We start from the raw sequence: 144,179 nt of genomic DNA, 5'->3' as shown, positions 1-144,179 counted from the left end.
AGGTGGGTGGGGATCCATTTGGGATTTCCTCGTTTAGCTGCCCAGAGGGATACTCTTGCTGTTACTGGGGAAACATTAAGAGGAGTGGTGGTTCTCCTTGAATTAAGTCTACTGGGAGGAGGCCGATAGCCATACAGTGGGTGGTTTTCACAGTGTTCAACCTTATTTCTGTCCTAGTTAGCAGCAACCCACTGGGTGACCTTGGGCAATTCACACACTCTTAGCCTCAGAAAACCCCATGATAAGTTTGTCTTAAGTCATCATAAGTCAGAAACAATTTGAAGGCACACAACAACAATCAAGACATCTTTTATTAAATCTCAGGGAAGAATTACTTAGGAGGTTCCTACTTCCTCTGGGCACACAAATATCCTGGCTTTTAAATATTGCATTAAAACACTGCTAGTGGAAGGATTTTTTTTAAATCTGACATTCCAGTGGCAATTTTCAACTGGTCTTGAATTTTTCAGATAGTATCATTTGCCCACTTTTATTACAATGTTGCTGGCATTTCAAATTACCTTTCTGGCTATTTGCATTTGCTATTTCCCCCCACAGGAATATACCAGTAATAGACTTCTTGTGTGTGTGTGTGTGTTTATGTGTGTGTGTGTGTGTGTATATATATATGTGTGTGTGTGTGTGTGTGTGTGTGTGTGTGTGTGTGTATGAGAGCGAGAGAGAGAGAGAGAGAGAGAGAGAGAGAGAGAGAGAGAGCGAGCCTTTTAAGGTGGGATTTTAAATAGATGCTCATTTTGTTTTTTTTTTCGCTTTATAACTTAAATGTGGGAATATGTAAGAGGTGATTTCAGATTGAAAGGATTAGTGCCAGTGGCTGCTTCTGCTATTTCCAAAGCTATGTGGGTGATGCCTCTGTGTGATTATACCTGCTTTTCCCCACCATGGAGACAGCTTTCATTCCTTGCCACCTGCAAACTGTGAAAATTAGAACAAGGACATACTTAACCATTCACAAGGGAATTGGGACTTTCTAGCAGAAACAGTGCAAGCGCTTAATTGCAGGCAAATCTTGTTATGAATATTGAGACAAATCAGACGGCTTTCTTACCAAATTTCAAGAAACAACAAACCTCTTTCTTTTTCCAGGATGTTTTCTGTAAAGGGGTAGCTCCCATTATTGTATGTGCAAGGAACAGAAATGTTAAAATGTAGGTCAATAAGAATCTCAGCAATGTTTAAAGGTTTGGTTTTGATAATATGAAATCATCAAATGTAGAAAAGAAATGTCTCAAGAGTAGTTGATGGCCTTTTAAAAATGAGATCACAACTATGATTATAAGTCTTCAGTTTACTCATGCATGCATACAATTGTCTTTTGTACAACATACAGTAGACCAGAAGGGATTAGTACAGTGGTTCTTAACCTATGGGTCCCCAGATGTTTTGGCTTTCAACTCCCAGAAATCCTAACAGCTGGTAAACTGGCTGGGATTCCTGGGAGTTGTAGGCCAAAACACCTGGGGACCCACAGATTGAGAACCATTGGATTAGTAGAAGGCAGATAAATGTAGTTTGACACCACATTAACTGTCATGGTTTAATGATATGGAATTCTGGAATTTGTAGTTTTGAGATATACTTGCCCTTCTCTGTCCGAGAGCTCTGGTCAACTAACTACAAATTCTATGATCCCATAGGATGAAATTGTGACTGTCACAGACAGAACGCCACCAAATAAGGCTCAACACAGTTTATTAAAGTTACAGAACCAAAAATGCCCATAAGAAACAAAGGGCTAGGCAAACACTTGCCTTCGATGTGAAAAGATACAAAAAGACTTTGCTGGAACTAAAAACGGTTCAAAAGATAAACCGGATTAAACAGGAGTTTAATCCGGGTTAAATCAAAAATGCTTACTTCAGCCTGGCACTTTAAACAAACAAAAGTTGATAAACAAAGATTCAATGAAACACAAATAACTGGCAGCAGATTCCTCTCTGCTACTCAAAAGCTACGATTGAGTAACTAAGTTGTTACTCCTCCGTGCAACGAGCGAACTCCGGGTCCAAACACATCGATCAGGGTAGCAGCAGTCAGCAGGGTCCCAATCCGGTCCAAGGTCAAAAGCCAGGTACAGACGTCTTTAGTTCACCAGTTCCACCGATAGCCACAGAAGGGATAGTCCGAGGTCGAAGTCAGTCAGTCAGTCCAGCGTCAATCCAGAGTAGGCAATTAATGTCCATCAAAAAGACGACGGAGGTCCAAGCTATCAAGATTAAACACAGGTTGCACAACAAAAGCCCACACAGTTCCTCCCGCCGTCTATGCCCAGTGTCCTTGGTAACTTACGTATTCAGCAAACGAATCACACCCGTCTTCAGGAATTTCCCCAACAAGAGCCCAAGCGTTCGTCCAGATTACCTTGCTCAACGCAATTAGCCATTGATTCTAAACCCCATTTTATGCCAGTTCATAACTCCTCATAACTATCAGCTGCTATCCTAATTCCAGGTGCCTCATCATCATCATCCTCATCAGAGCTAAAACACCTTTGACTATGCCCCACAGCATCCCCAGCTGTGGATCCCGTTCCATCCCTCCAGCCCGTCCACGGGTCCGATCCTGCAACCCGCCAGTCGCCTCCCACACTACCATTGCCGGTGACACCCAAATCCTCCCTCACACGAGTCCATTCCATGTCATCCTCCTCTGAGCTAACCATCTCTTCCTCCATTCTCTCGGTAAAACCCTCAAAGGAGTCTTCGTCTGTTGGTTCTGCAAATAAGTCTTGGAGCCGTTTCCTTTCGCGCTCCTCAAGAGAGTCTGACTCTCGAGGAGTCTTACGACCTCGTTTCCCAGTATCGGAGCCATAAGGCTCAACCATAACAGTGACAGTTAAAGTTGTGTCAAACTGCTATAATTCTGTATGTGGATGGTCTATTCGTGAACAGAAAGGATAGTTGTTGTAATTACAGACTTATCACTGTCCCAGAACACAGATGCTACATCCCTCTTTCTGAACTTCTAGGAACACAAACCACAAAACATTTCTTTGTGGTCAAAGGAAAACTATATGAATAGATGTCAGCTTCAAGCTGCGTCATTTTTTTAAAGGAGGAGGGAGAAATGAATACTGCTGTTAGTTTGAGATGAAGTTTCTAGAGTCAGTGACCCACTTTCTGTTTTCCCCTTCTGTTAAGGCTGTTAAGATGAAGGAGAGAAGTAAAAAAGAGAATGGTTTCTTTTAAAAGATACCAAGTGTTTTTTCTACCTTTGAAATGAGCAGTTCTTTGGGAGAAAGATTTTGTACTCAGCAGCTCCCAACCTTCATTTGCTCTGCATCCTGTGACTATGCAGGGCATGGGATGGGATGCTGAGATGCAGCCATATTTCTGGGACCAGAGAGGTCAACGGGGGCAGATTCAAGGTGAAGGTTTCTTCTAGCACCTTCTAAGACCTTACGTTTTGTCTGATGTGTGGGAACATTGCTCTGTAAAGAAGAATCTAAGAGCTTTTCATCTTCCTTTTCAAGGCATGAGAAGGTAGGAAGAACAATCGAGAAGTGGTCTATTAGGTAAAAACGAATACAGTTCCCCACTCCCTCTAACCCCATTCTTACTATTTCCTTTGGTGTACAATATTCCTTACAAAACTAATATTTCTTACTAAACTATACTTTGGAATACTTCTTAAAACAAGAAAAAATAACTAAATGTGTATTGGTAAAAATAACACAGCTTTGTTACAAGAATAGCCCAAGGGACCTGAGAGGCAGACTTAAAAACCAGTGTGGTATAGTGGTTTGAGTGTTGGACTAGCGACCTCAGCAGATGTGGCTTTTTCCGGCAGCATACGCAGGTTCCATGGATCCTAGATGATCCATGGAACCCGCCAGCTCCCATCTCACGATGCAGTGAAACTTCTGGTGGGGCTCTGTGGGTCATTTAGAGCAGAGCCGGCATTTGCCACTATGGTGGTAGCTTAGGAAGCTTCCCATGTTGCACAGGAAGCAATTGGGCGGGGGGGGGGGGGAACCGCACAGTTGAAACTCCTCCCTATAGGATAAGCTTCTTGTTGAGCTGGGTGATGTGTGGCATTCCCCACTCCCAACAATGGTTGCTGGATTCGCCATGATTCATGCTGATTCCGGAGGCCCATATGATGAGATCATAAGACTCTGGGAGACCAGGGTTTAAATCCTTGCACAGCTGTGGAAACCCATTGGAAAAACTTGGGCAGGTCTTACTATCTCAGATCTAGAAGAAAACAATGATAAACTGCCTCTGAACAAACCTTATCAAGGAAACTCCATGATAGGGTTGTCATAAGTTAGAAATGATTTGAAAGCACACAACAATAAGAACAACTGGAGTGTTGTGTGGTTTACGGGCTGTATGACCATGTTCTAGCAGAATAGCCCAGAAACCACACAACACCCCAGTGATTCCGGCTGTGAAAGTCTTTGACAATACAGTAAGAACAGAAGGTAGTTGGGAATGTTTATGCCAGGGATAAAGGTAATTAAAGTACAATCTGTGTACCCAAGAGACCAGTACCTGTGGTTTCACCTACCTGCATCTAACAATTTCTGGCCTCTCTGACAATTTTCTTTGTCTTCCAGATGATTTTATAGTATGCTTCCATCAGAAGTTATTGTAGCATCTGGCTGGAGGACTTAGAAAATTCCTAGGGCAAACACTTCTTTAGGAATTTTCTAGGTCCTCCACTGAGATTCAATGGTAACTTCATTCATTTCAATAGGATTTGCAATTATTCACAGTTTTCTGTTTCCACATAAAGATCAGGAAAGTATTCCTTGACAGATGTGGGGGTCATGCTATATATTCTGTATATACCTCTACACAAGCAATACAGGTAGAAAAGGTAATGTACAGGATGTGGTTTCTGCATAATTTCTCTTATAGCAAACAATATCTCCCTCGTACCTTCAAATAACATGGTGACAAAGAAAGAAACATTATTCTGACAAAGGAAAGAGAAAGAGAAGGAGGAGCTGAAATGCAGACAGAGCTAGATTCTGTACTAAGATAGATTCGCAGGCTTTCCGAAACCCTGAACACAGGTTTCCTCCTCATTCCCTTCTTGGATTTCTAACTGTCCAGCTTCTTGTTTAGAATTCAAGAATGGTGAAACACAATAACAGGGGATTTGTAAAAACTAGGAGAGAAGAAAGTCAGGTAGAAATGCAACAAGAATACAGAACAGGCATCAGTAATTTGCGCCAAACCCCTCCGAGGCACAGGTGTGTGAAAATCAAAGAAGATTTGCAAATGTGGAGAGCTACAGCTGGGTGGTTCTTCCCCACTTCTGTTTCTGGCAAGTATTCTTATATATTTCAGAATCAATGCAATTGGATCATCTCAATCCAGTACTTCTACAGACACCATCAATGTACAGGTGAATCACAGTGTTCATTCAGGCTAAAGTGGCTAGAGCTATTTTTCTTTAAATGTAACACCTGGGGCCAATAGCTATGTCACTGGGTCTCAGTTCTCTTAAGGTTTGAATTAGCAGCAGACCAAAGAATCTGAAGGGTTTTGCTTCTTCCAAGCTTCAAAAACATTGCTGTCTATGGGAAAATGTATTCCACCAAAACATTCGGAAAAGCCTCATGGTGTTAATAGCTGTTTGATAAAGGAATAGGGTGTCTTGGAGTGTGGTGGAGTCTCCTTCTCTTGAGGTTTTTAAACAGAGGCTGGATAGCCATCTTTCAGGTGTGTGTTTTGATTGTGTATTCCTGCATGACAGAATGGGGTTGGACCGAATGGCCCTTGGGATCTCTTCTAACTGTATGATTCCATGTATATCAGGAATTGAAACCTCAAGCCCTGGTGTATCAATCATGTGGTCCTCTGTGGACCCAAGGTGGCCACAATCCTTTCCCCAGCAACATTTTGTGCTTACATGACATTTATACGGCTCCTCTCCTTCCGCCTCATCTTTGAAGGTTGAGGTGATATTTCTAAGGCTGTGTTACTCTCGGTCAGAGCATTAAACTAAAATATACTGGTGCCATTGTCTTCAAAATGGAATGGGAATTTGTCAATTTCCCAACTGCAATTGAATCTGGACTTCTTATCCTTGAGAAACTTACTTGAGAAGCAAAGTGATGGATTTGAAGTTCTTGCAACTTGAGAAACTATTTGAGAAACTGCAGCTTTGCTCTAAAAACCTATACTCTCAGTTTTTTTCACTGATCATAGAAAAGTGTTTAGCTTCCTGAGGGCAAAAAAGCTATGCATTAAATATTCTAAAGACATGAGATCCCATCTGGTCTAGGAAGCTAAGCAGGGTCAGCCCTATTTTGCACTTGGATGGGAGACTGCCAACGAATACCAGCTGCTGTAGTCTATATTTCAGAGGAAAGAACTGGCAAAGTCACTTCTGAATTTTTCTTGCTTAAGGAAATTCTCTGTAATTCACAGAGTTGCCATAAGTTAACAAGTGACTTGAAGGCACACACACACACACTTAAAGAAATTGTGCAAACTTTTTTAAAAATTGCACACTGTATTCCTATACAAATAATGTAGTGAAGGGTTTGAACTTGTGGCTGTAGCCTTTGCCAGTTTGAATGTTGCACAGCCGAAATGTTACATGGTAATAAAAGAAACTGCCCTGAGAGACTGCCAAGAAAACCTGCTATTATAAACCTTTCTCAGTTTTTTGTGAAGTCTGGGGTGTGGATTCCTTGACTGAGAGTTCAGGTTTGACTTGCCTCTTAACTCATAGATTTGTCTTTTTGGTGACCCATGGTATTCTTCTATCACCACATTTCCTTCCTGCCAGTTTTCTTCACTGCCAGTTTTCTTCCTGCCAGTTTTCTTCACTGTCCAACTACTACATTTGTACAAAATATCTGAAACACTGTGGCATGAATGAGTCTGTATTTGGTTTTCAAAGATACATCTGTACACTTCAGGATTTTATGGAGTTCCTTCATAGTTGCCTTTCCAAGTTTCAGTTTTTTTCTGGGTTTTATTTGCTTATTTCCTCTTTATTAAAAACTAGCTTGGGTACCTGGCATTGCCCGCGTTATTAGAAGTCACTTCTTATTTTACAAAATGCATAAGGTTGTGGGTGTACTACAACTCACATCATGCCATCGTTTGTATGGTCCAGAGTGCTCTTTGATTGTAGGTGAACTATAAATCCCAGTTCCTACAACAGCTATAAATCAAGATAAATCCCCCGTCCAAAACAACCCTTTCCAGTATTTTTCTTTGTCTATGGGGGTTCTGTGTGCCAAATGTGGTCCAGGTCCATTGTCAGTGGGGGTCACAGCGCTCTGACTTGATGCAGGGTGAACTACAACTTCCATCACGTGAAGTCAATCCCCCAGATTTTTCCAGTATGTTTAGTTGCTGCTCAGTTCTGCTCTGTTTGTTATGCAGACAGAGCTGAAAAGAGTAGGAAAGGGTTAAGGGAGAAGCAGTGGGCGGGGTCATGTAAATTTCACACCAATGAAGAGAATAAGAAACACTGGGGATGCCTGTCTCTGCTGGAGGAAACATGTAAAATGTAGGATGAAATTGTCCCCAAATGAAAGCATTCCTGGGTGGTGGTCCGTAGTGTTTTTTGGGGTGGGGGCTTTGGCAGCGTTTGGGCTACATGTTCATGGCACTCGCTATAACCTGAAATGTCATTGGAGAGACATTGCTTTTGGTGGCTCTTCAGCACTATGGGTTATAGCTGTTTGTGGAAGCAGGGGCCTTTCTGTGGAAGTGGGCACCCCAGCCACATACACACATACATATTTTCACTTTTATTATGTGTATAGATTAAATACCAATTAGATAAAGATGAATGGGCCCTGCTGGCTTTACCCAAAGAGTGAGTCAAAGTCTACTGAAGAAGATTGGTGAAAGATATCAGTTAGTAAGCAAGAAAATAATAGATCGGAGAAGATAAAGAGGGCACACATCAGGGATGGTGGTGGCAAGTGGCTCATTCCATTGGGACGGTGAATCCACTGTGATTTTTAGGAGACTATGTGCTGGAAGCTATTTAAGGTGCCGAACTGTATTCCCATAACAGATTCAACGTCATGGATAGTTTTTGTAGAGTGTTCTTGTAAAATGGGTTCACTGCTTGGAAAAAACAGAATTACTGGCTACCATTAATGGTTGTTTATTCGTTCAGTCACTTCTGACTTTTTGTGACCTCATGGACCAGCCCATGCCAGAGCTCCCTGTCAGCCGTCGCCACCTCCAGCTCCTTCAAGGTCAAGCCAGTCACCATTGATTGGGAAAACCTAATTATTTGTTTCTACTTCTACTGCCTCCTGGCAGATCCTTATGCACATTGAGGATCTTCTTGCCTACTGGAGGCAGTAGAGGTAGAAACAAATAGCATGAACATAGCATGTTTGCCATACTTGTATAGTGGAGAATGGGTGGGTGTATTGTGGCCATCACACATGCTAGCAGTGTGAGCTATGGCTGGTTCATGTGGCAACCCCTATCATGAATGTTTTCCATGTGAAACTTATTTCCATGCTTTTAATTATATCCTTTGTTCCATTCCAACATGGCGTGTATATGTTTCCTAGTATACACACCCCTCTTTTATATGTGTTTAAGGTATATATAGTTATTGTGTTTCCTTACAATTTGTTGACTATAATAAAGGCATACTGTACTGTATGGGAACAAGTATTTCTCTAAACCTTGCTTCAAAAATTTAGAAGAGCAACTGGGATGACAACTATTCTGTAAGCTCCTAGTTGTTCATCCACAATGGGGGTGCTTGTTGGAGCAATATCATCCAGGTGATTCCAACCTTGCCAAGTTCCTTGAATGATTTATTACACTCAGAAAAGCTCCAAATCCAACATCTGTATGCACTATCTTTCCCACCAGCTGGGTCTATGTTGCTATATTCATTTATGATTGGCTGTATCCTCCAACAAATCTAGGGGACCAGGATATTTAACAAAACAGGTATAACATAATTCATAATATATTTTACAAATGTGACAAAAGTTTCCTTCCAGCTTAGCAGTCTTAATAGAGCAGGTCACTGAGCTATTAAAAAGAAAAACCCTTCAAGGTAACAGCTTACATTCAATTTTTGCCAACTGTTTGGTACAATAAGAAGCTGTCAGACCTGTTTATCACCATTTATGAACAGGTGTGAATTAATGTTTGTTAATGTGTATTTTCTCCCTCGGTGGGATCTCATGCTCTCCTGGTTCAACTAGAGTTACTAAGTAAGTCACATTTTTTTCTCATGATATGGTAATGGGGGTAGGGACACACACACACACACACACACTATATATATATATATATACTCAAAAGCATGATGGCATGCATATATATATATATATATATATATATATATATATGCATGCCATCATGCTTTTGAGTAAAGCTTGACATTGACCAAGCACAAAAAAAGAGTTTTTTTTTCATTTCAAAGACATTTATGGAGGTGAAATATCATGATAATAAGTATTTGGGATTACATGTTCCAGAATCTTCCAGCCAGCATGGTGAGTAATTTTGCTGGTTGGGCAAATTCTGGAAGATGTATTCCAATCTTCCATTTCATGCACTCATTACTTCAGAATTTATAGTAACTGCAATGATGGGGTTGGCCCCTTTCTTATGGTTCTGTTCCAACAATTCCCCAAAATATCTGGAATATACCTGACGTGTTGTGACTGGTGTGCTGTGGTTCTCATGACACCAATTTCAGGTACAATTGTATTTATGCCCCTGTCTCCATGATTCTAGTGGATTGGAATGAATTGCAGAAGAATTGTAAATAGAATAGACAGATAGATTGATTACTGGATAAATAAGCTAACTAGCTAGATGACTGTTACGTAATTCTGAGTTTGTTCAAAAGTGGGATAGGATGTTACTACACTTTCCTTAATTCTAGTCTCAGAAATGCAATGTGCGGGCCTTTAAAATCATCTTTGTGGCCTCAGTTACTTTCTACAGAATTGTCACTGCCAAATAGATGAGGCTACCCAAGGCATAGGCAAACTTCGGCCCTCCAAGAGGTTTGGACTTCAGCTCCCACAATTCAGAACACACGGAGGGCCAAGGTTTGCCCAGGCCTGGGCTACCCAATCACTACAAGGAAGAGGAAGTCATTGATATTTATTCCCTGTTGTTTTGAAGTATCTCTAAGTCCTAGAGCGCAAGGCTTGCATTTCTCCTCCACCGCAGCTTGTGCATGCCGGCAAGAAGGCTGGTCCTTTGCCCTGTTTTGAAGAAACACCAGATTAGAAGGAATTAAAATACAATACTCATTTGCAACTTGCATGCCAAAGATGAATTCCGCTCATAGGGACAGCGTGGTGTCACAACAATATGAATCAAACACAGCTTTGGGGGTGAGAATAACTAAGTGGATTTGTTTACATACATTAAGTTTCTCCTTTGGCAGATTTTGTTTTACCCTGTGGCAGATGAGGAATCAAGCTAAGTATGCCACATTTTCCAGTTCTAATATGCCATCATTATGCTGGGAGGAAGAAGGGGGCTGGGGTGGGGGGAGACCGTCTGCCAGCCTAATGTACGACTTGCAAGCAAAAGAACAAATGTTTGCAGATTTGAAGTCAGGATTATGTTGCAGTTTTTTAAAAAAGCTTTCCCCATTAAGTAGCAAGTCCTTTGTAGTTGATGGTAACTCTGTAGTGCTTTTCTTAGTGCTTACAATATTCAGATTACATGATATGCATTTGCCCTGTTAGATCAGAGCCACTGCAGTTGTGAACTGGAAGTGTTGTCCCTTTGGAGTCTACTTTGGTGGCTCTCTTTGTGGATAAAAAGTGGCGGTAGGCTGAGCTGCTGAACTTGCGGACCAAAAGGTGCCAGGTTCAAATCCTGGGAGCAGAATGAGCGCCCGCTGTTAGCCCCAGCTCCTGCCAACCTAGCATTTCGAAAACATGCAAATGTGAGTAGATCAATAGGTACCACTCTGGGGGGAAGGTAACGGCACTCCATGCAGTAATGCCAGCCACATGACCTTGGAGGTGTCTATTAGGCTTGATCGATCCATGAAAAATTTGATTCTAAACTCGTTTCAATACTAGAGGGGGCAGTTTTTTCGTTTTTGTTGCTAATAACGAATTTGGCCCCCAAAATTTTTCGAAATTAATGAAAATTCGTTATTTTCTAAATTAATTCGTTAATGGCGGACGCGCATGCGCGGTGGCCCAAAAACAGCCCGAAGGGGGGGGGACTTAGGGGGCTCTCCCGCCCTCATTTTTTGAGTGATCTTCTTCAAACTTGGTACAGTGGTAGAACACATTTAACACTGATAGCTCACCAAAATGTGGAACGTTTCCCTTATCCTCTGATTTTTGGCAAATTTTCATAGCTTTTATAATAAACCTTTTTTTAATAATTGCAGTAATCTGTTCCTGGTTTGAAAGTCTTATTTCCTGTTAAATTGGGTTGTCTTTACTGTGAAAGTCATTGTTCTACTTCAGAAACTTTGTTTTTGTGGCTGAAACTTTGTTAAATTGGTGTGTGTGTGATATATATTGTGTATATATATATATATAGTCCCTGCTTGTGTGTGTGTGTGTGTGTGTGTGTGTGTGTGTGTGTAGGTAAAGGTAAAGGTATCCCTTGACGTTAAGTTCAGTCATGTCTGACTCTGGGGGTTGGTGCTCATCTCCATTTCTAAGCCCAAGAGCCAGTGTTGTCCATAGACACCTCCAAGGTCATGTGGCCGGCATGACTACATGGAGTGCCATTACCTTCCCAGAAACACCCAGAAAATGGGAATTCCAGACAGGAAACAATCAGGGCCAGCTAATACCTCCCAACAAAGGATTCCCCCAGGTAGGAAGCAGCCAGGCTTTGAAGCTGCAAGGCTATTCAATGCTAATCAAGGTGACCAATTGCAACATTCACACTTGCCTCCCACAGACAAGAGTTCTTTCTCCCACCCTGGACCTTCCACAGATATATAAACCCCACTTGCCTAGCTTCGCACAGACGTCAAAACCTCTATGTCTGCCACAGATGTGGGTGAAACGTCAGGAGAGAATGCTTCTGGCACATGGCCATAGAGCCCGGAATACATACCACAACAGTGTGATCCCGGCCATGAAAGCTTTCGACAACACAACCACAGTATCCATTCAAGTTCATGTAGCGTAGTATGGAATGGAGACCTGTATTGGGGGGAGGGAGGGTGCGAATCTGGGCCCCTGGGAGCAGCCGAGGACGGGCCTGGCCCACACCCCCTCGCATCCCGGGCCTCTTCCTTCCTCTTCCTTTTGTTATTTAAACTATATATTGTGAAATTATGGTGTGTTTTTTTTCATGCGTGTTCTGTGTTCAAGATAGGGAGACCAAAGAGGAAAAGCAAGGGAGGGACGGAGGCCCCAACACTTCCGGCTCCCATGCGAACTCCCCCCTTGTGTGCCTTGGAGGGTGGAGCATGCGCACTGGCTCTCCCTTTCTCTATGGCTCTTTTCAGGTCGCTTGGGAACCCGAAGTGCCTCCTCCCTTTGCCTTTGTGTCCAAGAAGGAGAGAAGGACGTTGCAAGGTTTGCATTGAGGGTGTTTCTCTGGTGGGTTTGGCTTGGAAGGGGGCTCATTAAGGCCCAATTAATTAATGCACTGAGCTGAGGCGAGGCGGCGGCGGCGGCCATTTCCCCCCTCCGTCTTCCTCCTCCTCCTCGGCCTCCTTCCCCCTCGCCCCCTCCCATTGGCTGAGCCTCCCATTGGCTGAGGGGCAAAAGGAAAGGAGTTTGGGTGCTTTGCAAAAGCTTTTTTTTCTTTTCGAAAAAAACGAAGAAATAAGAAAAAACGGCCTCTCGCGATTCGAAACTGCGATATCCAGACGTGTGGACAACCAAGGTTCGATATTGCTTCAAAACAATTGAAAAAAACGAATCAATAACGGTAAACGGGGAAAACGAATTATTTGAGCAAGCCTAGTGTCTATGGACAACGCCGGCTCTTCGGCTTAGAAATGGAGATGAGCACCAACCTCCAGAGTTGGTCAAGACTGGACTTAACCCCAGGGGAAAACTTTTACCTAGGCATATTTTGGTGGAAGAAATGAAAGACACATTGGAAAAGGCAGAGGCAATGGCTAACAGCTTGCCTGAATGGGGTTGCTCAGGGAAGGCTGCCCTTTAAGTAGAGCTTTCCCTGAGCAACCTTGCTTCATCTCAGTGACCACAGTTCTGGCCTCAGAGGGAGAAACGAAGAGGCAATTACAGCTTCATCATGCCTAGGGCCAGAAGCAAATAAAGGGTCTTTCTTCTATCTTAACTGCCCCTGCACTGGCCTCAAAGGAAAAGGTGGGGTACTGGCCATGGCAGTATTTTTGAGTCTTAATCCCTTGCTCCAGTGGTTCTCAGAGTGTGGGTCCTCAGGTGTTTTGCCCTACAACTCCCTGAAATCCCAGCCAGTTTACCAGCTGTTAGGATTTCTGGAAGTTGAAGGCCAATACATCTGGGGACGCACAGGCTGAGAACCACTGCCCTACTCCCACCACCATTAATGTCTTAATTGGATTGTAGGCTTTGGGGACAGAAAATTGCTCTGATGTTCTTTTACTTGTACAGTGATGGCACTATATAAAACAGCAACAACAACATCAACAACAGCAGCTGAGGAAACTGCCATAAATCCCAACAATATTTCATCTAGAACCCTTTCACACTGCTGTTATAGTATTACGATTCCTGTTCAATTGCCATAGTAACATCCTATCTGAGGAGGAGATTTCTAATTGCTCCTTCTCCAGCTGCAAATCCAGGGATTACATAGGATGGAACCAAAGCAATAGAAATGGATTCTACTACACCAGCACATTATACAGATTGTTTCAGGACAGCTAGGATCCCACCTGAGTTTTCCCACACCAGGGTCTGAGCCCATTCTCAGCAGCTTTGAATACACACACACGCACACACCTGCTTGTGCACACATACAATCCATTTACCCGCTACCTAACTGGTTTAATGAGAGAAACTCTCCCTTGGTTGCTGCTCATACCTGGATTTCAATAAATTTCACAGAGAGATGTGCTGTTTCCTTAAGATTGACTTTTAAAAGCTCCATAGGGCCCATCTCATTAGTGCTGAAGGCAGTAAGACTTTAATTGGCACAATTGCTTGTGTCTCCATACAAGATTAAATGTGTATCTTGAAGTAAGTATAGCTATCTCTTTTGATCATGTTGAAATCACCATGAACAACAACTATCCCAGGAGAATATCTGCCTCTTATATTTGCTACATGATTCTGAATAAGTGAAAAGAAAGTTATTTTGGCCGTTTTCTAAGAAACACGGATTTCAAGTGTAGTTTCATTTGTAACACTGATGTCTTACAGTGTGAAGGAGTTGGAGAAAATGCCCTTGTGTTTTCAAGCTATTTATTTATTTATTTACTATATTTTTATCCTGCTCTTCTCACTCTGGAGGGGACTCAGAGCAGCTTACAGACATGACAAAATTAACATTGCATTACAATATAAATAAACAAATAGAGTATAAAACAGGTAAAAACATATAAACACAATTAAAACAATTATCACAAGTATTTAATTTATTTAAATTTGTTTACATTCAAATGACAGCCACACAAGAGATATGGGGAAAAATTTCCCACCAAAAGTAATAACACCACTGTGCTCTTGTATTGGGAAAGTACTTGTATAATATGACCCCTTACCAAGGAACTTGATATAGTTTAACTGCAAAAAATATTCCACCCTAGGACCTCCACTGTGATTATATGGTACCCTTTCAAATCCCGTATAATCAAAATATAGGGTTTGCTATGACCCATGGTTTCAAGTATCCATCCATGCTGGTTGTGTGTTGGAAGTATCCCCCACAGATATGGGAGGGGTGCCATGAATATTCAAAAACTAACCCAACCATGGAAATTAACATAGCTGATAGATAAGGTAGAGCAATATACCATATATGACTGTTGCTTTATTCTCAAAATGTCCTAGAACAGTACTAAGCTTTGAGGAATGTATTTGTTTTATAGCACAATGACTTGCTACATCGCTGTATTGCCCCTATTCTTTGGTTCAAAGCAATATTTTAAATGATTTTAAAAAAATTATTGTCGGTTTAATATTGTTTCAGCCTCAACTTTGATATGTTTTTGATCACATATTCTTTTTATTGTGATTCTTTTTTTTTGTAAGCCACCTTCAGTCCAGATTTGAGAACAAAGTGGGCCATAAATAAATGATGAATGAATGGATGATAGTCGCAGGTTGAATAAGTGATAGATGAATAAATGCTTGTCCCAGAAATTGTGGCAAGAAGATGGTGGTTAAACAAGAACACCAAAAAGAGAAAGTTATAAATATATCACCTTGCCCCTAACTGCTGAACTCCATGTTTGTTGCATCCCCTGGACTTCAAGGGACTGAACGTGATCCCAGAAATGGAAATTTGGCATTCAAGAATGCAAAAGTAACTCCTTAAAAATAGACTATTTTTCTTCAACTGCCTCAGATGGCAATAAGGGAAAGCCCATCTTCACCATTAGAAAGGAGATCAGCTATCAAAGGTCCCCATCCAAATGCATCAATTATTGGGATGATGTTTGACCAAGCCTGGATATTGCAGGTTATGCTGATGTGTTTTCAAAGTGTTTATGTTTATCTGAACCCTTAGAGTAGAAGCCTATTAGTAGTTCCGATTTGAATAGACAAATTGAATCAATTATTGAATCAATACATATGCAAATTCAAATGATTTACTTGGTCTCACTCTAATCAGGACTATCAATAGGATTTAGGACTATTTTTTTTTTCATTTTTGAATGGACTCAGGATTGAGAAATGGATAGAAGAAGAGTTATTTCAAACTGAGTTGAGCATCCTCTCAATAAATGCAAAACAATCATGCCAAAATACTTCAACGTAAGCAGAAATAAATAAATGTGGTTGAATGGCACTTCTGCTCCCAGACAGTGTTTTATATATATCCAAATATGATCCATATGAACCCAAATGGCTAGTCAAATGCAGTGGGATTTGGGGGCTAAGCAAAAGGAGAGAGACTGCTCACTTGATATCTTTCCCCCAAGAGCTATGGAGATTTCATTTTGAGCACCTCATTATGGGATGCATAAGTTGCAGCTTCCCCCGATTATTGGAGAAGGGTAAAGAAGGTCGTAAACGTTCTTCTCTGCTCAATGATCCATAGAGTCAGAGCAATATCCACTGCAGGCAAATTTCAAGGCAGGGATATGCTGAGATGTGCAGCACAGCAAACACCTTAAATGAATTTAGTTAGGGAAGTGAAGTGTTCACTGAAGCAGTCAACAAGGTCAGGTGTTTGCATCTAGAGGAGCCCCGATTCGAAGCCTGAGAGGTCCAAAGTAACATCTGGAAAAATAATATGTGAGCTACATAACTTAGCAGCAGAACATTGGGGTGGGCCACCTGTAGCCTTTGGGGATATTTCAGACTCTTCTTGAAAGGGGAGATGGCAAAGAAAATGAGTGAAAGTGAAGAAGGAGCAGGAATGGCAGAAAGGATGTCAGAGTGTGTGAGAGAAAGACAAGACAGTGGCACAGAGAGACAAAAGTGGTGGCAGGGGGCTAGAGAAACACAAAACAGAACGAGAATGGCATGAAGAGAAATGACAAAGAAAGACTCGGGGAACAGAAAGAGTGGTGGAGATGATTTTGCAAAAAGACAGGGAAGGGGCAGAGTGGGAGGCACAGAAAGTCAGGTACAATCCACCCATTATTCTCTTTCACCTCATAGACCACCAGAAGATTCAGCTCAATAAATTTCTTCTCTCATGGTGAATAAGGTTCCAGCATCAATTGGAACTATGGTTTTTTTTGTTCATGTCAGGAGTGACTTGAAGTACTGCAAGTCACTTCTGGTGTGAGATAATTGGCCGTCTGCAAGGATGTTGCTTAGGGGATGCCCAGATGTGTTGATGTTTTTACCATCTTTATGGGAGGCTTCTCTCATGTCCCTGCATGGAGCTAGAACTGATAGAGGGAGCTCATCCGCGCTCTCCCCAGGTTGGATTCGAATTGGCAATCTTCAGGTCAGCAATCCAACTTGAGAGGAACCATGGTAGGAAATGCTAAGAAAGGCCTTTGCCAGTTAGACACAGCTATTGTCAACAAGTACAGATAGTACTGAGCTAGATGGATGAAAGGTCTCAGCTATTGTGAGCCATGCTCATTTGTTCATTTTTATTTAATTTATATTCTGCCTTTCTCCAAGTATGGGACCCAAGGTGGCATGTCCCTTTCCCCTTCCAATAAAAGGGCTTTATAGATTCAGCCATATCCAACAATTGTCCTGATTTGGTAGGTGAGTTCCTGAGAAAAACACTGCCAAACATTTTTTTCAGTTGCCTATAAGATGTCCCAATTTTCTCTCCTCCTTCTATTCCTTTCCGCTTTGTCCACAGCTTTCTTCAATGAGTGCCAATTGAGTTCAAAGTGCTAAAGTAGTTTGCACTCAGTAAATTAAGCAGGGACAGACAGGAGAAAATCTTGGCATTCCCAGTAAGCTTACGCAAAGGCAAACTTCTGTAGTTTCTCCTGGCCCATCTATTCTTGCCCATTAATAAATTTTGCCATTTTGACCACTAATGGATATTGCTTGGCAAGTGCACCCTGTTTTTCATCTGAGAAAAGTTGCAGGGTTCCCATGATACCTTTTTCTCTAGGGAACAACTATAGCTCAGAGGCAAAGCATATACTGTCCACGAACAAATTCCAGATTTAATCTCCTGTCCAAAGTCTCTCAAATAGCAAAGCTAGAAAATGCTCCCATACAAGGAAGGGCTCTCAAGTCAGAACAGACACACTGGGACAGATGCACTGGTCTTGTGACTTACTAAGTACTCTCAATTATGTTTCTTTGGGAATACATGAGCACGCTTTGGGCAAGGGTGATTGGTCTATTTAAGAATGATGACAAGATGAGCTATATATGATCAGTGAACCATGCCATACTCTTGCTCTTTTCCTTTTCATTTCAATGGGGCTTATGCAGGAGAACCCCTTTATAGAATGTGTCCATTATTCAAAAATGATTCATTGTTTTCAGCAGCAGCTGGAGTCAAGTAGAAACTTTAGGTTTCTACTAGTTTATGTGAGTGCTCAACCTATACATCTCATTTAGTGTGCTTCATTGGCTTACTGAAGTCAAATCAAGCCCTTAATTCTAAATTTTCCCATCTTGCTGCCCATAGTCAAAAGTTAATGTAAACCCACCCTATTTTAGCAGGACCGGCTATACCATTAGACAGAATAGGCTTACTCCTCAGGCACTAGACACTAAGCTTGTGCATTTTGTCTGGACCTCAATCCATTTCTGCTACTTGAATTCTGGAGGAGGGGTGTGGTTCAATTTTCCTCCTGAAAATGGGTGGCCAGCTGAATAGCCATTTTTGGTCCACAGCTAAAAAATACAGCTCGATCTGGCCCATTGGTGGCAATGGTGGGGGATGGGGGGGGGGTTCACAGACTTGCCATCCCATCATTTCCAAGGCCATCGAGATGAAAATGGCCACACTTGGAGGACACATCTATCATTGCTGGCCCACCAAGTTTCAGAATGTTTGGGTCATCCCCTGATTTTTAGGAATTTTTTCTTTCTATAAATAATATCTCTATAAAAAAACCCCAAAAGGTATTCTCCCACTGGACCCTGCCATGTAACTTCTCCAGGAGCAGCAACATTCCTTCCTTCCAAATGTCAATGATGCATTTCCACAAAAGCCAAATTATTATTGTTATTCTTAATTGAAATTAAGAAGGCAGAGATATTGCAAATGATAGGGTTGGTCTAAATCAGGTAGAACTTTGTTTTTGTTATTTTGCTGGAACAATCCTTTGGAAGAGTATTATATTAGCAACAATAACCTTTTGTGTCCTGAATCAGGGACGATGGGTTCTGTTGGCTTGGCAGAGGTTCCACAGAAGCCCAACACTTTTATTATTCTTTTTATTATTATTAGTAGGTGGCAGAAGCCGGATGATTATGATTACTATTTTATTTATTACTTGAAATTAAGAAGGCAGAGAGATTGGTCTAAGGCAGGTAGAACTTTGTTTTTGTTTCTTTGCTGGAACAATCCTTTGGAAGAGTATTATATTAACAACAATAACCTTTTTATGATTTTGATTATTATTAACTCAAATTATGAAGGCTGAGAGTGCACAAAGAAATATAAACAGAGAGAACTTGTTTGCAAAGGAATGAAAATGTATTGATGGTAAGTTTATGGAAGGAGGGAGGGAGGGAGGGAGGGAGGGAGGTAGTTTTTTGAGAATGAGACATTGCTGGTTGCTGGCATAATTATTATTATCAATAATAATTATCTTTTAAAAGTGATTTCTGAAGGAGTGGAGGAAGGAGAAAAAAATATTCGGGGAGGAGGGAAGGGAAGAAGCTAAAGGGTGACTTAAGGCTCAGAGGCACCCTAGAGAAAAGCACACCCACACACCCAAGAGATGCTTTCTTTTCTCTCCCTATTCCCCAAACACATGCACCCAACCACCCACCTGTACTTTCCAACTCCCAGTCCCACTAAATAAAAAGAATCAAGAAAACAAAGGATAAGAATCAAGAAAACAAAGGAAAACCAGAGCTGTGAGTGAGCTGCGAGGCAAGGCAGCACCTCTCAGAGCCAGGACGAAACTGAGCATAGTAGTGAAGTTTTCCCAATAGACACAACTTGCATCACAATGTTCTTCTATTCTGAATGGCCCAACAGGCAGGGCTCTCAGAGAAATTTTGTGCATGCCACAGCCTCTCCATGTATCATGTGCTCCCGAATAGAAAGGATGGCCTGGCAGCCACGTGGGCTATGTTGGGCAAAAAACAAACAAACATGGTGGCTGGGCCCTTGCCGTTATGGCCAGTCGGAGAAGCCAAAGAAGCTGCTAAAATGGATCTATGCACAAGTCTACTAGACACTAGTCCTTCTCTGTCATTTCTCTTCCTAGATGTGGTGGATTGAGCAATATAAATTCCAGTTGGATTTTAAAGCCTAAATCCAATTATATTTGTCGCTAGAGCGGGTTCATTATGGGACTACTCTTGTCACACTTCTAAGCTATATGATTTAACTCTTTACAAAATATAGGAGGAAGTGACCATTTTGGTTTTTACCTCTAGGGGCAATACCAGCAAAGAAATGGATCAAGCTGAAAAAAGGATGGCAGAGAACTGAAAGCCTGGCTGTCCTAGATATACCAACATGCCCTAAAGCTAATGTAAAATAAAACATTTTGTAACTTTTTGGATTATAGATTCTTTAAACCTTCAGCCAGAATTTCTAGGAGTAGTTCTTTTTCTAGACACAGAAAAGTACACAGAGAAATAATGATGGTTGTTCCTGTTTCATTTTGGATGAATCAATGTTTTCTGATAATTTCTTGATCGGTATCTGTTGCCTGAGATAGTTGCCGCATGTTAACTTAATGGCAAAACTGGCCCATGGTGTTGTAAAACTAGAGTTCAGATCTATTAAGAAGGCTGTTGGATTTCCTTGAATTGCCTGCTATCACGTAACAACAACTTTATTTCTCACCTTTCCTCATGGCTCAAGGCAGGTTACAACATAGCTAAAACATATAATCATCATAAACTTTATATTAAATGTATTTTTACAAAATACATGTATCAAAATACACAGAACAAAAATCAAAATATAGTGAACACAAGACATGAGTTCAAAATTCATGATTAAATCTTCAGATGTGCTCTAAATTCAGATAGCTTGTTTAGATGCTGGACCTCTTGAGGCAGGTCATTCCACAATCTCGGGGCAGCCGATGAAAAGGTCCTCTGGGCAAGGGTTGCCAGTTGGGTTGTGGCAAGCTGGAGTAGCCACCCCCCCCCCCCACCCCCAGAGGACCTAAGTGTTTGGGGTGGATTGTGCAGGAGAACCTGGACACAAATCATGTAGGACTTTAAAGGTCAAAACCAATACTTTTTACTTTGTCTTGAAACTAATTGACAGCCAGTGGAGTGACTTTAGAATAAGTGTAGAATATTAACTCCTGGATGTTCTTGTAACCAATCTGGCTGCCATATTTGGAATCAACTGGAGTTTCCACACCTTGGTGCAGAGGTAGCCCAATGTAAAGCACATTGCAGAAGTCCAGCCTTGAGGGTTCCAGGGCATACACATCATCGTTAGGTCCACAAAAATCTCGGAAGGGGTGAAATCAAAGATGGTAGTAAGCACTTCTGACAGTCATATTTACCTGAGGTGATATTTGGAAAGATAGATCCAGCAGCACTCCCAAACTGCAAACACAGACTTTCAGGGGGTGTGTAACTCCATCCAGAACTGGTTGACACACCTCTGTCTCCAGATTAGGACCCTTGATGGGAAACACCTGTTTTGTTTGGATTCAGTTTTAATTTGTTCTTCCTTATCCAGCTCATTACCTCCTTCAGGCATTCAATCAGAGGAGATACGCTATCATTATCTAAGGCTGTTTTCAAAGGCATGGAAAAATATATTTGGGTGTCTTCACTCCATCCCATGCCTACAGATGATCTCTTCCAGTGGTTTCAGGTAAATATTAATAAGCATTGGTGATAGAATGGCTCCTTGTGGGATGTTATGTTGCAGCTCCTTTTTTGAGGAGCAGCTATCACCAAGCACCACCACCTGGAACCTGCCTGAGAGGTACAACCAGAAACACTGCAACACAGTGCCTCTGATTCCCAGCCCTTCCCCCAGGCATTCCAGAAGGATACCATGGTCGATGGTATTAAGACAAAGATCATTCACCAAGGCGGATGACCATCATAGCAGTTTCAACTCTATAGCTGGCCCGAAAACCAGTTTAAAATGGGTCAAGAAAGTGACATAACCTCACAGTATTCTTGTGAAAATAGAATGGGACTGAGACTGCGCAGGTTTTCAGAGGAAGGGCGAAGTGAGACCATAGAAAGAATATTTCACAAGCTTTTCTACTGACAAGAATAATAGAATTGTAGAATTACAGGGTTGGCAAATAACAGAATCTTAGAATTACAGAATTGGCAAGGGGCTGGGCCATTCGGTTCTTTTTGAAGACATTCAGAGAAGGAGACCTCAGCACCTGGTTCCATTGCCAAATCACAAGAAGATTTCATTATCTTAAAACACACACACACAGAGGACCAATGCTGCTAATGAAAAGCACAAACAAAAATGATGCCATCTGAAAGCTGCACAAACACTGTTTTTTTAAAAAAATATGCAGAAAGCCATAATGTTCCAATGGCCTCAATTATGACCATCTGTGCTTCTGTAACATTCTTATACCAAAGCTTTATGAAGTTAAAAAAAAAACCCTCCAAAATACTCATCTTGTTTATTTTGGAACACAGATGCTGTTCTCATTGAGCCTAATAGAAATTGTGATCTAGGTGGCATGCTTTAAGCTAAAGGGAACAGTTAATCTGATATAGCATTGGTACCATCAAGCTGGGAAATATGATACATGATTTTATGCTGTTATGCTAAATGTTATTTCTCTCCCTATCATTCTAGCTGTTTTCTGTTACCATTTGTGATTCACAACATTTCTTCTGTTGTCTGCCACCTCAGAGCGGTGGACAAATGGTAGCCTATAGGCCACAAGGGGCCCCAAAGCCCCCTGAAATCTCCTTTTTATTTAGACAATGGCCCAAAAACTACCTAAAAGTCACAATAACTGTCAGGTAGTTTTTTCCCCCGCAACCCCTAGATCCTTCCCAAACTGCCACACAAACATCTCACAGGATTCTTGTGAGAATAGAATGGGACTGAGGCTGCTCAGGGCTTCAAAGGAAGGGTGAAGTCAGATCACAGAAGAAAATTTCACCAGCTTTTCTACTGATAAGAATAATAGAATCATAGAATTACAAAGCTGAAAATCAGCTATAAAGTGGCCCAAATGTTGGTGGGAAGTGTTGTTATATGACTCTTGTCATACCCAGACATACTGGAGTAACCTGTCAGGTGGGCATGGGGCAAGGACGAAATGGCCCCTGATCTTGTGTAGTTGATGGAAGATCCAAGGCCAGGTAGGCAACATATTTGCATGTGAGGGCACTGTTTGGAGGTCTGGAAACCACATACTGGTTATGGACATTGCTGAAAGGTGATCATGGGGATGTCTGGCCTAGTTGTTTGGTGGAAATGGCACCAGATGATTGCTTTGGGTTTTGCTTTTACTTCCCCTTTCATCACACTAGAGCAGGCATGGGCAAACTTTGGCCCTCCAGGTGTTTTGGACTTCAACTCTCACGATCCCTAACAGACTACCAGCTGTTAGGAATTGTGGGAGTTGACGTCCAAAACACCTGGAGGGCCGAAGTTTGTCCATGCCTGCACTAGAGCATGACTCCACTTTAAATCCAGTTTCTGCCTCCTGCAAAATTCTGGGCTTTGTAGTTTGGTGAGGCCGAGGACTTGTCTGGTTAAGCTGTTTAAAGCCCCCTCTCTAAAGTGGATTTAAAGTGGATCCAAGATCTAGTGTGATGAGGTCCATATGAGGAAAATGAAGGGCGGAAAGGAGAGAAGGGAGTGAGCAAAAACCTCAAAGCCATAGCTCTTTCGTGATCAGGAAAGAACAAAATAAGGTCCCCTTCCACACTGCCCCTATATCTCAGGATCTGATCCCAGATTATTTGCTTATCCCAGATCATCTGGCAGTGGAACTCATATAATCCAGTTTCAAGCATATATGATATGATAGCTATGATAGCTTGAGTAACCACCCCTCCCTGATGACATCGGCATATATTGCACTTTGGCCCAGATCCTTAGAATCCAATCCATGATTTTATCATTTTATTTTTGTGTGTGGTTTTTTTATGACTTGTTTTTATTGTTTGATTGATCTGTTTTATTGTTTTGCTTTTATATTGTTGTGTCCGGGCTTGGCCCCATGTAAGCCGCCCTGAGTCCCTTCGGGGAGATGGGGAGGGGTATAAGAATAAAATAATAATAATAATAATAATAATAATAATAATAATAATAATTATTATTATTATTATTTTGCCAACTGCAAAAGGCCACCCTGCTGGGATCTGCACGCATCATCCGAAAATACATCACACAGTCCTAGACACTTGGGAAGTGTTCGACTTGTGGTTTTGTGAAACGAAATCCAGCATATCTATCTTGTTTGCTGTGTCATACAACATCGTTGTGTCAATAATAATAATTATTATTATCCTGGGATTTAGGGCAGTGTAGAAGGGGCCTTAGTGAAAGGTGCTTAAGAAAAGGAATTCCCCAAACTCCCGCCTAGCGAGGAAGTTAGGGTGTATGTGTAACCCAGCCACACATGAATGAGTGATGTGTGTGTATGTGTGAGTGTGGAGAAGGAGCATGCTTCCTGACAATCACAGAACACATGAATGAGAAAAGGATATCATATTGAATATGGAACAAGCTTGTTTTCTGCTGCTCTGGAGCCTAGGACATGGAGCAATGGATTGAAACTGCAGGGAAAGAAATTCCATCTGAACATTGCAACATTTTCTACTGATAAGAATAATAAAATCATACAATTACAAAGCTGAAAACCAGCTATAAAGTGGCTCTTACCCTCTGATGGTAAGAGCTGTTTAACAATGGAATACGCTGCCTTGAAGTATGATGGGGTCTCCTTCTCTGGAGGTTTTTGAACAGAGGCTGCATAGACATCTGTAGGAAGTGCTTGGCTTGTACATTCCTGCATGGCAGAATCTGGTTGGACGGGATGGCTCTAGGGTCTCTTCCAATTCTATGATTTCATAATTCTAAAGGGTGTAGACACATGCACCAGAAGGCTTCTTTATACAAGTGCCCTAACCCCCAGTATGAATGAAATCACTGAAAAGTAAACTTCATGTTTTTCAGAGGTGATCTGAAAAACTATACTAAGTCATGTTCAGATGTGGCTTGCTATACTATTGTTTTTTAAAAAGGTACTTCTTCACCTAAGAAAACACCTCTGTATGTATCTCCATGTCTTTCTAGCAAAAACTGATCTTGTAGACTGACACTGGAGGACCTACAAATGCTTAAGAGATTCCTAAAGGGAACATATTAATCAAATCCATAAATGTGAAACCCACAAATGTAGTGATGACTCTACTGGCAAAAGTTTTCCTATACAAGATCAAAACTATTCAAATGCTAGAGAAGCGGCCAGAGTTCCCATTCCTACTAACATTCCAGTAAAGTTGATGTAAACCAATCCTGTTTTCACTGAGCTAAATTACCATCAGGATATTATTTTAAGGAAGCTTTCTTCAACATTCACACATACAGGTAATGCTGGACACTGAGACCAGATGCTTTTCTCTTCCCAGGCAATGGATTTCCACTTGAGCCATCTGCGTTTCAAGGAGCTGTATAATTTGGTGGCTCTTTTGAAGCTTGGCTTACAAGGCAGCTGATACAACCGGGGAAATCAAACCTTTGGAGCTTCTAACCCCCCAAGTGCCATATTAATTGAAATTCTGTCAAAACTCTAGAGATTTGTATTGTAACAAAGCTCTGGATGAGATAATGATTGCGTTGCAAATAAATGAACCAGGGGAAATGTAATTCAAAAACTCTTGCCTTCAATGGCAATAGCTGTTGAGGAGCTGCCTTGACACAGAGGAAAGGTCTCCACACAGTGACTATACTCGTATTCCAGCAGATCAAAACTTGGGGACGTTCCTTACTAGGGAATTTCTGTAATGTTCTGTAATGTAACTTTGGAATGTTACTTACTAGAGAAGTGTAATCCTTAAACCCTGGTGCAAACAGATCCACTATGGAAAAATGTGCAAAAATTGGCTAAATGAAAACAGCCTTCCAAAAATTCTACACCTGATGATTAAAACGGAGAACAGACAGGGATACTTCAAGGCTCAGTTCTTGAGGGCTCAGCCTTAAACTTATACCTCAGGAAATTAGAAGATGATTGGTACCAAAAGAAATTTTGTTTGGGCTTTTTGAAACTGATAAGACAGCCCTGACTTACCTTGACCTCACTGCTGGTTGTCTCCATGATACACGTGAACTTTTGGCGAGTATCCTGAGTTTTCTGGTCTTAACCTGACTTTGCCCTACACTAGATAAAGTCCGAGGATACGCCAGAGTTTACAGGGAACTCTGGAGTATTCCGGGGTCAGTTGAATTGGATTAATCAGAGTCCATTCTCTTGTCCAGACGTATACTGCTGCCATCACTGTTTTCCTATGCTGATCAGCACAAGTGAAAGGGATGGCTCGTTTCCATGTTGCCATAGCCATTCCCTCCCATTCACAGAGCTGACTGTGAATTCCTGGCTGTCACCTGTTGCATCTCCCCAAACAGCAAGAAGTAATGGCCACTCTACCCTCTCTTCGCTCATCACACAGGTGCCCTATTAGCAGATGTGACAGACAATGGCCAGGCATCCAGGAGTTCCATGGATGTTGGTGAGCAATGACACGAAACATGAAATGATATCCTAGCTGAGGATATACATTCCATCTTGGAACCATTTGGACACCGACCCCACATTCAGCACCAGCCCTTGGGGCAGATACACGAGAGAAATCTGCTCAGCACAGGTATAAACCTTCTCTTCTTGGCTCAGTTGCCATTTCAGAATTGATTTTTAAAAAGTAAATTGCCACTGAGAAGGGAGGAATGACCCCTTCCCACTTGCTGAAACCCTTATCATCCTCACCACAGTTAACTCAGGATTGTTTTCCATAACATCTTCACCAAGTGCCCTGATTTGGTACAGACAATCCTGGATTGCATCTACATAGAACCAGTTCAGTTTGACACCACTTTAACTGCCATGATTCAATGCTATGGGATCCTGAGATTTGTAGTTTGGAGAGTAGTCTGGCAGAGAAAGCTAAAGACCTTTGAAACTATAACTTCCATGATTTCACAGAATTGAGACATGGCAGTTAAAGTGGTGTTGAACTGCATTGATCCTGTAGTGTAGATGCAACCCTGGTTAATCCTCTGCCATTTGAGCTACTTTAAAATGTTCTGGTTTCTTTCTACTCCTGCCACTTTCCCTGCTTTGTCTTCAGCTTCCACTTCCACTGCTGCAAACTAAGCTCAAAGTGCAAAAATAGTTTACTTAGCATGGGGAAAGAACAGGAGGCATGGAATCTTGTCCTCCTAGTAGCTTCAGACAAAAGCAATTTGTGTATTTTGGTATGCCAGTTTCAATTTGTTAAAGTTCTGGCAGTCCCCGAGTTACAAAAATCCAGCTTACATACAACTCATAGTTAAGAACAGAGGTGAGACAACAGAAAGTGAGAGAAATCTATTCCCAGGAAAAGAAAATCACTCCTGGAAGAGTTATCATGGGGAAAAGGAGTCTCTTTAGCTGGGATAAATTCATAAAAACACATTAATGCAATTTCCCCCATCCCTATTCACACATACTGGAACAAAGCATGTCAGTCGAGCCTTCCATTTAGTTCTGGAAATGCTGAGAATAAGAATATATGCAAGTATTTACAACATTAGCAAAGAGTACACAGTATGTTGAAACTATTCATGCATACACTTACCATAAAATGTAATTAGCACTTATGGCAGATACCATAAATGCTTCTGATGCACATTTTCTCTTAAACGACCCAATAGATAAACATTTATGTGTGCTTATCAATGGTACTCCAGGCCTTTTGCTACATACAGCACTGTAACTCAATGAAGGCAACAGGGCTGATGTCAAAACAGGGATGATCTATTTATCAGTCTTGAAAAGTGCATTAGGTGGACATCTCTCAAGGGACAGTATATTTATCATTTAGTGCTTCACGTTACGTTAATATGCATAATAAAGTCAATTGAGCGGACACAGGTAATTGGCCATCAATTCTAGTTGCTTAACTTGGAAAGGAAAGGCATGCATGAGGAAGTCTGATGCACATCTGGTACTTCAATTGATCCTTTCCTCTAGAGATGGCTGAGCTCTTTGAAACTGACCCTAGATTAATATGGATATTATCCAGGTTTTCTGAGGGATTGGAGATTTTTTTTTAACCAACTCAGAAGCACAAAAAAAACCCCTACTCATTCCTGTTTTGTTGTTGTTGTTAACTGCTGTCAAGTTGACTTTGACTTACGGTGTCACCATGAATGAGAGACTTCCAGGTCACCCTATAATCAGCTGCCCTACTCAGGTCTTGTAGACTCAGGGCAGTAGTGGCTTCCTTGGTTGAGTCTATCCATCTGGAATATAGTCATCCTCTTTCCCTAATGCCTTCCAGTTTACCAAGCATTGTCATTTTTTCTAGTGAGTCAACCCTTGTCATGGTATTTTCAACCTGCAACAGTCTTGGTTTAGTCATCTTGGCTTCTAAGGAGGATTCTGACTCTCTTTATTGCCCAGATTTGACAACCATACATAGAAATGGGAAATACTATGGCCTGGTCAATCCTAACTTCAGTATTCAATTATATATCTTTACTAGCTTTGCCCGGCCACGCGTTGCTGTGGCTTATGGGAATCCTTTGTTGGCCAGGTGGAATAGCAGTGAATAGCCTTTCAGTCTCAAAGCCTGGCCGTTTTCTGGAGTAGCTGGAGCTTTTTGTTGTATGAACGTAGAGGCATGGATGAGGGGTTGTGCTGCCAAGTTTAGTGTTTCTGGGATGTATAGTTTTGTTGTTTTGTCCTAGGCCGAAATTTCATTACCCTTTTATATATAGATATCCCAAGATCTTGTCTAGTTCCTTCATAATTGTCCTTCCAAGTCCTAGTCTTATTCTGATTTCTTAACTGAAGTTGCCATTCTGCTTAATGATTTAATGTGGAAAATCTTGAACTACACAACCCAAAGGAACACACAGTTGCCTGAATTCTGAAGGTATTCTACTGGTGCAGATGATGGTGTTAGCAGGAAGAAGCCTGTGGGTGCAGTGGCCATGAAAGGATTAAGGGATTGGAGAAATTGTTTACTTGGGGCAAGCCTTCCTTCACCATTATTACACATTGCGCCAATTAGATTCTGGTTGTTGGAACCAAATAACCAAGGCAACTAAGATAGAGGGAGCAAAAATAAAAACTCCTCTCCCCTCCCTTCTCTTCCCCTCTCCTCCTCTTCTAGTCTCACCAGACCCCATTGCAAGAGGTAAGGGAAAAGAAGGAGGAATACATTTTAGAGTGCAATTATTGATAGGAGCACTTTGATATATGTCAAGATGTCTGGTGCTGGAGGAGAGTTCTGCAGCTACCAAGGACATGGTATCCTCATGGGCCATCTTGCTGGGATGGGATTGGGAAGCACTGTTTTATTGTGGCTCCATTCCTTCCTGGGGGGCCGTACCCAGGATGTGGCTCCTAGGGGACTCCTTTTCAAACCCCTGGCTATTGCCCTGTGGGGCTCCTCAGGGCTCTGTTTAATCTCCTATTCTGTTTAACATAAACATGAAACCAATGGGAGAGGTCATTTTGAGTTTTGGAGTACTGTGCCATCTATATGCATATTACTTTCCACCTAAAACCAAGAAAGCTGTCTTGATCCTAAACCAGTGCCTGTCATCAGTAATGGACTGGAGGAAGACAAACAAATTGAAACTGAATCCAGACAAGACAGAGGTACTCCTGGTCAGCCAGAAGACAGATCAAGAAATAGGGATCCAGCCTGTGCTGGATGGGGTCACAGTCCCCCTGAAGACACAAGTTCACAGTTTGGGGGTCCTCCTGGACTTAGTATTGAACCTGGAGGCCCAGGTATCGGTGGTGGCCTGGAGGGCCTTTGCACAATTAAAACGTGTGCACCAACTGCGCTTGTTCCTTGAGAAGTCAGATGTGACCATGGTGGTACATGCCTTAGTTACATACCGTCTGGATTACTTTAATGCAGGGGTCCGCAAACTTTTTAAACAGGGGGCCAGTTCACAATCCTTCGGACCGTTGGAGGGCCGGACTATAGTTGGCCACCGAGCAATAATAATAATAATTAATAATAATAATAACAACAATAAAAAAGAGGGTTGGAAGAGACCCTTTGGGACATCGAGTCCAATCCCCTTTTGCCTTTGTGCACCGAAAGCACAAGCAAAGCATCCCTGAGAAGCAAAGGCTACCCAGCCTCAATGTTGATAATAATAATAATAATAATAATAATAATAATAATAATAATAATAATAATACAGGGTTTTGGAACACAATACTCCTGACCTCACAATCGTGTTAAAAAACAAAGTATGGATTGTCGATACTGCAATCCCAGGTGACAGCAGGATTGAGGAGAAACAACTGGAAAAGCTGACACAATCTGAGGATTTAAAGATCGAATTACAAAGACTCTGGCACAAGCTAGTCAAAGTGGTCCCAGTGGTGATGGGCACACTGGGTGCAGGGCCTCAAGACCTTGGCCTGCACTTAAACACAATCGGCGCTGACAAAATTACCACCTGCCAGCTGCAGAAGGCCACCTAACTGGGATCTGCGTGCATTATTCACCAATACATCACACAGTCCTAGACACTTGGGAAGTGTCCGACGTGTGATCCAATTCAACAGCCAGCAGAGTGTCTGCTGTGGACTCATCTTGTTGTGTTTCTAATAATAATAATAATAATAATAATAATAATAATAATAATAATAATAATAATAAGGGTGCCGTGCCAAAAGATCTCAGCCGGCATTTGGAAACAATAGACATTGACAAAATTACGATCTGCCAACTGCAAAAGGCCACCTTACTGGGATCTGCACGCATCATCCGAAAATACATCACACAGTCCTAGACACTTGGGAAGTGTTCGACTTGTGATTTTGTGAAACGAAATCCAGCATACCTATCTTGTTTGCTGTGTCATGCAACGTCGTTGTGTCAATAATAATAATAATAATAATAATAATAATAATAAGAGTTGTAAGAGAAGAAGAGACCCCTTGGGTCATTTAGCCCAACCCCCTTCTGCCCTTGTGCCGTGGGGGCCGGATAAATGGCTTCGATGGGCCGCATCCGGCCCCCGGGCCTTAGTTTGGGGACCCCTTCTTTAATGCATTCTATGTGGGGCTGCCTCTGAAGAGTGCTCGGAAACTTCAGCTGGTCCAAAGAGCTGCATACAGGTTGCTCACTGGGGCTGACTACAGGGAGCAGACAACCCACCTGCTGCACCAGCTCCTATGGCTGCCAGTCTGTTTCTGGACACAATTCAAAGTGCTGGTTATGACTTTTAAAGCCCTAGATGTTTCAGGTCCAGGCTAGTTGGCTGACCGCATCCCCTTGTATGAACTTGCCCAGGCCTTGAAATCTTCAGGAGAAACCCTTCTCTCGGTCCTACCTCAATCTCAAGCCTGGTTGGTGGGAATGAGAGAGCGGGCCTTTTCTCGGTGGCTGCCCCTGGACTCTGGAACTCCTTGCCCAGGGAAACCAGAATAGCCTCCTTCCTTCTGTCCTTCCGGTGGCAGGATAAAACCTTCTTATTCAGACAGGCTTTTAAAGAAGAAGATTTTAAAGATCAAATCAGGAGCTGCTGTGGTTTTTAGTTTTGAATATGTTTTTATGGATTTTAACTTAATTTTTAAAATACCAATGATATTTAATTCTGTTTGTATAAAAGTTTGTATACTTGTACATTTTAAATTGCATTGAAATGCTTTTATTGTAAGTTGCCTTGAGTCTCCTTGTGGAGAGAAAAAGTGGGGTATAAATAAATATAGTAATAATAATAGTGACAAATAAATGGGCATATCATGCCTGAACTTTCCATAGAAGCCCAGTGAAACTGTCATGCTTTTGAGATATCAGAAGAAGATTGGACTCATTCAAAAAAAATATTGCTTGGAAAAGTAGAAGGCACTAGGAAAAGAGAAAGACTACATTGTAAAGGGATAGATTCAATCAAGAAAATAATTGCCTTGAGTTGTAAGACCTGAGCAGCACTGTTGACGACATGTGCGACTTGTAACCTTATCACAAAAGCTAGATGAAGCATCCTGCATGTAGGAAGCATCACCCAAGTGGCGAGGATCCATATTGGCTTCATTGGAGCCAGCATAATATGGGCAGGGAAGGGAAGAGTCATATGACACTTCCACTCTACTTGTGGGCGGGGCCTCCACTGGAAGTCCAGTGACGTTGTGGGATGGTCAGGATGCCCATCTATTGCTGGTCTGGTGGGGAAGCATCCTAGGATTCCTCCCAAGCTCCATCTGATGAGGTGGTTGGAGATCTCTCATTCATAGGATCATCATACGTTGAAATCAATTTGATAGCATTCAGCAACAACAGCAATAAAAATCTAATGAGAACAGATCATTGTACTCTAGCTTGGATTTTGATCTGAAGGTTTTAAAAATGTCTCTTCTTCTTGTTAGTCTTTTATACTTTTTCTATCAGTCCCCAAAGCTCATATAAGTCTGAGCAAGGCTTAGAAGGCTCAGAAAAACCTCATTGACATTTTTAATTTCCTCATTGACATTTTTAAATATCCACAGAGTTTATCGTACTGGTCAACATTTTTAATTCCATTTGATTAAGTTACCATGGAGAGTTCTCCAGGACTTGATTTGCAGGTTTTAATCTGTGCTGCAGTTTTCTTGTTGTTTTAATTGTGTTTGATTATTGATATTATAAATTGCCTTTGCATTGTTTAGATGTCTCACTTCCTGTTCATTCTCAGACTATTGCCATTGCTTTCATTAAAAAAAGCAATGGTCACTTTGTGTCAACAAGACAGCCTGTTTTCAGGCTTTGTCTATACTGACCAACATAAATTCTATTTGGCATCAAATTTTACCAGTGACCCTGTTTATGCCATACAGGTCACACATAGCATAGTGAAATCACCATAACTGGCTATACATTTCTCCTTGTCAAACACATCTCACTATTAGGGGCTGGTACACATTTCCAGATGATTTTTGACGACACGCATGTGAATAAACATATCTGTTAAGACCAGAGCCCATTTGACTAGGGTCCACTTTGATAAGGGACCACTTGACCAGGGACCACTTTGATCAGAGATCACTCTCCAACATCAGTACCAAAAGTGTTACAAATCAGTTTTTGGTCAACTTTAGATTCGGTTTGTTTATTTGGGGTGCTGATTCAGAAAATCTCATTGGATAGACCACATCAGTTCTAGTTTCTGATACAGAACATATATCATTCAGTAGTCTCCATCTGCTCACATGTGAGCTGATGTGGTCTATCCAATGCAATGGTCAGCTCTGTGGAACGAAGCAGAGATAAAATAAGTAAAATAAATAAATAAAGAGGAAGGAGATCTGCGGACCAGATTTTCATTCAACTGCTGGGCAGCAGCCCATGGGTTAGGAACCACTGGACTACAAGCAATCACCAAGTTATGAACAAGATAGGTTCTATAGGTATGTTTGGAAATTGAATGTATATGTAAGTCAGAACAGGTACATTTTTAATTGTAACTCCAGCCACAAACACACACACACACACACATATATACTCAAAACGGCTGTCCACCTAGATGTGGTATATTTTCAAAAGCTACACAGACTTTGTGTTTGCCATCATGTCAATTTTGACTTAACTGTGACCTCATGAATGAGAAACTTGTCATCAACTGCCATGCTGAGATCCTGCGAAGTCAGGACCTTGGGTTCCTTAACTAAATCAATCCACTTGTAATATGCCTTACCTTTTTCCTACTGCACTCAACTGTACTTAGCATTGTTGTATTTCCCAGTGAGTCATATTGTCTCATGATATGTCCAAAGTATGACAGTCTCAGTTTAATCAACCAACTGCTAGAGAGTTCAAGTTTGGTTTGCTCTAGGATACATTTATTTGCAGTCCATGGTAGCTGCAGAACTCTCTTCCAGCACCACATTTCAAATGAATTGATTTTCTTTCTACGTTGTCCAGCTTTCAAAACCATACCTAGAAATTTAAAACACATTGGATGATTCTGATTAGTCATCAAATCATTGCTGCCCAACAGCTCATTATTTAAACTGTTTACTTCTATTAGGTTAACAAAATAACAAATATTTAACATTAAATTTACATACAATATAAAATGAAATTTTAAAACCACACACAGACTACATTCTGTAGTCAAACAGATGACAGAATATTTCAGGATTTTAAAAAATGTATTTCATTTTTAGTCAATTTTTTTTTGGTTTCCACTTTGGTCTGGGCAAGTGGATGTTAAAATGATGAATTGACAGGAGCCACAATTTAATATACAGCATTTTTTAAAATTACTGAACTGACAATATATTCACATTGGAAAGATGTAGTAAAAGTAAAGGTTTTTCCCTGACATTGAGTCTAGTCATGTCCAACTCTGGGGGTTGGTGCTCATCTCCATTTTTAAAGCCAAAGAACCGGCATTGTCCGTAGACACCTCCAAGGTCATGTGGCCAGCATGACTGCATGGAGTACTGTTACCTTCTTGTCAGAGTGGTACCTATTGATCTACTCACATTTACATGTTTTTGAACTGCTAGGTTGGCAGAAGCTGGGGCTAACAGCGGGAGCGCACCCCGGTCCCCAGATTTGAACCATCTTTTGGTCAGCAAGTTCAACAGCTCAGCGATTTAATCCGCTGTACCACCGGGGGCTCGGAAGAAAGAGAGAGGTTATCAAAGAAAAAATCTTTTATTGCGTCATCTGTTGGGTAGTTTTCTCTTTTCAGTTTAGAATTTCATTGAATTCCAAATCTTTAACTGTGTTTGGTATAAAGTTATACAAGAAAAATAACCTGTTCTGGAAAGGGAAAAGGAAACACTGATGTAGACAACTGGATCATTTATACTGAGATAGGATAGACAGATGATTGGCAGTGAACTGTGGAGAGAAACAGTGGCCATAAATAGCTTCCACTTTGCGGAAGTATCTAAATTTGATATTCATTCTAGTTATTTTAATGCAAACATGGCTTATAACGAAGCCAGTCACAAATACAACAGAGAGGAGATTCTCTCTCAATGGGAATTATTTTCACAAAAGCATTTAGCAGTTTCTCTTCAGGTATCAACTCGCATGTGCTGCTGTTTCCTCTTCCTCCTCCTCTCTTTCTCTCTCTTTTTCTCCCACACACAAACACAAACACACACACACACAACCATCAGGTGACAATGTATTCATTAAGGGAAATGCAAAAATCTCAAAAAGAATCCATCTGATTAGGTTTCAAAAGCTGTCACTCCGCTATGCCAAAGTAACTTTTTCTAATTAAGTATTGAGCACTCGGCAGATTACACCAAAATGGCATAACAGATGAAAGTAATGCATTAGAAATGCAAAGTGAGACTTTGGAAATAAACGTTGAAAGACATGCTAAGTACAATTAGACTCCGGCTCCCCCTTTCCCCACCAGTTCCACAATGCTACAAAAGAAGACATCACTGTAAAGAAGAGGGAAAGAGTTTTTGGCTACATCTGCAAATGAATAAATAACTCACAACCTGTTCCTTCAAATGGTGTGACCAAGACTTTTCAAATAGGAGCTATTGAGTTAATGGGTGGATTTGAAGCATCTGATTCTAGCAGAATCACATCTGGGGCCTTCTGGTCCACTGACAGATGCCTCCATCATATGGTAAACTTAGGATGTCAGGTACCATTTTGGATCTCCCTCCCACCTGATCTCTAAGTCACAGACAATTCTGTCTATCAAGCTGAACTGGATGGAAGTACTTTCAAGTCAAGTTATCTTTTAATAGGGTTGCTGGTTTTCGTTGCAGTGATTTTCAGTTTCTTCACATGACTATGTATATTATCTTTCACCAGAGCCGGCTTTATGTATTTTTCAAGTGTAGGCGAACAGAATTTTGCCCCCCCCCCCCCTCAAACCAATCACTGAAAAATAAAAGCGTTGGATAAGCGAAAATGTTTGATAATAAGGACGGATTAAGGAAAAGCCTATTAAACATCAAATTACATTACGATTTTACAAATTAAGCACTAAAACATCATGTTTTACAACAAATCAACAGAAAAAGCAGTTCAATACCTTGCGGAGGCAGGCCGCAGGAGACAGGAGTTGCCTCGATGGCGCCCCCAACAAGATGGCGCCACAGGCAACTGCCTAGTTGGCCTGGTGGTTGAACCGCCTCTGTCTTTCACTTTACTCCAACCTCCTTTCCCCTTCTCCACTATACCATTTATTTTATTATAGATGAGTACTGTAATACAGTACAGATGGACCTCCTCATTTGTGAAGGTTGGGAGTGTTGATCTTCACAAAAGTGGAAAAACTGTTAATATCTTGACTCCCCCCAACCCAAATTTAACATACAGACAAAAGGACAATACAATCATGTAATTTGCAAGCATCAAAACAGCAGGTTTTCACCAGTTGTTCCTGCCTATGGTGATTCAAATTGCACTACTCATGGACACATGAGCTTCTTGCAAAATGAACTGAGAAGTAAAAAGAAAAAAAGAAAAACAAGGCACCAAACTCAGCAATCACATTTCTTCCTTCCTCTTCCCCCAAACAGGGCAGACTGGCCCTTTTTACACTGCCATATAAAATTCAATTTATTTACTTTGAACTGGATTATATGGCAGGGTAGACTCATATAATCCAGTTCAAAGCAGATAATGTGGTTTATCTGTTTTGATAATCTGGTTTATATGGCAACGTAAAAGGGCCCTGGAAGATTTCACACCTGAAACAGTTTGCTGGATTCCTTTTTCATGTTGCATTTCCTCACCCCATCCAGCTGCCCCTCCATCCAGCAGCACAACTGTCCTGAAAAATCATCCAGAGTGATCCCAAGATCAGGCCACTTTTTTTTGTGTGTCAGGAGCAACTTGAGTCGCTTCTGGAGTGAGAGAATTGGCTGTCTGCAAGGACGTTGCCCAGGGACGCCCGAATGTTTTGATGTTTTTACCATCCTTGTGGGAGGCTTCTCTCATGTCCCCGCATGGAGCTGGAGCTGATAGAGGGAGCTCATCTGCACTCTCCCCGGGTGGGATTCGAACCTGGCAGCTTTCAAGTCACTTAGTCCACTACGCCATCTGGGGGCTCCAGGCCACTGAAGGAGAGAGAGCAGATAGTCTAAAAGCAGCACAGCAAACTCCTCCCTGCCTGAGCCGTGTAGAAGCAGCTGTGGGACTTTTCAGCATCTTTGTATTTTTTTTCCTCCAAGACAGGCTCCTTCTACATTGCCATATAATCTGCTTTGAATTGGATTATATGAGTCTACACTGCCAGATCCATTAAATAATCTGGATTTAATGACAGTGTAGAAGGGGCCTCAGTCTCCGTGAGCCTCAAAATGGGCACAGTTTGCTGGGTTGCATTTGATCCTTACTCTGTTCTTATACAAGCTGCCCCTTTTTAAAATGCACACAGAGGCATACCCATACAGAACGAATGCCTTTGAAATGGCTTGTTGTGATCTAGCAACATTCAGGAAGATGGGAAAGTGATACCACCAAATAGCTTCTTAGGCATGTAAAAATTCGGTTAATTAAGAAAAAAATAATGTTATAGTATATAATCATGTATAAGTTGACCTCATGTATATGTCGAGGGCAAGTTTTGATGCCAAAGTGATGCTATGACCCATGGTTAAACCAAGGGAGATTCTGCAAAGAAGGGAAAGCAGCAGTGATGGCTCAGAGGGCCAGCTACACTGGACACCAATGCTATTTTCCCACCCAGGCATTAAAAAAAGAAAGACATGCTGCCATCGTGAGGAGGGTAGATGTGGTCAATGCTTCCTTTAGTTTTCCCAGGGTGGACTAAACTCTTGCTTTTCACTAATCCAATAAAAAGTAAAATTATTATTATTACTCAGAGAAAGGGATGGTTCCATTTTTGATAGTAGATAAGGTAGAGTACTCTTTGAGTTTGCTCTCGTGGCTTGTTCTTAGTCTTGCAGTTCGTCTGAGGTGGAGGACCCATTGGCCTGTAGAGCCCATTTTAGGTGGTTCAGTTCACCTTGGAGGAGGTGGTGAAGATCCACCCAGAGGAAAAGCGTTCTTACATCAAGAGAATTACTGACAGCATAGGGAAGCTGATGAAGAAGCCCAACCCACAACTATCTACAGATCCACGAAGAAAATCCAACAAATGCTACATTTAGCAAAGGACAAGAGGGATCCTCTCACCTCTGCAGGAGTCTCCCTTATACCATGCAGCTGTGGACAAACCTACTAGGGACCACCAAGCGCAGCATTACCCAAACACGAATCAAGGTACATGAAAGGCACTGCAGACTAACGCAACCATAGAAGTCAGCCATAGCAGAGCACTTGTGGGAGCAACCTGGACACAGCATAGTATTTGAAATGTCAGACTACACAAAGAAGCCATTGAAATCCCCAAACATGTGAACAATTTCAACAGAAAGGGGGAAACCATGAAAATGAAGAAAATCTGGCTACCAGTATTTAAAAAGACCCTCTAAAATCAGGACAGTGAAGTTGCAAGGCTATTCAATGCTAATCAAGCTGGCCAATTGCAACATTCACATTTGCCTCAGGCAGACAAGAGTTCTTTCTCCCACCTTGAACGTTCCACAGATATATAAATCCCATTTGTCTAACTTCTAACAGACCTCACAACCTCTGAGGATGCCTGTTATAGATATGGGCAAAATGTCAGGAGAGAATGCTTATGGAACATGGCCATACAGCCTAGAAAACTCTCAGCAACCCAGTGATTCAAGCCATGAAAGCCTTTGACAACACATGCAATTAATACTTCAGTTAAATGAATCCCGAAGCATAGTTAACAGTGAGCCTAGGTTCACAGGAACAGAAATTGTGCAGAAACATCATTTTCCCCCCATAATGTCAGTCCCTCCTATTTTATTTCTTATTGTATTAGTTCTAAAGATAATGGCTTCTATTGGAAGAGTCACTTATATTCAAGGCAGAATGACTGCGAAACAGAATGCAGATTGGCCTGATAAAGTTACCCGGTTACATAAGGCTCAAAGATCTTAATGGCAGAGGGTCTCTAAGAATAGATGCAATTAGCCAAGTGCAAGGAGCCCTGTGCACACTACCTGCTTCTAACAAGAGGCAGGAAAGAGGTTCTCTTGGTTTGTGCCTAATTACCCTTTATTAAACTTCATTTCTGTGTGTTTCTGATGGAAGGAGACACATGCTTTGTGCTATGTCAGGTCATGTCAAGTTACATTGAGCCGTGCGATATAAGATCGTCTGATGCAACCCGACATGGCACATATTAGTGCCAATGGAGAAGTTGAAATGCCAAGCCATTTTCAATAAATAGGGCTGGGTCTAAATCAACAAGAACCAGATGGGGATTTATTCTGAAGCCCTGCAAAAATGCCATGCAACCAAGGGAGACAGAAACATGTTTTTTCCCTAAGGAATCTCTCTCTCCCTCTTTCTCCCTGGTGATGGAGAGGGAACCTTCTGTGTACTCCATAGAATTAGTGATTTTAGGTTTGTAGGTAAATGCCATAAAGTATTCCAACAGCATCTTTAAAACTAATTGAAAAAAGAGAACTATCTACCTTAAGCTTTTGTTTTCCACCTTATCCATGAAAGGAGTTTGAACCCACAAAAACGTATGCTAAAATATATATGATTCTCGTGTAGTTTCAAAGCTGTTTTTGAATGATTTTATGGCATTTTATGCTAAAACAGACTAACATATCCATCTCTTTGAATAATACTACCATGTAGGAAAATGGCGATTCTACCTGCAACTATTTTTAATAGGAAGACATTTTATAATGGTTCCTATATTTATGAAATGTTTATGGAATACCCAAAGGTGACATGAAATATACATAGTCACTTTCTAACCTGTGTTGGAGGAATATTTAGGGAAGCTATTTCAAATTTCATATACAGTACGACTCTTGTATCCATAGGAAATATGTTTCAAGACCCCTTGGGGATATTCGAAACCCTAGGTGATAGCAAACTAAATTTTGGCAATATTCAGGCAAAAAGCAAAGCATTGAATTGCACTGGAAGACCTAGGTTGAGTCTACACTGTATAATAATAGCAGTTTGACACCACTTCAAGTGCCATTGCTCAATGCAATAGAATCATGGTTTTATAGTTGGTGAGGCACCAGCACTCTTTGGAAGAGAAGGCTAAAGACCTTGCAAAACTACAGCTAACATGATTTCATACCATTGAGCCATAGCAATTAAAGTAGTGTAGAATTCTATAGTTAAACTGAGTACCTAGGATGGCGGGTCTCTCTAGATTAAGGGTGGTGCTGTTTAATGCCAAGTCTGCAAATGGAAAAACATCTATCATCCAGGATCTAATTCTCAAGGAACATGCAGAACTAGCATGCATAACAGAGATTTGGCTGGATGAGGCTTTGGGGGGGGGGGGGATTAATCTCACCCAGCTTTGCCCATCAGGTTATTCTGTGCAGCACCAACCAAGATCCAGAGGGCAGGGAGGAGGGGTCGCACGAGTCTATAGGGACTCTATCTCCCTGACTTGGTGCCCCATCCCATAGTCAACCACTTTTGAATGTGTCCATTTGAGGGTAGGTGACCAGGATAGAATAGGGATTCTGTGTACTAACCACCCTGCTGCATTACAGTCTCCCTACCTGAGCAAGCTGGAGTGGTCTAGGGCCTGCTGTTGGAATCCCAATGGCTTATAGTGCTTGTGGGACTCCTGTCTGGAGCGGCTCAGGACTTCATGGCTCCCCGGCTCTGGAACTCTCTCCCCAAGGAGATTAGATTAGCTCCTTCACTGTCCATCTTCCGTCGGGAACTGAAAACATGGATATTCCGAAGTGCTTTTCAGTATATCGGCCACCAGATGCGAAAAATGTACTGTACCTTCTTATTGCTCCCCACTCTATAGTCCTAGCACTTTATTGGAACCTTAGTTTGTCCCTTTATGCCTTGATTTTACAGAGTCCGTGCACTATTCACTTTTTTTTATTATATCTGTATTGATGTTGAGTTTTTATGTATTTATTTATGTGCACATTTTATTGCTGCATTGTGTTAACTACTGTTTTAAATCACTGTTTTTATGATGTTATGTTGTTATGCTGGGCATGTCCCTGTTGTAAGCCACCCCGAGTCCCTTCAGGGAGATGGTGGCGGGATACAAGAATAAAATATTATTATTATTATTCATGGCCTCCATGGCAACCATGGGGTTGTCCCAACTAGTATTTAGTCCCACCCACAGTGCTGGGCACACACTAGACTTGGTTTTCTGCCAGGGATGGAAGGAAGGTGGTGATGTGAAGGAGCTGACCATCACTCCATTGCCATGGACTGACCATCACCTGATCAGATTTAGACTTACTGCACTCCCCAACCTCTGTATCGGGGGAGGCCCTGCTCTTGATCCCTCCACCCTCGCAAGCGTGACTGGTGGGGATGAGAGACAGGGTCTTCTCAGTGGGGGCAGTAGGGAGGGTTTTGAGCTGATTTCATTGGGGAGGGACTTCCACAGATGAGGGATCTGTGGAAGTCCCTCCCCAATGAAATCAGTTCAAAACCCTCCCTACTGTCCTTTTGGGAAAAACTCAAAACATGACTGTGGGACCAGGCCTTCAAGCAGCAAACACAGCAATAATAATAAAAACAATTTATGTGACTGATAATGGTCAGACCCTGGACTATGACTTAGACTTGTGCAATTTTTAAATGATGTTTTTATAAGTGATTTATAAAATTAGCTGTTTTAACTGTAATTGTTTTATAATTGTTTTGATTGCCGGTTGCAAAGTTGCCCTGAGTCTCCCCCCCCCCCCCCCAGGATGAGAAGGATGGGATAGAAATGTATGAAATAAATAAATAGACGCACCCCTAGAGAGGCCCACAAACATGTCTGGGGAGGAATATATTTTGGGAGTGTGAAACCATGGATATCGAATCTGTGGATAAGGAGGTTCTACAGTGCAAATTCGGGGTGTTATCTGAACATACTGATTCTACGGGTGTCCAAGGCACGCTTAAACATGTACCCCATATCCCCGAAAATAAGACATCCTCGAAAAATAAGACCTAGTAGAAGGTTTGCTGAATTGCTAAATATAAGGCCTCCCCCGAAAGTAAGACTTAGCAAAGTTTTTGTTTGGAAGCATGCCCAGCGCCTGCCAAACAGAAGACCAGAGCATGCAGGATTGGTAAATCTACATACCAGTTGTACATGGAAATAATGGTAGTAACAAGAAATTCTTGATAGGATTCACAGTTTGTCTGGTTATGCTGGTTTGTGATGACAACTACTGCACAGTATATAGTAAATGTTCATTTAGTTCATTTTGTTCAACAATAAATGTGAATTCTTCTTCATGGAAAAATAAGACATCCCCTGAAAATAAGACCTAGCACATCTTTGTGAGCAAAAATTAATATAAGACACTGTCTTGTTTTCGGGGAAACACGGTAACCAACACATATAAGTTACATTTTTAGAAACTTCTCTTGATTCAAAATGGATCAATGCATTTTCCTCTGAGAGGCATTAAAACAGAACTATATCAGGAAATGTTCTCAGCAGAACTGCTTTTTTTCCTTCCCTTTCTGTCTGCTTTTAAAACAGGTTTCTCTAGATAGGTTTTATTGCTCCTAAAGCAGCTCAGGGGTTGTTTTAAAACGGAAACGATTCTCTTTTGTATTCAGTGGCTAGCAACGCTGAGGACAACTAGTCCATTAAATCTTTAATTCCCTGAGACTTGCAGTTTAAGTAAGCCTGTCTGCAAAAAAGACCCTTTAGAGGATGAACAGCTAGTGCTGAAAGAAAACTGTACGCTATTTAGGAAGAAAACATCATGGGCGAATTGTTTAAGGGGAGAGAAAGGTGGGGTTGTAAGGGTGAAATCCTGCATCGGGGTGATTTATTCTAGCCAGGCAGTTTAAATACCAGCCATGCTTTCCTGTCACTTTGTCAGCTGTCAAAGTCGCTTTGGCCTCTTATAATCACTTGTTTCACTGCTGACTGTCAGCTGCCATCAATCTCTGGAATAAGCTTTATAAATGTATTTTAAAAAGCAGATGAGTGCAAATGGCCACCAGCCAGGTCAATGGTTAAGTGCAGTTTTTCATCTAATGCCATTGATTGTTTTCTGTGCTGCCCAGTTCCTTTAGTATGAAAAGTACGTAGGAAAGTGAAATGAGACATACACATTTACATAGTACAAAGCAGCAGCAGCAACAAAGATTAAAGGAGTCATGACAGGGGGTGAAGAAAAGTGCAAGCATGTTTGATCAAGTGTCTGTCGATGCATCTACACTGTAGAATTACCACACTTCAATGCCACTTTAACTGCCATGGCTTAATGCTATGGAATTGTGAGAACTGTAGTTTGGTGAGGAACCGACACTCTCTGGCAGAAAAGGATAAACACATTGTAAAACCGCCCTGAGTCCCTCTGGGTGAGAAGGGCGGGATAGAAATATTTGAAATAAATAAATAAAAATATAACTACAACTCCCATGATTCCACAGCACTGAGCCACGGCAGTTAAAGTAGTGCCAAAATGCATTAATTCTCCAGTGTAGATGCAGCCTATGTGCCACTAGAGGGCAATAAAGATAGAGATGTATAGCTAATGGTAGGACGATGAAGAAATCTTGCTGGGTTACTAATTCCTGAATTGGCATTTTTCATTACAGTTTTTCCTCCACCTTTTCAGGTTAAGCATTTAAAGGTCCGTTTCATACAACCATATAAACCAGAATATTAAGGTAGAAAATCCCATATTATCTGCTTTGAACTGGGTTATCTGAGTCCACACTGCCATATATTCCTGTTTAAAGCAGATAATGTGGGATTTTATTCAGCTGTGTGGAAGGGGCCACAAGTTTTAATGATGTGTGGATTGCTCTACCACCAACTCCACTGCTTTCCTTTCCCTCTATGCATTTTTAGGTCTCTAGCATGATTTTATGGTTAGCTGTCTATAGAATCACAAATGCCTAAACAGAACACTTCTCTAGGCATTTGTTCAACCTCTAATGCAGTGGTTCTCGACCTAAGGGTCCTTAGATATTTTTGGCCTTCAACTTGCAGAAATCCTAACAGCTGGTGAACTGGCTGGGATTTCTAGGAGTTGTAGGCCAAAAACATCGGGGAACCCCAGGTTGAGAACCACTGCGTTAGTTGACTACAGCATCCTCTGGAAGATTTATATATACCTAGGCAGAATACTTCTTTACACATTTGTAGTATTACTAGATTTGTAGTATCTAGTGTTATTATGTACTCATTTGATCATAGAAGGGTCTGGGGGGCTCACAAATTCCTAGACATAATATTTTTCATTCATTTGTAAGTTCTCTAGCATGTTTTTATGACAGAATAACTTTGGAAGATCTATAGCTGCCTAGACAAAACACTAGAACTTCAACTGGAAGTTGACCATAGAATTGCACTGGAGGACCTACAAAAGCCTAGAGAAGTGTTCTCTATGTTGGGATTATGATCCCATTTTGCCACTTCTAGGGAATCCTGGGATTTGCAATTTAGGAAGGGGCATTTGGAATTCTCAGCCATTATTGCTATTTAAAATGGAAATCCCAGGATTCCATAGGATGCAGCCATAGCAGTTAAAGTGGAATCACAATGCTATAATTATATATAGTGTGAAAGGGCTCGTGTTGCACTGAAAGGCTGAGTCAGCTTGTCAAGAATTTGAAAACCCTTGCTTGCAAGACCTGCTCAGGTAGGCACTATACCAAGATGAGTGACTTGAGGTTGAGGTGTTTGCAATTTGTGAAATATGCCTCTGAACAAGAAAAGGGAGGTTTCCCTCCACCTTTGTGATAAAAAGGGCACAGAGATACACAGATTGTGCCACCAATCTGATTTTTAAAAGTACATGCAACAGTTCAATAACCAGCACAGCTTATCTATACAATGTATGCTGTTTATCAGTTTGTGCTGAAATCGTTCTTGCAAATGTGAAAACTGTCCAAGAGTGACAAGAAATAGCTTGCCATTTTAAAACACAGCTAGAGATATCCCAGTTCAAATCAAAGGTCTGCCTTGTTCAGCATTCTGTTGGAGCCTCCGGTGGCCTAGGGGATAAAAGCCTTGTGACTTGAAGGTTGGATTGCTGACCTGAAGGCTGCCAGGTTCGAATTCCACCCTGGGAGAGCGCGGATGAGCTCCATGTGGGGACATGAGAGAAGCCTCCCACAAGGATGGTTTTTTTTTTTTTCGTGTCAGGAGCAACCTGTCACGACCCAGGCTACAGAGCACCAAAAACCATACACAGAGGCCAGAATCTATCTAATATCTTTATTAAGGAAATATATATAGTTAATAAAAGCAAGTGTATGAAATAGTCCAGAAGTAGACCTTTCAGGAAAGGTCAAAATTAGTCCAAAGAAACAATGTCCAATATGAAATATTAAGGTCCAAAGTTGTAATCCAATAACCGAAACACTCACTTGCCAAGCAAGTGAGGGGAGATGACAAGGTCCTTTAGTCCATGAACTTGAGCAAGGCTAGGAAATAACTTGATACTTGGAACACAAGGCTTGATTCAAGGCAACAAGGTAACGAGGAGCAAGAACAAGATCCGTGGAATTACTTGGCAAAATCCGGGAAAACAAGGCAAGGCTGAGCCCTGGAAAACAAGGCAAGGTCCGCGGAGGTAAACAAGGCTGGAAACGGGAACGAAGGCTTGGAAACAGGAGCGAAGGCTTGAAATCAGGGACAAGGCTTGAAACAGGAACGAGGCTTGGAAACGGAGCGCGCTGTCCACACACAACTTACTCCAGTAGCTGACGAATTGACTCCGCAAGATCCCTTTGTGGGTAAAACACCTAAATAGGGTCTAGTTTTCCCACCAAAGAGCAGTTCTCTGGGGAACCAGAAACGAAAGCTAATCTCTGAGTCCAGATGCATGACTCCTTAAAATTTCCCATGGAAAGCAGGCTTAATCAGCTGAATTCTTAGCAGCTATCCTAGCACTCCTGCGAGAGGCCGCTTGAACTCCTCTCTGTTGTTTACAAAACTCGTGGCGAGAAAACACAGGAGATTTAGGCTCAGGGCTTGTTTGACAGACTTCTGGAAGACAAATCTCTTGCAGGTGCAAGGTTCCCAAATCTGGCTGGGAAGGTTCCAATTCTGACTGAGACGGTGAAAAACCCAAGTTCTCCTCTTCATCTGGGACTACAGTGCCATGAACGGGACTACATGGCCCATGACTCATCACACAACTGGAGTTGCTTCTGGAGTGAGAGAATTGGCCGTCTGCAAGGACGTTGCCCAGGGGACGCCCGGATGTTTTGATGTTTTTTCCATCCTTGTGGGAGGCTTCTCTCATGTCCCCGCATGGAGCTGGAGCTGATAGAGGGAGCTCATCCACACTCTCCCCAGGTGGGATTCGAACCTGGCAGCTTTCAGGTCAGCAACCCAACCTTCAAGTCACTTAGTCCACTACGCCATCTGGAGGCTCCACAAGGATGGTAAAACATCAAAACATCCGGGCGTCCCCTGGGCAACGTCCCCTGGGCAACGGCCAATTCTCTCCCTCCAGAAGCAACTCAAGTTGCTCCTGACACGAAAAAAAAAGCATTCTGTTTCTGCATTGGCAGTTGACCACAGGATACTATATTGTGCTTTCTAGCAATTGATATCTTAAGGCATACTGTTCCTGACACTAGAGGTAACATATAACCATCCTGACTAGTAAGCATTAAAAACCCCAATTTCCATGCATTTCTCTGACCTTCCTTCCAAGACATCAAGGGGTGCCGCAGCCTCTACACCAGGCACAGGCAAACTGGGGCCCTCCAAGTGTTTTGGACTTCAACTCCCACAGTTCCTACCAGTCGGTAGGCTGTTAGAAATTGTGGGAGTTGAAGTCTAAAACACCTGGAGGGCCACCGTTTGCCTGTGTCTGCTCTACACTATAGAATTAATGAAGTTTAACACCACCTAAACTGTCATGGCTGAATGCTATGGAATCCTGTGAGGTGTTGTTTGGTAAGACATTACAACTCTTTGCAGAAAAGGCTAGCAACTTTGCAAAACTACAACTCCCAGTATTCCATAGCACTGGCCCATGGTAGTTAAAGAGGTGTAATTTTACAATGTAGATGCACCCTGGCTCATCAATAAAACCTAGTCTGACATGGGAGACCTGACCAGCAGCATTGTTGCCATCTATGTAACTTTTTGCATCACACAAGACTGCAATGCTAGCAACATGAAAAAGTAATGCTATTGGTGGGATAAATCCGCAAGACTCAAACAAAAGAGATATCTGAGCGCTAGTCAAGAAGGCAGAAGGTACAGTAACTATTCCCAATTGCTTTACCTGTCTACAGATATACCTTCGCAAGATAGGGTCTAGATCTGCTACCCACACAGATATATTGCTACAGTGCTCTTGGCCAAAACCAATAAAAGCATCCAGTGTGTTATGCCAATGATTTTTTGTTTCAAAGTCAATGGATGTAACACTGCTGCAGCCCAAGGAGAAAAGAGTTTTAATATCTAGCTTCATATGATGGAGATTACTGAAATGTCCTCAGCAAATAGATTCTCTTTGTCTTCAGAGACTTGCCACTGTGTTGTAGCCAAAGCTCTCTGACTGATGGTGGAGAGCGATCCAAGCCCATTGCTGCATTCTGTTGTGGTCTGCGCAGCTAACAGCATGATGCAAAATGACAGCTTTCAGATAATCCAGAGTCAGTCATTGTAAGGCAATGTTTTCTTCCCTCCCCGATTGATTAGCCATCAAACCGCAGACCAAATGAAATTCGTAGTGCTTTAGCTTGCTCCAAATTAATTTTGGCAGGAGCTCGTCTACTCAGGACGCACTAGAAATGACTCACATTTTTTAAAGTATGGCGCCAAATGTGCACTTACTTCAGCTTTGTATTGAAACTAACTAGTTGCAGTGGCCCCTTAGTATCTGCAGGTGTTTGGCTCCAGAATCCCCAATGGATACCAAAATCCAGGGATGCTCAAGTCATATTATATCAGGGATGTAGTAAAATGCAGTCACTTAAAATGGTGAACAACCCAATGCTGAAGAGAGTCTGTTGATTTGTGAAATGGTGGGTCTTACAGCAGAGTAGGTTTTACACATCAATGTAGTGTTTGGCGAATGGCAAAATCAAGAATTATTTTTGGACCTTCCTCTCAAATTTCAAGCCATAATTGATTGAATCCTGGATGCAGAACCCATGGATATGAAGGGCAAAATGTATATTTATCAAAATAAACTATCCACTTAGTAAACATTAGGCTTGTCCGATCGATGGAAAAAATGTTTCAGTTCTCGTTTCTAAAGTAGGGGGTGCCGACTCTTCGATATAGAAATTATTTCTTAATTTTTCACCCAAAATTTTTGGATATTTCCGAAAATTCGTAATGTTTCTAAAATGTTTCTAAAATGGCGGACGCGCATGCGCAATCGCCAAAAAACAGGAAACCGGGGAGGACTTTTCTGGGGGTCTCCCGCCCTCATTTCTTGAGCTATTCTCATCAAATTTGGTACAGTGGGAGAACACATTCCACACTCTTTGCTCAACAAATTGCAGAATGTTTCCTGTCTCCTATGATTTTTGGCGAATTTTCATAACTTTTTATAATACACTATTTTTCAATATTTGAAGAAACCTGTTCCTGGTTTGAAAGTCTTATTTCCTGTTCAATTGGGTTCTTATCACTGTAGAAGTCCTTCTTCTACTTGTGTAGACTTTGGATTAGAAATGCAGCACACGCCAAGCAATGCCTTGACAGGATTGGCAACGTCCTTTGGAAACTATAAATTGCCTTTGAACCTTTTGATCAATGGTGCCACTGGCTGACCTTGTGATTGCAAAAATGAAACTCTGGCTGAGGACTTTGGATTAGAAATGCAGCACACGCCAAGCAATGCCTTGACAGGATTGGCAATGTCCTTTGGAAACTATAAATTGCTGTGGACCCTCTATTGAATCAAATCAATGTCTGACTTTGTGATTGCAAAAATAAAACTCAGCCCAAGGCTTGGGAATAGAAATGGAGCGTGAGGGAAGCAATGCCTTGGCGGGTGCCCCACGTCCTTTGGAAACTATTTCTTCCAATGTACCCTTTAGGTTTGAAAACAATGTGTGTCTTTGTGATTGCTGCAATAACACTCAGCCCGGGGGCTTGGGATTACAAACGGAGCGGGAGGGAAGCAATGCACTTGCAGGAACGCAGACGTCCTTTGGAAACTATTATTTTCAAGTTCCCCCCCCCCCTTTCAGGATTGCAAAGAAGGGCTGATGTGGTGATTGCTAAATTCCAAAAAAGAAAACAGAAAGGCAAAAGGTCTCCCTCAGGAGTAGATGGAAAGCACCCCAAGCTCAGCACTAGCAGGGACGCAGACGTCCTTTGAAAAAAAAAAGTTCCCTAAAGCCAGCCACAGCAAGGACTCTGCCCCAAGCCCCCAGCCAATTTCCCCCCCCCCCCAAAAACACAATATCGAACCAGCAACAACAGAAACACTCTACCCCCAGTCACTTAGCCCTCTCTCCCCCAAGCAAGCAAGCAGCTTCCCAGCGCGCGTGAAACACCCTCTCTCCTCGGTATCCCAACCCAGAATGGCTTGGCTCAGTTGGGGAGGGGATTTTTATAGAGATCCTCCACGTGGACGCGGAGGACACTAGCCCCCACCTTTTTCAGCCATCGTGGAAGTCTCTGATTGGCCAGGGAGCGGTAGCCATGTTAGGCTGTGCTAAGCTCCCATTCATGTTAGGTTGCAGAAACAAAAAAAAATTTTTTTTTTTAAATATTAAAAAAAATTTTGGAAGGAAAAAATTTAATGAAAATTTTAAGAAACAATTAGAGAATGGGCCAACGATGGTTCGAATTACATTGCCAGTTGCGCCCAGGGAAAACATTTCAATACTCGTTTCAAAAAACGAGAACAATCCGAAATAATTACGAAACAAGAAACATAACGAATATTTGGACAACCCTAGTAAACATTGTTGTTATAATTCTAATGCCCTTGCTTTTCTTTCGGGTGATTGCCTTGATGCTAGTTTTGCTTGCATTACCTTGGTTCCTGTTTTATGTCAGAGCATTTGCTTTTTTCTGGGTCTGTTTCCTACTGCCCAGTTCTATCACTTTGGCACTGCAATAACTGCCATGGCCAGGGATTTGTAGTTGTTGAGGCATGAGGGATCATTGGCAGAGAATGCTAAATATCTCACCAAACTATTTGCTCACCTATTGATGAAATAATGAGACCACACAACTATATGGGATAACTACAGACAACTTTATCTATTTAAACTCCCCTTTGAGAACTGCATAAACTTATTAACAACTGAACTTGGTCAAGGATAGGCTGAGATAGTGGCCCTCTTCAACCATCTCCTCAGCTAATTTGGGCAAAACACCTGAGTCCCCTGAGTACCTGCCAGGCTTTTTCAGGGTGACTCTTTAGGGAAGCTGCATAAAGTATCCATCCCCAAAACGTGAAGTTTCATTAGAGACAGAATTCCCTCTGCAGCTCCAAGGCCATTCCTATTCCCCACAACTCGGTTGTCCGAACTCACAAGTGAGCTTTCCTGTTCCTGGCTTTCATCAAAACAGGGTGCCATAGGTACACACTGGGAGGGAATCCCACCCAACCTTCCACTGACAATCTATTTAAGTTAACTCTGAGTCAGTTTTCTCATTTTTGACAGTGTGAGGTAGGCAACATCCCCCTTTCTCGAAATAGGAGAGGAAAATACTCCAACCTGGCTCCGAATTGACCCAATTAGTACACTGCTCTAGGGTGGGAGAGTGGGACAGTGCTCTGTTTAGACTGCAAGGAATGAATAGGCTGCACCTTGGATTAAAAGAGACTACTTTGCAGCCCATGCAAAGTAGTCCTGGCCGAGACTACTTGACGGAAGTCTTTCACAGGGCGGGGCAGCAGATATCCCTCCCCTCCCAGCTTGCAGTGAGGGGAAATCTAAAAATCCTAATATACAAGTGCATGGAGCCATTGCAAATAAAATGTTGTCAAAGTGCAATAATTGTGGAATGTGAAAGATTACAATTTCCCAAATTCCTCAAGCCAGCATAGCCACTGGGAACGGTAGTCCAAAAACAAATCAAAACAAAACCATGTTGCAAACTTCTGGTCTTTCTTGAATTTGTCAATCAGTGGAAGCAATATCCTGATTTTTGTGACATAAGGACAGTATTTGACGTCTATTAGGGACAAAATTAATTTTTGGAAATATTCAAATGATAAAAGAAAACTAACTTTCTGTTAAACCCTCCTAACCAGATGTTTACATTACCCCCAAGGCTGCTATTATTATTATTATTATTATTATTATTATTATTATTATTATTATTATTATTATTATTATTATTGGCACAAAGACATAGTATGACACAGCAAATGAGATATATATGCTGGATTTCATATCACAGAATCACAAGTCGAACACTTCCCAAGTGTTTAGGATTGTGTAATGTAATTTTCAGATGATGGGCACAGATCCCAATAAGGTGGCCTTTTGCACTGACAGATCGTAATTTTGTCAATGTTTATTGTTTCCAAATGCTGGCTGAGATCTTTTGGCACGGCACCCAGTGTGCCAATCACCACCGGGACCACCTGTACTGGTTTATGCCAGAGCCTTTGCAGTTCGATCTTGAGGTCCTGATAGCGGCTGAGTTTTTCCTGTTGTTTTTCATCAATTTGGCTGTCACCTGGTTTGGCGACATCAATAATCCAAACTTTTTTCTTTTCCACAACTGTGATGTCTGGTGTGTTGTGTTCCAAAACTTTGTCAGTCTGGATTCGGAAGTCCCGCAGTATTTTTGCGTGTTCATTTTCCATTACCTTTGCAGGTTTGTGATCCCACCAGTTCTTTACTGCTGGGAGGTGGTACTTGTGGCATAAGTTCCAATGAATTATTTGGGCCACATAGTTGTGCCTCTGTTTGTAGTCTGTCTGTGCGGTTTCCTTACAGCAGCTGAGGATATGATCAATAGTTTCGTCAGCTTCCTTGCAAAGTCTGCATTTTGGGTTGTTGTTGTTGTTATTATTATTATTGCTATTATTATTATTATTATTATTATTATTATTATTATTATTATTATTATTATTATTAGACTCAAAGGGCCCTTCCAAATAGCCATATAACCCAGAATATCAAGACAGATAATCCACAATATCTGCTTTGAACTGGTTTATCTGAGTCCACACTGCCATATAATCCAGTTCAATGTGGATATTATACAGACGTGTGGAAGGGGCCAAAGCAGCTTGACATAAAAGCATCAGCACACATTTTAAAATATACAAATATGTAAACATTAAAACAGAATTAAATATAAACAGGATTTAAAAATTCATAGTTGAAATCTACTAAATCATTACCAAAGTTAAAAACCACAGGCTAGGTATCAAGCTGATCTTCCAGACTCCTTGCTATTAGAAGGCTTTTAACCCTTATACACCAGAGAGGAAGAGGTATGTTGGGTATAAATTTAGTCCGAGTAACTAATTTTTCTGAGGAAAAATCCCAAAATTAAGGCAATGGTTTTTTAAAAAATGCAAGTATAATTCTAAGTTAGCCAAGAGAAGTCATATTCATGTCTCCTCTCCTTCATTTTATCAATAGCCCGCTTTTGTTCTTATCTAGTGCCAAAGCACAACCTGCTTGAGGACTAGGGCTCATAAGAGGCCGCAAATGGAGGCTGTGTGAGCCATATGTAGCCCATGGAGCATACAATCCCCAGCCTTGTTCTTTGTGCTGTATGGTGATGGAACACAGAAAAAGCAGGCAGACAGACAAGGCTCCTGTGGAGCTAACTTTTCTCCTTTCCTTGATAAAAGAAGGCATCCCTGTCTTCTAACTTTGCGCTCCTTCCCTCCACATGAAGCACCCTTATTAGACAGAAAAGCAGGATTTGTCATCATGTGCGTGACTCTCACTCTTTTGCCCTGTGGCACCGCGATGCTCAGTGTACTGAGGTGCCAGAAAGAAAGGATATTTCTTGACATAGTTCTCCATGTTGAAAGAACTGGGTCAGAGATTGTTTTTAGAAGCATCTGATCATGTTTTGCTTCCAAATGCTGCTCACAAAAATGGAATGGGAAGCTTGTGTTCACCAACATTGCTATGGTTACCCACTTCTGTTCTGAGCCAACCGTAGATTGGGAGCATTCTGACTTTCCTGAAGCCTACCATTCTGGTGGAAAAGTTACATTGGGGGTTGACAATGTTGTTTGGAGATTCTGGAAACAGTACTGCCCCTAAGCAAGATTCCCATGCTGTGCTGCATGGAAACTGCAATGGGCAAGCCAGTCTCAGTGCCACAACACCTGGAGTCCAGAGTCTGGATGATCCCTCTGGCATTTGGCATGAACTAGATATGAGTAGGGCAAGGTGCCACAGTATTATGTAACAGCTGGCTTTCAAAAATCTCAGATGGCTGGAAATCAGACAGAGACAGAATGAATGCCCAGAAGCCCAGAACAGCAACCATATGGCAAAGAAGTGAGTACATCCAACTTCCAAAACAGCCTAAGGGGCATGTATTCTCTGGCATCAAAAGTTTTCCTTGCACAGATATCACATTGGAAGTAATGCTGCTTTCCTAGTCTAGCTTCATCACACAATGGAAAATGGAAAGAAGCAGAGCTCAGAAAAGTTACTTTTTTGTATCATATTTATTGAGTCACTTTCAAAAATACATAAAAGATAATTAAGAAAAAAGGAGGATAACTAAGGATAGTTTGGGAAGGTTAAAATCAAGGATGGGAATAGGGGATTTGGGAAGGGAAAGGGGGAGAGAAACCAGAGTAGGTAAAATCCAGGAACAATTGAGGTAAAGGGCGGGGGGCAAGAACTGTACATTTATCCAATAAGAATATAGTAAAAATAGAGAAGGATGATCTAGAAGAAAAAGAATGGAAGATCAGAAAAGTTACTTTAAAAAAAAGTCATCTCCTAGAATTCTCAGTCAAGATTCTGGAAGCTATAGTATTAAAGAGTTTGCAAACAGGGTTGTTGTGTGTTTTCTGGGTAGTATGGACATGTTCCAGCAGTATTCTCTTCTGACATTTCTGGTGGGTGTGGGGAGGTAGAATGGAAAAGGAAAATGTATTGTATGATTATGTATTATAAAATAATAATGATTAATAAAAAAATCCCTTTGGAGGGGTAAAAAAAAGGAAAAAAGAACTACGAGGGATCGACCAAGAAATAAGAAGGAACACAATGTAGTGGTTTATTCCTGATTGGCAGGGGGTTGGACTAGATAGTCTTTGTGACCACTCCAGTTCTAAGATCCTATGATTCTATGAAATGGCACAGAATGATAGAATCATAGAGCTGGAAGTGCATGGACATTGAGGTTAACCCCCTGAACAATGCTGGCTATTTAGGCAAAGTATCCTCACTAGGCAGCTCTCTAGCCTCTCTATGAAGATATTCAGAGAAGGAGCTCCCACAGTTTAGGCTACTGGTTCCATTGCTGAAATACTATGTTCTGTTTACATCTATTGATGCTTCATAATAATTGCATGAGCTGGGAGAGAGGTGATAATTAATAGGATCAAAGCAGGCATGGCTGAGGAATTCCCTTGCTATCAATCTGAAGAAGAAAATCTCTTTGTTTTCATGCCAGATGGGGAGAGGGAATTTCCTCTTGTATCCCATGTATCTCTTGGGATGATGATCTTGGTTGCTTAAAGATAAGAGAAGCAGAGCAGAAACAGAGAGAGAGGGAAGGACTATGCTCTAAAACAGCCACACCACTCCTAAAGATGCAAGAGTCCTATTCTACAAGAAAATAAAAAGCAATCTGGCCATTTTTCTCACTAACTAGTTAGCTGTATTCCATGGAGAAACAGCCTATCCATAATCTTGGATTGTAGAAAGAGTTGACAACGTTAATGGAGAACTCACATTGCAAGAGAAACAATATTTATTGATTTATAACATGATTTTGCATTTGATGACATGGAGTCTAGGTCATGAAAACTTACAGAATCAGAATCATAGAGTTGGAAGATACCTCGTGGGCCATCCAGTCCAACCCCCTGCCAAGAAGCAGGAAAACTGCATTCAAAGCACCCCTGGCAGATGGCCATCCAGCCTCCTTTTAAAAGCTTCCAAAGAAGGAGCCTCCACCACAGTCTGGGACGGGGAGTTTCACTGCTGAACAGCTTTCATAGTTAGGAAGTTCTTCCTAATCTTCAGGTGGAATCTTCTTTCCTGTAGTTTGAAGCCACTGTTCCACCTCCTAGTCAGGCCAGCAGAAAACAAGCCTGTCCCCTCCTCCATATGACTTCTTTCACATATTTAGACATGGCCATCATGTCTCCTCTCAGCCTGCTCTTCTGCAGGCTAAACATGCCTAGCTCTTTAAGCTGCTCCTCATAGGGCTTGTTCTCCAGACCCTTGATCATTTTAGTTGCCCTCCTCTGGACACATTCCAGCTTGTCAACATCTCTCTTCAACTGTGGTGCCCAGAATTGGACACAGCATGATTCCAGGTGTGGTTTGACCAAGGCAGAATAGAGGGGTAACATTACTTCCCTGGATCTAGACACCATATTCCTATTTATGCAGGCCAAAATCCCATTGGCTTTTTAAGCTGACACATGACATGGTTGACTTATGTTTAACTTGTTGTCCACAAGGACTCCAAGATCTTTTTCACACTTACTGCTTATGAACCAGCCCCCCCCCCCCCCATTCTGTATCTTTGCATTTCATTTTTTCTGCCTAAGTGGAGTATCTTGCATTTGTCCCTGTTGAACTTCATGTTGTTAGTTTTGGCCCATCTCTCTAATCTATTAAGATCGTTTTGAATTCTGCTCATTCCAATATATATATTTAAGATACCAACACACTCAACTTTTCCTAGGTGGGTGCATTCTGCCACCCGCCAACTCTCTGAACATGAGAATCTGGTGTCTGAAACACCAAGTCCAAGGGACTTCAGATGCTTAAGAGATCTCATTCGCTTGAGTCCAGCTATGAGAGGAGAAACATCACAGGAACTATCTATTAGACACATGAAGCTAACGTATCATATACCTATGATCCAGAGGCAGCCACAGCAACTGCTGGTAGCCCTCATTGTTTGCAACAATAACTTCTGTGACTGGTATGCTCTTATTATTCCTGTGTTTCCTGGAATTCTTGACCCTTGAACTGACTACATTGAACAGATCATTGGGCTCATCCCCTTTTGGCTTTGGATATCTCAACTACTGTCATTGAGTAAAGACCTCTGAACTGGCTCAGACATGGCAATTGCATCTTTCTTCATCTTTTTGGATATCCTGTACGTGACCTGAATTGGAATGAATTTCCTGTAGCTACTACCCCGACGTGAATCTATTCTTTTGTGCTCTTGCTTCCCATAGGCATAGAGCAGTAGGATACATAAGCAATGATGCCTGGTAGCTATCATGTCAGGGGAGTGGTGAATCAAGCCTACGTTTTGGTTTATTTATTTGTGAAGCCAACCAAGGTGCAGAACTTAGTTGGGAGAGATGTTTCAGCACCTTGACTAGGCACAGATTAAATCCCCAAATTGATTTGCTTTTCTACTGGCATGAAAATCAACATCTATTACTGGAAATAGATAAGTTAAGCAAGGTAAATACAAAAACCAAGTCAGAGAACAAATGCTACATTTTAGGTCAAAATGACACATCTTGCCACAGAAAAGGTCAGTCTAAATGGCAGTAGATCCAGAGGCAAGGTCAAGCCAGCCAAAGACAAAGCATAAAAAAGACAAAATAGCTTGCAAGAAAATTCTACAATAAAAACAACATTGTCCTTAGCCAAGACACAGACCAGCAGTCACTTAAAAAGACAGCACAGTTTGCAAAGAGCAGAGGACAATACCTAGAGATCATTAGAGCTGTTGCTTCCACCAGCCCTAGAATTCTAAGATTGTGACCTATATTATTGAGCTGCTAGGGCTCTACTCTGAGCTCACATGGAGGCATTTTGGAGCTGGTCTTTCTAAGAAAAAAAGACTTATTTTGAGGAGATGCTTTACTCCTGAGAAAGCCCTTTCTCTTGAGAAGTAAAAACAAAGTACTTGTTTATACTGTAATCTATTCTGGTTAACTGCAAACAACAACAACAACATGAAATCAGAGTTAAGAGGGGTTTAAACATACCAGAAAAGTCATTGTTTCCACCTGAACACTAAAAGTGCTCTGGGGCTTCTGTGCCGGAGATTTTCTTGAGAGTTCCTAAGGGAGGAATAACCTGGTGGTCACATCCACATAGCATACAATAATAGGTCCATTCATGGAAGAAAGTGCTATGAGACACCCACACCCAAATGTGGGGAAAAGGGATCATTAACGGAGCATTTCCAGTGTGGAAAAACATACACATTGTCTTTGCAGTACAACAATGTCTGAGGACCAACAACACCATGTGATGCAAAAGCAGGATTAATGCATCACTATAGCAGTATAACAGCATGGTGTGATAATGCTGTAATGGAGTCAGAGTATGGTGAATCCTATATTCTAATGATTAGAGAAATCCCATTTCAAAGATCTTTCATTTTCAAATTATAACCACATTAGGGATGTTCAAAACGAAATATTTTCAGCGGTTATATAACTGGTTTATAGCCCCTACTCCTATGAGATTTACAATAGTTCTCCTGCAAGTGCTTGGAACACAATATTTTCTTAAATTATTCATTGGAACGTATTTTCTGCACAAAATTCCTTAGGTATAGATCATAAATTTAATTATGTGCATAACCTATAATTTCAAGATTGGAAGGCTAGACTTTTTTTATTTTAGAGACAAAAAGCATAATAAATATTCTAACCTTGACAGCATATGTATTTATTTTTCTTTTAAAAGATTTGCTCCTCGTCTTCCCTCCTTTCTCTCCCCCTTCTCTTTTTCAGGTAATTAAACACTGCAGAATGCAGAACGAGATCCTGTCTTTCAATAATTCATTGTATATTGAAACGACAAGCTGGAGCCCTCACTTGTTGCAGGTAATTATAAAGGCATAAAATTTTAATTCAGATTATGTTTAATTGGTATGTTTGATGCCAATTATTGTGCCAAAAGCATCCTTGCCTCTTGCCTTCATGTTTTTAACTCTTGAATCCAATTTTAAAAACTACCTGAAGACAAATTGTAATTATGCAACCGATAAAGATATTGCTGAAAGCACTGGGTAATAGTATCTTAAGAACCAAGCAGAAATGTACCATAACAAAATTGTCCCTAGAGGCTAGTGCTTAGCAGGGGTGGAGTTCAGGTGCCTGGCTGGTTTGTATTTTCTCATTTGTAAGTCTAGAAATGTTAGTCCAAAACATTACCCCAAAATCTGTGCTGACTTATCCATGGGTCACTGTATTTTAACTCTATCAGAAAAAAGAACGACCCCCTTCTCTGAATAGAGTAGCAAATGGCAAGAGCTTAGTCAATCCCAGGTAAACCTAAAAGAAGCACTAACCCCCCTCTACTCTTTTCAACACAGCACTACTTCTGAACCATCTGAATATCTGGGTGGGAAAATGATGGCATTTTCTCTTGGCACTTTCTCTCTAAGGAGTGCTGAGTGAGTAGAGAGGGTTTGCTGTTTTTTTCAGGTTCTCCTAGGATGGAGTAAAATTTTTGCAACTCTACTCAGAGGAGGGCGGTCCTTCGATACAAGTTAATACCATACCTTAACTTTGATCAAAAATAGAAACCATCACCGTCTCTGCATAAAGTGGTAAAAGACTTGTTTGAATATCTAGGCAGGAAAATGGTGGTGGTGGTGGTGGTGGCCAGGGGTGGTTGGCTGTAGGGGTGGCACTAGTGCTTTCCCCTCTCTGTGGAATGATTTATCCACAGGTCATATCAAAACCCCTCATTTTAGCCCCCAAAGTGCCCTTGACTTATAGGAGTATATCAGACAAGCCCAATGAATTCAAACCATGAAGCTGCATTCCTCAGTTTGCATGACCTGCAAGGAGCTGTTGATAAGTAGGGGTCTTGGTTGTTGGGTCACCATTACATTCAAGTCAGTAATAGAGTATTATAAAAGAACAGATGGCAAATAACAACAGGAGCAACAATGGCAAATACAAGACCACTGAGGAAGCTGCAATACTTTGACACCCCCCCCCCAACTTTCTTTATACACAGTTGGCTGTCCTCTTAAGCTCCAAAGGATTTGACAAATGGCCAGAGACAAAAAAATGCCTTTTAAAATTATGTTCAACAATCCAAGTGGTAAAATTTTTCTAATGATTATGCTGCTCCCTGTAAAAGATTTGTAGATCTGGACTAGTACCGGATCTACAAATCTAGCCCCATACATCCCACATCTCTTCTGAAGTTCACTGCTTGAGCATCCTGGGAGGAGGACATTGAAAAATGGTCCCATCACACTTTGTTGCTTTCCTGTACTTCTTTGGCTGCCTAACTATGTTGATTTTACCTCTGCTCCTTTCATGAACAATTACTCAGAGTTCTGCCCATTAGGTTTTTGAACTGTGTTTTGAACTGCTGGTATATGTTGAATATTTCCCCTTCTTCTTAGTTACACAGGCTTAGGAGAGAGTAGAAATTGAACTGAATCAGCCCAATTCATGACAGGATTCAGTCAAAACAGTTGCAAACCCTTATTGGTAGTAACCCATTACAACATGTTTGCAGAATTAGTGCCATCTTAAACAACTTCAATTGTTAGATGGCTATGGCTATCAGGATGGAACTAGTTCCTTCAGTACAGTGGTCTTGCCAGTAGTTGTAACTTCTGGATGAATGTGTGGATCTACACAAACATTCAACACCATTTTGGATTCTCTTTCCTCCCACATGGCCACCAAATTCAGGTAAAAAAGGAGCAATTTGGGTGCAGCTTTACTGTTTGGACACAATCTCACTGATGTGGCAAATGCCTTGTGAAGTGCTTTACCTTAATGAAAGACTGAATGACTATGACTTAGAGCAATGGGTTCAAATTACAAAAAGAGATTTCATCTGAACATTAGAAATAACTTCCTGACTGTAAGAGCTGTTCAACAGCTGAACTCTCTGCCTTGGATTGTGGTGGAAGTTTCTTCTTTGGAGGCTTTTAAACAGAGGCTCATTGGCTATCAGTCAAGGGTACTTTCTTTGTGCTTTTGCTGCATGGCAAGAGGTTGGACTAGATCGCCCATGTGATCTCTTCCAATTCTGTGATTCTATGACTGTAACTTCAAGATGGAGAAATCATCATTTCAGATGATTTAATTTCAAAGTCTGCTCCTATAATGTTTTTTCTTGTATTCATCTTTTTCTTATTCTTCTCTCTCCTTTTCAGTTCTATCCACATTGCCAAGCTATAGATTGCAAGTTCCTTGGGGTCAAGAATGATGCATTTTCATCCTGTTGTTGCATAGTAATGTAACTACAATAACAATGATAATGATAATAATTTTCAAACAATATAAACCTAGCAAATGTCCCAAGGAAAAAATGGATACCAGAGAGCAATTTGGGTGACAGCATTTGACAAAGGCATTTGTTACACAAGACGTGTATCATTACATGTATTGTAACTCCAAACATGTAATTGTCAGGTTTGATTGGAAATTGGTCTCACTCTGGAGTATTATAAAAGAACAATGAGTTGCAGAGATAGTAATGACTAAACCCAAGAAAGAGCAGAAGAAAAATACATGTATCCTACAATATGTGCATCCAGATGAATACATTTTAGGTCCTGGGTATTTGGTTAGGGATGCTGGGATGAGTTGTGACTAGCAGATTCTCATGCAAATATTTCACATAAAATCTTTCATAATGTGGTGCCCTTGGTATGCTGTAGGTTTGGAAAAAATTATTTAATAGGGATAAAATTAAATCAGCACCAGGTCTGCCTACACAGACAAATGGGTTGTATCAACATAAGAGGAAGAAAGCATGCATGGAAGCTTCACAAGTCCCTTCCACTGCTAATCTGATCTGATGATGCAAATCTAAAATCAGTTTAAATAATTATCCCCTTGCTCCTCCTGGAGCCCTTTAGGTTTGTTGTTGTTGATGATGATGTTGCACACTTTTCTGAGGCTTAAAGTGTGTGTGTTGCCCAAGATCATCCAGTGGGTTTTCATGACAGAGGTTTTCAAACCCTGATTCTCAGAATCATAGTCAATAATTCAAACTACTATGCCATGTTGGCTCACTAGTTAACCAGGTGCTGAATCCTGTTTCTGACAAAGGTTTGACTGAGATGGGGTTCCCTTGCAATATGGAGTTCATCAACCAATGTACTCAGTTTTATAAAAAGCAAAAACGTCATGGTTCTGAAAGAAAGCGTGCTTCCTTCCTCATACTGTACATTGAAAGTATATATTTTTGATTGTCTGTATAGCCAAAAGTAGTATAGCAGCCTGATCAAGGGATGTATTAGTGTCCCTCTATTCTGGTTTGGTAAGATTCCATCTGTGTCCAGTTCTGGGCACCATAGTTCAAGGAGGATATTGACACGCAGGCATATGTCCAGTGAAGGGCACCCAAGATGATGAGAAGTTTGGAAACCAAATCTTATGAGGAATGACTTGCACTTGAAAAAGGGAAGAATCAGAAGTAACAAGACAGCCATCTTTCAATATCTGAATGTATGACATGTAGAGCATGGACCAAGTTTGTGGAGAGCAGTAGGGAAAGAGGAAGACCACATCCTAGATGGACAGACTCAGTCAGGGAAGCCATGGTCCTGAGTCTGCAAGACCTGAGCCGGGCTGTTGAGGACAGGGTGACTTGTGCTTCTCTCATTCAAAAGGTCATCATAAGTCAAAGTCAACTTGAAGGCTATTAACAACAAACAAAATGCTTTCAACTGGTTTACGACCCTGATAGGAAGTGTTTAAGGAGCTTAGCTCTTTATGAGAATATGAATCATTGGCATTGTTCTTGCTGTTTGCATGTAAGAAAAATGTCCCATTTGCTTTGATGGAAACATTTTACCCACAATACAAATTGCTATCAAAGAGCTGGTTATGGTTACCTACAGTAGAGTCTCACTTATCCAACATAAACGGGCTGGCAGAATGTTGAATAAGCGAATATTGGATAATAAGGAGGGATTAAGGAAAAGCCTATTAAATGTCAAATTAGGTTATGATTTTACAAATTAAGCACCAAAATATCATGTTATACAACAAATTTGCCAGAAAAAGTAGTTCAATACTCATTAATGCTATGTAGTAATTACTGTATTTAGAAATTTAGCACCAAAATATCATAATATATTGAAAACATTGACTACAAAAATGAGTTGGATAATCCAGAGCGTTGAATAAGTGAATGTTGGATAAGTGAGATTCTACTGTACCTATATCCCAACCATAGCAGATTAACCCACCCATATCACCATGCCTATGGCTGGTTCAGATAGTGGGCATTCTTGCAATTTAAAAAAAATAACTTTTCAAACAATTGCTAACTATATAAAGTTTGTCTTTTTTGTTTACTTCCAAGTAAATAAATAACTGTTTATATAAGAGAATCAGAGAGAAAAGAGGAAGTTATTTCTTTCAGACCTTGGAAACACAAATCAATTGTGTACCTCCAGATGCTGTTTTTAAAAAGATTTAATTGAAAACACCTATTTAAATTTATTCCCACGCTTCATCCTTTTGATAAAAAATAGTTCAAACAGCTTGTACAAAATCATGATAGCACCAATTATATTGCTGTTATATATCTGCTAAAATGGATCTGGCTGGAGCAAAAATGAAACATTCAGAATGTTTTCAAAAAAATAAATAAAAATCAATTAACCATTCAGAGGATATTTTAACAGTATTAGAGCAGAACAACCTTATGAACTGGACTCAGTCAAATAAAATGAAAAGGGCTTCACTAGACACCAGTCCAGGGTGGGTATTTTGAAATCAGAGTGTCATTCTATTGGGCAGAAAAAGCGAGTGCCTCTAAGAGCCATCGCTTCTGTTTGTATCAGTATGCTGAAATCTTGAACTGGGGAGGAGCATTCCTTCAGACAGGCCCTGGATTCACTGGAAATGTTTACATGCTCTGTTTCCAAGCCAGGGCAGCAGCAGAGTAGAGTCCAGACCAACAGATTCAGCCCCATTGGATGGTCATCCTTACATTTCTTTTGGACTAACAGCCAGCACAGAGCTCTGGAGAGCTCCCAGCCACTGCCATGACACCTTTGCCAACAATTCTCCTCCATTTCCTTGGTCATGTGGGTGCTTTTGCTAATGTCAGCAAGGGTGCCCAGCAAGGGTCAGGAGCTCTCCAATGCTCCTGACAGCTGTAGAAGCAACAGAGACTATGTGGTTCCAATCCTTCTCCTCTTTCCTGCAACACAGAGCTCAGTGAAAAGGGATGGCAATGCCTAGCCATGTGGACAGTGGACCAAACCAAATCAGAGCAGGTCCAGCTGTCCACACTACCGCAGAGTGAAGGGATGGTCCTAGATATTATCTGGATGTTTGGGAGTCACTTCTGGTTGAAACTGGGGTATAGGGCCAGTATAGACAAGCCCCAAATTTTCCCATCTTTCTCCATCCAAATCATGCCCATTAGACTGCCCCTGACCACACAAAATTGGAGTAAAGGCACAATTGAACTTCCATACAGGACATCATTGCATGACATAAGCACAAAGGGAATATGTTCATTTCCCCCACTCCTTCCTCAACCACAGTATATTTCTACTAATCTTGCATGTCCAGCTACAGGTAAAGTCTTAGTATTTTTTCTTTGATGTAATAGTTGGCTCCTCCATTTTTCACCCAGTTAAAGAAGTCCTTCCATCTATTTGTATTTTTTAAAAGAAAGAATCACTTTTCAAAACTGTTTCTAATGCAGTGGTTCTCAACCTTTGGGTCCCCAGGTGTTTTGGCCCACAACTCCCAGAAATCCCAGCCAGTTTACCAGCTGTTAGGCTTTCTGGGAGTTGAATTTGTCAAAACATCTGGGGACCCAAAGGTTGAGAACCACTGCGCTAATAGGACAACTGAGGAGCAATGATTTCAAGCAGTAAGTTGACACAGAAGGCACAGTTACCCTGATTCTTTACCTGCCTCATAATATAAGCCCACTGTCTCTCAAAGTGTGATAAGCTTGTTCAAATTCTAACATAATTAGAGAACTGTGCCCCGCTCCCAGTCCTCGGGATTGATGGATGCAACAAGATCTGGCATTTCTGCAACTGGAAAAAAAGTAAAATAGGCCACTGAGTTCATTTAAAGCACTTGCTCTGATTTTATACCATGAGATCTTTTTTTGAAAACGTGTCCCTTTTTTGACCACATGAAGATATCTCTTCCTTTCTACATTAACATGTTGGAAAGAATCTGTGCTGCGGTTGCTATAGAAATGTGAAAGTAACTGCTCCAGTTATTTCATATAGTTATTTTTACCAAACAAGGTTTTTTTTTAAGAAAAGAAGGATGTTAAAGTTAATAGACCAGAACAATGTAAAAGAGAAAAAGGGGGTTAAATGTGTCAAAATGCCTTCTGCCTTCTGCATGTAATTTCATTCTATTTGAGAACTGAATCATCCAATCCTATGTATCACTACCTAGAAATCAATTCCGTTGAAATCAATGATTTCTTTGTTATATAATTGCATTCTAAGGGTCCTCCAAACAGGTTGAGTTCTCCTTATCTGAAATGCTTGGGACCTGAGGTTTTTCAGATTTTGGCTTTTTAAATTCTTTGAAATACTTGTTTTACTTGTAAATACTTGTGAATGAAGGGAAGATGGGAAAGGGGGCTAGCTACATATCCAGCACCTGCTGAGTTTTTCTCAAGGAGCTCTTCCTGTGCCACTGTCAGAAACGTGACTGTAGAAAATACAGTGGAGAAAATTCCCAGTTCTACAGCTTGACAAAGATACTGTTAAAAGCAGATGTCAGGGGAGTAAGGAGCTCCCAGTGGCACAGTGGGTTAAACCTTTGTGCTGGCAGGACTGCTGACCAAAAAGTTGGCAGTTCGAATCCGGGAAGTGGGGTGAACTCCCATCTGTCAGCTCCAGCTTCCCATGGTACATGAGAGAAGCCTCACACAGGATGGTAAAACATCAAACACCTGTGCATCCCGTGGGCAACATCCTTGCAGACGGCCAATTCTCTCACACCAGAAGTGACCTGCAGTTTCTCAAGTAGCTCCTGAAATGAAAAAAAAAAGTGGAGAGAAAAAAATCGCATGTATCCAGCTGCTGCAAGTTCAGTAAATGTTGAAAAGCTCCAGCTGCCCAGCCAGTCCACATCACACTTGTCCTTCCTACCCCATTTCTAGGGTGCCTGTTCCAATAGCCAGACAAAGACTGTGATATGGATTGGCTTGGTGTTTGTAATTTTCATTCCTCTAAATCTTGACAGCTGGATGCATTTGAACTTTTCCTTCATTTGAAGTGTTCTGTTGGCAGCAGCAAAAAGATTGGATTTTAGTCTTTCAGATTTAGGATTTCTGGGAAAGGGAGACCGCTTATACCAGTCTATCACCATATTCCATAGAATCCTGGCAATTGAACATATTCCCAAACCTTTTGGACTACAAGTATATAGCCTTCCAAAATATTGTTTTCAAAGTCTCCTAGACTTAGAGTTGTCACCTCTTTTTTACCTTCTGATTGGTTCCTCATCTTTAACAGCTTCATGGCAGCCAGTGACAATACATTTCTCTCCATTCTCTGATGGCTGAGAATTTTATTCAGTTCACATTTCTAATAAGAACATACCAAATCTGCAAATAGCTACATGACTTGACAGAAAGAACTAATGTATTTATTCATACCTAAGCAAGGTGACTGTACAAACGACAGAAAGGATTAGGTCTTTAGCTTGTAGAATTGCTTAAGAATGACTTACCTGTTGGTATTTCAAGAAAAAAAAAACTTTCAGAATCCAATGGGCTAATAAATCTGCCATCTCTACTAGCATGAGGCTGGGTTCACTTCATGGAGTGATCAGAAAACTTTTGCTCCAAAACCTTTTGCTCCATCAGTGCCTTTCTGCCTTGCATTAGCTCTCTTATCAGGAAACATCAATCTAGACTGGGAAAATTGATCTGTAGCAATGCAGTGGGGATAGAGCTACATTTCACAGAGGCTTTTTTGTGGATGGAATAGAAGACTTGGATGCTTAGTTCTTTTCAGCTCTATTGATTCTGAATGCTTTGGGTGAACTGACTTGATTACAAAGCAAAGAAATCTCCTCTGGTGCTTTAGGAAACTCCAGAGCTCACCAAATTAGTATCATGGGTACCTTTACTCTGATTGCAGTGGGAAAAATATTTTGCCTTGTATCAAGGTATCTATTAGGATTTTGAAAAAAAAACTTTAAAAGGCAGTTTAGAGCCTCCTTCAGAGCTTCAGATAACACTGGGGTGATTGACATCTGCTTTTGTACTCCCTACTTCCAGTTTTGTCAATTCGAAATGTGATCCTATGTTTCCCAAATTTCGCAGCCTGGTGGCAAAATAAATTATGTGTTACTGTGATGTAATTAACCTAGGGTGGGATGTTGTTGCATTTATTAGCTAAATTATGTTAAGAATGTATGGTAAGTATATTAGATATAATAATGTCAAATCTGTTTGGCGGAGGTAAAATTATGGAATGTTGGGAGTGTGTGGTGGGTGCCCAAATTTCTTTTAAAAAGCTGATGCACATTGCAATTAGTCAGAGTGCAAGTCTGCTAAAGTTAGGAGCTAGTTTGGGTTAAGAATTAGAGATGTTAGGAGAGTTGGGACATTATCCATTAGAGAGGCTTGCAAACAGTGAGATAATTGGGTTGCTGTGAGTCTTTCGAGCTGTATGGCCATGTTCCAGAAGCTTTCTCTTCTCACATTTCACCCACATCTGTGGCAGTCATCCTCAGAGGTCTGAGGATGCCTGCCACAGATGTGAGTGAAACATCAGGAGAGAAAGCTTCTGGAACATGACCATACAGCCCAAAAGACTCACAGCAACCCAGTGATTCCGGCCATGAAAGCCGGAATAACTTCAACTGCTTCTACTATCACACAACATCTGCACACTTCTGCCAATTTACTTTCTCTTCATTAATGCCTATTGATTATGATTTCTCCATACATTTCATAAGGTTCCCTTAGGCAGATATGGATTTGCTAGTTCTTTCCTCTGAAATATAGGCTACAATACCTGGTAGGTACTCATTGGCAGTCTTCTATTCAAGGACTTACCTTATTTAGTTTTCAAGATCAGATTAGATCTGGTACTTTTATAGTATAGTGGTCTCTTGGTATCCACTGGGGCTTGATTCCAGCACCTATGCAGATACCAAAATCCATGAAATGTCCCAATGAAATCCTTGGAATGCTGGCACAAAAGTGAAGGTACGCACAAGGTAAATTTTGGGAACATTGAAGGATTGGCAACTATTGACAGGTTTTTCCCATCAACACCAGAAGACAGGTTAATTGTGGGGAGATGACAGGGTGGCATGTGTCATGTAATAGGGACTTTCACCAAAGATGATGGTCCTGCTTTGATGCTGATTTGCCTCCCTTGTGAAATAACATTCTCAGTCTATAGCCTGGTGAATTAAAACTCCTGAAACAAAACAATACAAAACAAAACATCTGAATCAAAACTTTTAAGTGTGAAAGAGTATAGAGCAATAAAAGAAGTAATTCTGAGCTGATCCTGTAGTGGTCATGTGAGAATATCTTCATCTCATTTGCTTAATTTTCTCTTTCAGGGATGTTGGGTGATATACACCTGCTGTGTATACATTCACATATTTTTCCCTAGGGGTTGTTTATTATTATTTTTTAGAAATAATGCATTTATTATCCAGTTTCACCTCTCCCAACTTCCTTTCATTTCTTTTCCTTGGGGATTTCAGGGTTGACGAGTCAATAAAAGGAAGCCTTTGCTTTATAAAGGCTTTTGAATTGGAATACGATTGGAGGCTCAGGTTTTCTCCCATTTGCTTTTCATACCTACAGAATTGTCCATAGAAAACCTTTTTTGATCACCCATAGAGACCTTCCTTTGTTGGATTTGTCATTAACAACCAAGCCCACACTACACTTCGAATGAAATCCTATTTTCAATACATGGAGACTAGAAATTTACTAACCAGGGAATCCCATTTGTGTCAACATGAATGTCACCATAGACGATGAAGTTCCAGTTCCCTGCTTCCCTTTCCTTCAGAAGACACCATCCCCATATCTTTAAATCTTAGATCTCACACTGATGCTTAAAGCAATTCACTTTCTCGGCAGGCACTAAAAATGAAAATATAGACCTGACAATGTATAAGGGAGGAAGTGAGTTTGAAGTGAGAGTGGGGGAAACTCTAGCAGAATAACCTGACCTGGATTTTTTTTTTTAATCTGCAAAATGAATTGGAAAGGCCAAGGACTGAAATGGTGCTATATAAAAATTGTGCTTTACCGCTGCAGATCTTGATGCTTCTTTTTTATATTTATGCAAGCATTTGAAAGATTTATTCTCTCAATTACCAATCAGAAGGACTCATAAAGGTAAAGGCAGTGGAGCGTGCAGGATTAGGAGTAGTTTGTGAAGATGAATGCACACGCAGTGGAACTCCTGTGCATCCGACGGCTCTATTGAAAATCCATTCTTGGCACACAAATGATGGTTGACAGTCAGAATGGCTCATAATGAACCAGTCTGATCTGAGGAGGAGGAGGAGGAAAAGAAGCCTGTGTACAACCAGCGTTTGTTAAGATGAAAATCAAGAGACAGGTTCTCAAATGTGGTTTAGATAACTGTATAATGGTTATAGAGAAATGATTGGACTGTCTGATTTAGCATGAAGAACTGCACTTACTGACATGATATAGACTGTATGTGTGTTATTATTTCTATTATTTCTATTAATATATTTGATTTTAGGGATCTTTCTGAACTATATTGCATTCAGAATACAGTAAGCTTTCCACATTTTTGGGCCCCACTTTTGCAGAGTCATGGATTTGATTAAAAACATTCTTTCTAGGAATACTTGGGTCCTCCAGCATGACTCTGGTCACCAGTTCCAGAAGCTGACCATAGAATTGCACTGAAGATTCCTAGAGAAAAATCTTCTCTATACTTTTGTTGATCCCTTTGCACAATACTATATTCAACTTCCACCAGAAGTTGACCTTAGGGTTGTGCTGGAGAAGCTTAAGATTTCTAGAGAAATGTTTTTGCACATTTGTGGAGATCCTATGGTCCTACCACCTTATCACACTGGGAGTTTAGGGCTCTGTGCTTCTCTTTGGCCATTCATGGCTGAAGTTGTAAGGAAGTGGTTCAAGATGCTTCCTTGCCAACAACGAAAGGTAAAGTATCTTTTGGGTAGCTCCGACAGAGCTACCCATGGTTTTGCCTTTTTTCCCCATCTGATGGGGGCAGGGACAGAGCATCAATGCACCTTGTCTTGATTTTTTAAATTGTGTCAGAAGTGACTTGAGAACATACTGCAAGTTGCTTCTGGTGTCAGAGAATTGGCCATCTACAGAGATGTTGCCCAGGGGATGCCTGGATGTGTTACCATTCTGCTGGGAGGCTTCTCTTATGTCCCCACTAGTTAGAGCTGATAGACAGGAGCTCACCCCATCTTGTGGATTCGAACCAGCAACCTTCAGTTCAGCAACCCAACCTTCAGGTCATCAGTCCAGCTGGCACAAGGGTTTAACCCACTGCACCACCGTGGCTCTGAATACCTATATTCAATTTGGCAATTGCCAGCTAAACGGAACTAAACAGAGGAGGAGAGGCATCGGTATGATGAGGTCCTAGTTCCAGCAAATGTAGAAGGATCATTGTATTAAATAGCAATTATATAACACACCTGCTCAAGAATCACAGAGATTTGAAGGAGCTTAAAGCAACATCTAGTCCAACTCCCTGTGCCTTGAAAGATGTCAATCCAACCTCTACTTAAAGAATTCCAAAGAAGGAGGGTCAATTATGACATGACGCCTCTTCCTCCTCGTTTCTGTTTATTGTTTTCTCACATGATGTTGCTACACAATATTTTTCTTCTTTTTTTCTTTTTCCTAACTTTCACATGGGTTATCCTAACCAACTTGGATACATGTTATAATCACAGACCACATCTAATTGAAGAGCTATTGAACCAACTGCTGAATAATAAATCAATCACTATATAAATTCTGATTCAATGAGCCTACTGTACTTGGGACAAGTAATTGGATGTATCTTCATTGTGATGACAGCACAACACTGTAAAAAAACTGTTAACGACAGGAAATTCTGCCTAATGTTAGGATGAAATCTCTTTTCCTGTGGTTTGAATCCATTGCTCTGTGTCCTAGTCTCTCGAGCAGCAGAAGACAAGCTTACTTCATCTTCAATATGACATCCTTTCAAATACTAAAACTTTGCTGTCATGTCACAGCTTAGCCTTTTCTTTTCCTTAAGCTACTTGTCATAGGGCTTGGCTTTCAGATCCCTTACATTTTGGTCACCATCCTCTGAACACATTCCAGCTTCCCAGTATTGTTCTTGAAATTTTGTGCCTAGAAACTGGACCCATTATTCCTGCCGCCGCCGCCGCCTCCTCCTCCTCCTCCTCCTCCTCCTCCTCCTCCTCCTCCTCCTCCTCCTCCTCCTTTCAACACTGCCAACAGTGCAGAAGGCAGTGACATGAGTAACAGTACACACACTATCAACTGTGTGACAGTCCACTACCCTCCAAGGAAGTCTATCCCACTGACAAATAGCTTCTTCTTCTTCTTCATTCACTCAGTCATTTCCGACTCTTCGTGACCTCATGGACCAGTCCGCACCAGAGTTCCCTGTCGGCCATTGCCGCCCCCAGTTCCTTTACTATCAAGAATGTCTTCCTAATGTTTTATCACAATCTCTTTTCCTGTAATTTGAATTCATTGATCCAAATTGTGTCCTCTGGAGCAGTGAACACAAGCTCCTGCAATCCAACACCACATCTGGTTAACTAAACAGAATTATTTAGAACTTTGTTTTGATATGTTAAGCAGAAAGTTCTAGACTAGTATTTTCTCCCTGCTATTATGTATATCAGGCAGCATGTTATAGGCAATGTGAGGGGACCACTACACAAAAAGTCACATGTTTGAAAAAGCTAGTAAAGGTAAAGGTTTCCCCTGACGTTAAATCCAGTCATGTCTGACTCTGGGGGTTGGTGATTATCTCCATTTCTAAGCCGAAGAGCCGGCATTGTCTGTAGACACCTCCAAGGTCATGTGGCCGGCATGACTGCATGGAGTGCCATTACCTTCCCACCAGAGCGGTACATATTGATCTACTCACATTGGCATGTTTTCGAACTGCTAGGTTGGCAGGAGCTGGAGCAACAGCGGTCGCTCACGCCGCTCCTGGGGTTTGAACCTGGGACCTTTCGGTCTCCATCTCAGTGCTTTAACGCACTTCGCCACCGGGGCTGAAAAAGCTACACACAGTGGTTTGTTCTTCCATTGCCTAAATAGGCATAAGTTAACATGGATCATCATGACTGTAAGAACATGGAGAAGTTGCCTGCATATACCAGTAACTTCCAGCATGCATCTGTGGAGCAATGGCAGAAATGCCATTTAACCATTCTGGAATAGGATGACAGGAGCACTGAAGCACATTAATCACTGTAATGATTCCAGGGCTCTGATCTACTCAGTTGCCAGGCCAACTAAAGCTCAAAGGCCTGTCAAACAGAGTCACAGGTGAACCAAAACAATGGTTTATTGATTAGATGAAAGTGTTAAGTGGCATGCAATGATAAAATCAAAGACTAAGTTAGCTCAAGTGCCTTCAGCTGATCAAAGCGATTCTTTGTCACAGCTACTGGAGTCTTGGTGATGAACTAGATGTTGCCCCAATACACTAATTTCATGAGCTGGAGTATGGCTAATTTCATCTCCTAAAAGAAGACCAAATAACTCATTTTTCTTGATCTTTAAACATCCTTTCCCAGGCAAAATGGGAGAAGACCATCTCAACTTAAGAAACAAATGATTTCCCAGGGATTCTGGAATGGAAGCATCATTATTTGTTGGTACAATATAAGTTATTCTTCTTCTTATCTTTATTTATATCCCGCTTTTCTCCCCGTGGGGACTCAAGGTAGCCAACAATCCCACACTTCAGTCAAGTTAAAAAGGCGCAATCCCAAAGTTAAAAAATGATTAAATACTACATTGTGGTAAAAACAGATCAAAATATAATAAATACAAGCCTTCCTCAATATAATAAATATACTTAAAATAGACTTTAAAAGTCACAGTCTTTTGTAATTTGGCCTTGAAATGTCTGGTAGAAAAACTGCAAGTACTGAAAGCCGCCTTATTATTTTTTGCTATAGCCCTGCTTCTTTAATTAGCAAATGCCCACTCACTATGGGTGCATTATATGTAGAATCAATGAAGTCCAACACTGCTTTCATTGCTATGGTTCAATGCTGTGGTTTCCTGGACATTGGTAGAAAAGGCTAAAGACCTTGTAAAGTAAGTATGGTCTACCTGCAAACAAGAGCCTGTTTGATTGGGACTAAAACAGGGATGGACACATTCTTGTTTTTTCTTTCTACAATATTCAGATTTTCCCAAGATAATATATATTCTTTCGCCTTTCTTGCATCAATTTGCAATTTTGTAAAAAGAAATTTGTGTAAAACTCCATATGTATTTTATATGCATTTCTTCCTAATAGACACATATATTAGCATCCATAAATGCTAATCTATGCTGTTTTGTTTACTATTTTTTCCTAATATAGCTGTATACTGTATTCCCTGATGTCTGTATTCTTCATTAGAGAAGTGTATTGCCATAGTTGAAGAAGAACAAACATTTTTTAAAAAACAGACTTTTGTCCTTGCTTATGCATTAGTTGAGTGTGTGCAAATTAGGTCAGTTTATATTAAAATGCAAACCCCATCCTTAGATCAAAATCCTGGAGAAAAAAACCCTGGGGTGACAGGAAGATGACCCGTACACCTTTTTAAAAGATTGTTTTAGTAATACAGACTAAAATACCTAATTTCTTCAGCATCAGCAGTGACATAAGTTTCTAAATCCAGTTCAGCCTTATTTGAAAGTAGCTGAGAAAACATCATTGCTACGAAAGGAATACCAATTGTGAAACAGACAAAGTATTGGTTGGGGAATTCATATTTCCAAATGCATATATTTAGAAACACCTAAATGAAAGACATTTTTGAAGGCTTCCAACTTTTTGCAGGTCTGTTATAAAGACTGGAGGTTCATCTTCATGAGCCACAAACTCAGAGGCATGTCTGGAGCATTTGTGCACCAGACTAGCCCTAGATTCCAAGGAGCTGTTCACAAGGTCTACACCTGCAACATGCCAGTGGTGGGAGCAGAGCTCAGACACTCCAGTTAGGATGAACCTGATTTGGCCCCACTGGTTGTATATTCTTAAAATTATAGAGTTGGAAGAGCTATCCAGTCCAACCCCCTGCCGTGCAGGACAACAATCAAAGCACCCCTGACAGATGGCCATTCAGCTTCTATTTAAAAGCCACCAAAGAAGGAGTTTCCACTATACTCCGAGGCAGAGAGTTCCACTATTGAACAAATTTCAAATCAGAAAGTTCTTCCCAATGTTCAGGTGGAATCTCCCTTCCTGTAATTTGAACTCATTATTCGGAGTACCTCATCTCCAGGGCAGCAGAAAACAAGCCTGCTCCCTCTTCCTTATGACATTATTTTCAAATATTTAAACATGGCTATCATGCCTCTTTTCAACCTTCTCTTTTGCAGGCTACCCAGCTCTTTAAGGCACTCTTCATAGGGCATGGTCTCCAGACCCTTGATCATTTTAATTGCCCTCCTCTGGGCACATTCCAGCTTGTCAATATCTCTTTTAAATTGTGGTGGCCAAAATTAGACATAGTATTCCAGCGAGGTCTGACCAAAGCAGAACAGAAGGGCACCATTACTTTCACTTGATCTAGACCAGGGGTCCCCAAACTAAGGCCCGGGGGCCGGATGTGGCCCTCCAAGGTCATTTACCTGGCCCCGCCCTCAGTTTTATAATAATAATATTTTTATATCAGTTTTAATTATATAATATATTGTATATACATATAATATTATGTTATACAATAGAATACTAATAGTAATACCATATAATAATATTAATTATATGTTATATATTACATATTATATAATAGTATAGTGGTATAGTTCAATATAGTAATATATAATGCTAATATTGTGTTATGCTAATAATATAATATTTTGTATGTACATACAGCTGCTCTGAGTCCCCTTCGGGGTGAGAAGGGTGGGATATAAATGTAGTAAATAAATGCAGTAAATAAATAATTAATTTTAGAATTAGGCTCGGCCAAAGTCTGAAATGGCTTGAAGGCACACAACAACAACAATCCTAATTAACTTGACTATCTCATTGGCCAGTAGCAGGCCCACACTTTCCGTTGAAATCCTGATAGGTTAAAATTGTTTTCATTTTTAAATATTGTATTGTTTTTTCCGTTGCTGTTGTTGTTGCACTACAAATAAGACATGTGCAGTATGCATAGGAATTTGTTTAGTTTTTTTTTTAAATGATAATTCCGCCCCTCAACAGTCTGAAGGATTGTGGACCGGCCCTCTGCTTCAAAAGTTTGGGGACCCCTGATCTAGACACTATAGTCCCTTTGATGCAGCCCAAAATCTCTTTGGCTTTTTAAGCTGCTGCATCACTTTATTGGCTCATGTTCAACTGGTGGTCTACTAAGACTCCAATATCTTTTTTCACATGGACTGTTGTTGAGCTAGGTGTCACCCATCCTGTATCTGTGCATTCATGTTTTCTGTGTAGTATCCTATATTTGTCTTTGTTGAAATTCATCTTATTAGTTTTGGCCCTGGTGTCTAATATGTTAAGGTTGTTTTGAATTCTGATCCTGTCTTCTGGACTATTTGCTCTCCATCCAAATTTGGTATCATCTGCAAACTTGATAAGCATGGTCTCTAAACCATAATCAAAGTCATTAATAAAGATGTTGAACAGAACTGGGCTCAAGACAGAACCCTGTGGCACTCTACTAGTCACTTCTTTCCAGGATGAAGAGGAACCATTGGTGAGCATCCTTTGGGTTCGGTCATTTAACCAATTATAAATCCACTTAACAGTAATATTGTCTAGCCCACTCTTGGATTCACTGCTACTCTTCCTACAACTCTTCTGGGTTGCCTGGGAGTTATCAAGTTTCTGGATCCCATTCTTGGCAGAGGTGCAGTACCAAAAGAGTTCCCATACAATCCAGAACAGCCATGGGAAGGGTTGTGGTAAAACTGAGAGGAGATTCGATGTTTCTGTAGCAGCAACTTCACTATCCAGCCTTGCTACTTACTTGTTCAGCTTGGACAAGACCTAGACCCCAGAGCTCAACAAACAACACTCTCCTTATCAACAAGCTCTTGCTCTAATTTCTACTCCAATTGAGAAGATAATCCACATTAGCAGCAACCCCGCGGGCATTTAAATTTAAATTTGTTGCACACACAGGATAGTTATAAACTCAAAAGTACAGTCCCACGGTTTAGTAATTTTAACCAAAAATACCCCTTCCAGCATTTTGGATCAAGCCCCACATAAATGTTTAAAATATGCAGGCTCCTAACCTTGCTATCCCTGGCATTTTATTCTCCCACAGGGCTTCGTTATTACTCATATATCGGCTCTTTCTGTCAGTCAAAATACAATTACCCACAAAGAACAAGGCACCTATCCACCTGTTTGTGCAGGTAGTTACCGAAAGACTCTGCCCGCATGTCAAGGAAAAAACGCCACAACAAGCAACTTGATGGAAAGTGGCAAAGATAACAGACCCTCTCAGGTACTTTAAGGACCCTGGGGAACAAAGGCAAGGAGGGGAAGAGAAGCTACTGAATGCAAAGCAGTTTATGCAAGAAAAGAAGTTCCATCCATATTCTGCCTGAAGATCAGAAGGGCCCTGTCAAATGATGATGAACAGACATCCCTCCATTTCCCTGTTAGCCTGAACAGGAGCACTTTTGGCTATTGCTGACAGAGAAAGACAGTAACAAGATCAGCTTCACCTCATAAATCATTGCAGGAATCTTGGACTCCAAGTCATGGGCAGCAGTTCCAACGCTGAGAGGGAATGATGGGGGGGGGGGGGGGGGGACATGAAGTCCTTTCTAACTGCCCAGTTGAAACAGCAAGCTATTTCTAGAACCTGGGTGTATATTGTTTGTTCTATGAATCTGCGGTCCTTCCCTCACATTTGAAGCTTTGACTTTGATAGATCTGATTATTCACAGTTTTGATTAAAAAGTTATTCCTTGGAATTTCTTGGACATTTAGTACTCCTTCTTAAACTGTGAGTTCCAACCCCGAATAGGGTTCCCTTGGTTCAATGTTGGGGTCCCAAAAATGTTCTGAATGTCACCAAATGACTGTTTGCATGAATTTGTTGGGCAGTGTTTACAGTGGACTCTGCAGAAGATACTTCAGAAAAAGGAAAACTGACTTGTTTAGCAAGCCTTGCAGATGCTGATTTGTTTTATATACTTGGGAGTCACATAACAATTTTTTATGCCAAAAAGGGTCCAGAGCAGAAATGTTTTGTGGAGGGGAAGAATTCTTCTTTGAGAGGCAATGCTGCTTTTTCATGAGATTGTTTAAGGATAGCAGCAGTAACAATCTCAAAGACCCTTTCAGACCAAGGCCACCCTGCAGATATCATCAGTAAGCCCTGAGACCACAAGAAGATTGAAACAGATAGGAATCAATTTGTGGATGTTTATCATGCTTCCTGCAATTAATTCAGTTTGCTTGGATTAAATACACCTAGCACAAATGAGTCATCATCCATTTGAAGGAACTTCCTGTTTCTTCTACCTGAGCAGAGACCATTTTGGCTGCCTCTCTATTTTGGGATGTTTATTTATTGTGCAGATTAAAATACAAGAATGTCAGTGTCTGATCTTTGACATGGCTCCTACAAACATGCAAAAGAGTCTCGTCCAATTTGCCAGCACGGCATGAAGGCAGGAACGGTGTGAAGCAATTAACTAAAAACGTATTATTGCTTGCACTCTTGCCAATCCTGAGCTAATACTTCAAATTTTACTTCACCTGGCTGCACTGCCCTCCCTATTTATTTGTTAACTTTCTTTTAAAAAATAAATTTGATAAGCTGTAGTCCAGAGCTATTGAGTTATGAAAATTGTGCTTTCACTGCCATTTTGAGTCTCAGAGGACTACTCTTTTATTGCCTTTGTAGTTCAGATTCTGGTCCTACAACATTGTTTAAAACTGTAGATCATGCACTGAAAAGTAATAACTTCTAACTAAAGTGCCAGTTTTCAATAATTTAATAGGGCCGAGAAGCCTGTATTTTTTTTAATATTGGAGCAAAGGCCCATTAGAAAGCCTGGAGTTATGCCCTCTCTAGCCATTATTCCCCTGCTATGTCTTGTTATGATTGTGCAAAAAACACATGATACACAGTTATATTACCAATGCACTTTCTGAAGCACCTGCATCAGAAAAGATGGGCAAGCAAGCAAAATGGCACTTAAATCTTTATGGTCTTTTCTTACAATGGGAAAGTCAAGAGAGGGAGAAAAATGACTATTAGCTCAGCTAAACATATGAAGGAGGAAGTGTTTTCTTACACAAATAGCCAGATGTTTTGGTGGAAATGTGTAAAGGTTTCCTCTAAATGAAAACATGAATAAGTTCAGGACTTTTAGGACAAATAATTTAGAAAGAGGTTAAAATTTTAATCTACATTGGAGAGTTAACATAGTTTGACACCATTTTAACTGCCATGGAATCGTGGGAGTTCTGGTTTTACCAATTTATTCCCTTTCTTTGCCCAGGCACTCTGGTGTTACACCAGACTGCAAATCCCAGAATTCATAGTATTGATTCATTGCAGTTAAAGTGGTACTAAACTGCTATCATGCTATAGTGTAGATGCATCCCTGGAAACTCAAAAGAGATAAACAGAAATATGATTTTTGACCAGGAATACAGTCAAATATATGCTTTCCTTTCAACTGTGTAAAAACCCCCGCTATTGTTGCAAGTTGTGAAGTGTAAAATAGTAATCATCTAGAGTGGTGAGTGGAGCCAGCATGATATAGTGCAAGGCTGCACAACCTGTGGCCCTCCGGCTGTTTTGGCAGTTTGTGCAGGACTGGCTTAGTGACTTGAGTATTGTACTACGATTCTGGAGACCATGAGATCAGCCATAAAACCCATTAGGTGATGCTGAATAAGTCACTCAGCCTCAGAGGAAGGCAATGACACTGTGAGAGGTTTGCCTTGGGGTTGTCATAGCTCAGAAACAACTTGAAGGCAACAGTGGCAAGAATGGCAAGTCCTGCTGGCAAAATAACTGGGTGATATGATTAGAGGGTTGTCCAGTTTGTTAAAGATACCTTATATACTCATGCATAAATCTAAAAATGTTAGTCAGGAAATCAGTCCAAAAAACCTGGATCAACTTATACTCGGGTCAACGTGAGTACTGTATCCTAATTCTTTTCAAAAAAGGAACTATTCCCTTCTCTGAGCAGAATGGGGAAAGACAAGAGCTTAGTACATATGTCCTGGGAGAAGCTAAAAAAAACCCCGCTGACTAGCTTTACTCAATCCACTATGGCACTGCTTATGGCCTTTTTGAATGCCTTAGTAAATGGCAGTGGTCGCAGTCAGGAAAGTCTGGTTCCCAAAGCAGCTTTCTCCTCTCTGCAGAAAAATCCATAATATGAGCCCCAAAACCTGCCCTCGATCTATACATGAAGATGACTTACGCATTAGTATATATGGTATGGTTTATAGATAAAGTCGGATGGGTATAGTGCAGTCCTTGCACTCCACTTTTGTGATTACTGAAGACCTCAGAATTTCCTTAATCACCCCAAAACTTTGTTTTAAAAATTCCTGCAGTTTTCAGCCAATATTACCCCCAACCCCCAGAAAATCCTCCAGATGCATAAAAACATTTATGACAAAAACATTAGGACTTCATCACACTAGAGCATCTACTCACTTTAAATCTTTTGACTGCCTCCTGCAGAATTCTGGGGTTTGTAGTTTAAGGAGGGACCTTTAAACTGCTCAGCCAGAGGAGTCCTGGACCTTTCTGGGCCTCTCTAGAAATGTTTGCCCATTTCTCATGGGTAGTTTAGTAGTCTAAGGGAGTGGGGTGGGGGTTGGACTAAATGGACCCTTCCAAATCAATTATCCTATTATTATATAAGTAAATTCTTCCCTCAGTCTAACTAAAAGTCAGCTTGCTCTTGAAATAAATACTTTCATTATTCTATTTGCTGATTTTCTTGCACGTACACAGGTAAAGCTTGTGGAAGGGATGACATACCCTCTGAACCGATTTGACTGCTTTGTTGTTTCAGTTAAAGATATTTTCCCTTCCTTGGCAATACCTTCTATAGCTGTTGGAACTGTCAGAAAAGAGGGGAATGCAATTAATATTTTTGCCCCTACACCTTTCATGCGGTCTCCTATTTTTCTGCAAACAAAGCGGAGGTGCGGACAGATTACCACTCACCAAGGAAAACAATAGAAGACGGAAACTGCTATAATTATTTTGTTTCTTAATATTTTTGTACTCATTAGATTTGACAGATTGCTGTGAGAAGAGCACTTCATGTGCAAAACCTGAAACAAAAGGCTTCAGTTTACAGGAAGGAGAATAATAACATGCAACCAACTGCACCAGTTCTTAAAGCTTGTACTTTTTTGTGTGCTTATTTTATCATGGATTCTTAGCTTTGTGTTTCTGGACAAAGTCTTAGGCCCATTTAAATTGCCATATAATCCAGTTTCTAAAGCCATATAAAATCCAGATTATCTGCTTTGAACTGGATTATATGGCAGTGTAGACTCATATAATCCAGATCAAAGTAGATAATGGAGTTTATCTGATTTGATCATCTGGATTATATGGCAGTGTAAAGGGGTCTCATTCTTCATGGGAGTTGTAGTTTTACAAGAAATAGTGTGGCAAAAGTTCAGAGAAACACATATATACCAATATAGAAACCCCAGGATTTCATAGTATTGAGCCATTGCAGTTACAGTGGTGTCAAACTGCATTAATTCTACTTTGTAGATGCACTCACTGTTTCTTCTTGAAGGAAGCAACCAGTAATTTAGCATTTTTTCCCCACAGCAAGAAAACTTTTTAAAAACCATGGAATTTTGGATTTACTCTGTGAAAAATTCTCATGTGGTTGTTTTGCACAATAATATTTTCTGTGCTGGAAATAGCCATTTCAATGCAGAAAATAACATTCCTTTGTAGAAGTATTACTTTCTGAAAGAAAATGCTGCTTTCCATGCAGTTCACCAAATAAATGCCAAACTGCGAATATTTCTTTCAGCCCTGACACTCAAAACATGTATTAGTCTATATATTTTTCAAAAATATTATGTACAACCCTGGGTCTTAAGGAGTTATAATGTAAGTGACAATAAAAGTCCAGAGATTCAGACAGATACTTTAACAGAGACAAAATCTGTACTGAAGCAGAAGGTGAATTAATGCTGGGCAAGAGCTGTTGACCTATCCATCTGCAACTTTTTCCTGCTTAGCTTTGCAGCCTTCCTGGGGAGACTGAGGTCAGAAGAATCAAAGTAGCCAATTTAGCTCTAGCTGTGCTCCATGCCTTGCCATATCGGAAGCATTAGAGATGTCAGGCTGGATCAGAGCAGAGCTCCATCTAGTCCAGAGGGTCAACTAATATTTCCAATAGTCTGTTTTTCAGTCAGGTAATATTAGAGAATGAACTTAGTGTCTAGCCAGAAGACAAACTGCTTTTAGATGAAGAGCCATATTGAATTTGCACCACAGTCTTGAGTGGGCTAGATGGTCTGAGGCATGGGCACTTTAGAGCAAGGAAGAGTTTCACACGGACTGCAAAATCCATGTAGTCTTCTGTAGGGTCGGAAGGCTCTAGAATGACAAAGATGATAGGTCCAGGTTGCTTGAAGGAACATAATTTTTCAGGTGAGCCTCCCCTAACTCTGAGATCTCCAGAAGTATGTTAATGGGAATGTAGGAAAGGGCCTTTTCTGTGGCTACTCCACACCCTCAAATTACCTTTCTAGGAGGACTTCCTGTTATCTTTTTGCCATCAAGTGAAATCTTTCTAGTTCAAAAGACAATCTGAGAATGATTGTTTTACATATGGGTTTTATCTTATGGTGCTGTACTGTTTCAGAATCATAGAAACCCTAAGGGACATCCAGTTCATTCCCCTCCCATTGCGGAATACACCCCTAGCAGGAGCACCCATAGCAGAAGGAAGTACTCACAGCTACTATGGGTGCTCTCCATAGGAATTTGCTAGGTTCTCCAAGGCTACCTATTATAACATCTCTCCAAAGTACAGCATATTTCAAAAAGTTGGACTCATTTTGAAATCACTGTATCTCTACAACCATGAATGGCCCATAAATGCAACACTTACCACTTGAAAGTGTAGGGTATATAATTTCAAATGATTACTGCTAGATGCCTCTCCCAGCACACAAGCAGCCCCTAGTCTCCGTCATTCACAAAATGTTGACACTGCATCATAAGACCCAATGGGATATCCTCTATTTGCAAAGTTATTTTTTTAGATCTCCTTCTGGCTCAAAATGGTTAGAATTTTTTTTACCTCATTAATAATAATATAATAATAATAAAACTTTATTTATACCCCACCACCATCTCCCCAATGGGGACTCGGGGCGGCTTACATGGGGCCATGCCCGGGAAAAATACAATATAACACAATATAAAAACAACATATCATAATACAATTACAACAATACAATAAAGAATCATATACAGTACAACACAAAATCCAAAGAGCAGTATAACAGGGCAGGCCGCACTGACACTCAGTTAAAACTCGGGGTGAGAAAAGGATAAGAAAAAGGATAAGAATAAAACCACAGGGAACTAAGGAAAAGATAGCAGACAGTCTAGAGGATAAATAATGGGGGCGTAACAAAAGCATGTAACAGTTACTCTCCGAAAGCACATCGGAAGAGCCATGTTTTTTAAGCCATTTGTAAGCTTTTGTATAATGGTAAAATGTTTCCACAGTGAAATATATGGTTTTGAAATTGGATCCATCATTTTGAAACACCCTGTAGTACATTTCAAGAAGGCTTGCTACTATGCATTGTTTCCTGTTTCCATGGAAAGCTCAGGAACGCATCCTGCACATACAATAGGGTCATACTGCACACTAAGCAGACCTGATACAGTAGATGGCTATTCCAATCTCAATTTAAAAACTCTTCAAAAAAGGGGACTCAACTACACTCTGAGGGCCCTTCTATACAAGCCCAAATCCTGAGAGGAACTGGGATTTTAAGTCCCAGGTCCTCTCAGGATTGAGGCTACACAGTGGACCCAAACCTCACACTTTTGAAGAGTCAGGGTATTCTCCCAGTCCCCATACCCCCCATTTGTCCTCTAAACTTACTGGAGGGGCCTGGCTGCATGCTCAGAACCCTCAAAGAAAGCTTCTGCCACTTCATTTTGATGGCCCTCTAGTAAGTCCAGGGGCAAACGGAAGGGTAGGAGGGAAGGGTGGTGGTGGTGGTGGGGGGGGGGGTGCCATCCCACTCCTGTGGGATCTTAGAGCCTGAAAAACTGGGATGGCAATGGGGATTGACTCCCAGGATCATGGAACGTGGTCCCGGGAGTCAATCATCACAGGCTCAGCACTTCAACAGATCCGGACGTTTCTGAATCTGTTGAGGTGTTTTATTAATCTGAAGTAAACTGGGAAATCCCATTTACTTTCATTAATCCAGGTTAAGATGAGGCATCATTTGGATGTCTCAGGGTAACCCTTGATGGGTCACAGGTTTTGGGCTTGTGTGGAAGGGCTCTGAGGGAGTATATTCCACTTTAGGAACTTTTAAATTTACTATTTTATATTAATTTAATTCAATAGACAGCTTGATACTATTTTACTTCACCTTTTTGTACTTGTAAGCTATTTACTTGGATGTTTTTCATTTTGTAAGACACCTTTAGTGGCATTCTTGGGGAGAAAGTTGGATATCAATAATATGATTGATTGATGGTTCCTAGCAAGTCTCCATGTTTTGCAGCCTGCCTTGCAAATCACTTTTCAGTGCAAAGGCTCACCAAAATGTCCCATGATCACTTTGTTACATGCCATTTTGAATGAGGGGAGACCCCTACCCCAAATCAATTAACTAACCCCTTTCAACTGCTGAAAGAAATCAGGAATTATTCCATCCAAAATGGTGGCTGTGATGATATGCTACAGCCTTCTGGAGTTGTGGAGGAGCCAAACATTGGATGGTGTGGTTCTCTAATCTATTGTGTGTCTGGAGATACCTCCTGGTGCCCTTGTATATTACATGGCATATATATATATATATATATATATATATATATATATATATAATCACTTATTTCAAAATGGGAGGTAGTGGTGGTATTCTTCTGCATTTGAGGGCCCTCCTGTTCGTTCTACTGAATGGGACCCAAGACTTCAGTGCTGTACTGCTACTTTAACACAATCCTTGCCAAACATGACTGGTCAGATGTCCCTGAAAGGCTTTTACATTCCAGTCTGTCCAGAATGAACCACTGTTCAGTGAAGCAGATTTTGATCAAGTTGCTTTTGCCAGCATAACCAACAACAGTTATGTTTTCTGAAGGACAACATATTGCATTTCCAAGCCCTGAAAGGAATTTCCATATTTAGAAGCTGCATATCATTCTATCAATTATTATTATTCCGCTAAACTCGAAAAGAAGCACAGCTTTGCTCTTTCAACACTATGTATTCTGTGCTCATGAAGATGAGTTCACTAATAAATACAAGGCACCAGTATAAATTCACAATTCAGTCTCAAGTGCCATCCTTGCCATTTTCCGAGACATCACATCTGACCCTGACATGCAAAATGTTTCCACTTCCTAACACAAATGCCTTTGTTTCTTGAGGACAGGTTTGTAACCTCTCAAAGCTCTCTTTCTGCTGGCAATCAAATGAATAATTCAGTAAAGATGTCTCCTAGGTTTAGCATGAATTAGATAACAATGAAACTAATGAAAGATGTCACTAATCTCGCATGAACTGCAAACACACCTCTGTTGGTTATGTTTGGCACTCATAAATCTTGTAATTGTTGCTAGCAGTAGACAAAAGTGGCATCGAAAGGCAAGTTAGCAGGATGACCATCTGCCTCCTGCAGTTTCTTTTTCAATCTCTTTCACTGAATGTATGTATGTGGGGTGAACAACAAAATATATTAATGAGGAGGAACACAAAGGTGCCTAAAAGGCTGCAGCAGTTTGCTTTTTCTTACACCTGCTGGAAGACCAAAATTTCACCGCTTCTCTCCTTACTGCTGTCTTTATTGAACACAAATTAGCATTTGTAGTTTTGACTCAGTTTGCAGTACCTGAAGTAAGCCAAGGACAAAAGGGGAAAAGGGAGGAAGAACAAAAAAACTTGGATATTTCAAAAGCAAAAATGGATTAGAGAAGGTTAACTGTGATTATCCCGCCAAATCAGGGCAATTGGAGGGTATGCGGTCCAAAGCTCAGTCTAACCATTACACTACACTGGCTCCATATAAACCAATGAATGCATGAATGTATTCTTTCTCCTTTTTGTAATTCTGATAGTTTTGGATACTTGATGAAACTGGCTGCAGGTCAGCCAGGTGTTGTTGTTGCTAGTGTACCTTCACGTTGTTTTTGACTTATGATGACCTATCATGGGGTTTTCTTGTCAAGATTTATTCAGAGGTGGGTTGCTTTTGCATTCCTCAGGGCCCTTTCACATAGCCATATAACCCAGAATAGCAAGGCAGATAAGCCACAATATCTGCTTTTAACTGGGTTATCTGAGTCCACACTGCCATATAATCAAGTTCAATATGGATTTTATTCAGCTGTGTGGAAGGGGCCTCTGTGGCTGAAAGTGTTGGATCCATCCAGTGATTTTTTATGGCTGAATAAGGATTTGAACCCTAGTTATAGTCCAGTGCTCAAACCACTACACCATGCAACTACTAGGCCTATGGGCTTGAAATATTACAACAATTTGATGCATTTTAAATTGTACATTTCACAATCTGATGATGGGATTACTGTTAGTCTTTCTCTCTCTTCTTCCTTTATGTGGTGTCATACCATTCAACATTTTATAGATGAAATCAATGACATATGTGGACAGGCAACATCAGAATATGGTTAAGAATGCAAAACTTATTTCAGTGGACTCTTGGCACCTATTGGGTTTGGTTCCAAGGTCCATAGTGGATAACAACATTTATGGATCTTCAAGTCACTTTATACACAATGGCATTGTATATGGCATTTCTCTTGGTCATACTTTAGTTGCTACAAACTCAGTCCAGAAGGCAAAAGCAGTTTACATTCAATTAACACAGCAATAATGAGAGAAGAGGTGGTTGATGAAAAGAAACCTTTGGTTAGTGAGCAGAGCAAGAAACAAATATGGAGTATGTGTAACTGACAACTGGAATTGCTTTCGATAATGATTCTGGATTATGTGATTTTAATGTTTATACTAATATGTTTAATTCTATGATTTAATGTCTAAATGTGACCTGTTTTTTATTTAATATGGTTTTAATAGTTTTAGTCTATAGTTATATGTCATTGTTTGATTTTTGTTTGGTTTTTCACATGTATAATTCGCATTGAATTTTGCTATGGGTTGGAAACTGCTTTGAGTCCCCCAGAGGTGAGAAAGGCAGTATATAAATATAATAAATAAATAAATAAATAAATAAACAAGGGGTGGGATTTTACCCTTACCAGCAGGTATAGCAAAAAGCAAACTTCTGCAGCCATTTTTGTCTCAATTTTGCCATATTGACTGCACTCTGATATTGCTTGGTCATATGTATGCTGATTTTTGTTTGGGAAATGTTGGTGAAAATGGTGCTGAGCTTGTTATGATCATGGTCAACTATTGACATCTCTCCAGAGGGAAAGAAAGGGTTATTTTGTATATAATAGGCTCGCCTAGCATGCTTTGATTTGATTTGGCAGTTTAGAGCTAGGAATAGACTAGGGAAGTAATATTTCCTTTTAGATAGTTGCTTGTGAAATTCTCATAGTTATTGGGATGGGAGATGGGTCATACCAGCACACTTTCTTTTCTTTGTTTCTGCACCTTTGGAAATTCATCTTATGGAGGCCTTATACTGAAAGGTGTATGTATGCACTCCATCTGCATTCAGCCAGTGCTGACAAAACATAGAGCCAGTCCTACCATTTGCTGGAAGGGAATACCAAACTCCAGCTATGTTCTCTACTTTAAACTGTCTGCTCCATTTTTAAAAAAAATCACCAATAAAGCTTATTTTATAGGAGCAATATCTGTCAGTTTTCAGTGCTGATGTCTAGGGGAGACCTTGAATTACAACCATTTCCAGCTTAAACACTCCCCTTTTCATCTTTCCTTCTAATGAGAGAGAAGGAGTACTTGAGAAGATGTTATACTACTGAATATCTCAGGTACCACCAGTTTTAGAGAAAGGAAAGACATGTAGGAAGGAATAAAGGATATCGCCTTATATTGAGTCAGATCATTGGGCCATCTCGGCCAGTATTGTTGACACTGACTGGCAACAGCTGTCTAAATCTTGTGGCTGGATTCTTTCCTAGGTCTGCCTGGAGATTTCTGGTGTTTCTTAAGAATTACTCATCCATGTACTGACCTGGCCCAACCCTGTTTAGCTTTCAAAATGTGATATGGTTTATTTGCGATTCACCAAGGAGGCTGGCAAATTGGCATGGGGGACCTCATCAATGTGATGATGTCCCTGGTCTTAATTCTTCTGGTCAGAAGGTAAATGTGAGTCAAGATGGAGCGAAGGAAGAAGCTAAGTAAATAAATATATAACCTCCCTCCCCTGAGAATCTTTGCAAGTTACAGAAACTAACTACCTGAAATGGAGAGTTGCACAGAGTCCTTTCCTCTTTCCTGGAGATGAGCCTTCCTTGTCTCCTGCCTGGAGTCAACACATGAAAACTGGAAACCTCAGTCCTGAGATTTGGCAACCTTGATTCTGTTCTTGCATCCAGGCAAAAGTACCATGTCTTTGGATAATCTAGGTCAGAACTTGGACAGTCTGGTTAAAAGGTTCCTGTTCCTATATCAGCTGGGAGATTTGGCTAGACAATACAGTGACATAAACCTCATGAAGGGACTATAAATTATTCAGCTTGACACTTGCTATGCTCCCATGTTCTCACTGGCCTCTGGATCACAGGACAATAGGGACAAGAAGCATTTTAATTCAGTCCAAATAAGACATTTCAAACACATCTGGTGTGAAAAAAGTAAAAGAAAACTAGTCATGCTCGATTATTGTTGCCATGCTAGGCAACTTGTACTGGAGGTGGGTGGGGCTGGTTAAACATCTCCACCATCTGCTTAGTTTTATTTTTGCTTGCTTTTGTTTCACTCTTCCTAACATTTAGAATCCTATTAAAAATTAGTCGTAACATTAAATATAGCTTTTTCCACCCTCATGCCAATTTTGCATTTTAAGGGAAATAAAATATCATGTCAGTAATCAATTCCAAAACTTTATTAAACTTCAAATTCTTTCTTTAAAGTCTTTCACTTCCAGCCTTTGATGCCTGACCTAAAGGAGTTTTACCATCACAACAAATGAAGGATTTCTGCAACTGCAATGACATTTCCTCTGTTTGTAGAATGCGCTATACTTTTTGCTGGCTTTTTCTTCAGAATACTTGACCCTAGTTAAATGTTTGGTAACCACACCTTCTGAGGAACAACTTAGTGTCACGCCCTGGGCAACGGAGCACTAAGAACCGAACACAGAGGCCAATAACTATCTAATATCTTTATTAAGGAAATATATAAAATAATAAAAAACAAGTAGAGAATATAGTCCAGAAGCAGACCTATCAGATAAGGTCAAATATAATCCAGAAATGTTTCGTCCAATAAATGATATTAGAGTCCAAAGTAGAATCCAACAAACCGAAACACACACTATGGCCAAGCAATAGTGTGGGGAAATGTCCAGGGTCTTTCAAGGTCCAAGGTAAATCCACAACAAGGTTGGAAACAAAACTTGATTCTAGGAACAAGGTCCGTGACTAGGAACAAGGCAAGGCAATTCTTGAATACTTGGATAGGCAAAGCAAGGAAACTGGAATTGCGGACTTTGCGAAGTCCACACTAGGCTAGAAACACGAAATCACTCCTGAAGCTGCTCTGTTGACTCCGCACGGAACCTACCGTGCCAGGCACATTTAACTAGGTCTCGTTTTCCTGCAAAGCAGGTGTCCAGCGTTCTCTTTCCCTAGGGAACAGGAAACGAAACACAGCTCTCTCCAGATGTGAGACTCGCTAGATTTTCCCAGGGGAACATGGCTAATCAGTGTCTTGTTTAGCTGCAAGTCTCAAACTCCTCCGAACCTGCTCCTTCTCTCCCCTGCCCGCAGCATAGAACTGTCTCCTAACAAAAGGGGGTGAGAAGTGCTCAAGGTCTGTTTTAATGGGTTCTTGGGCAAAAACATCAACATCAGGCATCTGGAAAAAATTCCGACTCTTGCTGAGCCGGCGAAAACCCCATGTTTTCATCTTCATCAGCCACGGTGGCACTGGGAGCAGGACTACAAGGCCCATGGGGCATTACACTTAGGGAACTGGGTATATCCAGCTTGGGGAAGAGAAGACTGACAATCTCATTGGATGTGCCAAATTTAGTGGTGTATGATGGTTCCTCTTCAGTTTTGCTGCGGAGCTCACTGGTTCCCATCCCATGATGTACATCTACTTCCAGCAGGGCTCTGTGGCAAAAGTGAAGAGGAACTGTCATATGCTGCCACAGCAGTAACACAGGAGGTTTTCCGTGTTGTATTAGGATCAACGGGGGAAGCTGGGCAGTGGACGCTTCCCGCTGTGGGATGGCATAAGGGGGAAGCTGGACGACATGGAGTGTGAGGTGATGGCTCCCCGCTCTCCGCCAGGCACTGCTGGATTTGCCACAATCCATGGTGATTCCAACCGCAAATGTGATGAGGCCCTGAAAGGTGAGACATCTCTAAATAATATCCAGCAGAAGATTGAGTTAATTTGTTTTCTGCAGTTCCAAGGATCAGAAGACAAACCAACAGATTCAAATAAAAATAAAAGAGATTCAATGTAAACATTAAGAATGTATTTACTGTAAGAAGGGTTCAATAATGGATTAGACTGCCTTGGGCAATAGTGGGCATCTATCAGGAATACTTCATGGCCATGGGTTGGGCTAGATGGGAGTGCAGTGAAGCCATATACTGAGTGTAAAATTCACAGCAGTGTCACACGCGTAGATCTCCTCTCATACCAGACAATAATAAATATTTAGCTATTTTTTTGTAGAATTGTTGCTCATAAGTCATAATTCTAATATATCACTGAATGTAATGATGAAATCCATGACTATAAAAAAACAGCTATTTTTTTTTTAAAAGTGTGTGTTTGTAGTGTCTGCAGATAAAATGACATCATTTGAATTAGGTAATAATGCCAAAAGCTAAAAGAGCATGCAGTTTTTAGCCTTGTCGTTATATTGCTGCAGTGCGTGTAAGCTGGACTTGTAAAAATATAAGCTCAGCTGGAAGATTATGTAATAAAAAGAGCAATACATTATTACTGAAATGCTGCACAAAGACTGTACAGTCATTTGGATGACACGGTTATGGTGTCACCCAATGTGGTCTGCACCTCCCTGCACCCACCTAGTGAGCTCATTCATCACCTTAGATGCTGCTGATGCTGCTCAGTCGTTTAGTCGTCTCCGACTCTTCATGACCTCATGGACCACCTTAGATATGTTCTTTAAATTTCAGATTTAAAACCTGAAATGCATTTACCACACCACTGTCATAGAAGTGATTGACTGCCATCAGTCCTAGTGTTCAGTATCGGCACAACTATGCATCCATGAATGTAACATCAAATAAAAAAATGCATTGGAGAAAGACTTTTTGCTTCCTACTCCTCCCCTCCCAGCTGCATTGTATAAATAAATGCAGGCAGCCCCCAACTTGCAAACAGGATAGCTTCTGTAGGTTTGTTCTTAAGTTGAATTTGTATGTAACAGGTAACGTTTTAAAGTGTAACTCCAGCCAAATTTATATATTTAACTTTGGGTAGCATAGGGGAGGGTTAACACCCCGGCGGTGTTTGTTTTGTGGTCTTTGCCCCTGTTCAAAGGATTTCACCTCACTTTCTGTCCCTGTGATAACTGAAAATTTGTGACTTTTTGTGGAAACAAGGATTGGTGATAAAGCTTCAATTGAGACATCTTTTCACCATGATAATTCTTCCCAGGAGTGAATTTCCCTTCCAAGGGGAAGATTGTCTCACCTTGTTGTTTCACTCCCGTTCTTAACTATGAGACATTTGTAAATCAGATGTTTGTAACTCAGGAATTGCCTGTATGCATAAACCAGGGGTATAGCAAAATGACAAATTTAATTCTGAAGGCAATCATTATTTCTACCAATATTTGCAACTTTAAACTCTCATTCACCTTTCTTGGGTGCTAGGCTCGATTATTTATCACACCAATCTTGTATTGCAGGAGTGTGTCCTTTGACTCTATATAGCAAGAAGGAAAAGTTCTGGAAAGAATGTGAATTAGGTTGGTGGCAGCAGAACTGTGAAAACCCGCTGAGCCTCCATAGCTAGATCCCTGGTAGTTGGAGATTTTGATGAATATGGGCCATTAAGAATAATACTTCATGCCATTACCAGCTGTGAGCATCTGGCAGGAACCACGGTACAGCCAGCAAAGCAGCAATTTTGCAGGCATCACTGTTTAAAGCAAACTTCAAAGGATTATCTCACAATGATTTCACCTAAAAGAAATAAGGAAGGGGTGTTACTGACATGAAATAAAAGTAGGAAAATTAGTCACAGAGGGGTGAAATACCCAGTGTTTATCATTTCCCCTCATGGTAGGCCTAGATTCCTAGGATCGGGCACATGCTCCTATTGAATAACCACAAAATCCACTTTTTTGTTGCAGCCCCTACACAAAGTCCAAACCCCCTCTGTGTATTCAATTACAAAAATCAAAATCCCACCATTCCTGATTTACCGAGAAACCGCCACTGCAAGCAATGCAGTTCTGTTCTTCTGTTGATTGGGAGACAGCAGACCGATGTTTCCCTCTACCTCCCACAAGTAATCTCTGGCGCAAGGAAGAATTACAACAGGGATCCTGATTGTCATTGTCACTCTGGAGTTCATGGAGTGAGTTGGAAATGACAATCTATTCCATCCTTGATTGACAGGACAACAGAGCCCTGTGACTTGCAGTGATGGTTGCTCATTAAGTCAGGATTGATGGATTGGCTCAATAGATTCTTTACTTAGGGCCCATCCATACAGGCCCATATTTCATGACCTGTCTGGGTTTCTACCGGGGGTGTCCAAACAATACCTCCGATAAAAATGATTTAATTTGAAACAAAGCAGGTTCTGAATTTGTTTGCTTTGTTCTGAATTAATGAAACACGTGGTAAGATCCAGATCTTTTGTAAGATCTGAATCTTAGCAGGGGTCGGGCCACATCATGTGATCCCATGGCCCAATCCACACAACCATCTCATTTTTCAGGCTGTAGAAGCCTGAAAAACCAAGAGGGCACCCACCCTTTCCTCCAAATCCCAAATTTAGGCTCTAAAACCTACCTAAAGTTGCTGCCAGGCATGGATCCTGCTTGTCAGTTCTTCTGGCATGCCAAAATGGTGTGTGATGAAAAGAGGAGGGGGAACAGAAATCGGGATAGCATCTGGCCACCCAGGAGGAAAAATCTGGGGTTTGGAGTAAGCTGTGTGGAGAGGAATATGGGTGAAAATGGGTTACTTTAACCCGTTTTCACCCACAGTTCCTTGATGTCTGGAAGTGCCCTTTGTTAGCTATGCAACCAAGATGGTTAATGTGACTAAGTAAATAATCTATAATGTTGCCTGCACCTTTAATGGTTGCACTGAAGAGGGAATTTCTTCTGGTGTTGCTCGTCATACAACCAGGTAACAAGTAATATATTCTGAAATTCCTTGTCTACATAACCATTAAGATTACAATAATAACCTCCCCTTTTCCCTCTGGGAACCCTGTTCTTATCCTCCCAGGGATCTTCTTGAGGTCCTTTATTAAGGTGGCATTACTAAGACTTTTATTATTATTATTATTATTATTATTATTATTATTATTATTATTATTATTATTATTTCACCCCACTCTCCATCAGCCAATGTAGCTGTTTTGGGTTAGCAGTGGTATAGAAAAGTTTGGTTTGGGGTTCAGATGATAATGGACAATCTTTCTCTCCCTACATACTATCTTTCTGGGTACAAACATGGATTGAATTTCTGGCAAACATCCTTAAATCATCAAAGAAATCAACCATATAGGTGCATGCATTCCTGCTTATGTTTATGGGTCCCCAGCCATTCCAGATTCCTTCCATACTGAACATTGAATGGAAAAATAATTTTAACCCTAACCATCAGCCCTCATCATATTTTTTATTAGGGGCACATTGCTCCATTTTAACAAATACCCATCAAATTGAGGGCATGTCATTAAAAAAAATAGCTCCCAAATTGTCCATTAACAACACATCAAAGCTATAGGGAAATTTCTCTGGTCCATTTTCTGTGTTTGGGGAACATTTTCACATAACCTACTATTTGTTCCAAGTTGAGTCAGGCCTCATTCCCAGTCTTGGATCTCTTTCACAAGGAACGAATATAGTACTACGATACCACTGTAACTGCCATGGCTCCATACTAAGGAATCCTGAGACATATATTTTTATATTTGGAATTCTCTATCAGGAAGTATTCCTCACTAGGCTCCATTTTTTTTATTTTACAGGATGCATCCAATGTTGTAAATTAGCAGAATGAAAGAAACCTTGTTCTTATTCTAGGATCTGAGCTCAGAGGTTTTAGCCATTGAGTGCTGATTGGTAGACTGCTTCTAAGGAGACATTTTAGGATCTGGTCTTAGCAACCTTGCTCAGAATTGCAATTTGTATAGTTAGTGCTGTTGTATGCATTCAACACATTTCTGGTCTCTGGAGACTCTGAGGAAAATTTATTGTAGTGTCTTCTTGGCAAGACTTGTTCAGAGGGATTTGGCATTTCCTTCCTCTGAGACTTGCCCAAGGTCACCCATTGGGTTTCCATTGTTGAGCAGAATTTTGAATTCTAGTCTCCAAAGTCCCAGTTTAATATTCAAAAAACTACATCAGATTGGCTCCCTACATCTCATGGGACTCTTCTATAGTTATAACTAATTGATTACTGGGGATGGATTTGTAAAGAGGGGTGTCATTGGGTGGTTGATAAGCTGTATGGCCATATTCCAGAAGTATTCTCTCCTGACGTTTCACCCACATCTATGGCAGGCATCCTCAGAGGTTGTGTGGGGTGTCATTCATTTATTGTAGCCACATAACCTGACATTACATCTGACTTCTTCCACCCCTCTAGTTTTATCCTTCCATGCCCCCAAAAGAATTCACAAGCACACTCCAGTTTATTTTAAATACATAATCCAGATTTTTCTGGTTGCACAATTTTAGGGTTGTTTTAAATGCAGAACATCTCAACCCCTGCAGTGTCCAATTTAAGTGCCTTTATTTTTAACACCAACATTATCTAAGCACTGAATCATTAGCGAAGTGTAAAATATTTTTGCTCAGATGCCAGTGTCTCTAAATGAATCTTGCACAGGTTGAGAAAGTGGGCGGAACAGTTGGCTCCTACTCATTCACATGAATCCTCTAGAGAACAGAGAAATGAGGGGTGGGGGAAGAACTTTGGCAATGTATGTGTCTTATTACATATGTGTTTGTGAGAGAGAAAGAGAGAGAAAGAGAATAATGATGGAGAGATATATGATAAGCAGCATCATGTCTTTCACTGTTCCTAAACTAATATGGTTTCATTTGTTTGTTGAATGAAGGAATTTGAGGAAGAAAAAAGAAGATCTTAAAGAGATTTGCCATGAAACTGTATTGTGTTGTATTATCACTGGCTAGGCAGCACTTCTCAACCTGGGATCCCCAGATGTTTTTGGCCTACAACTCCCAGAAATCTCATCCAGTTCACCAGCTGTTAGGATTTCTGGGAGCTGAAGGACAAAACCATCTGGTGGTCTCAGGTTGAGAACCACTGGGCTGGAGCATTATTAATCAATGTGAGATTAATTCCATTTCCTATTTTAACAACATTTTGGTAACATACATTGTCAAAAAAGCCATGTGTACACATTCACACTTGAGCAAATTTATAGTTTTGTTGTGCTATTTCTTCCTGTTTGAGATGCACAAGCCTCATAAATTGCAGAACATAAAAGTATTTATGCTTGAGTATTAATGAATGAGGGTGAAAAGTGAAAAAGGGAGAGCAATTATTTTCATGCTATATTGGAAGAGGTGGGGAACAGAAACAGGCTGTATGCCATCCATTAGAATGAAAATTAAATGGATGAGTGTACATGTGTATATGGGGTGGTAGAATCTGAAGCAGAGGAAGAACATCACAACAGTTCCAAAGAATGAAAAATACAGGTACTGTACTGTATTGATATGCAGCATGGAGAGGATTATATTGTTTGGCATTGAATTTTTCTGGGTGTTGTAAGCTGCCTTGAGTCCCCTTGGGTGAGAAAGGCAGGGTAAAAATGTTGTAAATAAATAAATTGTAACTCTCCATCATATGGATGTTTGTGGTTCTGGGGAATATCCTCCCATCCCTAATAACTGCTATATCCTACCAGGGATCCCTTCCATATTCTAAGTTGCAGCCAATACTATTTAAATTAGACTTGGCCTTCTTGTTTCTTCATGGAAGAAAGTAGTTATAGTTTTATGCAAGAAGTAGTTATAGTTTTAGGTCTCCACAGGTAAGTACTGCTTCTCCTAAGAAGGAGAAATTCCACAGGTAAGTACTGCTTCTCCTAAGAAGACTTCAAAGGTAGCTGTGTTCGTTTGGAATTTGCAAAGGGATCTTGTGGAACCTTAGAGACTGAAAATATGAAGATGGGAGCAGAAGCTTTTATAAACTTCTTCCTGAGAAAGTAGACAGTCTATGAAATCTTATGCTACCACCTTCGTTCTCTCAGTTAGTCTCTAAGGTGCTACAAGATCCCTAAGCATCCCAAGAAGACTGTTGCCAAGGAGATTAAGTGTGAAGTTGATAACTCTATTCCTAGCTTCTACTTTTCAGAAGCCTCTATCTCATAGTGATTCAGTGCAAAGGGTTCTCTGTTCAGTACATAGAGTGCCCTGTAGAACAGTGGTCATTGAGAGACAATCAGCTTGGCTGCAGTTGTCAATGGCATACCCTTAATTTAATCTCAATTATCAAGGACAACCCAAATTAATTATCTGCTATCCCGTTTTTTCAGCTTCTTTTAAAATATCCCATCAGGTACTTTACAGGAATATAGTGTGATCTGTAGGTATTGATGGTTTTCCCATCAATACTGGGGAATGGGTTTTTCATTGGGAAAAGGCCGATTGGCAATGTTATGCAATAGGTAAGGTTGCCAAGGGCCATGATCCTGCTTTAGTGCAATAAAGTGGTTGGTTTTTCAGCTTTCCTGTGTTCATCTGCATTATTAATCATCAATTCTTCTGTGTATCCTATGTTCTCCCATCCTTTCTCTTGAATAATTTCTTTGCCCCAGCACTTATGAAGCAGCTTCTCTTTATTTCAGATTTTTAGTAACTACAGTGGTGGGCAACAGCTAATCCTCAATGTCTCTTGCCCTCCATAGCCAAACAAAAACAAAACACGTTAAGTCACGAAAGCCCATCTTTATTGTTGACTTCCCCACTACAGTGTTAAAGGGCAAAAGTGGCAACTTTAACTGAGCACGAATATGACAGAATGAAGTATTCAGTCCTAGATTTGAAAATATTAAGCATTCAAAGCACAGCTCTAGCTTGTTAAATGTCTACTATAAGCTTTTGTGGACTCTAGTTCACTTCATCAGATATTGGAATGAAGCCTATGTGTACAAACATATATACAAAGTGTGTGTGTGTGTGTGAAATGTAATGGAAATGCAAAACCTGTTGGTGTGATAGCAGGCATCATTTTAACTATGGTCGTAAAGACTAACTAAAAGGATGATGTCGGGTGGCTGTTTGTGCATACAAGCATAGATAAGCTTACAACTTAAAAATGATTGTAAAAATGTAATGAAATGAAGCAGTCCTTATCAGATGGTGATTACCAGCCCCTAGCTGGCCAATTGCATTAGAATCCCACTGGCAATCGCCTTACAACCCATTTTGTTGCAGTTTATTGCCACCACGTTGATTTTTACTCATGATGAATGAGAGGCCTCCAAGTCCCTCTATCTATCCTCAGCAGCGGCACTCAGGTCTTGCAGACTCAAGGCTAGAGTCTCCTTGACTGAGTCTATCTACGTGTAATACAGTCTTCCTTAATCCTGACTACCTGCTACCTGGCCATTCATTATTGCCTTTTCTAGTGAGTCTCAGTTTAGTCTTCTGGGCTTCTAGGGAGCATTTTGGCTTGATTTACTCTATGACTTCATAGTCCAGGGTATCTGCAAAATTCTTCTCCAACACCACATTTTAAATGAGTTGGATTTCATCCTATGAGCTTTTTATTTTATTTTCCAGCTTTAACAATCATACAAAGAAAAAGAGAACACAATGCCAAGGATCATCCTATACAAGAGTGTTGATTTTCATTTTTGCCCAAAATTTGTTTGTATTGGATTTGCCTTTGTCTTTTTTTGAAGATTGAGAAAGTGTGACTTGTGATGTAAATGAAAAATCAAAATGTGTAGTCCATACACTGCTTTGCCAGCGAAAGAAGATATGTGCCACACAGGTGAACAATAAATAATAAGTGGCTTATTCTTCTTAAACCCAGAACAACATATGTACAATGTGCTCAGTTGCACCAACTCACATAACGTCCTTTTATGAGAGATTTAAAATAGTCTTTCCTTTGTCCATGTGGATGAATTCCTTTTCCAGCAGCTCATGAAGCAAGAGCACACTTCAAACTCTGTCTCTTTTTCTCTGCTTCTTCCAACTGACTCTGCACCCGCTTAGCCCAAACCTGAACAAAATTGCAAAAACTCCCAGGTTTAACAACTCTCCAAACATGGCTCAGCCAATCAGCTGCATTTTGCAGTTGATGCACACACATTAACTGATTTCACACATATTGTAACATGACTTGTCCAAGGTTTCCATGAATGAGTAGGGTTTCTAATCCTGATCTCTAGCATTGGAGTCCAAGGCTCAGACCACTACACCATGCTGCCTTGTTATGAGCTCTATAAAGGACTAATTTTAATGCAAACTGCAATTTAAACATTTTTCCTCTACTATGTTGTGGCTTCTGTAATGAAGGAATTAGTTACTCAGGTGTATTACTGCAAGTTTGGTCAACTAAACAGGTTATATTTAAATCTTCCATCCATCTCCCCTCCTATATATATGCTTCCTGATAAAGCCTGGTTGCCATGGCAATTATTTCCATTACCTCGGTGACAGCTTAGCTACATGATGTCATTCCTAAAGCGAACCTATCTTCTAAAACATTCTGAGCCTCATCTGCCGATGGACCAATGTTTAAACACCATTGATCAATGGCTGAAAATGGCCTCAAGTCAAGAAGAAGGGAGACAGGCAAGGATGGGGAAGGGGATGGTAAAAGAAGCAACATTTTCCCCAGTGGCATTTAAAAAGTGCAGCTCAGCAAGGAGCCAAAGAGATGAGTTAATTTTCTGAAGCTGACAGCTCAACGATTGGGCCAGGCAGGCATGCAGCAACAGCCAGCTGCAGCACCAACAGCAAGATCCAGCAAATAGGAAAAGATGGGTGAAGTGGATGCCATGGCAAGTCCAGCTGAGCCACAGCAAGTTTGGCCCCAGGACTTCGAAGATCAGCTCCACAGTCGGCTGTGTGCATTTGAGGAAAGACTTGACAAGAGCTACAAAAGGGACACTTGATCAGTAAAAAAGTACATGCTGCCTAAACACCATGAATGCACCCAGGCACCCGACGTTTTCTGACCTTAAATTCTAAGAAGGATATTATTAATCATAGCTATTAATTATATCAATTTCTCAAGGCAGATAACATCATATTTTAAAATAATTTAGATTGTTAACAATACAAAAACATCAAAAAGTATTATAGAAGTTGGGGTGCTGTGTGGTTTCTAGGCTATATGGCCATGTTCTAGCAGCATTTTCTCGTGATGTTTTGCCTGCATCTGTTGCTGGCATCTACAGAAGAACTTGCGTCCTTTGCTTAACTTCTGTTCTGTGTATTTTAATATGTATTTTATAGAAATTCATGTTAATATGGGGCTGCGGTTGCGCTATGGGTTAAACCCTTGTGATGCTGAACTGCTGACCTGAACATTGGCAGTTCAGACCTGCAAGATGGGGTGAGTTCCTGCTGTTAACACTATCTCCTGCCAACATAGCAGTTCGAAAACTTGCAAATGTGGATAAATAGGTACTGTTTCAGTGTGAAAAGGCGAAAGATGCTCCAAGCAGTTTTGCTGGTCACACAAGCAGAAGGTGTCCACAGACAATGCAGGCTCATCAGCTTGGAAAAGCACCTCCCCAGCGCCAGAGATAAACACTGCCTCCAGAGCCGGAAATGAAAGGAGAAGCCTTTGCATTTGACTGTGTATTTGTGTCTCATTGTATGTCATTGTAAAAAGGCATTGAATATTTGCCTGTATCTGTTTATATAATGGAATCACTCTGAGTCCCTTCAGGTAGAAAGGGCGGAATATAAATAAAGTATTATTATTCTTGTTATTATTATGATTATGTATCTGTTATAAAAATATGTTTTAATATGTTGTTTGTGGTATCTTTACAATGTTACATGTTTTAATTATTCTGTAGCCCGCCTTGAGGAGGGACAGGTAAAAAATAAAACTATTATCATTATCATTATTATTATTATTATTATTATTATTATTAATTTCTGAAGATGCCAGCTACAGATGTAGGTGAAGCATCAGGAGAAAATGCTGCTAGAACGTGGCCATATAGCCTGAAAACCATACAGCACCCAGTGATTCCGGTCATGGAAGCTTTTGACAATATATTATAAAAGTTATTTAAAACACATAGACAATTTATAAATCAGATTAGAAAATACTGGGTGAGATGAATGAATGATCTGACTCAGTATAAGGCAGGTTCATATGCCCTATTTTAACTTTTGTAGAGTAATTCAGCTAACAGAGACAGTACAATATGCAGTCCAGAGGAAGTTAAGGGCCTTCCAATAGGAAACCAGGATTACATTTTCCCCTCTAAAATAAGCACTGGAGTTCTGTTGGTTGATCTCAGTGGGTACATACCCTTGAATCAATTGGTGAGTGAACTTGTAGGTAAGTGTAATTGATCCAATGGCTCAACTCTAGATGATATCACCAAAACAATTTTAGACCATTGTTCAAAATGAGTGAAATTGGCTCCCAAGTTTGAGACATGCATGTGATGTCATTGTTACAGGCTCTTTGGACAGTATGTTTATATGTTATCTTTTCAAGGCTCCTCCATTTCGATGATTATTCTATGATTACCATAAAGGGGAACATGTGAGAACACATGTCCTCTGCACACTTGATGGCAAGATTGCTCTCCTACTCAGCAATCCAGAGAAGATCCAGAAGCTGATAATAAATGAAGACACACTCTGCCTTGTTGTATGAAAAATGTGATAAGGCGCTTCATTAATCTTCCTGACATTTTCTGTGTTCAAGGCAATGCTTTCAAGTTGTCTCTTTTAAGATGTACGCCTGAATATTATTTTTTTTTCTGGCCAGGTTAATTTATAAGAACCGGGGTGAAGAGTCTGCCATCCATAATTTATGACATGGCTGCTGTCTCTCTCACTGATATTTGAGAAGGACTTATAAACAGATCTCTATATTTTTGCCAGGATTTATGCATTATTCACAGTGATGAGCAAATGACTTCAGTAAATAATCCTTGCTCTTGCAAATCACTTTGCTGAAATCATTTGTGTCCAACATTTACCACCAACATGCTTGTGTTGCCTTCCTTATATAAGATGTAGTCATTAGATTCATGAATGGCAACTTGAGGATCACTGTGTTTTGAAGGATCTTTCACAAGAGATGGCCCAAACACTTATTGTGTACACTCATGTATAAGTCTAGAAATTTTAGGCAAGAATCCATGAGAAAAAAGTGAGTTGGCCTAATGACTGGCCAGTGTAAGTACTGTGGTAAAAAGTGAGAGCTTACCCCATCCTAGGAGAACTTAAAAGAAACACCAGCCCACTCTACTCTCACTTTCATATTGCCTGGGTAGAATAATGGTGGTGGTGATGGTGGCCAGGAGCAATTGACCTCCCCGCTTGAGGAGACATTGGCACTTTCTCTCTTTGTGGAATCATCCCCAACATTATCCCTGGGTCACATCAAAATCCATAATTTTGTCCCCCAAACTGCTCTCAACTTATACACGAGGTTGGCTTATACATGAGTATATAAAATATTTCTAATGATCTGAGTCATAAATTAGTCAAGTTAGTCACATCTAATAGATCTATTATTTCAATGAGACTTAGGACCTCATCACATTAAGGCTGGGATTTGGCACACATTGTGACGAATCCACCAAGGCCTGGTTAGGGGCACAGGGGACCTGTCACCCCACACCCCACATCGCCCAGCTTCCTCCAGTTGTTTCCTATGCAACACAGAAAGCCTCCTGTGTTGCCGCCACAGTGGCTTACCATACTTCCACTTCACTTAGGGCACAGGGCCCCACCAGAAGTAAATCAACGTGATGAGAGGGGAGCCGATGGGCTCCATGTCGCAAATGAAGCGGAAGTGTTGTACAACAGGCATTTTTACCCATTTGATGTAGCTGTAAATGGGAAGGGGGGAAATCAGTACACAATTTCCCAATTATTGTATAACAAAAAAGTTTAGAATAGAAAATGATAAGGGCATGAGTACTTTATAAAAGACACTGAAATGTAACTTAAATAAAATACACTAAAACAAAAAATTTTCCTAGTACACAGTGTTGACTTTTATCCATGGTTTGTTCTTGTCACACTTTGAGAGCAACATGGCATATAAAATAAATAAATTGACATAAAATTTAAAATTTGAATTATAAATTAATACATTACATGGTTCCACCAGTGTGAATACCTTATTTGTAAGCTGCCCTGAGTCCCCCAGGGGAGAAGGGCGGGGTAGAAATACCGGAAATAAATAAATAAATAAATAATGCTCAAAAATAGAAAAACACATTGAGAAAAGCTTGGGTTTTAAAAATGATGAAAATTGCTTAAGTGTATAAAATATTTGTAATGATAAAAGAAAAATCTACTAAACTTTTTGAATGTCTAGGAACCCTTTATAACTTTTATAAAGAAAGAAAGAAATGTGAAAACACTTGCAGGTTTTGAAGTTTAAATGTAATAGCAATAAGAATATATATAAAAATCATAATAATGAGAAGAAAACTGCTTTATTATAGTTAAGGTCTTTAGGGAGGTAGACAGGAATCCAATTTTGTCTGTCTTCTTTTTTATTTTCATTTTTATTATTTTTATTTCTCATATAGTTTTAAGAGGATAGGTGTAGATTTCTTTTTCTTGTTTTTCTATTTGGAAAGATATGTTTGAGAGAATTATGGTTTAGTGCTATAAGCAAGTATTGCAATACTTAAATTACTTTGAAATGTCTAATATATCTATGTTGTTGCTTGTACTACAATAAAATATATTAAATAAATAAATGAATGAATAAAAACATTGCTATGATGAGTGGGATTCTGTTAAGTCACAACTCTCTTGTTTCAGCTGCCGTTCATTAAATAGCGTCGAAGAAATGAAATCAACAATGGTGAAGATGCCATCCTTCTGTCTTCCTATAATAAATGGCAGGGGAATTACAGGCTGTCCCCATTGCCCAGTTGCTTATTTTCCTCCTCCTCCACAGTCCTTTAATAGTAGTAGCAGTAACCCCATGGGACTTGATAACTCTCTGTGTAGGGGGAGGCATGGAGCTGCATGCATGGAATTGTTATGCTCCATGTGAGTCATCTTGGAACTTGTTCTGCATGTTTGTGTTCTAATTTCCCAGTACAGGAATCAATCACTTCCCAGTGCTATCTACCCACACTTATCTTCTGAGGTAGGGCTGGGGCCAAAGAAGTTGATGTTTCATTTCCAAAACGTTGCTGAATCTTTGAGAAGTTCTGCCCTTTATTAAAATTAGACTGATGGTTGAGATAGTCCAGAGCAGGGGTCCTCAAACTTTTAAAGCAGAGGGCCAGTCCAATCCTTCAGACTGTTGAGGGGCCGAATTATCATTAAAAAAAACCCCGAACAAATTCCTATGTCTTATTTGTAGTGCAAAAACAACAACAAAACAATGAAAGAAAAATACAATATTTAAAAATAAAAACAATTTTAACCAACTCAAACCGAACAGGATTTCAATGGGAAGCGTGGAGCAGCTTCTGGCCAACAAGATAGTCAAGTTAATTAGGATTATTGTTGTTGTGTGCCTTCAAGTCATTTCAGATTTTGGGCGAGCCTAAGTCAAAAATTTATTTATTCATTATTTATTTATTTACTACATTTATATCCTGTCTTTCTCACCCCGAATGGGACTCAGAGCAGCTTACAATTTATATGTATATACAATATATTATATTATTAGCATAGAACAATATTAGCATTATATATTACTATATTGAATTATACCACTGTACTGTAATATTATTAGTAATATTACATGTAATATATAATATATAATTAATATTATTATATGATATTATTATTAACATTACATTGTATTACATTATAATATTACTATCAATACTATATGTATTATATTGTTAAATCTGATATAAAAATATTGTATTATAAAACTGAGGGCAGGGGCCAGGTAAATGACCTTGGAGGGCCGCATCCGGCCCCCGGGCCTTAGTTTGGGGACCCCTGGTCCAGAGCTACCGACTTTGACTGATAATAAAGTTCCAGGCTCAAGGTTTCAAGACAAGCCGTACCTGGTCATGCTACCAATCCGAGACAGAGTTGTCAAGTTTGGGAAGTGTCAATACCTGAAGCCAAGACTGTAGTCATGAAAGGCATGTCCTCTACCAAAGGGCTCTGCCACCCTGTCCTGTACTCCTGATCTATGACCATTTTTTAATCTTCTAAGAAATGCAGTAATAGACATGATCTCTCCCTCACTAGTAAATTTCCAAAAATATCGGGGCTGAATATACAAGTCATAAATTCCAGCATCCTTCCCTGGGAACCTCTTCGCTGCATAACCAATGTTGAATTAATTTCACATGCCTCCCAGGAAATGACTACCATGCCAGGATATCAACCTGTTTTTTGCTTTTGTGTGACTTCAAGTTATTTCTGACTTATGGCACCTCTAAAGCAAACCTATCACAGGGGTTTCTTGGCAAGATTTCTAATGAGGCAAGTTGCCTTTGCCTTCATCTGAGGCTGAAAGAGTGTGACTTGGGACTTTATCACAAAGGACAACCCCCCCCCCCACCTGACATGCTGTGCATACATGCCCCAAAGTGTGTGATCACATGATGCATTGCAGCATTTTTCTGTATCCCGTAGGGGGTTGTCTGCAGTGAATGTGCAACTTGAACGTTTTTGAAAACAATTTCCTTACAGTTTTCATCCATCCTTTTTTCACTTTCCTTTTTAATCAGCATGCTTCATCAGGTGTGATTGTACTTCCATATGTATTTTGTCAGCTGAGGCTGCGATGTCGCCCTTGGGAGGTTTTTGTTGGAACTCAACCACATTCTTTGTGTTCTCTTCTCCTTTCCCTTGCTTGTTAGGCTGATACTTCTTAAACTGATACTTCTTTTTATTAAAAGTATTTGAGCACATGGCAAGCCCCCAAATCCTCCATTTTGTTCTTCTCCTGTGGGCATGAAGAGAGACAAAATGTCTCCAGAGAGTTAGATACTAGTGAGATAGCTAGGCCCTTTTACTTTCCTGTCTAGAAATATAGTTATTTAAATAGATTTTTAAATAACTTTTAAAGCTGGACTCTGCTTCTGTATTGCTAAAGCTTGTTCACTCTACTGCTATGCTCAAGAAGCTTCTGATCTGCTAAACTGCTGCTATTGCTGTTGTTGCTGCTTTACCATTTAAATGCTCTTTCCTTTTTGAAATTACCCAACAGTTTTCTGCTGACAGTAATATTCCTTTGTTAGATTGAATGCCATTTGACTTTTGGTTGCAGTGACGGAAAGGTAGTAAGTTACTGCTTGTTTTCTTTTTTTAATGGAAAATTGCAAAACTTTGTAATGCCAATGGAACATAATGGAATTGGAAATACCAACCTACGAACAGACCCCCTCCCACAAAGCTAAGGTATAGGTTTTCCCCTGACATTAAGTCTAGTCATGCCCAACTCTGGGGGTTGGTGCTCATCTCCAGTTCTAAGCCAAAGAGCCGGCGTTGTCCATAGATGCCTCCAAAGTCATGTGGCTGGCATGACTGCATGTAGCAATGTTACCTTCCCACCTATTGATCTACTCCCATTTGCATGTTTTCAAACTCTTAGGTTGGTAGAAGCTGGGGCTAACAGTGGCTAACCCTGCTCTCTGGGTTCGAACCACCAACTTTTCAGTCAGCATGTTCAGCAGCTCAGCGGTTTAACCCTCTCATCACCAGGGGCTCCCAGGACCTTGTATAGTGTGTTATAATGGGATATAATCAAGGCAAGTATCACATGAACACTACATGTGTTGCCTATATGTTAACCACAAATGCTAGTCTTCATGACCAGCTTGAGGGCTTATTATTGGTCAGAGACAGAAAATGCATGACCCTCCAGATGTTGACATACAACAGGTTTGGTCACCCCTTACCATTGGCTGTGCTTGCTTTTGATGACAACAGCTGACAGATCACTGTGAGAAACCTAATCTTGGGTTGGACCCAACTTAGATCTAGTCCACCAGAACCTGTGCTTTCAGAGGGATGGTCTATACATAGCTATGGATAAGGAGATTGGAATATGCGTGTTACTGTTATTTGGGAAGAAAAGAGGGGGGAAGAAAGAAGGAGAGAAAGAAGTGAGGCAATTTTGACAATGAAGAACTTTGCTTCCAGACTGGAACATTATGATAGCATATTATACCCATGTAGGAGGAGGAAAATGGTCACAGGTAGAGGAGGTGTGAAGGACATCAGAAAGGGCTGGGCAGAATGCATACCTGAGGCTATATATGGCCCTTGAACCTTACTTTTTCAGTCCCTGAGGCCCTCCATTACTGCCCCAGAGACCCTCAACCTTTTGTGTGCTGTTTTTTAAAAATGATGAAATTTTCTAGGAAGTGTGCCTGAGAACTATACAGAAAATCTTTCTAAACTGTGAAAGCATGCTCCCCAGATCCCCAATATCTCATTTTTTCTGTGTAGTCCCTCTCAAAATAGGGGTAGAAAAATGATACATCCATTTTGAGAGGGACTGCAAAAGAAAACGGAAGTATTTAGGCTTGCTATATCTGTGTATGGGTTGCCCACAGAAGGCTCTGGCAAAGGTTGTTTCCTGCTCCTCATATAGCTGAGCAGTCCTGGAGTAAGGTGCTGGAGAAATAAGCTGCTTGGACCGGAAATAATTTTTCTACCTTTCCTGCTCTCTTTTCTGGTGGCTGACTGTTATTTTTTGTATGCTGTTCCGCTTTTGTACATCTGCAAATAAAGCAAATTCCCTAAACGATTCAACTTCTCACAACATGGGAAGTAAAATATCATTACAAAAGTTACACACAAACATTCAAGCATAAAGATGAGTGAAAAAGAGTTCCGAGTGAATGCTAGATTCTTTCAAATTAGGTAGGCAGTCAAATTAAACAAACCAGCAATCTTTCACCAACCAACCAATCAACCAAATACTAAGTAACTATACTAACTTTTCCAGAAGTCCTAAGCTTATTCTATTGAGAAAAAGTATCAGTCAAAACACTTGGCCATTGTTACTATAAGCCTGTACAGAGCAAACTGCATTTAATTCCGCCCCCCCCCCCCCCCCGGACTAAAAATATGAAGCTTTGAGAAAACTTAATAAACTCACTGATTTAATCTCAGCTAGACTCGGCCTTTGAACTGATTTTCATTCTGCACCCCTTTGTGAGCTAAATTCAACAATTATTTAAATCCTAAATCAGTTAAAATGGCCTTTTCAAACAATAGTTGGGAATTCTGATTATTTGGACTTCGGAGGTCTAATCTTTATTTTACTATGAGTCAGATGCTAAATTTATATCCCAGTTGGATTTGTTAGGAAAGTAAGGCACCAAATATTAAAAATGGAGAACCATACAAAATTTGTAATAATAGGATTAAATCTATACACAAAATGGCTACTGCAGTTTGCTACCACTTTAGCTGTCATGTGTCCATCATACAAACATCTGGAATTTGTAGTTTGATGAGTTACTAACATTTCCTGTGGCAGAGGTCTAGATTTATACCTCAGGGGAACAGGCTAGAGCTATTGCTGTTAACTGCAGTCAAGTTGGACATCAGCTTTCGGTGAGCATATAAATGAGAGACCTCCACGTCACCCTATTATCAACAGTTCTGCTCAGATCTTGAATACACAGTGTCATTACTTCCTTGATTGACTTTTTCCACCTGGAATGTGGTCTTCCTCTTTTCCTACTGCTCTCCATCAAGCATATCATTGTTTCTAGTGAGTCATGTCTTCTCATAATATGGGCAATCTCAGTTTAATCATGTTGATTTCTAGTGAAAATTTAGGCTTCATTTGTACTTGTTTTATCCTTTTAGCAGTCCCAAGTATCCACAGAGCTCTTCTCTAGCATCAGATTTCAAATGAGTTGAATTTTTTCTTCATAAATTTCTTCACTGTCCAGCTTTTACAACTATATATAGAAACAGAAAATATGATGCCATGGAGGACCCTAACTTTAATGTTTAATTATATATATTGACATTTCTGAATCTTGTCAGATTCCTTCATAGCTACTTTTCCAAGTCCTATCCTCATTCTTTTTATTCTCCTCCACCTGTCTACTTTTCTCTTCTTTCTTCTATGTGTTCCACTCTTCTTTTAATATTCTCCTCCTGCTTCCCTCTCTCTATGCCTTCACCATATGTATCCCACAGACTTCACAACATGCTACCTGTATTTTTTTATCCTTCGCCTAGCTTTCTTAATCCAGCTTCTATTCACCCTCTGGTTCTTATATCCCTGGAAGGAAATAGAAAAGCAGGTTCACAATTGAATGTTAAGGGAACAAAAATAATGACCACAGATGAGCGGTATATAAATTAAATAAATAAATAAATAAATAAATAAAGTTGTGAGATTAAGGATGTTTGTGCAAGTTTTAAAAGTTTTATTTATTTATTTATTTCATATCAAAGATATTGCATAAATTAGTATAAACCTGAAAAAAATAGGAGCACAAGTGGCTAAATATATTTTGATCAAAAACGGGTAACAGCGATGGCACTGTCTGTAGCCTCAAATAATTCTTCCTCTGTACATGAGGCAGGACATTGCGGACAAGCATACAGATGTGGAGTTGTTTGTTCTGCTCCACAGTTGCACAAGGTGGAGGATTCTTTTAGGTAGTGCCATTTTGCCAGGTTGTCTTTTGATTTGCCCACTCCACTTCTGAGTTTGTTCAGGGACTTCCAAGTTGCCCATTCTTTGTTAGTTCCTGGAGGCAGACCTTTGTGGGGGGCATCCAACTGGGATTTCCTGGTTTAGCTACCTAGAGGAATGCCCTCGCTGTTGCTGGGGGAACGTCAAGAGGAGTGGTGATCCTCATGAAGCTTTTTCCTTGATTTGAGTCTACTGGGAGGAGGCTGTTTTAAAAGTTAAGATTGGTTGAAATAGATTAACAAAACTCTCCATATTTACTGTATATACTCATATATAAATCTAGGGTTTTTTTGTCAAAAAGTGACCTCAAAACCCTGGGTTGACCTAGCTACATAAGTACTGTACCTAACTCTTATTTTAAAACAGGAACCATTCCCTTCTCTGAGTAGAGTGACAAAAGGCAAGATCCCATCCAAGGAGAGTTTAAAAGAAGTACCAACTATCTCTATTCTCTTTATCATGGTGTAGTTTCTCACCTTTTTGAATACTTGTGTGGGGAAATGGCAGCAATAGTGACCAAGGATTGCTGGCTTCCCAAAGGACTACTGATGCATCTTTTCTCCATTGAATGATCTTGAATGATAAATGGGGGACAGGTTTCATGACCCATAACTTTCCTCCATTTACACATGAGGTTGACTTATATACAAGTGTATGATATTTCATGATGTTGACAAAGCTTGGAGAAAGTTTCAGCAAAAATGATAATCACTGATTTTGAGATAGCTGAGAAGAACAGAAATGCTGAACAATATATGTTCAGTCTAAAGATGCATTATTATATAGAAAACAAAAGGACACAGTTAAGGATCAGAAAGAGTGGCAAAAGAGGTACACCAACATAAGAGAAATAAAATAATTTCTTCTGCAATGTGAATGAGCTTATTGGAGCCGAGATCCCATCTTGACTGCTGATTATTTCTCCTTGGATGCGTTTGCTGCACCCACCAGCAAATGCATCCAAGGACACCATCTGCCCCTGCTTGTTGGCAAAAGCAATTGGCCTTGGGATGCTTCCCGGAACATAAAAAGATTTCAATGGGGCAGATAACAATACCTTATTGTCATATTTTTATTTCTTTGTTTCACTGAGTAGGGAGTTCTTAGAAACTGGCTCCTTGGTTGCAAACCTCATAAGAAGAATGCACTGTTGTTTAATCTACTAGAGAAGTGCTTTACCTTGAGGATTTGCTGGTGTGTATGTGTCACAAGAGACTTTTGTCACAAGAATGTGACAAACCCCAGTGACATTTATTGATTTATAAAAGAATCCCCCACAACCAGTTGTTGTACTTACATCAACTTCTTTTCCCGGCAGGAACCCAGCATGGCTTTAATTGCAGTTACTGAATTTTGTTCTCCACCTGCCAACATTTGCACAAAATAAATAGAATAAAATTAAAAGGTAATAGAAAGCCACAAATAAATCAAGGTCTTTTTTTGTCTGAAAAGTTAGGTTTGTTTTATCAAGAACTCCTATTTGGTGCAGGATTGTCCAATTCACATGAATGTTGGATAGGGTGATAAAACTACTCCTTGGATATAAATTTTTGAAGTTTGAGACATAAAATATGAAGACATTGCAGATGATTTTAAGACATTCACCCAATGGTCTGAACCCTATTAGTTAGACATGATTTATATACATCCATTACTGGATGACAAGTTGACACAGGTAAATTTTATTGATTCAATGAATCTACTTTAATGGAAATTAACAATATGATTCTGCCCAATATGTGCATTGTCAATAGGTGATTCAAGCGTATAGAATTAAACTGGAAAAGTATTTAGAAATATTTTTGAAATGGTCAAAAACGATGTTTCCCAAATGTTCAGAAATCCTGATGAAAGAATAAGAGACTGATAATTAATCAATGGGACTACACAGAAGTCATACAGGGTTGTATACATACAAAAACATTGCTTTCTGCACAGAAAAACCTGTTTTCTGAGCAGAAAATGCTGTAATCGAGTAATTGAAAATAGCACTTTGTTAATTTGCATAAAAGAGCATTTCCAATTAACAAAATAACATTTTCTGTGCAGAATTCTTTTTAAAAATGAAATCATCTATGCAGTAAAGCTAATTTGCTGCACATGTAAAATAACCATGTGAAAAATTTGCACATAATCAGCTATGAATTGCAAATAGGTCTCAAAAACTGCAGTGAAAATTGTTAAAATTACTGCTTCCCTCAAGAAGAAAATTAGTAAAGAATTACATTGTCAGTACAGAACCACCTACTCACCTGACTTGCATTGGAAAAGCAACACTTCATACACTTACCTATATACTTATAAATAAAGTATTTTAATCAAAAGAATCAACTCTAAAAACCTAGGTTGACTTTTCCACAAATTAATATAAGTATTATACCTAAACTCTTATCAAAAAAGAATCCAGTCCTATCTCTGAATAGAGTGGCAAGGAGCAAGAGCTTAGTCCATATACTCTTCCTGCCATGTTGCTGTTTCTAGCCTTTTTGAATGCCCAAGTGGGGAAATGGTAGTGGCAGCCAGAGACGGCTGGCCTCCTGAGTTGGCATTGGTGCCTTCCCCTCTCCATGGAATGGTCCTTGACTTATCCATTGGTCATATCAAAATCATTCATTTTGGTCCCAAATCCCTGCTCTCGACTTTAACATGACATTGATGGCTAATTATAACCAGCAGATTGCAGGTACCAGAATGCTATTCTGTATTATATATTAAAAAACTAACAAACCTATCAGCACAATAATACAGAATGTAGAAAATTAACACAAGGAGGAGGAATATTTTACTCTAACCTTCTCCCTGCTGAGCTATGTGTGTTTAGTTGAATTTGCAAGGCATTTTTTCAGGTAAGAAAGCATTATATTGTATATTGTATCAATCATATATAAAAAACTGCTAGAATGGGCAACGGAAGAATAAGAGATTACAAATTCAATGATAAAATAGGCACAAAATATAGGTAGACCAATAAAATTACATGAATGGGAAGCAATTTGGACGAAAAAAATGAAATACACATATGCAATAGAACTCAAAGAAAATTGATTAAAAGTAACAGGTGGTATTTGACACGAAAAATTGGACTAATGTATAAGAATGCCAATAAACACTGTTGGAGGTGCAAGGAACAAGTAGGGTCCTACTTCCACATGTGGTGGAAATGCAAAAAGATATCCAGCTATTGGAAAGCAGTACAATTAGAATGTAATAAAATTTTAAAATTAAAATTAGAATTGAAACCAGAAACATTTTTATTAGGCCTCTCAGAATCAAAAGAAAATTGGATTCAAATAAGGACAAACTTTTCACTTATTTCATAACTGCAGTGAGGATCATAATAGCAAAGTATTGGAAATCAGAAACACCACCTACAAAAGAATTGTGGATAGATAAAATTATTGAGATAAGAGATATGGATAGATTAACTCTTCTAGTTAAAAAAAATACAGATAATATAATGAAAGAAATGGACTGGACAGACCTAGAAGAATACTTAAAGGAAAATTATGGTTAAAGGAAGAACAGAAAATTGGAAGAAAGAAGAAAGGAAGTCAACCCCCCCTCCCCAACACTAGTTTCTTACTTTCCCGACCCCCGACTCTCCCGTCCCCTTTCCTCAAATCACCTGATACTGAACTACCCTACCTGTAATGCCTCATGGGCCTTGTAGTCCTGCTCCCAGTGCCACCGTGGCTGATGAAGATGAAAACATGGGGTTTTCGCCGGCTCAGCAAGAGCCGGAATTTTTCCAGATGCCTGATGTTGATGTTTTTGCCCAAGAACCCATTAAAACAGACCTTGAGCAGTTCTCACCCCCTTTTGTTAGGAGACAATCCTATACTGCAGGCAGGGGAGAGAAGGAGCAGGTTCGGAGGAGTTTGAGACTTGCAGCTAAACAAGACACTGATTAGCCATGTTCCCCTGGGAAAATCTAGGGAGTCTCACATCTGGAGAGAGCTGTGTTTCGTTTCCTGTTCTCTAGGGAAAGGGAGCGCTGGATACCTGTGATGACTCATGGGCCATGTAGTCCCGTTCCCAGTACTATTGTGGCAGATGAAGAGGAAAACTTGGATTTCCCACCGTTTCAGCCAGAATTGGAGCCCTTGCACCTGCAAGATGTTTGCCCACCAGAAGTCAGCCAAACAAGCCTTGAGCAGAAATCTCCCCCATTTTCTCGCCGGGATTATTATAATCGAGATAGAGGCGCTCGGGAGGCGACTCGCAGGAGCGCCAGGATAGCTGCCAGACAATTAGCTGATTAAGTCTGTTTCCCTTGGGAAACTTTAAGGAGTCATGCATCTGGACACAGTATGGGTTTCGTTTCTTGTTCCCCAGGGAAAGTGTTCCTTGGCGGGAAAACAAGATCCTATATAGGTGTTTGCCCGCAAAGAAATCCTTGCAGAGTCAATTCGTCACCTTGTGGAGTGAGATCGTGTGTGGACTACGCTACTCCAGTCCCTTGCCTCCAGGACCAAGTTCCAAGCCTTGTTTCACGGACCTTGTTCTAGCATCAAGCTTTCCTTGTTCCACGGACCTCGCCACGGACCCTGTTCTTGCTTATTGTCTTTGTAGACACGTATCAAGCCTTGTTGCCAGGAATCTAGTTTGCTTCCAGCCTTGTTGTCAAGCTTCATTGGACTAAAGGACCCTGTCATTTCCCCACACTTTGCCTGGCAAAGTGTGTGTTTCGGTTATTGGATTATAACTTTGGACTCTAATATCACATATTGGACATTGTTTTCCTGGACTATATTTGACCTTTCCTGAAAGGTCTACTTCTGAACTATATTCTTCACTTGTTTTTATTGACTTTATATATTCCTTTAATAAAGATATTAGATAGATTCTGGTTTCTGTGCATGGTTATTGGTGCTCTGCAGCCTGGGTCCTGACAATACCTGCTTTGCAGGAAAACGAGACCTAGTTAAATGTGCCTGGCACGGTAGGTTCCGTGCGGAGTCAACAGAGCAGCTTCAGGAGTGATTTCGTGTTTCCAGCCTAGTGTGGACTTCGCAAAGTCCGCAAACCCAGTCTCCTTGCTTTGCCTATCCAAGTATTCAAGAATTGCCTTGCCTTGTTCCTAGTCACGGACCTTGTTCCTAGAATCAAGTTTTGTTTCCAGCCTTGTTGTGGATTTACCTTGGACCTTGAAAGACCCTGGACATTTCCCCCACACTATTGCTTGGCAATAGTGTGTGTTTCGGTTTGTTGGATTCTACTTTGAACTCTAATATCATTTATTGGACAAAACATTTCTGGACTATATTTGACCTCATCTGATAGGTCTGCTTCTGGACCATATTTTCTACTTGTTTTTATTATTCTTATATATTTCCTTAATAAAGATATTAGATAGTTATTGGCCTCTGTGTTCGGTTCTTAGTGCTCCGTTGCCTCGGGCGTGACACTACCTCCCTAAACCCTCTTCCATGTTTCTCTTTCCCTCAGACAATCCTCCCCCATCTCTCCTGTAGAGACACCAATGTAACTAAAAAAAAAAAGCATTAATAAAAATCATTTTAAATATTAGCATTATATTCATAACCCAGGAACAAAAATCACAGTAGATACACCATCAAGGGCACCATCCAAACTCTCCTGACATCCGGTTGGAGGGCCATCAATTTAGTATGAATTTAACAAATTTGATCTGAATGACAAGGTCAAATGAAAAAATGCACACCCTATTAAGCACTCTTTGTGTCCAGCCAGTCAATCAATTACCAATCCTTCTAACAGCAGTATTCTCTATTCCACATTTTATTAGTTTCTTAAAGAGCTTATTACAGAGATAGGTAGAACATGTATTTGGACCATGTGCACCAGGTTTGTTTGATTGCAATTAAAAATATGGGAGATGGGAAAGACTTGCATGCAGGACAGCTGCAGGCAGGTGAAAAAAGAAGTATTACACATAAAAGAACAACTAAACGGTTCCCCGCCCTCAGACTTGCAATCTTACATTAACCACTTTAATAGGCATAGAAGGATTAGACTGGAAATGGAGAGATTGTTTAAACTGTACATCAGAAGAATGAGAAATGGAGAAAACCCAAAATGGAAAGCTTTATTCATCTTTATATGACTCATCATTGCATCTTTCTGAGAAAATTCTCATTTAATTCAATGGAACTAGCGGAGTGGAACTTCCCGTCCTAAGGGGCTAAAGAACATTTGCTGAGATCTTTCACATCTTTATCTAGAGCTTGGACAGGCATGGTGATTATAGCCTATGAATGTTTAATTATGGCATATGGCTTCCTTCGGCAGTACAGAGCATATGGCTTCGTCCAGGTCCTATAGTCAGAAGATTTGCTGTGCGCAAACATTTCTACTCATCAATTTCAAGCTAATGGATTATGCTGTGCACTCTGACAATATACTGTTACCCTGTCATCATATTAATTTATGGTAGGCATAGGTTTGCCAGTTCTCATTGTGAATGTTCCCCCACCCCTTAATGCCTGAAATTGCAAGATTCATTATATGACTGAAAATCCCAGCTTTCGTTTTTCACAGAACAGAAGTGTCTAGCCATTATGTTTTCTAATAAAAGCTTGAGAATTATGATTGTAGGGTGCTGTTAAGTCTTCCAAATGAAAAGCTTTTTCTCCTCCCCTCTCAAAATACAACCTGGGTACAACATTAATATGAAAATCACTCTTATGGCTTGGCTGGGAGTGGAAGCCTTTGAAAGCCTAGTTCATAATATTTGATCATAGCAAGCATGCCATCTTTCAAATGCTGCTGCTTTTAATGGAAGGATCCAAGCAAGTTCGCAAACCCATTTCGGATCTCAAATGGAATTCATTAACATGAACATTACGGGTCTCACCTAAAATGAAAACCATTTTTCTACTCTGCAGTGACCTCACTCTGTTTCAATGCTAACCATAAACCACAAATAATGTAATACCACAAGAGCTATCTAAGTGAAGGATAGCCAGAGCTGAATAAGAATTCAAATCAGAAACCACTTTACAATTACCTCATCATTAGCTTAACCCAGATCCATAAATAAACAGACACATGAATAAGTTGTGTGTCTTGGTGCTTGCTTCAGTGGCATCACTTGGCGGTTTAATAAAAACTTTTATGCAAGCTTTCATCTCTCATGATTGTGGAGGGGTAATCCCCCCAATTTTGTTACAGCTATTGTGGCTTTACTTAACCCTTTCCAAATGCTTTTCCTATGGCCATTTTGATCTCTGAGAAGAGCAGCAAATGATACCTCCTTCCCACCCATGTTGAGGTATAAAGTACCCAAAGCCAGCCAAATTATCTCAGCACCAAAGGCAGAAAGGGATCCAATCATTATTGTTATTGTCATGAATATTCCTCATTTTTAATGTTTTGGAGAACAGCTACAAGCAAACATAAAATTTCAGAGTATAATAGAGTTAAAAAGTAATTAAACTACAAATTCAAACTACAAAAATTAAAAGGATAAAATATTTTTTAAAAGCACACAGAATCATAAAGCTGGAAGAGACCACACAGCTCATAATGTCAGAATTTTTTCCTAATGTTAAGGTTAACATTCCTCATAATGTTTTTTTCCTGTATTTTGAATCTAGAACAGCAGAATACAAGCTTGTTCCATCTTCAATATGACATCATTTCAAATATTTAAACATGGTTATCATGGCAGCTCTTAGCTTTCTCTTCTCCAGGATAACCATACCCTGCTCCCTAAGGTGCCCCAGATCTTTGACTATTTTGGTCATCATCCTCTGGACATGTTCTAAGTTCTCTCATATGGAATGATTTCCAAACCATACAATGTTATACAAGGCTTATTTCCCCCTGTAAAATGAATTCTCAAAGGCCTGTTGTAGCAAGAAGGTTCTACCTGCCTATAGAAAGATAGCAAGAAGAGGGCCAGTTTAAGCTCTGTGAAAAGGGAACCCCAGAGCCTAGAAATAACTATGGAGAAGACTGTTTTCTGTTTTCCAATCAGCCTTGGGTTTCTTAGACCCTTTCTGCACTGCTATATAATGCAGTTTCATAATGCCATAGTCTTGACTAGCTTGCATGTCCTTTTGTTCTAGGGCACGGTCATTTCTTTTACCTATTTTTGACATTATTTAACAAAAACATATCCACACATCTTGCAGCTCACGCATGGGATGCTATTTGTCTATCTGTGAGTTCACATTCAAAAATCATGTAATGGAGATTTGTTTATTCAGTTAGCACCTTTTCCATTTGTTGGTGTTAAGTGTCATGAGGTTGATTTCATCTTATGGAGACCTTATGAATCAGAGACCTGTTACCCTGTTATCAACAACCCTGCTCAGATCTTGCAAACTCAGGACTGCGGCTTCCTTCATTGACCCTCTTCACATAGGACCCTTGAGTGAAAAGAGTTATGAGTACATTATTAAGCATTCATGATTGCAGAACTACAGGCTAGTAGCTACTCCAGATAAATGTGTATCTTATATTGGGTCACATTCCTTTATAGCTCCTTTTACACATTGACTACATGAAGGAGATTTCATATAACTGGCCAAGCCTTTATATAATGCCTTTATCTTCCTACCTGGCCTTGCTTTCCTCCCTACCAATGATCATCACAACACACAAGTGTCCATGTCACATAGTTAACGGTGTGTGTTGATGATAGAGTAAATGAATATAGACTCACCCCCAATTATTATGTACTGCATAAAAGGAGCAACTGTAGTTTGGTTCTTCTTTACCAATGTGTAGGATTTCATGCCTAACAGTTGAATGTATAGGGTAGTTCCATTACAAAGAAATGTGTTCAAGCTAACAATAAGGTTTCTACCAGTTATGCCATTCTTGATATATTAGCACATATGGCTCACTGTGCTCACCACTTTATTACAAAGCTACCTGTACAACATCCATGTCACAATGTTTTCTACATGAATCTGTGTTGATTCTGTCTGGCCCAAGGCAGCAAAGATTTCACTAAGAAGACCTCACTAGCCAAATCATCCAGCTAGCACTTGTAATAGAAGTAAATGAGGGCTGTTGGAATCATTAGGTATCAAAACCTAGGATGGCAGGAATACTGTTGAGATTATTGGACATGAATCCACAGAGAATCCTGCCTTCCTGTGTGACATCCTAAAGTTGTCAAACAACATGCTATGAATAGAAAATAGAATGATATGGAAGCTACCCTTGAAGCCAGGTGATCAGCTTCTCTTTTGTTACTTTATAATGTGTCCTTCTCAAGGGAGATAATATAACAACCTTTTTGTTAAGCTAAGTATCTGGTGAGGTCTATCAGAAAAGCTAGATGGATACTGTTGATACTGTTGTCTAAAATGACCTGCCTCAAATTAAGAAGCATTTTGATAAACCCCAATATATCCTACATGGATATATATTCAGATCATGCATGAATGATGCATACATATGTTCAATATCAATTTGAAGTTGCAGTCAGCAAAGGTCAAACATGTTTGTAGATCATGACGTGCGACCATGCCTGTGCTTTCCATTTAGGCTGTATCTTCCATCTCATTTTATTTTAGAATGTATACCCAAAGTCACAAATTTTCTTCTCTTCTATAATGTAATTTGACTAAAAAGGAGAGAGCAACTCAAAGACAAATGTTCTATTATTAACACTATTTCCAGAGCTATTGAACTGTAAATACTTCTAGATTAGGCAATTAAAATATGAACACCTCATTTGCCATTGTCACTTTAAGTAAAACATTTTATGAGTAATTTTAGTTAAAAGTCTTTATGCTTGCAGAATCAAGCAGTGAGAGGGGGTCTCTTACTGTGGGCACCCTAAGCTCTAGGTAGCTGGAAAGAGGCCATATCTGTCCCACTGTGAGTTTGGGTTGTGATTTTTGTTCTACATTCTAAAACATAGCATCTGTCTCTGAAACTGTGCTGGGGAAACATTTGCCTATGAATGCCCAAAATGTGGTTGAAGTGCACTTATGCTCTTCAGGGAACTCATAGAAATTATGGGTTTAAGGCAGCCATGGGCAAACTTCAGCCCTCCAGGTGTTTTGGACTTCAACTCCCTACCGGCAGTTAGGAATTGTGGGACTTGAAGTCCAAAATACCTGGAGGGCCAAAGTTTGCCCATGGCTGGTCTAAGACCATGAAAAATTTGTAGGCCTCTCTATAGATTTCACTTGGCCCATGCTGATGCTATCTCATTAATTCACAGAAAGATGGAAAGGCTTCATAACAGTAGGATTTATTGGTGGCTTTTTAAACTTTGTGTCCTCCAACTGTGTGAAGTTATAATCAGTGGTGCTGGTTGCCATCACATTATTTAGGGATGGGGTGATACGATCTACATATTAGCCTGAACTTTATGTTATGTTTGGTCTTGACATCTGCTCAGTCACATAGTCACTTCCGACTCTTCGTGACCTCATGGACCAGCCCACGCCAGAGCTCCCTGTTGGCCATCGCTGCTCCCAGTTCCTTCAAGGTCAAGCCAGTCACTTCAAGGATCCCATCCATCCATCTTGCCCTTTTTCCTTCCATTTTCCCCAGCATCATGATCTTTTCCAAGCTTTCCTGTCTCCTCATGATGTGGCCAAAATACTTCAACTTTGCCTCTAGAATCATAGAATCATAGAATAGTAGAGTTGGAAGAGACCACATGGGCCATCTAGTCCAACCCCCTGCTAAGAAGCAGGAAATCTCATTCAAAGCACCCCCGACAGATGGCCATCCAGCCTCTGCTTAAAAGCCTCCAAGGAAGGAGCCTCCACCACGGCCCCGGGGAGAGAGTTCCACTGTCGAACAGCTCTCACAGTGAGGAAGTTCTTCCTGATGTTCATGTGGAATCTCCTTTCCTGTAGTTTGGAGCCATTGTTCCGTGTCCTAGTCTGCAGGGCAGCAGAAAACAAGCTTGCTCCCTCCTCCCTATGACTTCCCTTCACGTATTTGTACATGGCTATCATGTCTCCTCTCAGCCTTCTCTTCTGCAGGCTAAACATGCCCAGCTCTTTAAGCCGCTCCTCATAGGGCTCTGATATCCTTCCCTCCAGTGAGCAGCCGGGCATTATTTCCTGGAGGATGGACTAGTTGGATCTTCTTGCAGTCCAAGGTATGCTCAGGATTTTCCTCCAGCACCAAAGTTCAAAAGCATCTATCTTCCTTCACTCAGCCTTCCTTATGGTCCAGCTCTCGCAACCATGGTCTTGACAGTTACCATTTTTAATTCTTCATTTAATGTTTCAGTTAAAATATTGAGTAGAATATTTGCCCCACTGATGTGGAAGTTGCCATCTGTCTTAGTTTATAATTCTGACCATATTCTATCATTATAGCTGATACCTGCTATGGGCATTTGTTACTAACCAAGTATTACTTTGGGGTATTGTGCAAAGTGAAATGAATGGCTACACATACCCCACTTTTCATTTGAGATATTGCCACCCCAGTTTCTTCTAATGGAGAGGAGATCCTACCAGAAGGCATTTTGGTCTGGGCATCTGAAACTCGGACCTGGTCCTGAATCTAGACTCAGGCTCTTGGAGTCAGCAAAGCCTGTGGTGAACCCAGTGAAATCCTGAGCAATCTTAGCCAAATCCCAGTCACAGCAGGTGGGCAACATAACTGATATGCTATCCCTAGCATGAGAAGAGCAGCAGCCCATGGCTTGGGGCATACAATGTCTGATTTAAAGAATGCCTTTGCTGCTTTTTTGGCTTGAGTTTTTGGCTGAGATGTGTGCCTCATAGCTCAGACAAACATCAATGAACTTAGTCCATAAAGTTGGAGAAGGATTGGTTACATCTAACTCCCTTCCACCCAGCATGGATCCCTGGGGAGAGTAGATTTCATTCCAATTTTGGGTAGCACTGGGTGACAGAGAAAAACAGGTAAAACACACAGAGAGATCTCTCCTTTGACTAAGAATAAAAATGGAAACAATAAATACGTTCTTGTTATTTTTCAGCAGATCACTTCAAGGGAGGAATATGGCTGAACCACAGGTAGGAAAGGCCAATGCTACTCTTGTTCTATTTAGGAATTCTACATTTAGGCTAAGAATGACTTCTAGTCCAAAAAGAAGTGACCCAGAATCTGAATTTCTGCTCAGGTTCTGTTGGAACAAAGGCATTTCTTAGGTCTAAAATGATAGTGGGAGAATAAAAAACACAAAAGTAGCCTTAATTCCCTAGAGGGTTTGAGGACCATTTTCTTTTTCTGTGAAATCCACATTGATCACAAAAAACTGTCAGGGGCAAAACATTAAATCTCCACTTTTTCTCAAATCCAATGAAGTATTTTTACCTCTTCCGGTTTTTTTTAATGGTCACCATTCCTTCCTGATGCTTCTGCTCAGCATCCCTTTGACCCACGTACTTAGTGTTGTCTATATCATCTGCCAGCAGCTCCCAAATGTTTCAGGCAGCAAACCTTTCAGTCCATACCTGGGAGATGCTAGGGACTCACTTGCATGAAAAGTACTGCTGAGCTACAACCTTTCTCTTAGAGATGCTTCTAAAGATTTTACAATAAAGGAAACTTCAAAGAACAGTGTGGGAACTAGGGACAAAAGAGGACTGGATAGAATTTATACATAATTTTGTTAAAGAACCCCTAAGATCAATGTAAAGGAAATGCAGTAGTAAACAGAGAATAACTCTGCAACCATAGCTAAGGGTCATTAGCGTGTAAGTCACATCTGGCAACAAAGGGAAATGTCAAAGCATGTCACACCTGAGAGAATGGGGCTGCTTCATGCCTTAAAAGATGTTATCTCATTACAGGTTATTCCAGCAGATGCTAAAGAGGGAGATTGAATGGGCAGAAAGAACATGAAGAAAAGGGGAAATATGCTTGTCAACAAGCTCTTTTAGATTCACTTCATTGAGAGTCAGCTCAGGTAGCATTTGTAGAGACAAACTTTTGAAAATAATGGAAATAAACTGCTCACCATCAGAGACTGAGACTTTTGTGAGATCACAGCTCTTCTTCCTGATTAAAATGATGGCGTTTTGCAGACGTGCTAATAATCATGCAGGAAGAGCTATCATTTTGAACAAGACCCTGCTTCCAAATGTTCTCTAGCTTATACCACACAGTTGGTTGGAACAATTCTTTTCATGAGACTGTTTTGCTTTCTCATTAATATATCTCAGCTCCATGTTCATGTCGCGCAGTGTATTGTGTGTATAAGATGACTTTGCTGGGGGCCAAGCAAAAATAGGACAGAGGGCAAAGCACTGAAACATGAATGGGATGGAGTTGGAAGAGTTACGTGCTCCATCCACTAGGGATTTAATTCTTCACTTTGTGTTTTCTTGGGCGATTTCAGCAATTTTCTTCTTGCAGTGAGAAGATTTTTGAAAACACCCAGTGTCTGAAGACTATTCAGCATTTGTGATTTTTTTTTTTGCAGAAATCAGATTTGTCTGTGCAAAAAAATAGCCTTTTCTATATGGAAAATGACACAGAAATATTAATTCTTGTCACCCGTATCCTCATTGAAGTAGCCAGGGACAACCGGGAAACGTCCTGGGATGGAAGTTCATGACCAACCATGGTAAAGGGAAAAAGCTGGACACTGCCCATGGTTTCCCCCTCTGTCCCCCACTGTCCCCTGGTTTCTGGTCCTTCATCTGATAAGGTGTGACTCAAGTTGCTCCTGACACAGAAAAAAAAAAATCTGATAAGGTCCCTAGTGAAGCCTATTGACTCTGATGTAACAAAGGTGGTGAATCCACTCCAGACTTTAGTCTGAATCTTAAAGAAGCCATCCATGGTGCTAAACTAATTGGAGGATAGGGTTCAGCATTTTAGATAGCTCCACTTTCAAACTGATACACAATGGAGATTCACACGTTCCTTTGCCATTGGAGCCAGCATCTTATTCTACCTTTCTCTTCCCCTCCTCAAGAGTTTCTATCAATTCCTTTGTTTTCAGGGTCATTTTTTCAGTCCTGGGCAAAACAAACAAACAAAAAAAATCAGATTCATAGTGGGGGGAACAAGGGAAGGAGGGGAGAGAAAGAGGGAAGGAGGGAGAGTAAGAAGATCTGGCTGGCGATGTACCAGGTCAGTATGTAGCAACTCTTGTTTTATTAAATTGCAAGCCTGGAGGCAGCAATTGTTCTGAATGTTATCTACACTAAAGTGTGGTACACAGGTTAAACCTTCTAAGAAAATGATAGATGATGGCATTTCTCAAACATGTTTTAATCCTCAGGTTTCACATTATTGCTTCTTGTTTTTATTTGATTATGTTTTTTACAAGCAAGTGGCTTGGTCAGGGAGAGTAGCAAAGAGCTGTAAAGGAAGGGTGTGATCTATTTCCAGCTTTTCATAGAATCATGGAATCATGGAGTCTAACCATCCAATCCAACCCCCTGCCATGCAGGAAAACACAATGAAAGCATTCCCGACAGGTGGCTGAGCCTCTGTTTAAAAACATCCAGAGAATGGGATCCCACTATACTCTGAAGCAATATATTCCACTGTTGAATTGGTCTTACCATCGGGAAGCTCTTCCTAACATTTATGTGAAATCTCTTTTCCTGTATCTTGATTCCATTGATTCACATTTTCGTCTCTGGAACAGCAGGAAACAAACTTGTTCCATCTTCAGTATGACATCCCTTCAAATATTTAAGCATGACTATCATGTCACCTCTTGACAATTTTTTTCCTAGGCTAAGAATACACAGCTCCATAAGCTAATCCTTACAGGGCATGACTTACAGAACTTTGATCATTTTTGTCTCCCTCCTATGGACATGTTCCAGCTTGCCAGTATATGTTTCCTGATGATGGTCAGAACTAGGCACAGTATTCCAGGTACATTCTGGCCATAGCAGAATAGAATAATAGTATTACTTCTCTCGATCTATGGTCCTGTTAATGCAGCCTAGAATTGCGCCCACACTGGCTTTCTTAGCTGTTCCATCATACTGCTCATTCATGTTTAACTTGTGATCTACTAAGATTTCTAGTCTCATGACCTTATCAAGATGGGATGCTTTTTGGTGGCATACACTGGTTGACCTTCCCTTTTGCAAAGGGGCCCACCTGCTCCCATCCCATGATGTAGAGCCACTTCCAGTGGGGTTTTGTCACAAAAGAGAAGGTCAACCAGCTGATGCTGCCATGGGGGCAACATGGGAGGTTTCCCATGTTCAATTGAGATCAACGGGGGGAAGCCAGGTGGCAGACGTTACCCCCAGAGGGATGGAGCGACAGGTGAGTCAGGCGATGTGGGGCACGGGTTCCCCAGCCCCCTGACAGGCATCACTGGGTTCGCCACGATGCATCTGATGTGGTCACTAGTCAAGTTGTCAAGCCAGGCATCAGTCATTCTATATTTCTCCAACTTTTTTCTGCACAACTTTTATTGCAAAATAAATGAGGAACAGGGAAGGGTACAAGAGTGGATATATAACAGGGGCATTTTACACATCTTGTAACTCTGTCTTCTTCCATTGTTACCTAATACAAAAAAGTGTCTATAATGTTAAAAAGGAAAAGAAAAAAGTAAAACACTTCTAATCTAAAGCAGAAGGATAGAAAACCTGGTGTACAGTGCTTTGAAACAAAGGAGATAGAAAAGTTGGGGAATAGATAATAGAAACCCCTAATTGCAAGATGTCAGAGACAGGGGCTGTACCAAACCTTAAACTATACTACAAAGTTGCAGCACTAGTTTGTATTTTTTTTGTGTGTGTCACAAGAGACTTGAGAAACTGAAAGTAGTTTCTGGTGTGAAAGAATTGGCTGTCTGCAAGGATGTTGCCCAGAGGTTGCCTGGATGTTTTACCATTTTGTGGGAGGCTTCTCTCATGTCTCTGCTCCACTAATATCTTTGTTCTATTGTTTGAAGCAGGTATCATTAACAATATTGGTACTGTCTGAAAATGAAACATCATTTTAGGGAGAACATTCATTTTAATTATAGATATTGTTCTCAGCAAAGAAAGTTCTAGCTGGGACCATCATTATAAATTTTTCTGTATTTCATTCCATGTTTTTTCATAGTCATGTAGATTCCCTGATACTTAACTTTGTTGACAATCTCAATAATAATAATAATAATAATAATAATACTTTATTTATATACCGCCCTATCTCCCGGATGGGACTCAGGGCGGTTTACAGTCATAAAAGCAAACATAAACATTACACAACAACATAATACACATTATTAAACAAAGTAAAACAATACAATTATAACAATAAATCACACTTACATGACCAGATCAAGGGGACGGGAACCATAAAACCAATATATCATTTTAAGCTAGGGAAATCTTGTGCAATATATTCAGGCCCAGAAATCGGCGGTAGTCCAATGTAATTACTCAAAAACCTGCCAACACCACCAGGTCTTCAGTTCCTTACGGAAATTGGATAATGTAGGGGATTGCCTGATCTCTTTTGGCAATGCATTCCAGAGCCGGGGGGCCACTGCCAAGAAGGCTCGTTCCCTCGTCCCCACCAGCCGCACTTGAGACGGTGGTGGGAGCGCGAGAAGAGCCTCCCCGGAAGATCTCAAGGTCCGCACTGGCTCATAGGAGGAGATGCGATCACGGAGATAGATAGGGCCCGAGCCGTGTAGGGCTTTATAGGTCAAAACCTGCAACTTGAATTGGGCCCGGCAGTTTATCGGCAGCCTTGCCTTCAAGATTCTCTGTTCTTACTGCTGGAAATTCTTAATCATTATTTTCGTCTTCTGTTTCTTAATTGTAAGACCTGTCATTTTTATTTATTACTAGCTGTGCCCGGCCACATGTTGCTGTGGCTTATGGGAATCATTTGTTGGCCAGGTGGAATAGCAGTGAATAGCCTTGCAGCCTCAAAGCCTGGCCGTTTTCTTCTTATGGGAATCTTTGTTTGGTGAGCTGGAATACAATGGAATAGGCCTGTTGCTTGGAAGGCTGGGTACTTGCATTCTAGGGAATGCTTTTTTAGTCTGCTAAAATTGCAATGAATAGCCTCGCTGCTTCAAAGCTTGGCTGCTTGTTACCTAGGGGAATCTTTGGTTGGTCAGCTTCAACAGTACAGAGTAGTATTGCTGCTTCAAAGCCTGGTTGCCTTCTACCAAAGGTTAATCCTTTGTTGGTCTGGTTGAATTGCACTGAATAGCCTTACAACATTGAATCAAAGTTTGTGAAGATTCTGTAGTTTCTTTTGTGGCAGCAGGTGGCCTAGTCCTGCAATCCAGTCTTCTGTAAACATGCAAAAGTAGGAAGACAAAGACAATGAGAAAGGTGGAAAAGCAAAGCATTTGCTTCATCTGTTTCTCTTGACAGCAGGATTTTTAACCTCACTCATCATTTCATGGATCTCATTACAGCGTCTTCACCTCATTTTCTGTGAAGCTAAATAAATAAGTCTGCATACGCATACATACATTTTCTCAAAGCTGATGTGTTATCCATAGAATGCATTTTTATCCAAATGATCAGGGCCAAGAGAGAATTCTGAAGAAGCTATTTCTCTTCTCATTCCCTCATTTTATTATTTTAAAAAAAATATTTTCACCTCTGATGGTTCACATTGCTCACCTCAAGCACAGCTTTTCATCAAAGAACAATGCGGGCGAGCATAAAACGGTTACATCTAAGAACTGTCAGTCCAAATAAAGGACTGCTTTGATTTGCTTAAGTTAAAAAGATCCAGCATTGCACTTCTCTGCATGGCTTTTTTCAAGCTGGTTTTCCCCCTTATAATGGAAGACCTCACAGGGGTCTTAGGCCTGGTTAGTTTTAAATAGCTTGGTATCCAGCTACCTTTCCAAATCTACTACCTTTTTTCAATTCTCCCTTCAATGCAGACTCTCCTTATCATATTATTTTCTATTAATAACATGCAGCAAATACCTAATGTTTGTTTATTGCAGCTAAGGGATTCATTGAACCTAAGGGATTCAGAGAACCGTAGCCCCCAAAAGTAACTTTTCCAAGTTCTGAACTGATTCCTCCTCTGTGCTTCAGCATAGGTTCATTAGCATCTCTAGTTTAGTCACTCTGGTTTGTTTGTTCTTGTTCGTTTTTTCAAGTTCAAACATCACAAGTCACAGCAGAAGATGAGCATACTAGTGAGCAAGAGGAGGGAAGAGATATGGAGGGGGAATAGTTAGTTGTAATGGCTTCTATTTCAGTGGAGGGTCATATCTCAGACTTCAGTTTGAACTTTTAAAAGTTACCTAAAATGCTGAGCATAGTTGGGAGAATAAAGTTTAGAAGTTTGGATAACTCCTTTAAAATTTGAGCTATGACTTAGTGACATGGTGATTGAGGATCTTATCACACTATCACATGGATCCATTTTAAATCCAGTTTCTGCCTCCTGCATAATTCTGGGGCTTGTAGTTTAGGAAGGGGCCTTTAAACTGCTCAGGTCCTGGGCCTCACTTACCTACAAACCGCAGAATTCTACAGGAGGCAGAAACCAGATTTAAAGTGGATCCATGTTCTAGTGTGCTGAGGCTGTAAATCATAGTTCCATGAGTCAATCCCATCAATACCTTATGATATGGAGATGATGAAACTGGGTTTATGCCTTAAGGAGAAGGTAACTATGCATATAAATTACAAGAAGTAGTCTGCACTTGGGACTGAAAGAAGGTTTATTGGAGTTCACACTCTTGAAGAAAGCCATGTATTGCCACCTTCTGAGAGTTGCAACAAGCAACATGGATCCATGTATATGGTGACTGCTGAAGGTGGCAGGAGAGTGAAGCATTGTGCTGCTCATGTCATGACACAAACTATGAAGGAGTCTACCAATAAAATGACTGACTGTGTTTCTCTACTTCCTATTTCTCCTCTATTCTGCTCAGGCCACTCTACCTCTGTAGCTGTCAGTGTAGGTGCCAAGTGGTTGTTGTAGTAGTTGCTGCTGTCTATGTTCCTACTTTCACCTTAGATGGGGACTGAAAGCAGCTTTTTACTGTTACTTGTGTACCTTTAAAGACCTCATCCCACGTGGGAGGGGGGGATGTAAGCATGAGGAATCTTCTTCTAAGTGTGGTATTTAGTGGCCTTCCATTTCCAAAGGAAACTGAGAATTTAACTACAGTTCCCATCCCACCTTAAAATACAACTGTTGTCATCCTACCTTGAGATATCCATTTCCAGCCATTTTTAGCCATTTCTGTGCAAAGTGAAAGCAGTGAAGTTAATTCTTCTCTGGCTTCACAAAACTTCATATCTCTTCACTTTAAGGATGAAATCTACAGGAAGAAGGCCTTCGTCATTTGATCAGCTCTGTGGGAAACTGTCTTTAAAGTGAAGAGAAATGATGAAAAAATGACTCCCCCACTTTCTCCTCCTCATGGGATGAGGTCCTCAGTCATTTCCAACCTATGCAAATCTATCATGGTATTTTATTTGCAAGAATAAAAAAGGGGTTTGCCTTTGCCTTCCTTTGAGGCTGAGAAAATATAACTCACCTACGGTCACCAAGTGGGTTTCCATGGCCGAGTAGGGGAATCAAACCCTGGTGTCTAGACTTGCAGTCCACTACACCATATTAGCTATATTTTACAAATGTAGAAGATTAGAATTAAAAACATATAAAAAGTCAACATTGAAGCCAGAAGAAGTGGATCTAGCCTGATCGAACTGTCTATATCTCCAAATTCCAGGATCACTTCAAAACTTTCTGGAAGTTCCAGAGTAAATCTGGTTTTCTCTGAAGTCAGATTAATAGCGGAATGCAGTGCTTCTCTGACAAATCCAGCTGTTCATTGTGTGGACTCCCTGCAGCAGGGGTCCCCAAACTAAGGCCCATGGGCCGGATGCAGCCCTCCAAGGTCATTTATCTGGCCCCTGTCCTAAACTTTAGACTTAGGGTTGACCTAAGTCTGAAATGACTTGAAGGCACACAACAACAACAATCCTAATTTTGGACTATTTCAACATAGTCTGGCCCTTCAACAGTCTGAGGGACTGTGAACCGGCCCTCCACATAAAAACTTTGAGGACCCCTGCTGCAGCATTGAGAGGGGCATCCACATTGTTTGGCCCATAAAGACATGGCCCATATCAGCTTTTCATCATAATTTACTGAGTAATAGTTATACCTTTAGGAACAGCAAGTTCACCAAAGCTTTCATAAGATTTTCAGCTACTTTTAGGTCACCAACAACTTTCACCTTATGTAGATAGATATTTCAACAGGCAATTGTTTTTATCCTAGCATCTCAATTGTTTGCATCCCACTGGAATGGAACTATATACCTCCCCTCACTCCTCACCACACTGCTTCCCTTCCTATCCCTTATTCCTTGTGTGTTGTGCCTTAAATGTAGTTTGCTAGCTTTAGGACAGGGATTTCCATACTGCTTATCTTTGTAAGTTGCCTTGGGAATCATTTTGGCCAAAGAGAAGAATATACACGCAGAACATAAATAAATGCCACAGATGGAATTGGAGAGTGGGAGAGATTGAGAGGGAAGTCAAGATCTGTCAATCAACATTCATCCACTGGAGAATATCTGATGCATAATATCAGAGCTAGCATACTATCAGAAATCATTTGTGTCTATTCTGTAAGAATCACATTCTTATGCTGAAGAGCATAAAAAAAGAATATATTGCTGAAATTATACTTCTTAACATATCCCAAGAACTGATAGACTGATGACTCCAAATTATTTGTCTACATTTGTTAGGTTATTAAATATAGATAAGGTTGGAAGCAAGGCAGCTTTGCATGTCATTATTGCATTGAAATAGCTGATAAGTAAATATTGAACTTGCAGAAGTTAAATATTAAAACTTAGTGGGCAATCTAACACTGTGTAATGCTAGATCATACTCCTTTGTGCTTAGTCTTCATTAATATGTAACTACTATTTCTCCATATCATATTCAGAAAAACCTATTCATGTTCCCTTTCTGATGGCTCAGCTACTGGCTGCTGTGGTTCCATGTCACTTTGGCAATGAATCCACTCTAGGCTTTTGCCCAAATTTTAAAAGAGCTAAAATTGCAATTTTTTTTGTCCTCAAGCTCAGTGTATTTATGCTGATTTTAAGAATGAGAGACCTCCAAACGCCTCAGTAATTAACTGCACTGCTTGGGTCTTGTATACTCAAGACTGTGGCTTCCTTGAGGAGGTCCCTCCACATATGATGCAAACAGTCTCCCTCTTTTCCTGCTACTTTCCAGTTTACCAAGCATTATCATCAATGAAATAACGAGACCAAACAACTGTGATGGCATAAATATGGGCAATCTTTATTGAACTGTTACCTATTTAAATTTTCTTCATGAACTGCAACCAGCTAAAAGTGGGGGTCTGAACTTGATGTTATGTAATCTGAGGCAGTGGCCATCTCAGACCCACTCCTTATCTGACTTGCGCAAGACACCTGAGTTCCCTGCATAACTCACCATGAGCCGTAACCAGGTTATCTGCTTAGGGAAGCTGCATAGAGTATTCAAACCCAAAGTTTCTGGCCTTCACCGAAATGGGTGCCTTAGATGCACACCGAGATGTAAATTGTATTCTGCATGACAGCCTATTTAATGGTGCCACTTAATGTCAATTACCAATTAACCTCAATAGTATAGAGTAGGTTAAGAACCCCCTGTTAAAAGGGGAAAAATTCCTACCCGGCCCTAAAGTGACCCCTTGGTACATTGCTGTAAGGTGATATGATGGGCCAACGTTTGCTGCTCTGATGCTGAGAGGCGGGTGTCTATATATTGCGATCCGCCTCCAGAACGTGGTCTCATTCATTGGGGTGGGCCCTCCCCATCCAGTGTGGCCAGAAGGGGAAAACCAATTATACATTTAATTTCTTGTTTTATGACATCTAACTCCCCCTGTTTTATTCTTTTCATATTCTATGCCTCTTTGATATGCATTGTACAACTTTGGACATTCTTTTCATATCTGAACACATGTTCAGATATGAAAAGTCCAAAGCTGCCCAATCATCAGCTGAACTTGATATGAATCCAATTGCATTATTAGACTCAGCTCTAATTCTACTTGCCCTCTACTCTTCCTCAGAAGCTGGCTAAATATTTTTTGATCTGAGAATCTCATCTTCTGGCACTATCTTTTTTTCATTTTGGATTGTCTCATCTCATCATCACAGGGTTTTCGAGGTAAAAGGCTTCAGGAGTGAATTCCAATTGCATTCTCCTGCACATTGTTGTTGTTGTTGCTGCACTATGACTGTAGATGATATTTATTATTATTTATTTATTTACAGCATTTATATTCCGCCCTTCTCACCCCGAAGGGGACTCAGGGTGGATCACATTACACATATAGGCAAACATTCAATGCCTTTTAACATAGAACAAAGACAAGACAAACATAGGCTCCGAGCGGGCCTCGAACTCATGACCTCCTGGTCAGAGTGATTCATTGTAGTGATTCATTGCAGCTGCTCTCCAGCCTGCGCCACAGCCCGAGCCCATATTTTACCAATAAAGGAATATCAAAAAGCTCCCTATCCTGGGGCTTACAAATCAATTACAACATGACACAAAAGGAAAAAGGAATGGCAATAAGGGATGGGATTAGGTACCACAGAAACTGCCAAATCATCTCTCTCTTTTAAGCAAGGGCAGTGGCAGTTGGAATGGAGGGAAGATTTTTCATCAGCCCTTGGACCTAGGTACAATGAGCTGAGCCTGCCTTTTCATTTTTCCCTCTGAGGCCAGGGCAATGGCAGTTGAAACAGAGGGAGGGCCTTCTGTTGCTGAGCCTAATAATAATAATAATAATAATAATAATAATAATAATAATAATAATAATAATAATAATAAGTTTATTTGTATCCCGCCACCATCTCCCCCAGAGGGGACTCGAGGCGGCTCACAGAAATAACAAATGCAAAACAATAACAATATACAATACCTCAATAAACAATAACATGCACCAATTGTAATATTTGCACATTAACCAAAAAGAATAAAAACACACTTATTAAAAACATAGAATTTAAAAACAGTGAGGTTGTAATAGTAGATTAGCAAAGTGCACATCATAGGTTGTAAACTCAAAACATAGATAAAGTGCTACAGATTCGTTTGAGGTCAATTTGGGATGAGAGCCTAAGCATGATGGAACTCTTCTCCCCCTCAAAGGCAAAGGCAACAGCAGTCAGGATGGATGGATCATTTGTCTTTGTATTGGATCTGTTGTCTAGGCATGAGGAACCATACTAGGAACAATAGGATTAGCTATAGTGACACTGATGTTGTTTCTAAAAAAATCCCTGTCAATATCACCTCCACGCTACTGCTGATTCCCAGCGGCTGCTTGGTACATAAGGCCTCAATCCAGCATCCTCTCAGTGTTGCTTATATACCTTCATGTTAATTTATACTATAGGTAAAGGTAAAAGTTTCCCCTGACGTAAAGTCCAGTCGTGTCTGACTCTGGGGGTTGGTGCTCATCTCCATTTCTAAGACAAAGAGCCAACGTTGTCCGTAGACACCTCCAAGGTCATGTGGCTGGCATGACTGCATGGAGCGCCGTTACCTTCCCGCTGAAGCGGTACCTATTGATCTACTCACATTGGCATGTTTTCAAACTGCTGAGTTGGCAGAAGCTGGAGCTGACAGCATGACCTCACTCCGCTCCCCGGATTCGAACCTGCGACCTTTCAGTCCGCAAGTTCAGCAGCTCAGCGCTTTAACATACTGCGCCAACCAGGGATCAAATTTATACTATACTGAGCCATATACCCTCTCCCTCAATTTATTGTACCAAAGCTACTTCACACACCATTCCCTGCTTCACAACAAGCAGCCAATATCAGGGAAATTTCAGTGCTACCTACCTCATAACCAGATGTACAACACTGGGACTTCCAAAGATCCAGGTGAATTTCAGCTCTGATGTCATCAATCCACATCTGGTTATGGGGTGATTGTCAGATGTTTCTATGAAACTGGCAGCTTGCCATGAAATAAAGAATGGCCATGTGAAACAAAGCTTCAGGACTTTAGTCAGGGTTTGTATGCACAGGCTGAATCAGTGAGTAGAATTATTTACAATCAATGACATTTTAATCCCAGTTTCAAAGAAAAGGAACATTTTCATACTAGATGGCTTTAAAATTTTTTTTAAACTTTAGACTCCTTTTGTGTTTATTGCTATTTTTGTTGTATACAACTGGGTGGGTGGGGGGTTACCCTGAAACATGGCTGTATTACTATATTACAATACATAAATACACATATTAAAAATCCTTTTGTTTAGTTCCACTTTGAATAGATTTGTTGAAAATTTTGTTGAATAATGAGCCAAGTTTTAGATGACTCACACTGATTCAACAGGTCTATTTTATTTAAGAATTAACAGCAAGAGTCAAGTCATAATGTCTACCACATATGGTTGTATTCTGTTTCCTGTTGTGGAATCCTTATTTGGATGACTCCTTCTATTGCATTATGAACAAGCTATTATATTTGCCATCTCACCTGAACTCTTACTTTTTTGAGGCTCAGTATTAGGGCTTCTTGTCTGAAAGTGTGCTCAGAAATCCATTTATGTTGATGAGGACTTGTTTAACAGTTTGATAGACTTTGCATCTATTGCCATAGAATTCCTATGATATTAGGGCATGCCCCATTGGTTTCACCTAAGCAGATTTATTCTCATATATTCTTTGTATGATTTCTGAGAAGCTATTGGAAAATAATCTACACAAATACACATATTAGTCATAATTACAAGGAAGCACAACAAAATTAACATGTTTTTCAACACATGAGGACAATTGCAAATAAATGTGTGCTTCTTTCTGCAGGTTAGCCATTTCTTTGGGGCAGAAAGAAATATGATCTCTTCAGAGCTGCCCATTTGGTCCAGGGAGTTTTCTGATCCGTTTTCATGACTGTGGTGTTAGAATCGATATTTCTCCAAGATTTACCCACAAGCAGCTAAATCTGCCAGGCCTACCTGTGATTTGTCAGCATTGTGAGCTCCTTATTACTGTTCTCATTCAAAACACACTTTTGATTTACCTGTAGTTCAATGCAGTTTGTGGTAGTCTAAAGATGAAATATTAATTTCCCAATGGAAGGACGTTCTGTTTTCTGACCTGCTTGTGTTTGGCATGATACAACATTTCATAATCAATGGAAGCATTAGAGAGCATGAAGGAAGCCTTCTAATGGGGATGGGGAGGAACAGCTAAATGAACAAAGACCACAAAAAAGATTGTGCAGTCAAAAACATATTATATTATTTGAAAACTTGAACTTGGAGAAGTGTTGTGTTGTAGGTTATTTTAGTTAGTTTTTTATTACAATGATGTAATTTGGGCAGTGAATCTTCTCTCGGTTCTAATCCACATAACAAAGATGCTGAACTACATCTCCAAAAGTAGTTCTTCCAAGTTGGACTAACGTAAGAGGAGTAGAATTTTCACCCTACTGATATCATAGCCACCAGTACAATTTGCTCAATTTTGGCTAGGTTTTGAAATCTGTTGGCCCTTTTCTGTATTGCTATGACTACTTGTTTCCATCAGTGTACATTACCAGTAGTGGCATAAAATACTACTTATAAAAATGCTCTACTTTCTATCTTTTCTAGATAATTGCTAGCATTGCACATCAAAAGCTTCAAAATCTACACAACAGGCTCAGAATTGGCTACCAGATCAGCATGACTCCTGCTCACCCATCACTGAGTCCCAGTCCTTTGACAATAGAATCACAAAGCGTATTTGGGATAATAGAATCACATAGCACATGGGGAATTCAGGCATCACAATTACCCCACCCTAGGGTCTCGTGGCATTAATATGGATGCTTCCCATGTGATTCTCTCATTCCCATCTCAATGATTCCATTCTTTTGTGATTATAATTTTGTAATTTCAGTTTGCAATAACAGGTTCGCTTGTAGTCAACTGTGGTTGCTCTGAATTCGATGGGTGAAGTATCCAATTGGATTGATGCAAATATATATCTTTTGTTTTGTTTGCTTTATAGCTTCAATCCTTAACATATGACTTTTTCATGAATAGAATGGTATCTCAAGATGAAACTTTGAGTGGGCATCCTTTAGGGTACATTTCAGCATGTCAAGCCAAAACACTAGTCAATGATGATATCTATTTTCAAAAGCAGAAAGAAAGATGAAAAACAAACGGAAATAAGTTACTTACCTTAAATGTTTACACTTGTTACAGAGACTCAGCAGTGTATACAACATTTTAGACAATAAAAATCAAGGTAACTTTGGTAACCCTGACAAGAGTAGAGCCATTAAGTAAATTGAATTTGCCTGTGTGTTGACTTAAATCCAATCATTGTGCCATTAGGGCAATTGTTACTGGAATTAGCCATTATGATTCTGGCCAAAACCAAGAAAGAGCTTAACTGTCCAGAAGCTTGTTAAGATTTTAATTCTTAAGATTTAAATAAACAAATTTTTTAAAAAGAAAAGACAACCAAGGATAGTAAATGATATCAAAGAGTAGATGTAAGCAAATATAACCACAAATATTCCCAATGGCACCCTTAAAATGTTGCCCCAGAGTGCAGATCTGGGTCTGAATTGCCTTCATTTACCATGCAACTACTTGGAAGTAGTGCCAAACCATGATTTGCTAGCAATGAGTTCATAGATCTTCCAGAAAATCCTGGTGAATCTCATTTTTGGGAGGCAGTGGATTCATTCCATTTGCCCTCCAACCCCCCGAAATAACGAGACAAGACAAGTAAACTTGGCTTTAAAACTGGGCAACTTTATTGATAGTTACCTATTTAACTTTTAATTTGGAACTAGGGCCAAAAATCCTTAGCCATCTAAGAATTTGGTAAGGTATAAGCCAATATCAGTGGTCATATCCGACCATCCATTAAGACTGAATTTAGGGCAAAACACCAGGTCCCCAGCATATCTAAACCTGGATGACCTAAAGGGGAATGTGTTGGAGAGTTTTGCCTCCAAAACAAATGAGGTCAAAGTCTTCCATTCCAAGGCCATAATCGTTCACCCTCACCGGGGCTGTACAAACCCTAAGCGAGGATTCACGCCTCTGGCCAACACCAAAACAGAGGTGCCTTGTGGTGCACACCAAAATAAGAGATTCCCCTAAGCATTCCGCTGACCACCTATTTAAATGACCACACCTCCCAATTTACCACTCCACACAGTATAGGGTAGGTGAAAAACCCTCCCAGAATATGGGAGGGAAAAAATTCCTACCCGGTCCATCTAAGCGACCACACTACTGCTATACTGTTAGGGGTGGGCGGGTGGGTCGAAGCTCCAAAAGTGAGTGAACCAAGAGGCGGGCAGCTTCCTAGAAGCCCCGCCCCCTTCCAGAACTCTCTCTTTTGTCGGGAGGGGGCAAAGCCACTTCCCTCCCCCAGCTGCGCGGGGGGGGGGGGAGCTTATTCTGGGACATCTTTAAAGGAGCTATCCAAAGTGCTGAATTTCTCTCATGGAATTTCAACTATTTCTGCAGAGCATGCTGTCTTACAGAATACCATGCAAAATTAAATAATAACATGGTGCCTTATTTTAAATGAATGGGTGGAGTTATAGCAGCTGCAAATATGCCAATCTTTGCCAAGCTAAGTTGTCACGCAAGCTAATACAAGAGCTGATATAAAAGTCTTCTTATGTTTCTTATCCACCCAATGTAAACCTATTCCACTTTTGAAATGCATATCCAGTGCCCTTTAAGCACACTCAGTTATTTCCACTAGCTGTTTGAACCATACTACTCTTCAATAATACCTTGACATTTAATGATGGCCACATATCATTTATCTTGACATAAGGTCCTTCTATATGCTGCTTGGAAACTCACTGGCTGCATTGATCCATATGTTTGTTTCAAATTTCTGTAGCACAGAAAAGGGCACCTTAAAGGATCAGGGGACTAGAGTGCCTCTGCCAGGAGGAAAGGTTGTGGTTTTTGGGGCTTTGTTGTTTAGAAAAGGGCTATTGGGGTGTGGAGATTTTCTAAAATAATGAATGTGGAGAAAGGTGGCTTTTCTTCTTTGAGAATGCCAGTGACTTTGAATGGGACAGAAGAAAGGAAATATGTCTTCTTTTTGTTAATTAATTAAACTATTAGTTAATTAGGGAATGATTAAACTATTTTGTTAATTAATTAATTGAAACCATCATTTGCAAAGACCTGGTGTGGTATACAATAAAATCAATTTGAATTGCTTAAAGGAATTTAAAACATCAACAATAATTCACAATCTAAAACATTTCATACTATCTATCCAACTTAAAAGTGAAGGCAGTTAAAATGCCATACTGGGGAAAAATTGTTAGATTTCCAACCGCCACCTAAACTATGGTATAATGTGAAACAGGAATATAGACAACATTAATGCCATTTGGGTCTTCTAAGTTGAGAACAATCCAGAATGCAACAACAGAAAGTGAGTTAGCTTCTGCAAAATGTGTAGATGGCTACCAACTTGGTATCACATTGTTATTTTTAATTCGAAGTATGAATCTGATTCTGACTTGAAAATAAAAGTGGAAGGGAAACCTAATATAGATCAAGATGTTTCTTGGGAGGATGGAAGAGTTTTAATACAATCTTTTGGTCTCGGTTATAAAACATGGACTGTCGTGCCACCATGAAGACCCTTACTGTTTCCCCTATTTAAGCCCTTTTTAGTTAGAGGGGATTAGTATTTTATGAACAGTTTCAGGGGGGTCAGTCATTGGGTAGCACAAGATATTTAAAGATGGTCCTAAAACAAATGTTTTAAAAGTGGCATAAACACCGAGAACTGAGAGGCCCAGGCCGCGAAATGCTCTAACTGGAGGTCAACTGTTAATAACAATGCTATGGATTTTGAAGAGGCACAAATAGAGAGCAAAAGGAAGGAACGTGGAAAGAGGAAATCAAACCCTTGTTGGTACCGCCTTCCATCTCAAAATGTATGTCCTCACTGCAAAAGACCATGTGGATCCAGATTAGGTCCCTACAGTCACTTACAGGACCCACCACCAAGACTCTGTCCTTGGAAGGCCATCATACTTGGCCGCAAACAATAGCCTATGATGATGAATAATAATAAGCAGCTTTTCCCCTCTTAACAGAGACTCAAAATGGTGAACAGTATTACAAACAATATGATATCTCTTGGCTACTGAAAGAGATGGATTAGAATTCATTGGAATCAAGATAATGAATTGATGTATCCATTTTCCATCACACGTAACTACTAACTAGTTTACATATTTGCTGTCTAAAGAGGAAAAGGAGAGGTGGAGAGGAAACATGAATTTGACAGCACCTTCAAGACCTCTGGTGGCTCAGTGTGGTAAAGCGCTGAGCTTCTGAACTTGCAGACCAAAAGGTCCCAGGTTCAAATCCGGGAGGCAGAGTGAGTGCCCACTGTTAGCTCCAGCTTCTGCCAACCTAGCAGTTTGAAAACATGCCAATGTGAGTAGACCAATAGGTATCGCTCCAGCGGGAAGCTAACTGTGCTCCATGCAGTCATGCCGGCCACATGACCTAGGAGGTGTCTATGGACAATGCCAGCTCTTCGGCTTAGAAATGGAGATGAGCACCAACCCCCAGAGTCAGACACGACTGGACTTAACGTCAGGGGAAACCTTTACCTTTACCTTAAGACTTATCGATTTTTATTTCAGCATGAGCTTTTATGAATTTGAGAATGTAATGATGTTATTAAAGTTATTAAGTAGTTTTAGGAGTAGGATAATACATACTAGAATCCAGAAAGATGAAAAGTATCACTTTTACACAAAATCTTTTAAGGGCTGTGTGAAGTTAGTACACGCCTTTAAGATCTTTATCGTGGTCAGTCAGCATTAATGTATGAAAGCAATAAGTCTGCAAATCAAAATATCCTCTGATTAGATTCTTTTTGCTATATGTGTAGTATAAATATATGTAGTGCCTCATGAAACCATTATCTTTGTTCAGATCTCTGCTAATGGATCAGAATATGGGGAGATAATTCAATTCTGTTTCTCATCTTCCTTTGTAATTTGTTTGAGGACTGTGTATCCTATGCCCAGGATGGCTGAAATATTTTGCACTTTTTAATGTTGCCAGAGATTAACATAGCTTCTTCTCTGAAAATGATTACTACTACATTTGCAGCGTGTTTCAGAGAAATAAAACACACATGATATTGTGTTGTCGAAGGCTTTCATGGCCGGGATCACAGGGTTGTTGTATGTCTTTTTCTCCTTTCCTAATTTATCTATACCTCACAACCTCTGAGGATGCCTGCCATAGATGTGGGCGAAACGTCAGGAGAGAATACTTCTGGAACATGGTCACAATGCCCGAAAGACATACAACAACACATGATATTATTTGTATTGTTAGAAGACCATAATAGCTAAAATTGTATGTACCCAGAAAAGGCTCATAAGGCCAAATTTTCTAGAAAGGCAAATGCCAGGGAACAAAGTATTTCTTTTGTATACATTAGGGAACAACTGACTTGTCTAAACCTTAAAGGCACCAGTTTCTGCTGGATCTTGGAAGCAAAGCAGAATCAGTCCTGGCCACTAAATAGATAGGAAACATTAATGAATACTAGGTGCTACAGGGTTTTTTTTTCTTAAAGAAGGAACTATCAAAACCATCCCTGATAATTTCCTTGCCTAAGGCAACCTTATGAAACTCATGGAGCCACCATAAGTCAGCAGATGACATGAAGACATACAGAAAGAGAACAATGGCATGAATCTTCTTATTCGTTCTGATAAGAATAGACCGATTAAAACAAATGAGTTTACTTATGTGTTGGTTAACCATTCAATAATTTATTAAAAGGATTTACTCCAGCTGGGACTAACTAGCAGCTTTCAAACCACTGTGTGCATTGCAAACATAATACATTAGGGAAATGCATAAAAATGTCCACATGAAAAGAAAGACTTATCAACTGATGTGAACAAAGGATAGGACATGAATTCAGGTGGGATTTGGAGCAATGCGATGAGATCGATGCTGAGTATTTTTTATAATTAAGATTATATAAAAGTTGCTGCATATCTCTTTGATGTCTCCATTGCTCCTCTCCGCACACGTCCTCACTACAATCACAACCAGGCGTCTGGGATATTGTCTTAGAAATCTCAGTGTATCTTCAAGCACTATGATTAGCTGTGCAGATTCTTAAACCTAAATGCTCTCCAAGGAGGGCACAATAGCTGAGTGTACACATTCAGGATAGTTTACATTGTGCCATTTGAGTTAAACAAGCACATTAATTTGCCGGTTGTTACTAGAGATAAGCACTGCCAAGCCATTAGCTCATGCTTCAATAAAAGCTCATATTATGGGAAGAGGCTAGTCTCCCTTGTTCCCTTTTGTGTATTTATCTCTGTGGTTTTTAACTCCTGTCACATTGTACAGAAAGGTAACTTCATCTTCTTGAAATAATTGATAGCTTTTACTTTCATCGGTTGTATGAAGGCTAGACAAGAAGATGAATTAAATGTGCGACTGTAGCTGAAAATGACATCAATGACTTTAATTTCTCATTCTTTTTAATAGCACAGAATAATATCCTTACTCCCATCATTGTAGAGGCAAGAATGTAAATCTTTGCTTGTTTGACAGATTACAAATTTCAAAAGTTTTTTTAAGCACTTTCCCATGATTTTTTAAAACATTTTGTGACATTTTATGACATTTTCACAAATATCTAGGTCTAAGACTATTCTCATTCCCAGTCATAGTAGACCAACTGAATCCATGAAATTTATCTATGATTTGATTAGAATAACTTTGACTGGATTTGAGTTGATTAGAATAGAGAAATTGAATTAATACAATTATCCACTGATCATATTGGTTTAATCCTAGCCAAAACTATTCCAGTCATAGTCCAAGACCTTTACTGTCATTGCACCAGTTGCTACAATGGAGCTCCTTTATCAGTTATGACTGATAAAGCTTCTCTGAAGTCTACTTTTGAAATCTGGCAGAGTTCCATTAGCTATACTTCTACAAACTTGTAGTATCATAACTCTTATTTGTGAACAGATAAGTTTTCACATGTTTAAGGGAAATTAATCTGTTCTATCTTTTGCTAGTCTACTAACATGAGCATCTTAGTTATATTGTTAAATGCGACTGAAATATGCATAATTGCATCTTGTCCTAATATATCAATGATATGTTTAATGCTCTTGCAAGTGCCTTCAGTATAATTTCAGAAGGGCATAATATAAATAAATGAGAAGGAAACTGCTGATTATGAATGCTTGGCTAAATAACTGAAACTGATATAGAAACAGACTGTTACAGACAGAGATCTAGCCAGAGCTTGGAATGCTACATTCAAATTTGGAATTATTTATAGATATAGTTATTGAAGGGGGAAAAAACCAGCATTGACACATACAGGCTGTTGGTATGGAGTAGAAAACATTCTCTTCCCATACATATGATTGCTATCTTCATATCCACAAAAGATATGTTCCCTCATTCAGAGGGAATGTAACCCAATCCAGAACTGGTTGACACACCTCCAAACTCATGATAGGAACTTTGACGGTAAGCACCTTCATCTTTTCTGGATTCAGCTTCAGATTGTTTTTCCAGATCTGATCCAAGGAATACTTCTCTTTGAGTGTTTCATTTTGGCAGTGTAAATTAAACATCTATATGCGGATAATGGAGAACAGAGATATAGTTGGGTCTCAATCTAGATCAAGTTTCATCCAGTGACTTGGAAAAAGGCTGGTTGTTGTTAACTGCCATCAAGTTGTCTCAACTGATGGTAACCCTTAGGACTTTATTGCTTGAATCTGCTATTCCACTGCTGATAGAAACATATCTGGGTGAGCACCTTTGATATTGCACCTTTTTTCAATTTCACCATTGTACCAATTCAACAATTAATGGTCCTGCAAGCGTTTTTCTGCATAGCTTCATAATCCAGCCTTCCTGCACTATTGTTATTCCATTTTAAAAATCTCAGAACAATTTTGTGATTCCATCTTTGACAAAAAAAGCAAACATAACTATAAAATATAAAATAAAATAAAAATGAATAGCTTGCTAATAGTGATGGGGAAGAGGAAGAAGGAGAGAAGAGAAGAATCCCATCTCTTAATGTCACTGTACTGTGTCCATACTGACATAGAGGTGGAAAAGACCTATCACATGAATGTAGGTGATGGGAACTTTGTGGGATTGGGAGCTATTGACATGTTTTACCCATCAATAATGAGAGATAAAGTATTTATTTATTTATTTATTTATAATATTTAATATCAATAGTGAAAGATGGGATAATCACAGAGAGGAGGTATACTGTCAGTGTATAAACATCATTGTGCGATAGGGACTGTTACCAAAGGCGATGGTCCAGATGTGATAGTTTGCCTGCTGCATGCAATAAAGTCCTACAAATGAGAGTCCTTCAAGTCATCTTGTTATCAACAGCCCTGGTCAGGTTTTGTAAACTCGGGACTGTGGCTTCCTTGATTGAGTCTATTTGTAATGGGAGTCTTCCTAGCCTCTTGCTATTATTATTTGGGGAAAATGTAGTTTGTTTCTTTTTTTGTGTGTGTGTCAGGAGCAACCTGAGTTGCTTCTGGTGTGAGAGAATTGGCCTTATACATGCTCAAACGCAGTACTGGGGAACAGAAGATCCACTGCATATGAAGAAAAAGAATGGCTCAGTGTTCTATATTTATTAAGATTTGTACTAGACTTGAGTGTGGATCCGTTTTAGCCATTTCCTTCAGCCAATCTGGTTTCTTCCATTTTTTTTCAGGTGCCCGTAACAGTAAGGACCCAGCTGTCATTGATTCCCATTTAAAATGGGACCATGAGGCTCCTCCTGCCTTATTCGGCACCACATTGCAATCTTTTTGATTTTCCTTTCTTTTCCTTTCTTTTGATTCTTTTTATTTAGTGGGATTGACTGGGAGTTGGGGAAGTGCGGGGACGGGTGGGGCATGCTCGCATTTAGTGCCTTGAGAGAGTCGTCCTTTTAGCTTTGTTCTCCTTTATTTCCTCTTCTTCAAATACTTCTAAAAGATAGTAATAATTGTTAATCCCAGCAAACAAAAAGAAAACCCTCATTCTCTGAAAACTACTACTACCTATTTACTTCTCTTCTAGAGTAGAAAGTAGAAACAGCTTTAAAGAAGCATTAAACCTGAAACAGAAAGCAGAAAGGAAATTGAAGCATGCCCACTCCAGACAGGTCCTGAAGTAGCGAAGAAAGAGGGTTTTTTAAAGGAAGCCCAGAGAGGATAGTTCCAAGTCATAGCTCTTCCTTCCCTGGGCCTCCTTAAAATGCCTCAGAGAGCTGTGTGACGTGCTGCAGGGAGAGCATGTGGCTGCTTGAAGTGCCTCTCCTCTAGAGTAGAAACAGCTTTATCTTAGCTCTGATGCTTTTAATCCAGATTTTAATGAAGCATATGGAAAAGGAGCCTGTGAGAAGCTCCCCCACCCCCATAATGGGCCGGATAGGATGCTTTCTTAACCCCGTTGCTGACACCCAGGCTCCCTTGAAGGAAAAAAGGAAAGGCTCCTAGGAATGGAAAGGGGAACCTTGTAAGTTCCCCATTGCTGCCAATGGGCTGGATCTAGCCACATTTTTCGTCTATGGACCGAAAGCGGCTATCTGGTTACTCATTTGTTTTCGGGAGACATGCGTAAATGGATACGGGGATCTGCCAGGATCCAGCAAGCAGAAAAAGATCGAGGTTCCACTGAAATGCACAAGCCTAATTTGTACCTAACCTTCAGTTTTCCAAAAGCAAAAATGTATCATTTTCAAAATTCAGTGTACACTGACTAATAAATAGGCAAGGCATTCAGAAAACAGAGGTAGTATTGGTCTAGCTAAGTAAGTAATAGCTGGCAAATACATTCTAGTCATAGATAGAGAATGGGCTGTATGAACAAACAATGCACATGGCGAGAAAATAGCTTCTGTTCCTTTGGCAATATGCAGCCTTGAGGGATTTAAAAATGATGGCTGGAGGCTATTACTTTGTTGTTACTATTTAGAACTTCTAAATGTGCACAGCAGTTCTCAGTCTTCATGAAGCAGCTATGTTAGTCTGTCACAGCATACACATAAAAGCATTGTGTGGCATCACAAAGACAAATTAGGTTCTAGTCCACAAAAGCTTATATCATAATAAATCTTTTCATGTGCACTCACTTGGTCTCAACACTCTTTCAAGGTGTTTGAAAGCCACACTGTTTGATATCCAACTTTTGCTGCATCCCCAGCGTGGTGAGACAGAAATGACACAAATAATTCTAAAGCCAAACAGAATGAGGATAAAGCATAGGAAAAATACTTTTATTTTATTTCATTTCATTAAAATATTTATATTCCATCTTATACATGTGGTCCCAAGTTACAGACATCCGACTTACAAATGACTCACAGTTCAGAATGAGAGTGAGACAACAGGAAGTGAGAGAAATTTATCCCTAGGAAGGGAAATTAACTCCTGGAAGAGTTGTCCTAGAAAAATGTGTTTCTACTGAAACTTTATTAGCAATCCGTGTTTTCACAACAAGCCATTTTTTTTTTCAAAATCCAATTATCACAAAGCCAGAAAGTGGGGTGAAATCTTCTGGAAAGGGGCACAGACAGCAAAACAAACACCACAGGGTGTTAACCCTTCTTTATGCTATCCCAAACTCTCTTTCTCTCTCTCTCTCTCTCTCTCTCTCTCTCTCTCTCTATATATATATATATATATATATATATATATATATAGAGAGAGAGAGAGAGAGAGAGAGAGAGAGAGAGAGTTACCGTTAAAAATGTACCTGTTCTGACTTAGATATTATTTATTTATTTATTTATTTACTATATTTGTCAGAGACAGAACGCCAGCAAGTAAAACAAAACTCAGTTTATTGAGGTTACAGAACTAAAAACGCCCGTAGGAAACAAAGAACAGGGCAAACACTTGACTTCAGTGGGATAAATAACAAAAAACAGCTCAGTTTGAGCTTAAATGGTTCAAAGGAATAAACCGGGTTAAACCGCAGTATAATCCGGATTAAATCAAAGTGCTTACTTCAGCTTGGCAAACAATGCAAACAAAAGAGGATCAACAGGAGTCAGAATGTAAACAAAAGACTGGTAGCAGATTCCTCTCTGCTACTCAGAAACAGCAGGGGAGTAAAACAGGCTTGTTGTCACGACCCGGGCTGCAGAGCACCAATAACCATACACAGAGGCCAGAATCTAACTAATATCTTTATTAAGGAAATATATAAGGTTAATAAAAGCAAGTGTAGGAAATAGTTCAAGAGTAGACCTTTCAGGGAAGGTCAAAATTAGTCCAAAGAAACAATGTCCAATATGAAATATTAAGGTCCAAAGTTGTAATCCAATAACCGAAACACTCACTTCGCCAAGCGAAGTGAGGGGAGATGACAAGGTCCTTTAGTCCATGAAACTTGAGCAAGGCTAGGAAATAACTTGATACTTGGAACACAAGGCTTGAACAAGGCAACAAGAAACGAGGAGCAAAAACAAGATCTGTGGAATTTACTTGGCAAGGTCCGGGAAGCAAGGCAAGATCCGTGGAAGTAAACAAGGCTGGGAACGAAGGCTTGGAAACAGGAACAAGGCTTGGAAACAGGAACGAGGCTTGGAAAACGGAGTAGCTGTCCACACACGCTACTCCAGTAGCTGACGAATTGACTCCGCAAGATTCCAAAAGGGGCAAGGA

The sequence above is a fragment of the Anolis carolinensis genome, chromosome 1 (genome assembly GCF_035594765.1).
Source record: "Anolis carolinensis isolate JA03-04 chromosome 1, rAnoCar3.1.pri, whole genome shotgun sequence".
Classification (NCBI taxonomy): Eukaryota; Metazoa; Chordata; class Lepidosauria; order Squamata; family Dactyloidae; genus Anolis; species Anolis carolinensis.
The sequence above is the reverse complement of the archived record's forward strand: the minus strand, read 5'-3'. Positions refer to the sequence as shown.